A 144,179-nucleotide genomic window follows, 5' to 3' on the forward strand; every position below is an offset into this window, starting at 1 on the left:
TTATGAAGTTGCAACACAAGCAATTAGGATAAGTTGCTGAGGGACTAGGTCTAAAAACATTAAATTGACACAGCCTCACTTTGGCTCACTAGGCATCACTATTTGAGAAACTTCATAGTCTCCCACCTCTTGGTAAATTCCCTTTTGTTTTGTGAGGATTTTGGCATTACCCAGGGGAATTCTTAAACTTTTCTGCAGATGTATGTCCGCAATATTGTTGCAATTTAAACTTTTAATTTGTGCTTCTTTTTCTGATGCTCTGATTCTAAGATGAGCAGCAAATATGATTTCTTCCTCCTACTTAAAACTTTCTATCATGAACCAACAAACAATATTATTAAAATAACCAAATTATCCGTATTTTCCAATATTCGTTGGTATGGGGTAAAAAGGTTTTCAGTTCAGTTCAGTCACTCAGTCGTATCCGACTCTTTGCGACCCCATGAATTAGAGCACGCCAGGCCTCCCTGTCCATCACCAACTCCCGTTCATCAAGTCAGTGATGCCATCCAGCCATCTTATCCTCTGTCGTCCCCTTCTCATCCTGCCCCAATCCCTCCCAGCATCTGAGTCTTTTCCATTGAGTCGACTTTTCGCAGGAGGTGGCCAAAGTACTGGAGTTTCAGCTTTAGCATCATTCCTTCCAAAGAACACTCAGAACTGATCTCTTTTAGAATGGACTGGTTGGATCTCCTTGCAGTCCAAGGGACTCTTGAGAGTCTTCTCCAACACCACAGTTCAAAAGCATCAATTCTTCCACGCTCAGCTTTCCTCACAGTCCAACTCTCACCTCCATACATGACTACTGGAAAAATCAGAGCCTTGACTAGATGGACCTTTGTTGGCAAAGTAGTGTCTCTGCTTTTGAATATGCTGTCTAGGTTGGTCATAACTTCCCTTCCAAGGAGTAAGTTTCTTTTAATTTCATGGTTGCAATCACCATCTGCAGTGATTTTGGAGCCCAAAAAAATAAAGTCTGACACTGTTTCCACTGTTTCCCCATCTATTTCCCATGAAGTGATGGGACCAGATGCCATAATCTTCGTTTCCTGAATGTTGAGCTTTAAGCCAACTTTTTCACTCTCCTCATTCACTTTCATCAAGAGGCTTTTGAGTTCCTCTTCACTTTCTGCCATAAGGATGGTGTCATCTGCAATTCTGAGTTTATTGATATTTCTCCCGGCAATCTAGATTGCAGCTTATGCTTCTTCCAGCCCAGCGTTTCTCATGATGTATTCTGCATAGAAGTTATATAAGCAGGGTAACAATATACAGCCTTGACATACCTCTTTTCTTATTTGGAACCAGTCTGTTGTTCCATGTCCAGTTCTAACTGTTGTTTCCTCACCTGCATATAGGTTTCTCAAGAGGCTGGTCAGGTGGTCTGGTATACCCGTCTCTTTCAGAATTTTCCAGTTTCTTGTGATCCACAGAGTCAAAGGCTTTGGCATAGTCAATAAAGCAGAAATAGATGTTTTTCTGGAACTCTCTTGCTTTTTACATGATCCAGCATATGTTGGCAATTTGATCTCTGGTTCCTCTGCTTTTTCTAAAACCAGCTTGAACATCAGGGAGTTCGCAGTTCACGTATTGCTGAAGCCTGGCTTGGAGAATTTTGAGCATTACTTTACTAGCATGTGAGATGAGTGCAATTGTGTGGTAGTTTGAGCATTGTTTGACATTGCCTTTCTTTGGGATTGGAAAGAAAACTGACCTTTTCCAGTCCTGTGGCCACTGCTGAGTTTTCTAAATTTGCTGGCATATTGAGTGCAGCACCTTCACAGCATCATCTTTCAGGATTTGAAATAGCTCAACTGGAATTCCATCACCTCCACTAGCTTTGTTCGTAGTGATGCTTTCTAAGGCCCATTTGACTTCACATTCCAGGATATCTGGCTCTAGGTGAGTGATCACACCATCATGATTATCTGGTTCATGAAGATCTTTTTTGTACAGTTCTTCCGTGTATTCTTGCCACCTCTTTTTAATATCTTCTGCTTCTGTTAGGCTCATAACATTTCTGTCCTTATTGAGCCCATCTTTGCATGAAATGTTCCCTTGGTATCTCTAATTTTCTTGAAGAGATCTCTAGTCTTTCCCATTCTGTTGTTTTCCTCTATTTCTTTGCATTGATTGCTGAGGAAGGCTTTCTTATCTCTTCTTGCTATTCTTTAGAACTCTGCATTCAGATGCTTATATCTTTCCTGTTTTCCTTTGCTTTTCATTTCTCTTCTTTTCACAGCTATTTGTAAGGCCTCCCCAAACAACCATTTTGCTTTTTTGCATTTCTTTTCCATGGGGATGGTCTTGATCCCTGTCTCCAGTACAATGTTACGACCTTCATTCCATAGTTCATCATGCACTCTATCTACCAGATCTAGGCCCTTAAATCTATTTCTCACTTCCACTGTATAATCATAAGGGATTTGATTTAGGTCTTATATCAGTGGTCTAGTGGTTTTCCCTACTTTCTTCAATTTAATCTGAATTTGGCAATAAGAAATTCATGATCTGAGCCATAGTCAGCTCCCGGTCATGTTTTTGCTGACTGTATAGAACTTTTCCATCTTTGGCTGCAAAGAATATAATCAATTTGATTTCGGTGTTGACCATCTGGTCATGTCCGTGTGTAGAGTCTTCTCTTGTGTTGTGGGAAGAGGGTGTTTGCTCTGACCAGTCCGTTCTCTTGGCAAAACTCTATTAGCATTTGCCCTGCTTCATTCCGCATTCCAAGGCCAAATTTGCCCGTTACTCCAGGTGTTTCTTGACTTCCTACTTTTGCATTCCAGTCCCCTGTAATGAAAAGGACATCTTTTTTGGGTGTTAGTTCTAAAAGGTCTTCTAGGTCTTCATAGAACCATTCAACTTCAGCTTCTTCAGCATTACTGGTTGGGGCATAGACTTGGATTACTGTGGTATTGAATGGTTTGCCTTGGAAATGAACAGAGATCATCCTGTCATTTTTGAGATTGCATCCAAGTACTGCATTTTAGACTCTTTTGTTGACCATGATGGCTACTCCATTTCTTCTAAGGGATTCCTGCCTACAGTAGTAGATATAATGGTCATTAGAGTTAAATTTGCCCATTCCAGGTATTTTAGTTCACTGAATCCTAGAATGTCGACATTCACTCTTGCCATCTCTTGTTTGACCACTTCCAATTTGCCTTGATTCATGGACCTAAGATTCCAGGTTCCTATGCAATATTGCTCTAAGGAGCGGTTTCTGTATGGGTGCAGGAGGGCCGAGAGGAGCCACTCCCCGTTCAAGGTCAGGAGGGGCAGTGGTGAAGAGATACTCCTCATCTAAGGTAAGGAGCAGCAGCTGCATTTTGCTGGAGCAGCCATGAAGAGATATCCCACATCCAAGGTAAGAGAAACACAAGTAAGATGTAAGTGTTGTGAGAGGGCATCAGAGGGCAAACACATATGGACTGAAATCATAATCACAGAAAGCTAGTCAATCTAGTCACATGGACCATAGCCTGGTCTAACTCAATGAAACTAAGCCATGCCCTGTGGGGCCACCCAAGAAGGGCAGGTTATGGTAGAGAGGTGTGACAGAATGTGGACCATTGGAGAAGGGAATGGCAAACCACTTCAGCATTCTTGCCTTGAGAACCCCATGAACAGTATGAAAAGGGAAAATGATAGGATACTGAAAGAGAAAACTCCCCAGGTCTGTAGGTGCCCAATATGATACAAGAGATCAGTAGAAAAATAACTCCAGAAAGAATGAAGGGGTGGAACCAAAGCAAAAACTATACCCAGTTGCAGATATGACTGGTGATAGAATAAAGTCCGATGCTGTAAAGAGCAAGAAGCTTTTAGTTTCTTTTATTTGAGATGTCATAGAAGCAAAGAGGAAGTAGCCTATATTTCCATTCAAAAGAGATGATGTTCATATACTGGACTTTGCATGAAGGAAAAAAATATTTTTATGGGGAAAACTTCTCTATGATATTTTAATATGTCTTGTGACAAGTTTTTGCTCTGTTCTGTCTTGTCAAGGAAGTTTGTTTAGCAAACAATCTTGGAAACTGGATGTCCCCCTGGGCAAAGGGCAAATGAGTTTACTGATAAGAAAGGTAAAGATAATATCTGCCTTTGAGAGGAGAGTCAGCTATGGTCCTTAGTCTTCTTTAAAACATGTTCAGTTAAGTTTAGTTCAGTTGCTCAGTCGTGTCCAACTCTTTGCGACCCCATGAACCACAGCACACCAGGCCTCCCTGTCCATCACCAATTCCCAGAGTCCACTCAAACCCATGTCCATTGATTTGGTGATGCCATCCAACCATCTCATCCTCTGTTATCCCCTTCTTCTCCTGTCCTCAGTCTTTCCCAGCATCAGGGTCTTTTCAAATGAGTCCAAAGTACTGGAGTTTCAGCTTCAACATCAGTCCTTCCAATGAACACCCAGGACTGATCTCCTTTAGGATGGGCTGATTGGATCTCCTTGCAGTCCAAGGGACTCTCAAGAGTCTTCTTCAAAACCACAGTTCAATAGCATAGATTCTTCGGCACTCAGCTTTCTTTATAGTCCAACTCTTACATCCATACATGACCACTGGAAAAACTATAGCCTTGACTAGACAGGCTTTTGTTGACAAAGTAATGTCTCTGCTTTTTAATATGCTATCTAGGTTGGTCATAACTTTCCTTCCAAGGAGTAAGCATCTTTTAATTTCATGGCGGTAGTCACCATCTGCAGTGATTTTGGAGCCCCCTGAAATTAAAGTCAGCCACGGTTTCCAATGTTTTCCCATTTATTTGCCATGAAGTGTTGGGACTGGATGCCATGATCTTAGTTTTCTGAATATTGAGCTTTAAGGCAACTTTTGCGTTCTCATCTTTCACTTCATCAAGAAAGATGAGGATTTTCCTAAACTTGGGGCTCCTCAGCTTTGATATGAATCCACTGTGCGCACTGCATCCATCCATGCTCCCATGGAGTGAAGATAAACCATATCAATCTGAAGCTCCTGAGGCCTGCTGTGCCATAAGTACTAATTTCCCTTGTGTCTAACACAGAAATCCTTGTCCATCTATGTTACTATAGTAACCTAACTGGTTAGTTTGAAAATACGGTAAAATCTCAGACCCTTTACTGTTGTTGGCTTTGTGTATGGGTTAAGCTACTGATACTTCATATTTTGCAATTTCTTCAACATATATTAACCTGTCTTGAGAAACACTCACAGGGATCTTAATGTCAATGTGTCTGAAATTACACTCACTTTTGTTTCCCTAAACCATCCTCTCTCCAAGTGATCCCTGTTATGATAAATTTTACTATGAATTACCAAAAGCAGAAACCTGAAAATAACCAGCCTCCACTTCCAATCATTTACTGTCTTATTCCTGGTACTGTACACCCAAACCAGACCATTTTCATTCTTCACTTCTATTCTTGAACCAGAGAAAAATCTCAGAAGGGAGATCTAATTATTTTAATTCCTAATTTAAAAGCTTTCAGTGACTTCTGTAAAATCAAAATAGTTCAACTTGGCTTCGGATGTTGCTGTTTCTACACCTGGCCTTTATGTCCACCCTCACTGGCTCATTCTTCTCTTTCCTGAACTCTTAGCTCTAGTTGTAAGAAATTTCTTCAAATGACTTCTATGTGTTTTGTTTTATCCCACATCACCTGGCCATACTGTTCCTTTGGCCTGAGACATTTTCTTTTCTATTTTTCATCTGCCTGAAATGGGTGCCGACAACATAAAATATTGAAGAAACCTCCTTCCTGTCCAAGGAATACAAATAGAGATTGTCAATATGACCTAATTAACAGTGGTAATTCTAGAATTAATACATTCAGAAATTTGCTTCACAAATTTGTAGAATTAATTTCCTCAAAAGAAGCATCAACTTACACAGAAACTGTAAAAAAATAAACCACACTTTACTAAACTGATGAAGTAAGCATTCGTGGGCATGGATGAGTGTATATTTTATAAATTCTTAGCAGTGAGGGTACAATTAAGTTTGAAGGGTAAATAAAATTATGATTTAAAAAATATGTATTCAGTAATAGTCAATGCTATATTAAAGTATAATTAACTGAAAAAAAATAATTATAATTGGCTATATTAAACATAAGGTATTGTTACTAAAATTAATTACCACTACACTTCAACACATTTTAAATCATGTGCTAGACAGTGTTATTTACATATGTTATTTAATCCTGATAGTATTCACATGGATAGATACTCCTATTAACTCATTTTACAGATGATGTAACTCAAGTTTAGAGAGGTTAACTTGACTGTGTCTTTGAGCCAGATGGGCATAGAATATAAGCTCTGGTCCTCAAATTCCATAGTAAACTTCTTTACTTGACAGGCTTAACTGCATGCTATTAGCAAAGTGTCAATGGAAGTTACAGTGCCCTCTCTGAAGTAATGGTAAATGTGATGAATGAAAATAGGCTGCCTGTTCCTCAGGAATTATAATACCACTATTTTCTTGAACACCTGTCTTTCACACAAGTAAAATTATTTGCTAATGAATTTTGAAATTTGATGAAAATAAAAATCCTACTATGGTAAATTATTTTACCATTATTACTGCAGAAAAGCTGGAGTAGGGTATGGATTTCACATGGTGTTTCATCTAACTTTCTTCAGTTCAAGATCCTGGGTTACTCACAGTGTGGGGCTTTTTCATCACCACACTCCATATTGCCCTATGGTGAGTTCTGCCCAGACTATCCTGGAGACTTTTAAGACTAAAATTTTAGCTTATAACACCTTTCTTAAAACTTATGTTTACTTTGGAACCAGTGCCAAATTATGAAATGAAATACTTGGTCCCGTTCAGATTATTTAGAGAATCAAGCTTTGTGATGTTACTGAAATGCTGGAAGATAAAGATACTATCTTGCTGCTAAGAATATTGCAACTAAACAATTAGAATTAATTCTTTACTTTGTGAAACTCACAAGGAGGCTTTTTCTTCCAAAACTAGTGTGTCTTAAAAATTCCGTTTCAAATACTTTCAACAGAAAATTATTTCAAATTATGTTTGTAGCTTGCTAAAATTTGAAATATGAATTAATCAAATTAATACTCATATGATTAAATTTATGTAACAAGTATCATAAAATTGCAGTTTTCAAAATTCATGTTTGTTACAGAGGGTATATGTTAGTTGATTACTACAAGATGTAGTAAAGAATAAAGATTTTCAATCAAAACTCTAAAATTAGACCTGCTAGTCCTCTTAGGCAATACTATTTCCTTGTTGTGTGATTTCACAAATTAATCTCCTTTCTTTGGCTTTCTCATCTATAAAATGTGGATGATCATAGTACCCATTCCAAAACATTTGTGTGTGTGTGTATGTGTAAGAATCAATGAGCTAGTTCATATAGAGTTATAAAAATGAATGATATATAATTTAATAAATATTAGCTAATTTCATGTGCCAGACACTTGCTAAAGGTATGTATACATTATTTTACTCATTTAATGTACTAATTATGTGAAATATACTATTATTTTCATTGCATGGTTTGAGGAAACCAAGCTCTAGTGAAGTTAGGTTAACTAGTTCATGAGTGTATTATTTTTTATTATCCATTATGTTCAGATAGTTATGAACTAAGATTTAAACAAAATTGCCCTGAAGCTTTAAATGGTTCATCATTGATTCTAGATTCTGGATGTCCTCATGCTTGTTGATCACAAACAAATTTTATATCTAGCAATAAGATACCATTATTATCAATATATGATGTTGGTATGAAAATACCTTTAACTAAAGCTAAATTCTAACAACACTTAATATTTATTTATTATATGATTTAATATATCATTTAATATTTATTATAATCTATAATTATAATATGAAGTTTAATTCTCGTTTCTGTTTCCAAAATATTTTTTTAACTTTTATTGTATTTCATGTTTAATGTTGGTTTTCCCTTACATAAAATTTTAGCATGATGTTAGTGTTATGTACTTGACTCATTGTAGTTATATCTAAGTTGCATCATTAATTTTTATGTTGTACCTAGTGACAATAGCTTTCCTTTCTGACTACATCATTCCATGGGAGTAAGGAAATAGGTATCCTTGCTCACTGTTGATGAGGATATAGAATGTGTAATGGTGTAATATTTCTGGAGGATAACTTGAAAAAACCTACCAAAAGCCTTTTTAGTTCATTTGCCCTTTAGCTATAGGTTTACTTACAGTAACCATAAAATTATTCAGTGGTATGTTGGTTTACACTGGTTAAAAGAAAAAAAAAGTTATATTTTTCATACGGTACTATAAATTTTGGGGAATTTGCTGTATGATTCAGGGAACTCAAACAGGATTTCTGTGAGAATCTACAAAGGTGGGATGGGGAGGGAGATGGAAGGGAGGTTCTGGAGGGAGGGAACATGGGTATACCTATGGCTGATTATTGATGATGTATGACAGAAAACCATAAAATTTTGTAAAGCAAATATCCTTCAATTAAAAAATAAAGTGGAAAAAAAGCACAACAGAATGAAAGAAAAGGAAGTTCCTAGTTTTTTCTATGAAAGGAAATCAAGTATATTAAAATGTACTAGATGATTGAGTCATCTGGAATATTAAAAATGATATGAGAGAATAAGCTATAATAGTATGTGAAGTGTACACATACATATATATGTATATATCTTCATATATATATATTTTTTCTTTTCCATAAATTCATAAATGGTAAAATCCTCAGAAATAGAAATGGCAACTCACTCCAATATTCTTTCTTGGCAATCCCATGGACAGAGGAGCCTGACAGGCTACAGTCCATGGGGTCACAAAGAGTCAGACACAACTTAATGACTAAACAACAATAATAGTTGTTCAGTTGAATAAAAAAAAAAACATAACGTTTATACATTTACATATTTAGTTTTATAGACATGGAACGGGAAAGGGTCATTTCTAAGGAATCCAGCCTTGCCTCAGTAATTCATTATGGGAAAACATGTTTTCCAGTGTTGATCCTGAGTACTTCTAATTAGACCAGCAGATTCCCTGGAGGAAATAATATCAAGATGAATCACTGGGAACAAATGACAAGACTTTCCTTTCTCACTGCAACAGGATTGCACTGAAAGTGATGTAGCCCTGGTATAGCCTTTCCTAGCTTCTCTTGATACTAGGTGCAATGTCAGGTGGAAGGAATTCAAAGACTTTTTATGCCTTTGTCAGATTTTCTATTGGTTGTGTTTTCTTTAATGAAAGAATCTATGTATATGAAACATTTTTCTTCTGAGAGTTCATGTTTGTGAATTTTTGAATTACTGTTTATGGCTGTATTATTTCTCTGGTGAGTTTCTTCTTGGATTTAGACCATGAAAATATAAGCAGGGGACATTCATAAATACCATGAAAGTCACTAAGTTCATTTTCACAAATAAAATTCTCTGTTTTACTGAGGACCTCATTCTTCTCTGACATAAATTACCCCTTGTAATATTCTCCTGGTTCACCAAGCCAAGTAAATATAGCTTCCCTGTCCCCCCACCCGCCTCCCCCACTGCCTTAGATGTGTCTGATTCATCTAATCCCTTATATTCTCTCTGTTTAAGCTTGGCCAGAAGGAGGATAATATATTTTACTCTAAAGAAATATTTTTATATTGTATTTGAAATTCTGACTAGTTGAATGTGTTGTGTTTATGGGTATCTACAATCTCTGAAATGACATATGACTTCTAGATCAGGAACCTGAAAACTTTCTCTTAATGGGTAAATATTTCATACTTGTGGGACATAACACCTCTCTTGCAACTATTTAGTTCTGTCCTTCTAGTTTGACAAAAGCCATAAAGAAGGCATAAACAAATAGACATGGCTGTATTCCAATAAGACTGTTGCCAGCCTGTGGACTGTAGTTTGTCCACCTATATTCTAGATTAATGGGAAAAGTAGTATTTTCTATTTTTTCTTGATTTTTCATGGTTTCTAGCTTTTGATAACAGATATATTCATGTAGTGTCCAGAAATCACATCTCAAAAATTTAAAAATATTTATTCTAATGTTTAGTAAAGAAGGTACAAATATATACCTGCACTTACATTTACAGTAAACATAGTCATCAGTTCTTGCTCTGTTCATACATATTACATTGAAGTATTTATACTATTGTTTTGGTCCCTTACATTATATTTATATTTAATTTCAGGATTTATAAATTTTTAAGGTAACAAAGACTTGCAATGTTTATTAGTCATTTTGTTGGGATCCACATTTGATTTCATAGAACTATTACCTTCATTTCCCCCCATCCTATAAGTTTATTCATATAAAAGCCAATTTACTTCTTTGACTTACATTATATACTATCTTAGTCTATTTGGGTTGCTACCAAAAAATACTACAGACTAGTTAACTTAGGAACAATAAAAATTTATTTCTCACAGCTCTGGAGGCTGGGAAAAGGCACCACCATGGTGGCATTTGGGTGAGGTGCCTCTTGATTTATAGCAGATGACTTCTTGTTGTGTTCTTTTGTTGAAGCCAGAGTTTCTCAGGAACCTCTTTTATAAGACATTGATGCCATTTATGAGGGCTCAATAATTATGATGTAAGCATGTTCCAGCGGTTCCACCCACCAACAGGACCACCTTGGACATTTGATTTTCAGCATAAGAATTTTGTAGGGACACAAACATTCAGACAGTAACATATGCCTCCTTGAAATATGGTAACATAATGAAACCACCAATCCCTATGCAGTGTGCTTTATCTAGATTGATCAAAGGCAGAGAGTAGAAGAAATGAACTAGGGAGGAAAAATTAACTGCATTGTTATGTAGCATTGTAATGACATCTTTGACTAAAGTCTCTGAAGTATTAGCTTCTAAACCACAAAAATGAATTTCCCTGACAATCATAATTTCTGGTTGACAGAAATCATTACAAAACTGGACCATATCTTTAGTAAATTAATATTATTAAGGTTGAAAATAATTCAGTGTGTTGTTAGTTTTATGTTTGGCCACACATTTTTAGATGAGATAGTTTCTGTTTAAAGTTACATACTTATATATTTATATACTTATAAATAAATCAAGGGAGCATGTTGTAATACATAAGCTAACTGCTAAAATGATTATAATAGAAGACAGAGTTAAGTAGTTGATACTGTAAAGACAGAAATAAATTATTAATGATTTTTTATCTAGAAAAAATGAAAGCAAAAATAGAAAGACACAGTGTAGAAATTATAAAACCAATTATATTTGTGATCATACAAAACTTAAATGGCATAAATACTTCATTAACAGAGTATAAAACTGAACTTTAAAAACTCCAACTATTCTCTAGTCTCTGAAAGTTTGAATATTGAAAAGATATACTTCTAAATAACCTAGAAGTTAATGTTGAATCACAGTGGCACTTAGAAAATATATAGAGCCTGAAGATGGTGGAAGAATAGGATGGGGAGACCACTTTCTCCCCCACAAATTCATCAAAAGAACATTTAAACGCTGAGTAAATTCCACAAAATAATTTTTGAATGCTGGCAGAGGACATCAGGCATCCAGAAAAGCAGCCCAGTGTCTTCAAAAGGAGGTAGGAAAAAATATAAAAGACAAAAAAAGAGACAAAAGAGGTAGGGATGGAGCTCCATCCTGGGAAGGGAGTCTTAAAAAGAAGTTTCCAAACACCAGGAAACACTCTCACTGTCAAGTCTGTGGCAAGCCTTGGAACCACAGAGGACAACATAACTGGGAAGAAAAATAAATAAATAATTAAAACCCACAGATTACATGTCCAATTATAACTCCCCCAGTGAGAAGCAATGCAGACGCCTGCACCCGCCACCAAAAGCGGGAGCTGGGCAGGGAGGTGCGGGCTGCATTGTACAGAGTAAGGACCGGGCCTGAATGCCCTGAGGGCAATCTGAGGAACCTAACTTGGGCTAGCAAACGAGACTGTGGGATAGCTACCATGCAAAAAGACCTAACCAAAGACACCACCAGGCCCACTCACAGAACAAAGGACTGAACAGAGCTAGCCTGCTGCAGACCATCCCCCTCTGGTGACAGGGAGCCAGAGCCTGAAGGGGGCAATCGCAGCCCCAGAGACACATTACCAAATTGCAAGAAAGCTTCTTTGCTAACTAAGGCTTCTTGGGATTCTGGACGGTCAACATCTGCCTGAGAAGGTGTGCTGGTGTACACCCAGAAAACCGAGCAGCAGGGACGGGGGAGGCAATAAGTTGCAGCGACTGTGCTTGCCAAACACCTCATCACCTGAGCTGCTCAGACCTGGGAAGGGCACAAAACGCAGGCCCAAGTGAGTCTGCACCTCTGAGGAGTACCTGAGTGCCTGACCTGAGTGGCTTAGACCTGGGAGATGAATGCAGACCAGGGCCGGCCTTGGACAGTTCCCGGCAGAGCAACCTAGAGCCTGAGCAGTGTGGGCAGGGAGGGCATATGTGCTGTGAGTGGGGACAGGCCCAGTGTGGCTGAGACAATGTGACCACACGACAGTGTTATTTGTTTGCAGTGTCCCTCCCTCTCTGCAGCGTGACTGAACAAGTGAGCCTAAAAAAGTGTCCACCACAGTCCCCTTGTGTCAGGGCAGAAATCAGACACTGAAGAGACCAGCAAACAGAAGAAGCTAAAACAGAGGGAACTGCCCTGGAAATGACAGGTGCAATAGATTAAAACCCTGTAGTTAGCATTGATTACGCAGGAAGAGGCCTATAGATCATGAGAAATATAAGCTGGACCAAGAAACTATCCGAAAATGAACTGACCCCACACTGCCCACAACAACACCAGAGAAAGTCCTAGATATATTTTCACTATCATTCTTTTTTTTTTTAATTTTAAAAAATGTTTAATTCCTCTATTACTCCTTTAATTTTCATTTTTATAACCTACTATTACTTTGCAAAAAAAGACATTATTTTTTAAAGCAAACTTCATATATATGTATATTTTAAATAATTTTTGTGACTTTGTGTTTTTTTTTCTTTTCTTTAATATTGTATTTTTGAAAATCCAACCTCTACTCTAGATTTTTAATCTTTGCTTCTTGGTATTTGTTATCAATTTTGTGCCTTTAAAAACCCAATCTTCAGTACCCAATTTTACTTGGGAGTGAGATTACTGGCTTGACTGCTCTCTCCCCCTTTGGACTCTTCTTTTTCTCCACCAGGTCGCCTCTCTCTCCTCCTTCCTCCTTCTCTTCTCTACCCAACTCTGTGAATCTCTTTGTGCGTTCCAGCCGGTGTAGAACACTTAAGTAACTGATTACTGGCTGGATTTGTCTCCCTCCTTTTGATTCCTCCTTTTATCCTCCTGGTCACTTCTGTCTCCTTCCTCCCTCTTCTCTTCTCTGTATAACTCTGTGAACATCTCTGAGTGGTCCAGACTGTGGAGCACACATAAGGAAGTGACTACTGTCTAGCTTGCTCTCTCATCTTCTGATTACACTTCATCTCATTCGGGTCAACTCTAACTGCCTCCTCCCTCTTCTCTTCTCCATGTAACTCTGTGAACCTCGCTAGATGTCTCACACTGTGGAGACACTTTTCATCTTTAACCTAAATGTTTTATCAATGGTGTTGTATAGATGGAGAGGTCTTGAGACTACCGTAAAAATAAGACTGAAAACCAGAAGCAAGTGGCTTAAGTCCAAATCCTGAGAACACCAGAGAACCCCTGACTCCAGAGAACATTAATCGACAGGAGCTTATCAAGTAAATCCATACCTACACTGAAACCAAGCACCACCCAAGGGCCAACAAGTTCCAGAGCAAGACATATCATGCAAATTCTCCAGCAACACAGGAATACAGCCCTGAGCTTCAATATAAAGGCTGTCCAAAGTTACTCCAAACCCATTAACATCTCATACTCATTACTGGGCACTTCATTGCACTCCAGAGAGAAGAAATCCAGCTCCATCCATGAGAACACCAACACAAGCTTCCCTAACTAGGAAATTTTGACAAGCCATGCATACAACCCCATCCACAGTGAGGAAACTTCACAATAAAGAGAAATCCACAAACTGCCAGAATACAGGAAGGCCACCAAAAACACAGCAATATAAACAAGATGAAGAGACAGAGGAATACCCAGCAGATAAAGGAACAGGATAAATGCCCCCAAAACCGAACAAAAGAGGAAGAGATAGGGATTCTACCTGATAAAGAATTCTGAATAACGATAATGAAAATGATACAAAATCTTGAAAGCAAAATGGAATCACAGATAAATAGCCTGGAGACAAGGACTGAAAAGATGCAAGAAAGGTTTAACAAGGACCTAGAAGAAATTAAAAAAGTCAATATATAATGAATAATGCAATAAATGAGATAAAAAACACTCTGGAGGCAACAAATAGTAGAAGAAGATAAGATTAGTAAGGTAGAAGATAGAGTGGTAGAAATGAATGAATCAGAGAAGAAAAAAGAAAAACGAATTAAAAGAAATGAGGACAATCTCAGAGACCTCTGGGACAATGTTAAATGCCCCAACATTCGAATCATAGGAGTCCCAGAAGAAGAAGACAAAAAGAAAGACCATGAGAAGAGATAATAGTTGAAAATTTCCCTAAAATAGAGAAGGAAACAATCACCCAAGTCCAAGAAACCCAGAGAGTCCCAAACAGGATAAACCCAAGGTGAAACACCCCAAGACACATATTAATCAAATTAACAAAGGTCAAACACAAAGAACAAATATTAAAAGCAGCAAGGGAAAAAAAAAAAAAAAACAACAAATAACACACAAGGAGATTGCCATAATTATAACAGCTGATCTTTCAATAGAAACTCTTCTGGCCAGGAGGGAATGGCAAGACATACTTAAAGTGATGAAAGACAATAACCTACAGCCCAGATTACTGTACCCAGCAAGGATCTCATTCAAATATGAAGGAGAAATCAAAAGCTTTACAGACAAGCAAAAGCTGAGAGAATTCAGCACCACCAAACCAGCTCTCCAACAAATGCTAAAGGATCTTCTCTAGACAGGAAACACAAAAAGGGGGTATAAACTCAAACCCAAAACAATAAAGTAAACGGCAATGGGATCACACTTATCAGTAATTACCTTAAATGTAAATGGATTGAATGCCCCAACCAAAAGACAAGGACTGGCTGAATGGATACAAAAACAAGACCCCTATATATGTTGTCTACAAGAGACCCACCTCAAAACAGAGGACACATACAGACTGAAAGTGAAGGGCTGGAAAAAGATATTCCATGCAAATAGAGACCAAAAGAAAGCAGGAGTAGAAATACTCATATCAGATAAAATAGACTTTAAAACAAAGGCTGTGAAAAGAGACAAAGAAGGATCCTGTGTAATGATCAAAGGATCAATCCAAGAAGAAGATATAACAATTATAAATATATATGCACACAACATAGGAGCACCACAATATATAAGACAAATGCTAACAAGTATGAAAGGGGAAATTAACAATAACACAATAATAGTGGGAGATTTTAATATCCCACTAAAACATATGGATAGATCAACTAAACAGAAAATTAACAAGGAAACACAAACTTTAAATGATACAATAGACCAGCTAGACCTAATTGATATCTATAGGACATTTCACCCCAAAACAATGAATTTCACCTTTTTCTCAAGTGCACACAGAACTTTCTCCAGGATAGATAACATCCTAGGCCATAAATCTAGCCTTGGTAAATTAAAAAAAAAAAAAATTGAAATCATTCCAAGCATCTTTTCTGACCACAATGCAGTAAGATTAGACCTCAATTACAGGAGAAAAACTATTAAAAATTGCAACATATGGAGGCTGAACAACACGTTGCTGAATAACCAACAAATCACAGAAGAAATAAAAAAAGAAATCAAAATACGCATAGAAACGAATGAAAATGAAAACACAACAACACAAAACCTGTGGGATACTGTAAAAGCAGTGTTAAGGGAAAAGTTCATAGCAATACAGGCTTACTTCAAGAAACAAGAAAAAAGTCAAATAAATAACCTGACTCTACACCTAAAGCAACTAGAAAAGGAAGAAATAACGAACCCCATGGTTAGTAGAAGGAAAGAAATCTTAAAAATTAGGGCAGAAATAAATGCAAAAAGAACAAAAGAGATCATAGCAAGAATCAACAAAGCCAAAAGCTGGTTCTTTCAAAGGATAAATAAAATTGACAAACCATTAGCCAGACTCATCAAGAAACAAAGGGAGAAAAATCAAATCAATAAAATTAGAAATAAAAATGAAGAGATCACTACGGACAACACAGAAATACAAAGGATCATAAGAGACAACTATCAGAAACTATATGCCAATAAAATGGACAACGTGGAAGAAATGGACAAATTCTTAGAAAAGTACAACTTTCCAAAACTGAATCAGGAAGAAATAGAAAATCTTAACAGACCCATCACAAGCATGGAAATTGAAATTGTAATCAGAAATCTTCCAGCAAACAAAAGCCCAGGTCCAGAAGGCTACACAGCTGAATTCTACCAAAAATTTAGAGAAGAGCTAATATCTATCCTACTCAAACTCTTCCAGAAATTTGCAGAGGAAGGTAAACTTCCTAACTCATTCTATGAGGCCACCATTTCCCCAATACCAAAACCAGACAAAGATGCCACAAAAAAAGAAAACTACAGGCCAATATCACTGGTGAACATAGATGCAAAAATCCTCAACAAAATTCTAGCAAACAGAATCCAACAACACATTAAAAAGATCATACACCATGACCAAGTGGGCTTTATCCCAGGGATGCAAGGATTCTTCAATATCTGCAAATCAATCAGTGTAACAAACCACATTAACAAATTGAAAAATAAAAGCCATATGATTGTCTCAATTGATGCAGAAAAAAGCTTTAACAAAATTCCACACCCATGTATGATAAAAACTCTCCAGAAAGCAGGAATAGAAGGAACATACATCAGCATAATAAAAGCTGTGTATGACAAACCCACAGCAAACATTATCCTCAATGGTGAAAAATTGAAAGCATTTCTCCTAAAGTCAGGAACAAGACAAGTGTGCCCACTTTCACCACTGCCATTCAACATAGTTCTGGAAGTTTTGGCCACAGCAATCAGAGCAGAAAAGGAAATAAAAGGAATCCAAAATGGAAAAGAAGTAAAACTCTCACTGTTTGCAGATAACATGATCCTCTACATAGAAAACCCTAAAGACTCCACCAGAAAATTACTAGAGCTAATCAATGAATATAGTAAAGTTGCAGGATATAAAATCAACACACAGAAATCCCTTGCATTCCTATACACTAATAATGAGAAAACATGAAGAGAAATTAAGGAAACAATTCCATTCACCATTGCAACGAAAAGAATAAAATACTTAGGAATATATCTACCTAAAGAAACTAAAGACCTATATATAGAAAACTATAAAACACTGGTGAAAGAAATCAAAGAGGATACTAATAGATGGAGAAATATACCATGTTCATGGATTGGAAGAATCAATATAGTGAAAATGAGTAGACTACCCAAAGCAATCTACAGATTCAATGCAATCCCTATCAAAACTGGATATAGAACTGCCTTATGACCCAGCAATCCCACTGCTGGGCATACACACTGAGGAAATCAGAATCGAAAGAGACACATGTACCCCAGTGTTCATCGCAGCACTGTTTATAATAGCCAGGACATGGAAGCAACCTAGATGTCCATCAGCAGATGAATGGATAAGAAAGCTGTGGTACATAGTCACAATGGCATATTACTCAGCCATCAGAAAGAATAGATTTGAATCAGTTCTAATGAGGTGGATGAAACTGGAGCCTGTTATACAGAGTGAACTAAGCCAGAAAGAAAAATACCAATACAGTATACTAACGCATACATATGGAATTTAGAAAGATGGTAATGATAACCCTGTATGCGAGACAGCAAAAGAGACACAGATGTATAGAACAGTCTTTTGGACTCAGTGGGAGAGGGAGAGGGTGTGATGCTTTGGGGGAATGGCATGGAAACATGTATAATATCATATAGGAAATGAATCACCAGTCCAGGTTCAATACAGGATCCTTGGGGCTGATGCACTGGAATGACCTGGAGGGATGGTATGGAGAAGGAGTGGGAGGGGGTTCAGGATGGGGAACACATGCATGCCCACGGCAGACTAATGTTGACATGTGGCAGAACCAATACAATATTGTAAAGTAATTAGCCTCCAATTAAAATAAATAAATATAAACTAAAAAAAGAAAATATATAAAGCCTAATTAAAAAAATATATATATATGTCAGTGTGTTCAGGCTTGTATAACAAAAATACCATAAATTGAGTGACTTATAAATTATTTATCATACATCTGGAGACTGCAAGTCCTTGATTATAGAACCAGAAGTTTTGGTTTGTGGTGAGGACACTCTTCCTGGTTCATAGATGGTCACCTCACTGTTAGCTCATATGGCTGAAAGGTCAAAGGATCTTTCTGAAGATTCTTTTATAATAGTAATAGTCTCATTCACGAGGGCTCCACTCTCATAGCCTGATCATCACCCAAATGTCCCACCTCCTAATACCATCACCTTGGGTATTAGGATTTCAATATACAAATTTTAGGAAGACACAAGCATTCATATCAAAGCAATAATATAATTTGCAGTATATATGTAACAATACTTAAAGGGAAAGGCTTTCCTGGTGGGTCCATGGTAAAGAATCTGCCTGCAGTATGGTTTGATCCCTGGATCTGGAAGATCCCCTGGATAAGGAAATGGAACCCACTCCAGTATTCTTGTCTGGGAAATCCCATAAACAGAGGAGCCTGATGGGTTACAGTCCATGGGATCACAAAACAGTTGAATATGTCTTAGTGAGTAAAACAACAGCAACATTTAAAGAAAAATTTGGAGCTCTAATAACTGCATCAAAAAAATAAAAAGAAGGGCTGCAATTTAACTGTTTAAGCTTTCAACTCATGAAGCTGGAAAAAAAGCAAATTGAATATAACAATATTTTACTTTTAGCTCCTCCACAGCATTTCACTCCACAAATTTCACAAAAAATGTCAAGATAAACCTTCCATTTTTTAAAAAATTAGCTTTTTGGTTATGATGTTAGATGTGTGGTTACTGTATAGCTCCAAATCTGTTATTTTGAAAGAGTTTATGAAAGGAAAAGCATAAAATGATATATTTATTAACAAATTAAAGAATTGTTAGGAAAGCAAATAATGACTAAATAAAATGCAATTTTAAAAGATAATGATATAAAATAATTGAACATGTTTCTAATCTCATAAGAATCCTGAACAGTAACATTATTTATACCTCCTTTGACAGATAAACAATAGTAGGGAGATATATGTGATGAGTCAGAAATAAAAAGGTGATGTAGTTTTTCCTCAAATTTTAGATAGTGAAATAGTAAGGGTTTGGAAATGGATGTGATTTTGAATAGTATTACAAAGAAAATATTCAAAATTTCCTCAGTCAATGGTGCATCTAAGTGAAATGAATAAAACTGTATTTGCTTAGAAATCTACTTGTTGAGAAATGTGTGATATATATATATATATATATATATATATATATTTAAGTGATTTTAATTATGGTGGTGATATTACTTACTCAGTGATGTCTCACTTTAGAACCCATAGACTGTAGCCCACCAGGATCCTCTGTCCTTAGAATTCTCCAGGCAAGAATATTGGAGTGGGTTGCCATTTCCTTCTCCAGGAGAACTTCCTTACCCAGGGGTTGAACCAGAGTCTCCTGCATTTCAGGCAGATTCTTATACCAATATAACAGATGCTTGTAAGACATTTTTAAAAATATGTACACAAAGCTTCAAAAATAAATTTACTCCTTCAATTGTCACATCCTAAATTTGACAGAATATAGTTTTATGTACATTCTTCTTTATATAATGGCATTTCATGTCTGGTTTTACAAAAGAAAAAATAGAAGATAAATTGAACAGCATAACATTGAGCATTATTGAAATGCAGTATTACAAGGTTTTTATTCAGCTTCAAAATTGTGCTGCAAACATATGAACAATTTGAAAAGCCCTGTGACCATTGTATCTTTTCTATGTAATTCATGTTAAAAATACTGGTTAATTAATCTGGATCCAAGTGCCTATAATCACACAGTGCAAATTAAGACTTCTATTATCATTGAGAGAAGTAAACACAAGTCAGGATAAAATGGTTACTTATATTCTAAACTGTGAAGTTTATATGAGAAATAAATTAACCATAAAATTAGAGTGCAGGCAGCTTTCTAAAGAAAAAGTCTTAAAGGTATTCTAAAATACTTAAAATGCAATATTTCCTTAGCAGATTTAAATAGAGACACAAGTTGAACAAGGAAATTTGAAAATTGGGTGAAATTTAGATTCCCTTTAAATTAACCTTTGCTTAAGATTCTTAGAAAATGAATTGGACTCACTGTAAGCTTCTATGCTATAATTAAAAGAACAGATGAAATGTTCCATTTATTCCCTGGTCACCATAAACCTAGATATTCATAGCACTCTTTCCAAAATGGCTACCACCAACATTACTTTCCCACAGAGGGAAAAACGATTTCTTTTGAAGAACAAAGAAAGAATATAATAGATAATATTATATAATATTTTATATAATATAAAAGAAAGTAGATTAAAAATATAGAGAAATGTGCATGTTTGAGGTTTAAAATTTTTAATCAGGAGGGATTTTTACTTTCTTAAAAATCATGCAGTCTTTTTAAACTTAACTTAGAGATAACTGTACAGAGGAATGTGTAAAATTCAGATAATTTCTTTCATAAAATAATTAGAAAAGAAAGATTATTGAGAAGGATAAGATCTTAAGAATATATGAACACTAAACTCTTCTGGGGTGACAAGGAAAAAGTAGAAATCTTGCAACTATGAACTATGAAAGTCTTTAGATTTGATTACAGACTATGCGACCATGTTTTAAAAGACTGATAATGGCAGGGATCTAGGTATATATTGTAAATAATGGCTAACCTATACTCATATCACTATTAAAGGTATAGAAAATAGTTTAACATATTTTAAGACCATATTACAATTTAAATTTATTCCATATATAATTTTAATTTGATCTAAAATCTAAGGTACACTTTAATTTCACAACATAAATCTGGGGTTTGCTAGATCAAGTTTGAACCACCCAATTCAGCAACTACCTTTGTTTAGGTTTTGCTTTTATCATTGACATTTTCAAAAAATGATTTTAAATTTTAAAATAATTTTAGAAAAATTGAGAGGAAAATACAGGTATTTAACATCCCTTGCCTCCACGCATGTGTAGCCATCTTTATTATTAGCATCCTTTGGTAGGGTGGTACATTTGTTATCATTGGTGAACCTGTCTTTACACATCACACCCACCAAATGTCATAGTATATATTATGATGCACTGGTGGTGGTATATATTTCATGGGTTGGGACAAATGTATAGTGACTTATGCACATTATAGTATCATATAGAAATTTTTTGCTGCCCTAAAAATTATATGTTCCACCTATTCATTGTTCCTCTCACCCCTAACCTTTGGCAACCACTAATTTCTTTGCTGACTTTGTAGTTTTACCTTTTTCCAGATGTTATATAGTTGGAATCATACAGTATGTTGCCTTTCCACATTGCTTCTTTCACTTGGCAATATGAAGTTAAGATTTCTCTGTGTCTTATCATGGCCTGTTTCTGTTTTGTTTTGTTTGTTTTTGTTTTTCTTGTTGTTCATTTCTTCTTAGGGTCAAATAACGTTATGTTGTCTGGATGTATTACAGTTTATTTATCCATCCACCTGTTGAAGGGCATGTTCATTGCTTCCACGTTTTAGCAATTTTTATTTTTGTTTGTGAAAGTTTTAGCAATTTTAAATCAAATTGCATAGAAAACTGCATGCAGATTTTTGTGTGGACATAAATTTTTTAATATTTTGGGGAAAATACCAAGGAGCACAATTACTGTATCATATGGTAGTATCTTTATTTTTGTAAGAAACCACAAAACTGTTTCTTTAAGTGGTTGTATCTTGTTGCATTCCACTAGCAATGAGTGAGAGTTTCTCTTGCTTTGCCTCCTTGTCACATTTCTTATTGTCAAAGTTCTGAATTTAGGCCATTATAATAAATGTGTTTCATTGAGTTAGACAAGGCTGTGGTCTGTGGGATCAGTTTGTTTAGTTTTCTGTGATAGTGGTTTTCATTCTGGCTGCCCTCTGATGGATAAGGATAAGAGGTTTGTGGAAGGCTTCCTGATGGGGGAGACTGACTATGGAGGAATCTAGGTCTTGTTCTGATGGACGAGGCCATGCTCAGAAAATCTTTAATCCAATTTTCTGTGAATGGGTGGGGTTGTGTTCCCTCCTTGTTGTTTGGCCTGAGTCCAAACTATGGTAGGGGTAATGGCAGTAATGGCAACCTCCTTCAAAAGGACTTATGCCCACTATGTTGTATTGAGTGCCCCTGGCCCAACAGCAGGGCACTGTCGACCCACTCCTCCTTCAGAGACTCCTGGACTTTCATAGGCAAGTCTGGCTCCGTCTCCGGTGGGGACACTGCTCTTTTCTCCTGGGTGCGGGTGCACACAAGGTTTGGTTTTGCCCTCCAAGAGTGTGTTTCCTCAGTCCTATGGAAGTTCTGTAATCAAATGTTGGGAAATCTTTTGTGGGCCCAAAGAAAGGCAGTGCCAAAGAATGTTCAAACTACTGTGCAACTGCACTCATCTCACATGTTAGGAAAGTAATGCTCAAAATTCTGAGTGAGGCTTCAACAGTACATGAACTGGGAACTTCCAGATGTTCAAGGTAGATTTAAAAAAGGCAGAAGAGCTAGAGACCAAATTGCCAAAATTTGTTGGATCATCAAAAGAGCAAGAAAATTCCATAAAAACATCTACTGCTGCTTTATTGACTATGCCAAAGCCTTTGACTGTGTGGATCACAACAAACTGTGGAAAATTCTTCAAGAGTTGAGAATAACAGCCTACCTCACCTGCCTCCTGAGAAATCTGTATGCAGGTCAAGAAGCAACAGTTAGAACTGGACATAGAGCAATGGACTGGTTCCAAATCAGGAATGGGGTAATTCAAGGCTGTATATCATCACCCTGCTTATTTAACTTCTATGCAGAATACATCATGCGAAATGTCAGGCTAAAGCACAAGCTGAAATGAAGATTGGTGGGAGAAATATTAATAACCTTAGATATGCAGACGACACCACCCTTATGGCAGAAAATAAAGAGGAACTAAAGAGCCTCTTGATGAAAGTGAAAGAGGAGAGTGAAAAAATGTCTTAAAGTGCAACATTCAAAAAACTGACATCATGGCACCTGGTACCATCACTTCATGGTAAGTAGATGGAGAAACAGTGGAAACAGTAACAGACTTTATTTTCTTCAGCTCCAAAATTACTGCTGATGGTGACTGCAGCCAGGAAATTAAAAGACACTTGCTCCTTGGAAGAAAAGCTATGACTGACCTAGACAACATATTAAAGAGCAGAGACATTACTTTGCCAAAAAGGTCTGTCTAGTCACAGCAATGGTTTTTCCAGTAGTCATATATGAATGTGAGAGTTGGACTATAAGTAAGCTGAGCACCAAGAATTAATGCTTTTGAACTGTGGTGTTGGAGAAGACTCATGAGAATCTTTTAAACTGCAAGGGGATCCAACCAGTCCATCCTAAAGGAAATCAATCCTGAATATTCATTGGAAGGACTGATGCTCAAGTTGAAGCTCCAATATTTTTGCCACCTGATGCAAAGAGCTGACTTATTAGAGAAGGCCCTGATGCTGGGGAAGATTGAAGACAAGAGGAGAAAGGGACGACAGAGCATGAGATTGTTGGATGGTATCATTGACTCAATGAATATGAATTTGAGCAAGCTCTGGGAGTTGGTAATATCGGGAAGCCTGGTGTGCTGCAGTCCATGGGGTCGCAGAGTAGGACATGACTGAGGGACTGAGCTGAGCTGAACTGAATAGATATGTAGTACAATTCATAGTCATTTAATTTCCCTATTCCTAGTGACAAATGATATGTAGCAACTTTTCATATGTTTTTTTTGCCATTTATGTATCTTCTTTGTTGAGACTTCTGTTAAGGACTTTGGCCTACTTTAATTGGGTTGCTTTTTTGTTGAATTTTAAGAGTTCTTTTGTAATTTGGATAATGGTATTCTATCAATTGTGTCTTTTTTCTTTTTATATTTTAATTAATTAATTAATCTTAATTGGAGGCTATTACTTTAGAATATTGTAGTAGTTTTGCCATATATTGATATGAATCAGCCGTGGATGTATATGGGTCTCCCATCCTGAACCCCCCTCCCACTTCACTCCCCATCCCATCCCACAGGGTCATCCCAGTGCACTGGCCCTGAGCACCCTGTCTCATGCATTGGGCCTGGACTGGTGATCTGTTTCACACATGGTAATATACATGTTTCAATGCTATGCTCTCAAATCATCCCACCCTCACCTTCTACAGAGTTCAAAAGTCTGTTCTTTACATCTGTGTCTCTTTTGCTGTATTGCATATAGAGTCATCGTTACCATCTTTCTAAATTCCACATATATATGCATTAATATACTGTATTGGTGTTTTTCTTTTTGACTTACTTCATACTGTATAATAGGCTCCAGTTTCATCCACCTCATTAGAACTAATTTAAATGTATTCTTTTTCATAGGTGAGTAATATTCCATTGTGTGTTTGTACCACAGCTTTCTTATCCATTCATCTGCCAATGGACATCTAGGTTGCTTCCATGTCCTAGCTATTGTAAACAGTGCTGCAGTGAACATTAGGGTACATGTGTCTCTTTCAATTCTGGTTTCCTCAGTCTGTATGCCCAGAAGTGGAATTGTTGGGTCATATGGCAGTTCTATTTCCACTTTTTTAAGGAATCTCCACTCTGTTCTCCATAGAGGCTCTACAAGTTTGCATTCCCATCAACAGTGTAAGAGAATTCCCTTTTCTCTGCACCCTCTCCAGTATTTATTGTTTGTAGACTTTTGGATAAGAGCCATTCTGACAGGCATGAGAGGGTACCTCATTGGGGTTGTGATTTGCATTTCTCTGATAATGAGTGATGTGAGCATCTTTTCATGTGTTTGTTAGCCATCAGTGTGTCATCATTGGAAAAATGTCTGTTTAGTTCTTTGGCCAACTTTTTGATTGGGTCGTTTGTTTTTCTGGAATTGGGCTGTAGGAACTGCTTGTATGTTTTTTGAGATTAACTCTTTGTCATTTGCTTCATTTGCTATAATTTTCTCCCATTCTGAAGGCTGTCTTTCACCTTGCTTATAGTTTCCTTTTTTGTGCAAAAGCTTTAATTTTAATTAGGTCCCATTTGTTTATTTTTGCTTTTATTTCCATTACTGTGGGAGGTGGGTCATAGAGGATCCTGCTGTGATTTATTTCAAAGAGTGTTTTGCATGTTTTCTTCTAGGAGTTTTATAATTTTTGGTCTTACATTAAGATCTTTAATTCATTTTGAGTTTATTTTTGTGTATGGTGTTAGAAAATGTTCTAGTTTCATTCTTTTACAAGTGGTTGACCAGTATTCCCAGCACCACTTGGTAAAGAAATTGTCTTTTCTCCATTGGTTATTCTTTCCTCCTTTGTCAAAGATAAGGTGTCCATAGGTGTGTGGATTTATCTCTGGGTTTTATATTTTCTTCCATTGATCTATATTTCTGTCTTGTGCTAGTTCCATACTGTCTTAGTGACTGTAGCTTTGTAGTATAGCCTGAAGTCAGGTAGGTTGATTCCTTCAATTCCATTCTTCTTTCAAGATTGTTTTGGGTATTTGAGTTTTTTTGTATTTCCATACAAATTGTGAAATTGTTTGTTACAGTTCTTTGAAAAATACCATTGGTAGCTTGATAGAGATTGCAGTGAATCTATAGATTGCTTTGAGTAGTATACTCATTTCCACTATATTGATTCTTCCGATCCATGAACATGGTATATTTCTCCTCTATTTGTGTCATCTTTCATTTCTTCATCAGTGTTTTATAGTTTTTTATATATAGATCTTTGGTTTCTTTTAGGTAGATTTATTCTTAACTATTTTATTCTTTTCATCACAATGGTGAAAGGAATTGTTTCCTTAATTTCTCTGTTTTCTCATTGCTGCTGCTGCTGTCACTTCAGTTGTGTCCGACTGTGTGTGACCCCATAGACGGCAGCGCACCAGGCTCCTGCGTTCCTGGGATTCTCCAAGCAAGAACACTCGAGTGGGGTGCCATTGCTTTCTCATTGCTAGTGTATAGAAATGCAAGGGATTTCTGTGCATAAATTTTATAACCTGCAACTTTACTACATTCATTGATTAGCTCTAGTAATTTTCCGGTGGTGTCTTTAGGATTTTCTATGTAGAGGATCATGTCATCTGCAAACTGTGGAATTTACTTCTTCTTTTCCAATCTGGATTCCTTTTATTTCTTTTTTCTTTTCTGATTGCTGTGGCTAAAACTTCCAAAACTGTTATGAATAGTAGTGGTGAGAGTGAGCACCCTTGTTTTGTTCCTGACTTTACAGGAAACGCTTTCAATTTTTCACCATTGAGGATATGTCTTTTATTGTGTTGAGGCACGTTCCTTCTATGCCTGATTTTTTGAGGGTTTTTTTTTTTTTTTAAATCATAAATGGATGTTGAATTTTGTCAAAGGCTTTCTCTGTGTCTATTGAGATAATAATATGGTTTTTACCTTTCAATTTGTTAATGTGGTGTATCACATTGATTAATTTGAGAATATTGAAGAATCCTTGCATCCCTGCCTGGGATAAAGCCCAATTGGTCATGATTTTTTTAATATGTTGTTGGATTCTGTTTGCTAGAATTTTGTTGATGATTTTGCATCCATGTTCATTAGTGATAATGGCCTGTAGTTTGTGTGTGTGTGTGTGTGTGTGTGTGTGAGATCTTTGTCTGGTTTTGGTATTAGGGAAATGGTGGCTTCATAGAATGAGTTTGGGAATTTACCTTCCTCTTCAATTTTTTGGAAGAGTTTGAGTAGGATATGTGTTAGTTCTTCTCTAAATTTTTAGTAGAATTCATCTGGGAAGCCACCTGGTCCTGGGCCTCTGTTTGTTGGAAGATTTTTGATTACAGTTCAATATCCATGCTTGTGATGGGTCTGTTAAGATTTTCTCTTTCTCCCTGGTTCAGTTTTGGAAGGTTATACTAATCTAATAATTCATCTCTTTTTTCCAAATTGTCCATTTTATTGGCATATAGTTTCTGATAGTAGTCTCTTATGAGCCTTTGTATTTCTGTGTTGTCTGTTGTGACTTCTCCATTTTCATTTCTCATTTTGTTGATTTGATTCTTCTCCCTTTTATTCATGATGAGTCTGGCTAATGGTTTGTCCATTTTATTTATCTTCTCAAAGAATCAATTTTTAGCTTTGCTGATTTTTGCTATGGTCTCCCTTGTTTCTTTTTCATTTATTTCTGCCCTAATTTTTATGATTTCTTTCCTTCTACTAACCTTGGGGTCCTTAATTTCTTCTTTTTCTAGTTACTTTAGATGTAAAGTTAGGTTATTTTTTTGATTTTTCTCTTGTTTCTTGAGGTAAGTTGTAGGGCTCTGAACCTTCCAATTTGCACTGTTTTTATGAATCCCATAGATTTTGGGTTGTTGTGTTTTCATTTTCATTTATTTCTATGCATATTTGATTTCTCCTGTGATTTGCTGGTTATTCTGAAGTGTGTTGTTTAGCCTCCATATGTTTGTATTTTTAATAGTTTTTTTTTTCTTCTTCAGTTCAGTTCAGTGGTTCAGTCTTGTCCAACTCTTTGTGACCCCATGAACTGCAGCACACCAGGCCTCCCTATCCATCACCATCTCCCGGAGTTCACTCAAGCTCACATCCATCATGTCAGTGATGCCATCCAGCCATCTCATCCTCCGTTGTCCCCTTCTCCTGCCCCCAATCCGTCCCAGCATCAGACTCTTTTCCAATGTGTCAGCTCTTCGCATGAGGTGGCCAGAGTTACTGGAGTTTCAGCTTTAGCATCAGTCCTTCCAAAGAACACCCAGAACTGATCTCCTTTAGACTTCTAATCTTACCGCATTGTGATCAGAAAAGATTCTTGAAATGATTTCATTTTTTTTCAATTTACCAAGGCTAGATTTATGACCCAGGATGTGATGTATCCTGGAGAATGTTCTGTGTGCACTTGAGTAAAAGGTGCCCTTGAGAAATTAATTATTTTGGGGTGAAATATACTATAGATATCAATTAGATCTAACTGATCCATTGTATCATTTAGAGCTTGTGCTTCCTTGCTAATTTTCTGTTTAGATGATCTATCCATATGTGTGAGTAGGATATTAAAGTCTCCCACTATTATTGTGTTACTGCTGATTTCCCCTTTCATACTTGTTAGCATTTGCCTTACATAATGAGGTGCTCCTATGTTGGATGCATATATATTTGTAATTGTTATGTCTTCTTCTTGGATTGATCTTTTGATCATTATGTAGTATCCTTCTTTGTCTCCTTTCATGGCTTTTATTTCAAAGTCTATTTTATTTGATATGAGTATTGCTACTCCTGCTTTGTTTTGGTCTCTATTTGATGAAATATCTTTTTCCAGCCCTTCACTTTCAGTCTGTATGTGTTCCTTGTTTTGAGATGGGTCTCTTGTAGGCAGCATTTATAGGGGTCTTGTTTTTGCATCCATTCAGCTGGTGTTTGTTTTTGGTTGGGGCATTTTACCCACTTACATTTAGGGTAATTACTGATAAGTATGGTCCCATTGTCATTTACTTTGTTGTTTTGGGTTTGAGTTTATACACCCTTTCAGTGTTTCCTGTCTAGAGAAGGCCCTTTGGCATTTGTTGAAAAGCTGGTTTGGTGGTGCTGAATTCTCTCAGCTTTTGCCTGTCTGTAAAGCTTTTGATTTCTCCTTCATATTTGAATGAAATCCTTGCTGGGTATAGTAATCTGGGTTGTAGGTTTTTCTCTTTCATCACTTTAAGTATGTCTTACCATTCCCTTCTGGCCTGAAGAGTTTCTATTGAAAGATCAGTTGTTATTTTTCTGGGGATCCCCTTGCATTTTATTTGTTGCTTTTCCCTTTCTGCTTTTAATATTTGCTCTTAGTGTTTGATCTTCATTAATTTAACTAATATATATCTTGGGGTGTTTCACCTTGGGTTTATCCTGTTTGGGACTCTCTGGGTTTCTTGGACTTGGGTGGCTATTTCCTTCCCCATTTTATGGAATGTTCAACTATTACCCCCTGGAGTATTTACTCATGGCCTTTCTTTTTGTCTTCTTCTTCTGGGATTCCTATGATTCGAATGTTGGGTTGTTTATCATTGTTCCAGAGGTCTCTGAGGTTGTCCTCATTCCTTTTAATTTTTGTTTTTGTTGTCATTGTTAACGTTTCCTGGTTAGGGAAGCTTGTGTCAGTGTTCTGGTCGGTGGAGCTGGATCTCTTCTCTCTGGAGTGCAATGAAGAGTCCAGTAGTGAGTTTTGAAGGGTCTATGGGTTTGGTATAACTTTGGACAACCTGTATTTTAATGCTCAGGGCTATGTTCCTGCATTGCTGGAGAATTAGCGAAGTATGTCTTGCTCTGGAACTTGTTGGCTCTTAGGTGGAGCTTGCTTTCAGTGTAGGTAAGGAGGCTTTTAGATGATCTCTTGTCGATTAATGTTCCATGGTATCAGGAGTTCTCTGGTGGTTTTGTTTTGGATTTAAGCCTCCTGCCTCTGGCTTTCAGTCTTATTCTTACAGTAGCCTCAAAAGGTCTCCATCCATACAACATTGATGATAAAACATTTAGGTTAATGGTGAAAAGATTCTCCACAGTGAGGGACACTCAGAGAGGTTCAAAGAGTTACATGGAGAAGAAAGGTGAGAGCAGGGAGATAGAAGTGGCAAGGAGGAGAATAGGGAAAATAAAAAGGGGAGAGAGCAATCTAGCCAGTAATCAGTTCCCTAAGTGTTCTCCAAAGTCTGGAACACCCAGAGAGATTCACAGAGTTAAGTAGAGAAGAGAAGGGGGAGGGAGGACATAGAGGTGACCTGGGGGAGAAAAGGGAGAGTCAGAAGGGGAGAGAGCAATCAAGCCAGTAATCACACTTCTAAATAAAAATGAGTACTGAATATTAGATATTTAAGGTACAAAATTGATAACAAATACCAAAAAGCAAAGATTAAAAATCGATTAGAGGTTAGACTCTCAAAAATGCAATATTAAAAATCACAAAAGTTATAAAAATATATATGTGAAATTTGCTTTAAAAATAGGGTCTTTTTTTGCAAGGTCTGGAGAAGGGAATGGCAAACCACTTCAGCATTCTTGCCTCAAAAACACATGAACAGTATGAAAAGGCAAAGACCCTGAAAGACACTGAAAGAGGAACTCCACAGGTCAGTAGATGCCCAATATGACACTGGAGATCGGTGGAGAAATAACTCCAGAAAGAAGGAAGGGATGGAGCCAAAGCAAAAAACAACACCCAATTGTGGACGTGACTGATGATAGAAGCAAGGTCCGATGATGTAAAGAGCAATATTGCATAGGAACCTGGAGTGTTATGTCCCTGAATCAACGTAAACTGGAAGGGGTCAAACAGGAGATGGCGAGAGTGAACACAGACATTCTAGGAATCAGTGAACTAAGATGGACTGGAATGGGTGAATTTAACTCAGATGACCATTATATCTACTACTGTGGGCAGGAATCCCTTAGAAGAAATGGACTAGCCATCATAGTCAATAAAAGAGTCCAAAATACGGTACTTGGATGCAGTCTCAAAAACGACAGAATGATCTCTGTTCGTATCCAAGGCAAACCATTCAATATTACGGTAATCCAATTCTATGCCCCAACCAGTAAAGCTGAAGAAGCTGAAGTTGAATGGTTCTATGAAGACCTACAAGACTTTCTAAAACTAACAGCCAAAAAAGATGTCCTTTTCATTCTAGGGGACTGGAATGCAAAAGTAGGAAGTCAAGAAACACCTGGAGTAATAGGCAAATCAAGCCTTGGAGTACAGAATGAAGCAGGGCAAAACTGACAGAGCTCTGTTAAGAGAACGCAGTGGTCATAGCAAAACACCCTCTTCCCACAACACAAGAAAAGATTCTATACATGGACATCACCAGATGGTCAACATTGAAATCAACTTGATTATGCTCTTTTTGCAGCCAAAGATGGAGAAGCTCTGTACAGTCAGCAAAAACAAGACTGGGAGTGGACTGTGGCTCAGATCATGTACTCCTTATTGCCAAACTCAGACTTAAATAGAAGAAAGTGGGGGTAACCCCTAGACCATTCAGGTATGACCTAAATCAAATCCCTTATGACTACACAGTGGAAGTGAGAAGTATATTTAAGGGAATATATCTGATAGATAGAGTGCCTGATGCACTATGGATGGGGGTTCATGACACAGTAGAGGAGACAAGAATCAAGACCATCCCCAAGAAAAGAAATGCAAAAAAAGCAAAATGCCTGTCAGGAGGCCTTACAAATAGCTGGAAAAAGAAGGGAAGTGAAAAGCAAAGGAAAAAAAAAAAGAAAAATATACCCATTTGAACACAGAGTTCCAGAGAAAAGCAAGGAGAAAAAGACAGCCTTCCTCAGAAATCAATTCAAAGAAATAGAGGAAAACAACAGAATGGGAAGGACTAGAGATCTCTTCCAGAAAATTGGAGATACGAAGGGAACAAGTTCAGTTCAGTTCAGTCACTCAGTCGTGTCCGACTCTTTGCGACTCCATGAATTGCAGCACGCCAGGCCACCCTGTCCATCACCAACTCCCTGAGTTCACTCAGATTCACATCCATGGAGTCAGTGATGCCATCCAGCTATGCTGATTTAATTCAGAATGGACTGGTTGGATCTCCTTGCCGTCCAAGGGACTCTCAAGGGTCTTCTCCAACACCACAGTTTAAAAGTATAAATTCTTTGGCCCTCAGCCTTCTTCACAATCCAACTCTCACATCCATACATGACCACAGGAAAAACAATGGTCTTGACTAGACGGACCTTAGTCTGCAAAGTAATGGCTCTGCTTTTGAATATGCTATTTAGGTTGGTCATAACTTTTCTTCCAAGGAGTAAGCATCTCTTAATTTCATGGCTACAGTCACCATCTGCAGTGATTTTGGAACCCAGAAAAATAAAGGCTGACATTCTTTCCACTGTTTCTCCATCTATTTCCCATGAAGTGATGGGACTGGATGCCATAATCTTCGTTATCTGAATGTTGAGCTGTAAGCCAACTTTTTCACTCTCCTCTTTCACTTTCATCAAGAGGCTTTTTAGTTCCTCATCACTTTCTGCCATAAGGATGGTGTCATCTGCAATTCTGAGGCTATTGATATTTCTCCCGGCAATCTTGATTCCAGCTTGTGTTTCTTTCAGTCCAGCGTTTCTCATGATGTACTCTGCATATAAGTTAAATAAGCAGGGTGACATTATACAGCCTTGACGTACTCCTTTTCCTATTTGGAACCAGTCTATTGTTCCATGTCCAGTTCTAACTGTTGCTTCCTGACCTGCATATAGATTTCTCAAGAGACAAGTCAGGTGGTCTGGTATTCTTATCTCTTTCAGAATTTTCTACAGTTTATTGTGACCCACAGAGTCAAAGGCTTTGGCATAGTCAATAAAGCAGAAATAGATGTTTTTCTGGAACTCTCTTGCTTTTTACATGATCCAGCGGATGTTGGTAATTTGATCTCTGGTTCCTCTGCTTTTTCTAAAACCAGTTTGAACATCAGGGAGTTCACGTTTCACGTATTGCTGAAGCCTGGCTTGGAGAATTTTGAGCATTACTTTACTAGCATGTGAGATGAGTGCAATTGTGTGGTAGTTTGAGCATTCTTTGGCATTGCCTTTCTTTGGGATTGGAATGAAAACTGACCTTTTCCAGTCCTGTGACCATTGCTGAGTTTTCCAAACTTGCTGGCATATTGAGTGCAGCACTTTCACAGCATTATCTTTCAGGATTTGAAACAGCTCCACTGGAATTCCATTGCCTCCACTAGCTTTGTTCATAGTGATGCTTTCCAAGGCCCACTTGACTTCACATTCCAGGATGTCTGGCTCTAGATGAGTGATCACACCATCATGATTATCTGGGTCGTGAAGATCTTTTTTGTACAGTTCTTCCATGTATTCTTGTCACCTCTTCTTAATATCTTCTGCTTCCGTTAGGTCCAGACCATTTCTGCCCTTTATCGAGCCCATCTTTGCATGAAATGTTCCCTTGGTATCTCTAATTTTCTTGAAGAGATCTCTAGTCTTTCCCATTCTGTTCTTTTCCTCTTTTTCTTTGCATTGATCGCTGAGGAAGGCTTTCTTATCTCTTCTTGCTAGTCTCTGGAACTCTGCATTCAGATGCTTATATCTTTCCTTTTCTCCTTTGCTTTTTGCCTCTCTTCTTTACACAGCTATTTCTAAGGCCTCCCCAGACAGCCATTTTGCTTTTTGCATTTCTTTTCCATGGGGATGATCTTGATCCCTGTCTCCTGTACAGTGTCATGAACCTCATTCTATAGTTCATCAGGCACTCTATCTATCAGATCTAGGCCCTTAAATCTATTTCTCACTTCCACTGTATAATCATAAGGGAATTGATTTAGGTCATACCTAAATGGTCTAGTGGTTTTCCCTACTTTCTTCAATTTAAGTCTGAAATTGGCAATAAGGTGTTCATGATCTGAGCCACAGTCAGCTCCTGGTCTTGTTTTTGTTGACTGTATAGAGCTTCTCCATCTTTGGCTGCAATGAATATAATCAATCTGATTTCGGTGTTGACCATCTGGTGATGTCCATGTGTAGAGTCTTCTCTTGTGTTGTTGGAAGAGGATGTTTGCTATAACCAGTGCATTTTCTTGGCAAAACTCCTTTAGTCTTTGCCCTGCTTCATTCTGCATTCCAAGGCCAAATTTACCTGTTACTCCAGGTGTTTCTTGACTTCCTACTTTTGCATTCCAGTCTCCTAGAGTGAAAAGGACATCTTTTTTGGGTGTTAGTTCTAAAAGGTCTTGTAGGTCTTCATAGAACCGTTCAACTTCAGCTTCTTCAGCATTACTGGTTGGGGCATAGACTTGGATTACCGTGATACTGAATGGTTTGCCTTGGAGATGAACAGAGATCATTCTGTCATTTTTGAGACTGCATCCAAGTACTGCATTTTGGACTCTTTTGTTGACCATGATGGCTACTACATTTTTTTCTGAGGGATTCCTGACCGCAGTAATAGATATAATGGTCATCTGAGTTAAATTCACCCATTCCAGTCCATTTTAGTTCACTGATTCCTAGAATGTCGACGTTCACTCTTGCCATCTCTTGTTGGATCACTTCCAATTGGCCTTGATTCATGGACCTGACATTCCAGGTTCCTATGCAATATTGCTCTTTACATCATTGGACCTTGCTTCTATCACCAGTTACACCCACAGTTGGGTATTGTTTTTGCTTTGGCTCCATCCCTTCCTTCTTTGTGGAGTTATTTCTCCACTGATCTCCAGTAGTATATTGGGCTCCTACTGACCTGGGGAGTTCCTCTTTCAGTATCTTATCATTTTCCCTTTTCATACTGTTCACGGGGTTCTCAAGGCAAGAATACTGAAGTGGTTTGCCATTCCCTTCTCCAGTGGACCACATTCTGTCAGACCTCTCTACCATGACCTACCTGTCTTGGGTTGCCCCACGGGCATGGCTTGGTTTCATTGAGTTGGACAAGGCTGTGGTCCTAGTGTGATTAAATTCACTATTTTTCTGTGAGTATGGTTTCAGTGTGTCTGCCCTCTGATGCCCTCTTGCAACACCTACCATCTTACTTGGGTTTCTCTTACTTTGGGCCTGGGGTATCTCTTCATGGCTGCTCCAGCAAAGCACAGCCATATGGACCTAATAGAGGCAGAAGATATTAAGAAGAGATGGCAAGAATACACAGAAGAACCTTACAAAAAAGCTCATCACGACCCAGATAATCATGAAGCTGTGATCACTAACATTCACCTAGAGCCAGACATCGTGGAATGTGAAGTCAGGTGGGTCTTAGGAAGCATCACTATAAACAAAGCTAGTGGAGGTGATGGAATTCCAGTTGAGCTATTTCAAATCCTGAAAGATGATGCTGTGAAAGTGCTGCACTCCATATTTCAGCAAATTTGGAAATCTCAGCAGTGGTCAAAGCCTGGAAAACGTCAATTTTTATTCCAATCTCAAAGAAAGGTAATGCAAAAGAATACTCAAACTACCTCACAATTGCACTCATCTCCTACACTAGTAAGGTAATGTTCAAAATTCTCCAAGCCAGGCTTCAGCAACACCTGAACCATGAACTTCCAGATGTTCAAACTGGTTTTAGAAAAGGCAGAGAAACCAGAGATCACATTGCCAACATCCACTGGTTCATCAATAAAGCAAGAGAGTTACAGAAAAACATCTCTTTCTGCTTCATTGACTATGTCAAAGCCTTTGACTGTGTGGATCACAATAAATTATGGAAAATTCTGAAAGAGATGGGAATACCAGACCATCTGACCTGCCTCTTGAGAAATCTGTATGCAGGTCAGGAAGCAACAGTTAGGATGGGATATGGAATGACAGACTGGTTCCAGATAGGAGAAGGAATACATCAAGGCTGTATATTGTCACCTTGCTTATTTAACTTCTATGCAGAGGAAAGCATGAGAAAAGTTGGGCTGGAAGAAGCAGAAGCTGGAATCAAGATTGCCAGGAGAAATATCAATAACCTCAGATATGCAGATGACACCACCCTTTTGGAAGAAAGCAAAGAAGAACTACAGAGCCTCTTGATGAAAGTGAAAGAAGAGAGTGAAAAAGTTGGCTTAAAGCTCAACATTCAGAAAACGAAGATCATGGCATCTTGTCCCATCACTTCATGGGAAATAGATGGGGAAACAATGAAAACAGTGTCAGACTTTATTTTGGGGGGCTCCAAAATCAGTGCAGATGGTGATTGCAACCAGGAAATTAAAAGAGGCTTACTCCTTGGGAGGAAAGTTATGACCAATCTAGACAGTATATTCAAAAGCAGAGACATTACTTTGTCAACAAAGGTTCATCTAGTCAAGTCTATGGTTTTTCTAGGTCATGTATGGATGTGAGAGTTGGATTGTAAAAAAAGCTGAGCACCGAAAAATTGAGGTTTTTGAACTGTAGTCTTGGAGAAGACTCTTGAGACTCCCTTGGACTACAAGGAGATCCAACCAGTCTATCCTAAAGGAGATCAGTCCTGCGTGTTCGTTGGTAGTACTGTTGAAGCTGATACTCCAGTACTTTGGCCACCTGATGTGAAAAACTGACTCATTTGAAAAGACCCTGATGCTGGGAAAGATTGGGGGCAGGAGGAGAAGGGGATGACAGAAGATGAGATGGTTGAATGGCATTATTGACTCAGTGGAAATGGGTTTGGGTAAACTCCAGGAGTTGGTGATAGACAGGGAGGCCTGGCGTGCTGTGATTCATGGGGTTGCAAAGATTACGACTGAGTGACTGAACTGAATGTAAATAGTGTTTTTTTTTTTTTTGAATTACAAATTCCATTTTTTCTGTTTCTGTATATAGTAAAGCAATTGACTATTATATTAAATTTTGTATGCTGCAGTCTTCACATAATTGCTTATTAGTTTCAGGATTTTATATTTTTTTGACTCTTAGATTTTCTATATAGATGATTATGTCATATATAAAGGACAGATTTATATCTTCCATGCCAATATGAGTACTTTTGTTTATTTTTATTGACTACTGCATTATCTACAATTTCTCATTGAATAGTAATAATGAGAGGGGTATCCTTTGTACATAATATTAGAGGGAAAGCTTTGAGTTTCTCACCATTGTGTACAATATCTCTGATAGGAATTTGTTTTAGGTGGTTTATCAGGTTAGGGTGTGTTTTAATTTTCATTTAGTTCAAAATATCTTTTAATTTCATTTCAGGTTTCTTTCATCCATGTATAATTTAATACCATTTTAAAAAGTCTGTAAGTACTAGGGGATTTTCTGTTATTGATTTCTATTTTAATTCCATTGTTTTCTGAGTGCAGACACTGTATTATTTCCATGCTTTTAAATTTGTGAAAGTGTGGCTTATAGCCCTGACTGTGGTCTGTTTTGCTGAATGTTACATGTGAGCTTGAGAAGAATATGCATTCTGTTGTTGGATGAAGTGCTATTGGAAGGACTGATGGTGATGCTCAAGTGCCAGTACTTTGGCCACCTAATGCAAAAAGCCAGCTCATTGGAAAATACCCTGATGCTGGGAAAGATTGAAGGTAACAGGAGAAGAGGATGACAGAAAATGAGATGGTTAGATAGCATCACTGACCCAATGGACATGAACTTGAGCAAACTCTGGGAGATAATTTAGGACAGAGGAACCTGGCATGCTACATTCCATGAGGTCGCAGAGGGTCAGACATAACTTAGCAACTGAACAACAGCAACAACAGTATGGAGTGGCAATGTCCAAGCTCTGTCAATGTAGAATTAGAAACCTAAAATTTGTCGTTGCAATTTCAAATAGAAAAATCTCAGGCAAAATTTTGAGGGATTCAAGACAGGGTGTTGTTTCAGTAGATAAAATCAAACATGGAGAATTTAATTAAAACTTTAAAAAAAGTTCTAGAAGCTTGTTACCATGGAAATATTTATTTCTTAATTAAAGCGATTAGGTTTCAAAATTCACTTTAGAATAATTTTAAGTAACCTTTATTGATCTCTTGCTCCCATTTCCTAATATATTTGCAATCTTCACTGAAATTATATATACATATATATAAAGAAGGAGAAGGCAATGGCACCCCACTCTAGTACTCTTGCCTGGAAAATTCCATGCACAGAGGAGCCTGGTAGGCTGCAGTCCATGGGATCGCTAGGAGTCGGACACGAATGAGCGACTTCAGTTTCACTTTTCACTTTCATGCATTGGAGAAGGAAATGGCAACCTACTCCAGTGTTCTTGCCTGGAGAATCCCAGGGACAAGGGAGTCTGGTGGGCTGCCGTCTATGGGGTCGCACAGAGTCTGACAAGACTGAAGCGACTTAGCAGCAGCAGCAGCAGCATATATAAGGAAGGAGTAGTAATTTTTTTAATTTCACTTTTCCACATTATTTTTTTTTTAGTTTGAATGTTTTCATTATTGAATAGAATGGCTCTCTGGCATACAGTATTCACTTTTCATTAGTGAATTTTAAAAGATGTTATTTATCAATATTTCAGGTGCATTTAAATAGATGAAACTGAAATATAATATAACCAAAGTCCTTTAACTCAGCATCCATCTCTCCTTCTTTTAGTATTTCATGTATTTTTCTTCTATATTTACAAATGATTCCTAAACTCTTTCACATTTTAATATTTGAAGTAAGTATTTTCATCTTGTTTATATTCTTTTACAAATATAGTTTTGGCTTAAACTTGTGTTTGAGATTCTCCCTAATTCTTTACATTTCCACACATTTATCTGCAGATGTGTTATCTTTATTTTAGCATAGTTTTATTGTTTGAGTATATCCCTTCAGATTTATCATTTCTTCTCTCTCTATTTTTTTTTTTAAATTCCACTCAATCTTTAAGCATGTAGGGACAATTCCCCACTTAATAAGAAAATCTGCAGTTTGAAGGGCAAAAGGAAGACATAAAAAAAGAGGAAACCTTATACCCACCACTCCCCCAAAGAGGTTTTTCAAGCTTGTTTTTAGGTTGATTAAAATGTTCAGTGAAATTAAGTTTAATTTAAATCTCACTTGTGAAGAATATAATCTTTAAGAATTCAAAAACAAGATAAAAAGCAGGGTGAAGCAAATCATTAAGTATAGGTAACTCACATATAAATATTCAGCAGTCAGCACAGTCTAGCAATGTATTATTTGAATTGTGTTTCCCCAAAATTATTCTGGAGTTGGTAATGGACAGGGAGGCTTGGCATGCTGTAGTCCATGGGATTGCAGAGAGTTGGACACGACTGACAGACTGAACTGAACTGAACTGAAAATTGTTCAAGAAATACTAGAATGGTAGTTTCTTAACACAAAATTTGAAAATGCTACAGATGACTTCTTGTAGACCTGAGTACTGGTCCTTTCCCTTAGTACCATGTGTCCTTCAACAAACTATTTAATCCAACTAATCCTTTCCCCAGTGTTAGTTAAATTTGTTTTCAATAATTATAGCGATAATAATTAATACATAACCCAGATTTCATATATTTACTTTTTGTGAAATGATATGTTTTATAAAGTGGTTAGCATATATTTGTACAAAATGAAGCATTCATCAGTTTTATAATTTTAACTATTGTATAGATAACATTCTTTTATATTTTAAAAATATAAAATACCAAATGAGTAAATCAAGATAAGTAAAGGTTAGTTGCTCAGTTGTGTCTGACTCTTTGTGAACCCATGGACTGTGGTCCACCAGGTTTCTCTGTCCATGGAATTTTCTAGTCAGAAATACTGGACTGGGTTGCTTTTTCCTTCTCCAGGGCATCTTCCCGACCAGGAGTCGAACCAGGGTCTCCTGTATTGCAGGCAGATTCTTTATCAGTTGAGTCACCAGGGAAGCCCTTCTGAGCAAGTCATGGACCCCACTTACTGGACCAGGGAGGGAGAAGTGTAAATATTGACCCAAATAGAACATAAAACTATTATCAATTTCTGGTTATATTTAAAGATGTTTTCTGTAGTAAATATTAAACAATGTTTTAGGCCACATTAATAGTGTGAAACTATGCCCCCCTCCAAGAAAAAAGGAAAACAAATCAATGAGGTCAATGGAATAAATTGAATATAATCTAAGAATGGGCCCCCAAATTAGAGAAATCTAATGGATGTTTTTATAAATAATGTTCAGTATGGTGGCTGGCCACTAAGATTCAAATATGTATTAATAGTTATCTCTTAGTAGCAAGTCCTTGATTAATTTTGTTTTCTTTAATTACCTGACTTTTGTAAATGTTACTCAAAGCATATAGTATCTTATACAACAAAAATAATATATTTTCATAACAGGTAGTGGATTATAAGTTGTCTCTTTGTTGTCAAAGTTTTGAGTAGATCCTGAAACTGAAAACATAAGATATTGAGTGCCTTATTTTCTAAGGTGAATCATTTAACAACAAGGAGTTTTCTCTCAGTGCCAGTTAAGAGCTCACAGAGTCAAAGTACAATCAACCAAAATTTTTACCATATTGTAAATGAGAGAGTATTGATAAACAAATAGGAAGAGAGGCAAGCCTATGAAGACAGTAAAAATATTAGAGGTTTCCTGGGATTAAGGAGGAGGCAGGTATGAAGAGAGATGAAATGATGAGTAGGGATGAAGGTGAAGCATAGACAATTTTTGCTGCCTTGAAGCTATTCTGTATACAGTGGTAGATACATGCCATTATACATTTGTCAAAACTTATAGAATGAACAGTACCAAATGTGATCTCTATTGTAATCAGTGGACTTTGAATGATAATAGAATTATCAATATGGTTTCACCAGTTGTAACAAATGTACTACTCTGGTGTAGAATGTCCATAGTAGGGGGACAGAAGGTATATGCAAACTCTTTATACTTCCCACACAGTTTTGCTTGAACCTAAAACTGCTCTAAAAAATAAAGTTTATTAATTTAAAACAAGAAAGACTTTTTTAAAATTTCTTGGTTTTATAGGAATAATGTATCTTATTAGATGCTTCCCCAGTCTTCCTGATCAAAGTGGAAGGATGGCAGGAAGGAACTGACTTGAACCCATTACAAGCAGAGGGAAGCAGTGTGCTAAGGAGAATCACTTTCAGATACTGAGTTTGTCTTCAAGAGGGGATATATGGTTTATGTTACCCTGCTAGATGATTGCTGTTGCTGTGAAAAGGGGATAGCATGGTGAATAATGTTGGTTTTGATAGTTATTTTCTTTCTTCTCATCTTAATTCTCTGATTGTTTATTTTATTACACATTTTAAATTTATTTTTTTAACGGTTTCCCTTGTGTTTCTTAACTTGAAGCAACCTAGTGTTATTAAAACAACATCTAATGCTAATTTAATTCAAATTGTTTATTAAAACTTTTCTCCAATAACCATTCCCTACCCTCTACTTTGGGCTATTTTTTTGTGCTATTATTTTAATATAAATTATATCTTTCTACAAAAATTCATCTAAAGAGTTTATAATTTTTTTAGTTGTCTTTTAAATCAAATAGAAGAACAAATGAGAAAATACAAGTGAGTTTTTATATTTACCTATGTAGTTACCTTTACTAGTGTTTTTATTTCCTCAGAAAACTTGAGGTACTATCTAGTGTCCTTCCCTTTTATCTCAAAGAACTTCTTGTTAATTTCTTTGTGCGGTTGATCTGTTAGTGACAAATCATCTCCATTTTTGTTTATTTGGGACTATTTTAAATTCTCCATGTTTGAAGGATGTTTTTTCTAATAGAATTCATAGTTAATAGTATTTTTCTTCTAGTAGTATATCATCATGCTAGTTTCTGGCCTCCATTATTTCTGATGAAAAGTCAGCTATTAATCTTATTGAGGATCTTTTGTACTATGATAATAGCTTCTCTTTTGCTGCCTTTGAAATTTTCTTGTCATTGTCTTTTAGTGGTTTGATCATGAAGTGTCTTGGTAGAGATCTCATTGACCTTCTTAGATGTTAATACTGCAGTGACTACAGGGGTGCAATCTTTTCTAATTAGTATTTTTTTTTCCTTCATGTAAATCCTCTTAAATGCAATTGCTGGATTATATGGTGATTCTATTTGTGTGTGTGTGTGTGTGTGTGTGTGTGTGTGTGTGTGAAACTGCTGTATTGTTTTCCATAGTGGATGAACCAATTTATAATTCCACCACCAACATACAAGGGTTCCTTTCTCTCCATATCTTCCCTGACATATTTGTTTTTTGTGCGTTTTTGACAGTAGACATTCTGACAGATTTAAGCTGCTTTTGTCGCTTTAATTTACATTTCTCTGATGATTAGTGATATTGAACTTTTTTTCTTTTTCATGTGTCTTTTGGCCCTCTGTATGTCTCCTTTGGAAACATGTCTATTCAGATTCTCTGCTCATTTTTTAATTGGATTCATTGCTTTGATATTGAATTGTATAGATTTGTTATATATTTTGGATATTAGCCCTCTATCTAATATATTGTTTGCAAATATCTTCTCCCATTCAGTGGAGTGCCTTTTTTGTTTTTGTTGTTGATGATTTCCTCCATGAATCAAAGCATTTTGGAACTTTGGAACTAACAAGTCCCCATTAGTAGGTTCTTATTAGTTATATTATACATATACATATATATATATATGTATATATATATAATATACGTGTATGTGTGTGGGTGTATCAGTCCCAGTCTTCCAGTTTATCCCTCCACCTTTACCTCCTGTTAACCAGAAGTCTGTTTCCTACATCGTTAACTCTATTTCTGTTTTGTAAGTAAGTTCATTTATAACTTTTTAAAGATTCTGCATATAAACACTATCGTCTTTCTCTGTCTGACTTTCTTCACTCAGTGTGACAATCTCTAGGTCCATTCACGTTGCTGCAGTGGTATTATTTTGTTCTTTTATAGCTGAGTAGTATTCCATTGTTTATGTGTATCACGTGTTCTTTGATTATTCCTCTGTTGTTGGACATCAAATTGCTCCCATGTCCTTCCTATTGTAAATAGTGCTTCAGTGAACTTTGGGACTGTACGTGTCTTTTCAAGTTATAGTTTCCTTCAGATATATACCTAGGAGTGAAATTGCTAGATCATATGGTTGCTCTATTTTTAAGTTTTTAAGAAACCTCTGTACTGTTCTCCATAGTGGCTGTACCAGTTTACATTCCCACCATCTGTTTAGAAATGTTCCCTTTTTTCCCACACCCTCGCCAGCATTGATTGATTGTAGATTTTTTGTTGATGGCTTTTCTGACTAGTATGAACATTTCTTTAATAATTGATGATCTTTCATGGATTTTATGTGCTTTCTAGCCATCTGTAAGTCTTTGTCAAGAACTATTTAAGTCTTCTGCCCATTTTTTTGATTGGGTTGCTTGTTTTTTGATAATTGAATTACTTGAGCTGTTTTTATATTTTCGAGATTAATCCCTTCTTGGTTGCTTCACTTGGAAATAATTGTGTAGAGTAAGAAATGCTAGACTGGGAACTGCTCTGGTTCTACCCAACAGATTTTAAAATCAAGATTCAAAGTTATCAAATTTTCCAAGTAACTATTTTTAGGATAAAGGTCAAGGATTAAAAAAAATCCACCAAAAATATATAAGAAAAAGTGTATGATATTCAGTCAAAAAATTACTAAGAATGTAGAGAAGGAGAAAATATGACTCTTAAGCAAAAGAAAACGAAATATTTCCAAAATAACCTAGAGATATTTGAAAAACAGCCTAGAGTTGATATGAATGTTAAAGTTAGTAAACAAGGATATTAAATACATTATAATGTACTTTCTCTTCAAAAAGATAAGTAGAGACATGGAAGGGATGTATATGTGTATGGGGGAGAGAGAGCAAAATAAAACTAGTAGATTACAGTGACTGAAATGAAAATACACTGAATGTGATAATAGCAGATTAGACATAGTAGACGAAAAGATTAGTGAACTTGAACCAATAGATTTAAACCCCCTGGATATACATATGTACACAAAAGACATGTAAAAACATGCTCATAGCGGCAATATCCTTAATACTCCCCAAATGGACAAAATCTGAGGATCCATATTCATTAAAGTACATCAATAAATTATGGTATATTTATAAAGTGGAATAACATAGAGTAAGAAAAGTGAACAAAAGTATTTATCTCTAAGAACAAGAATTGATCTTGCAATGTCTCCAAAAATATCCAGATCCAAAATAATGCATTCAATATGGTACTATTCATATGAAGTTTGAAATAAGCAAATTGCTTAATAGTAGTAGAAATCAAAGTAGCAAGCACATTTTCTATGGTAGTTGCTTTGAGAGGGCATAAATAGGAATTTTGTGGGCTGAAAAAATTGTTTTTTCATATAATTGTTGGTTGCATGAGTGTGATCGCTGTAATGAAGCTGAATTCTTGGGTATATCTGTAGATGAGAGTGGTAGGAAAGTATTAGATGAAAAAGAGAGGTGAAAGAATATACTAGCACAGGAATTGAAAGGCCTTTTAAAAGTTATTTATTTTTTTTAAATTGGAGGCTAATTACTTTATAATATTATAGTGGTTTTTGCCATACAATATTGTAAAGTAATTAGCTGATTTCTCATAGATTTTTGTAATGTAGAAGACACCCAATAGGTACTTCTTGACTTTTTTACCTGTCTTAAAAATTTTGTCATCCTGCAGAAATCTAAAATTTACTCCTGTCCTAAATGTATTGAGAGACTCTGTTAAAATAAAGCTAGTGACATTTCTCTAACGTTTTATTTCCCCAACAGTATTTTTTTTTGTCATCTTTCCATATTATGCATCATTCATGTCTTTGGGTACCTTCATATTTTACATAAAAAATCAAATGTCATGCTTCATATCATTTCTGTGGAAGAGTCAGTATCATTAAAAATTGCTGAGTGTCCTATTTAATTTGCTAGATTAAGAAAGATGGCTGTTAACTTTTAACAGGTTAGAATTTGGTGGAGAGAAATAGTCAGACTTTGAGCAACTAATCAGTTAGCATCTGATCATTCTGCATATATTTTAGGTGTTTATTAGCAGCTCTATTTGCCCTGCATTAGCCCACTTTATTAGATTTTCCAGCGTAATGTGAATTTCAGCTTTGTGATTGACAATTCTATTCTAAGAATCTTGTGAAAAATGTTCACAATACTTGACCATAAATTTTCAACACCTTTTTTTCTTTATGTGCAGAATCTTCTCTTACTAAGTTTTTCTCTCTGAAAAAGGACATTTTATTATTTTCCTTGTATAAGCATAAGAAGTACACTTTTATTTTCCCCCAAATGGAATGAATATTAACCATATCAATGACATTCAATTAATCTAGTTAATTTCTGCAAAATATTGGTTTTCTTTACTTTTCAATACTCTGTTATTGAGAAATTCTGACCATAAATTATTAATGAATATATACAACATATAATTATACTCTTATCCCAACCACCACACTGACATACACAGTCATACACATAAACATATATACACACACACACACATACACACCACACACACACTTTACCATAGTGCCAACTTCAATCTGTATGAAAAGACTCCAGATTTTTCCATCAGCATAACATACACATATTTTGTTTCATTAGATATTTTTAGAGAGTGTAATTTGCATCTTCTGATTCTGTTTATATAAAATTCTGAATGCCAAAGTAATATATTAACATTTTTGTATGTAATAAATTATTAAAACATGAAAGAAAACAAATTGAATTTTCATGTATTACTCATGATTAGATTTTACTGAATTCCCTTTTATAAATTCTTTTCTTAAAGTAGTGCTTCCAGGAATTTTGATACCAAGAACAGGCTCAAAGATGATCAAATTGTTGCTGGAGTATTACTATGCACTGCGAAATTATCTCACTTGGTATTACCATCAAAGCTGTATTTTTTTCCTATTGACATCTCTCTTTAAAAAAAATGGCATTCCCTAGGAACATACTTTTTAGTGACAGGCTAAATATCCACTTGACCTGAAAAGTGTGAGACCCATACTATTTTCTTGCCTGTCCCTTGCTTTGTTTTCATTAAATGTGGATAGTTAAGCTAACATCCCTGAGCACCTCATCTTCAGAATTTATCTATAAAATGAGGACTGTGTTTTCCCTCTTGGTTTTGTGAATTGTGTTTTACTGCTTACTTCTCTAATATTAAAGGAAGATAATTAATATGAAATTATATAATCATTATGAGTAATACACAGATAAATGTTAATTAACTAACATTCCAGAGTATCAAATAATCAAATTATCTTCAAATACTCTTTATATGATTATGTTATCTCATTTGTGAAAGTGGGACAAGAATATTGTTAGGTGTAAGTTTTGTTTTGTACATATCTAGAAGTTTGACAATACTGTACTTGAAAAGGAAAAGCGTCTTTTCAGAAACCTTTCAGAAATAGTTACCAAATATTTCAGTACTCTTCCTACTGAGTATCTTTTAGCATCTACAGGCTCAGGTAGATATTTGACTTTCCTGTTTTTTTATCTCCCACATTGCTTCACTCCTTTCCATCCTCAGAGTCCTCACTTGATGGAGGCCAAGCCCTCAGAGACCATCTTACCTGGTTCTCTACAAAGTAGGTTGGTGACTCTGCACTTTTTTTTTTTTTAAGTAGATTTAACACTCAAATTCTTCAGAATGGAACACCTACAAGAAAAAAAACTTGCTCCTACTTATGCTGAGTATCTCATCAGAATAAAATCTACATGTTAACTAAATCAAGAGATCTTTCTCCACCTAAAGCAGGAAAAAAGTAACAAAGAAGGGGTGAAGGGAAAGGTGTTCAGAACAAGCTACTCAGCTGTCCAGTTTATTTAGGGTTCCTTGTGAATCTGAGCAAACTCTGGGAGATAGTGAAGGACAGAGAAGCCTGGTGTGCTGTAGTCAATGGGGTCGCAAAAGTCAGGCAGAATTTATCGACTGAACAACAACCTGGTAACCTCTAAGTCTGAACAGGATATAATAGGAGAGCTGCTCATCAGGCAACACTTTTCTACATTCTGTCTCCTCTATTTATCAGGTATACATCAGACACTTTTCCTAAATTATTAATATTAGTCAACACACTAAAAGCCAACATTTTAGATTTAATCATTTGTCTTTATACTATTATGAGCAAGGGAAGCAAAGAACAAAATAACTTTGACAGGTTTCAGTAGCAGTCATTTTGTTTTGGGATTATAATTGTAGTCTCTAAAACATAAATTTCTATGTATTTATATTTGTCTCTTAAATTGCCTACATAGCCATCAGAACATTCACTTATTCAGGGCATGAAATAAGAGAGAATTCTGAGGAAGATAAGTCCAAAATGAATACCATATCCTAGAGACGTAGAATTCCCACATAATGTTTTAAAATACACATCTTATTTGCTATCATTTCTACCCTAAAGAGTCTTTTGTAATGTGTTAATATTTGCATGTTAAGTTCATGTTTTCTGGGCATTAGCCAAAATTTTCAATGACCATTGGCAACCATAGCTGCTTTTGTTTTAGAAAATAGTGTTTTTCTGAAGAATCTTCTCACCTTTTGGCTTTTTATAAAATCCTGGCAACAAGGAGTGGGGCAGATTAAGGATTAGAGAAGTTTAAAAGTTAAATTAAATACTTAGAAGTACAGCTGAAAGTTGTGGTTTAGACACAGAACTTTGATTACTCTATTAACTAGCTTTAGTAACTTGGGCAAGTTATTTATCTTTTCTCTGTCTTTATATTCCCTATCTATAAAATGCAAACTCTATAAATGCTCAGAGGATATTATAAAATTACATAAATTATTATTTATAAGATGCTTAGAAGAGCATCTTTAAAGGTTTTCTATATGTGCTTGTTAAAGAAATCTTTTATTATACAAATCACTGTTATTCTAAATCATCTGGTTTAGGATGATTATCTCATATAGGATAATTGTGCTCAAAGTGCATCATCCACATTTCAGTTTATTAATTCTCAGAATATATAATAACCCAGATTCATATTTTAATTTATTTAAAAAATTGAAATTTAAATATGATAAAGGCATAGCAAATATTTCAATGTGAAAATATGTTTAAAAGTAATTCCACATAATATGGAGAAGGGCTGCCTTTTGAGGAGGAAATAATTCTATATTGAAGTGAGATAATCTCTTTCTAAATGCTAAGTAAGCTGTTAGAAATTAGCAAATCATTTATTGTTTCTGGGCTTCCAGTACATCTTATGTGAAATAAGGACTAAATTAGATGATCTTTAAAGTTACCTTTATTTCAAAAATTCTCTGAATCCCTAATGTAAATGTGTGAAGTTTGATAACTCTAAAATATTATGACCTCACTATAGATAATATTTTTATAAGTTAAAAATATTTAAACAAATGTTTTCTATTGTAAGATATGTTTGGCTTTCTTGTGGAAGACTGTTTATATACTTCCTGACTCTTCCTTAATAGTTGAAAAACATAAAAAAGCAGATGTTCACACCTTAATCAGTTATTTTATTTTGTTAATAATGTAACTCTCTGATTAAAAACATAAGGAAAATATAAAGAAAATTTGCATAAAAAATAGGAAACAGAGAAGAGCAAGAATTCTGTGTGTTACAGTCTGAGATAAAATTGTATATAAATGATTTTTTTTCAACTTTTGTAAGCAAACAAGTAAAGTAAAAAGTTTCCATGAAGCTTAGTTGCCTGGGCCTGTTTACATTACATATACATTCATTGAATTAAGTAGAGAAGTAGAAACAATTCACCACTATATACAACTACAATAGAAAAAGTGTTCACAGACTTTCAAATACTTTTGTTCCTTTCTTAGTTTTATATCTTCACATAGTCTGTTCCTTTAAAGTATTCAACACAGTTTATTGAAGCTCTATTATATGCCAAGCAATGTACTTTCCTGAATAAATTTTGCCACTATCACCAAATAAATATATAATGTTGCCTGTTTTTGAAAATGCTTGTGAAGTTATTAAATATACATAAAAATCATACTGTTATTACATTGCAAGTATTTTACTCATTATACTCTTTTCATTGATATCAACTATTATATCTTTCATTTTGAAATTAATGCAGCTGTACAAAGTAATTTATAATATAGTATATATTCTTATATATGCAATATACACATGATAAATAAAAGAACGCATCCAGAACTAGAAACATTTTAGTAAAGTGTCTAAAATTAAAGACAAATAGATATTTTTAAAACTAGTTGGATGAAAAAAACAGATTATATTAAATAAAGAATATGTTGATAGAGACCTTATATACACTACAAATTGGTTAAGCTAGAATTTTAATATTTGAAAAAAATGTTCAAGAATGACAGTGGGAATTTTGGCGAGATAGTGGTAGTGGTGTCATAGGTTACCTGAATTTTCCATAAAATAGAATAAACCATGTTAAAAAAATATCAAAACTGACAAGATCTTTCTATGAATCTAAATATATGAACTTATGGAGATAAAACACCAACAGTTATGTTTTACACATGTTTTTATTGAAAAGCATTATAATTCATCAATTTCTGAATAAATATGTCTGGAAATTTCTGATGGGCTAGTGAGGCTATCAGCAAAAACTGGGAGAGTATTTGCTTTCTTGAATTTGAGGGTGAATATAGAGATAACTGGAAAATTCTGAATGAACTAGAGTGACCAGAGTGTCTTGGGCCTGATATTTTAAATTATGTATACACACACACTCATGTGGCTCATATCATGAGCTCCTTATTACAAAATTCAGTCTTAAATTGAAGAAAGTAGGGAAAACCACTAGGCCATTCAGGTATGACCTAAATTATATCACTTATGACTATACAGTGGAGGTAATTAATATATTCAAGGGATTAGACCTGGTAGACAGAGTGCCTGAAGAACTATGGATGGAAGTTCATAACATTGTACAGAGGTAGTAACCAAAATCATCTCCAAGAAAAAGAAATACAAGAAGACAGAGTGGTTGTCTGAGGAGGCCATACAAATAGCTGAGAAAAGAGAAGCAAAAGGCAAAAGAGAAAAGGGAAAGATACAGCCAACTGAATGCAGAGTTCCAGAGAATAGAAAGGAGAGATAAGAAAGCCTACTTAAGTGAACAGTGCAGAGAAATAGAGGAAAACAGTAGAATGGGAAAGATTAGACATTTTTTTCAAAGAAATGTGAGATATGAAGGAAATATTTCATGCAAAGATATGCACAATAAAGGACAAAAATGGCAAAAACCTAATAGAAGGAGAAGAAAATAAGAAAAGGTAGCCAGAATACACAGAAGTATACAGAAAAGGTCTTAATGACCTGGAAAACCATGATGATTATTACCTTGAGCCAGACATCCTGGAGTGTGAAGTCAAGTGGGTCTTAGGAAGCATAACTATGAGCAAAGCTAGTGGAAGTGATGAATTCCAGCTGAGCTATTTTAGATCCTAAAAGTTGATGCTGTTAAAGTGCTGCACTCAATATGCCAACAAATTTGAAAAACTCAGAAGTGGCCAAAGGAATGGAAAAGGTCCATTTTCATTCAAACCTCAAAGAAAGGCAATGCCAAAGAATGTTCAAACTACAGTACAATTGCACTCATTTCATATGCTAGCAAGGGTAATGCTCAAAATCTTCAAGCTAGGCTTCAACAGTATGTGAACCAAGAACTTTCAGCTGTACAACCTGGATTTACAAAAGGCAGAGGGATCAGAGATCAAACTGCCAGCAACTATGGATCATAGAAAAAAAGAAAGGAATTAAAAAAAAAATTCTACTTCTGTTTCATTTGACTGTGTGGTTCACTCAAAAACTGGAAAATTCATAAAGAGTTGGGAATCCTAGGCCACCTTACCTCTCTCCTTGAAAAACCTGTATGCAGGATAAGAAGCAACAGTTAGAACTGGCCATGGAACAATGGAATGATGCAAAACTGGGAAAGGAGTATGTCAAGGCTGTATATTGTCACCCAACTTATTGAACTTCTGTGCGGAGTACATCCTGGGGCTTCCCAGGTGGCATTAGTGTTGAAGAATGCCACCTGTGTGTGGAGACATAAAAGACACAGGTTTGATCCCTGGGTCAAGAAGATCCCCTGGAGGAGGGCATGGCATCCCACTTCAGTATTCTTGCCTAGAAAAGTCCATGGGCAGAGGAACCTGGTGGGCTATAGTTCATGGGATTGCAGATTCGGACATGATTATAGTGTCTTAGCACACAGAGTACATCATAGGAAATGCTGGGTTGGATGACCTACAAGGTGGAATCAAGATTGCTGGGGGAAATATCAACAACCTCACATATGAAGATGATACAAGTCTAATTGCAGAAAGCAAAGAGGAATAAAGAGCCTCTTGATGATGGTGAAAGAGGAGAGAGAGAAAGCTGGCTTTAGCCTCAACATTTAAAAAACTAAGATCCTGGCATCTGGTCCCATCTCTTCATGCCAAATAGATGGGGGAAAAGTGGAAACAGAGACGTATTTTCTTTTCTTTGACTTCAAAATCACTGCAGACAGTGACTGCAGCCACAAAATTAAGACACTTGCTCCTTGGAAGAAAAGCTATGACAAACCTAGACTGCATATTAAAAAGCAGAGACATCACTTTGCTGACAAAGGTCTATACAGTCAAAGCTATGATTTTTCCAGTAGTTGTGTATGGATGTGAGAGTTGGACCATACAGAAGGCTGATTGCCAAAAAATTGATGCTTTTGAACTGTGGTGTTGGAGAAGACTTTTGAGAGTCTATTGGACTGCAAGGAGATCAAACCAGTTATTCCTAAAGGAAATCAACTGCGAATATTCAGTGGGAGGATTGAGGCTGAAGCTGAAGCTCCGGTACTTTGGCCACGTAATGCAAAGAGTTTTCTCATTGGAAAAGACCATGATGCTGGAAAAAATTGAAGGCAAGAGAAGAAAGGGATGACAGAGGCCAAAATGGTTGGATGGCATCACCAAGTCAGTGGACATGAGTTTGAGCAAACTCCAGTAGATAATGAAGGACAGGAAAGCCTGGCATGCTGCACTTCATGGGATTGCAAAGAGTCAGACACATCTTAGTGACTGAAAAACAGTACTTACACACACAGAGATGTGTACACACACACACGCACACATATATATATGTGAATATATATACATATATACACACACATATATATGAATATATATATACACATACACAGATATATATACACACACAAATATATATATATAAAAGAAAACAAAAAAAAATCCCCTCCAAATGGAGCATAAAGGAGAAAGTTAGCATAAAGGAAAGAGAGGTTTTAGATAAAAAGAGGAGAAGTGATGAAGTCATGAGGGCAGGAAAGCCAGAGGATATCAATTAAGATAATGTGGTGAATGGCAGAACTGGATAGTTTTTAAAAAAGAGAGAAAAGAACACAGAAGAGAGAAAGAGAGAAAGGAAGAGTTTACTTTTTATTTATAAACATATGTGTGTGAAAGTGTTAGTCACTCACTAGTGTCTGACTCTTTGCCATCTCATGGATTGTAGCCCACCAGGCTCCTCTGTCCACTGAAATTTTCCAGGCAAGTGTACTGGAATGGGTTGCCATTTCCTTCTCTAGGAAATCTTTCCAACCCAGGAATTGATTAGGGTCTCATACATTTCAGGCAGATTATTTACCATCTGAGCTACCAGGGAAACCCATGAACACATTCTCTGTATATTGATATGCGTCAGTGTTTGATTTCTGAAAATATATGTCATACATTCAGAATTCTGAATATGGTATATTATATATTCAGTCTATTAAAATAATTCTCTATATCTGTCTTTTTGAAACATATGTACACACACACATTCAGTAAAAAGAAATAAAGGAAACAAGTGCTTATAATGTTCACATGAAAATAATTTGCTGAGAGGTTTAAAAGGAAGAAGAATTTGAAAATCAAATATTAATTAACATATTTAAAGTTTTAAGAGGATTCTTCTGGTATATACATGCATACATGTAATAGTTCAGTTCAGTTGCTCAGTGGTGTCTGACTCTTTGTAACCCCATGAACTGCAGCATGCCAGGCCTCCCTGTCCATCACCAACTCCCGGAGTCCACTCAGACTCACGTCCATCGAGTCTGTGATGCCATCCAGCCATCTCAACCTCTGTCATCCCCTTCTCCTCCTGCCCCCAATCCCTCCTAGCATCAGAATCTTTTGCAATGAGTCAACTCTTCACATGAGGTGGCCAAAGTATTTGAGTTTCAGGTTTAGCATCAGTCCTTCCAAAGAACACCCAGGACTGATTTCCTTTAGAATGGACTGGTTGGATCTCCTTGCATTCCAAGGGACTCTCATGAGTCTTTTCCAACACCACAGTTCAAAAGCATCAATTCTTCGGTGCTCAGCTTTCTTCACAGTCCAACTTTCACATCCATACATGACCACTGGAAAAACCATAGCCTTGACTAGATGGACCTTTGTTGGCAAAGTAACGTCTCTGCTTTTGAATATGCTATCTAGGTTAGTAATAACTGTCCTTCCAAGGAGTAAGCATCTTTTAATTTCATTGCTTCAGTCACCATCTGCAGTGAGTTTGGAGCCCCCTAAAATAAAGTCTGAGACTATTTCCACTGTTTCCCCCTTCTATTTCTCATGAAGTGATGGGACCAAATGCCATGATCTTCATTTTCTGAATGTTGAGCTTTAAGCCAACTTTTTCACTCTCCTGTTTCACTTTCATCAAGAGACTTTTTAGTTCCTCTTCACTTTCTGCCATATCTGATAGAGTGCCTGATGAACTATGGACAGAGGTTCATGACATTGTGCAGGAGACAGGGATCAAGATCATCCCATGGAAAAGAAATGCAGAAAAGCAAAATGGCTGTCTGGGGAGGCCTTACAAATAGCTATGAAAAGAAGAGAAGCGAAAAGCAAAGGAGAAAAGGAAAGATATAAGCATCTGAATGCAGAGTTCCAGAGAAAAGCAAGGAGAGATAGGAAAGCTTTCCTCAGTGATCAATACAAAGAACTAGAAGAAAACAACAGAATGGGAAAGACTGGAGATCTCTTTAAGAAAATTAGAGATACTAAGGGAACATGTCATGCAAAGATGGGCTTGATAAAGGACAGAAATGGTATGGACCTAACAGAAGCAGAAGATATTTAAGGAGAGGTGGCAAGAATACACAGAAATACTGTACAGAAAAAATCTTCATGATCAAGATAACCACGATGGTGTGATTATTGGCCTAGAGCCAGACGTCCTGGAAAGTGAAATCAAGTGGGCTTTAGAAAGCATCACTATGAAAAAAGCTACTGGAGATGATGGAATTCCAGTTGAGCTATTTCAAATCCTGGAAGATGGTGCTGTGAAAGAGCTGCATTCAATGTGCCAGCAAATTTGGAAAACTCAGCAGTGGCCAAAGGACTGGAAAAATTCAATTTTCATTCCAATCCCAGAGAAAGGCAATGCCAAAGAATGCTCAAACTACCGCACAATTGCACTCATCTCCCATGCTAGCAAGGGTAATGCTCAAAATCTTCAAGCTAGGCTTCAGCAATACATGAACTGTGAACATCCAGATGTTCAAGCTCGTTTTTGAAAAGGCAGAGGAAACAGAGATCAGATTGCCAACATCCGCTGGATTTTGGAAAAAGGAAGAGAGTTCCAGAAAAGCATTTATTTCTGCTTTATTAACCTTGCTGAATCGTTTGACTGTGTGGATCACAATAAACTGTGGAAAATTCTGAAAGGGATAGGAATACCAGACCACCTGACCTGCCTCTTGAGAAATCTATATGCAGGTCAGGAAGCAACAGTTAGAACTGGACATGGAACAACAGACTGGTTTCAAATAGGAAAAGGTGCACACAAGGCTGTATATTGTCACCTTGCTTATTTAACGTATATGCAGAGTACATCATGAGAAACGCTGGGCTGGAAGAAGCACAAGCTGGAATCAAGATTGCTGGGAGAAATATCAATAACCTCAAATATGCAGATGGCATGTAATAGTAGACTATAAATAATGAAATTACAACAATAGAACAAAATAACTGCTAAACAGTATCATTCAAGAAAAGTCTTCTGCCATTAAAATTTGAAAATAATTACAAAAAGAGACAAAATTTTTAACCACAAATTAAAAGGTAATTCCCACATCCTAGAGCATTAGTCTAAAGTGGCTAACATTTTGTACTTTAAAAAAAGTTAGATCCTTTTAGTATCATGAAAGGGAGAAAGAGATCAATTTATAAGTTTTTATTTTCTTGTAATAGAAAACAAAATTAGATTATTAGCAGAACTTGTGACAGCAGTTCTTTATACAAGAAGTCAAGGGAGTAACATAATTAAGTTATACAAAGAGAGAAAATGTGAGCCAAGGATTTTATCCATTAAGATGACCTTCAAGTGTAAATGTTTCAATCAGACTTTTAGGAACATGCAAGGTCTTTAAAATATTGATTCATTGCCCTTCACAAGAATACTCTCATTATGATCAAAATGGCTATAATGACAACAACAAAAGGACTAATGGTGAGCACTGAATGTAGATTTACATTGATAACTAAGGCTAGATAACAGTTATGAGTAAGAAATACGGTGCGTAATGGCTGTATGCCCCAATTAGATGCATTTAAACTGCCAAGACTGTGAAAGTATCTATAAGTTTAAATTAAATTAAAAAGTGAGAAAAGAATTTGAATAATATAAAGTATAGTCATCTTGCTCTTAACCTTATATGTATTAATAACACAAGTATTATTTCAAATTAGAAGCTAGCAGAAAGAGACAGGAAGGAAAAAGTGGTCACTAGCAAATCTGATACTGCTTGTAAAAGAAAATCCAAACATAAGTTCAAGTAAAGAGGAAATAAGATATATAATAATAACATAAATATCTACATCAGAGCAAAATATTAGCCCTTCTAAATAGAGAGTACAAGACAAAGAGAGAAAATGGATGTATATTATTATATAGTAAAATATCTGTACAGCTAACAAACTGTGGACAAATATGGACCAAAAAAATGTAAGGTTATTAAAATAAATTGCTACCTTTTGGAGAAGAGAAAATAAAGGACTCAGAAATGGAGGCAAGATTTCTTTCAATCGATCATGCTTGTGGATTTGACATTCAAACTGAAAAATAGTTTTTATAATTATACAGTAAGATCTAATAAAATATCCAAAATTCACAAGTGAAGTAAGTCAAATGAGCCTCGGTGCTTAGTTACTGGCATTCACACATTGTAAGGAACTATTCAATATAGCTTTAAAATGCAATAATTGGACTTCAAATACCTGCTGGAAACATTAAGAACGATTAAAAGAAACACTTTAAAAAACCTTTTCAGTAGTGATAAGTGATAATTTAGGATCTTGAGGCCACTGTCGTGGTAATTTGGAACAAATCAATAGATAAACATACTGGTCATTGAAGGAAATGAAAATTATATCAGGATAAAATGGTTATCTATGTCTGCCTACATGTCTCATCTTATCTATCCAGCTAGCCGATTAGAGTCAAATTAACAACCCTGTGGTTACATAAAATATCTTGTTTTTCCCAAATGAAAATGATTAGAAGCAAAGAGGAACACAATAGCAGCAAACATTAATAATCCAATGTAGTCTCTAATACCATATCATTTCCTCCTAAATGAATGCAGTGTGTGTTGCAGAAATGGTTGATTCCAAGGCTGGGTCAGGAAATGTAAAAGGTGAATGTTATACTAGAAAGCAAGACATTATCAATTACTATTAGAGTCCCGTCAAATGGAGGGAACTTTATAGCATTAAGGGCTTACATTAAAATAGAAGAATTTGCTTAAATTAGTATTCTAAGCTTCTACTTTAGGAAATAAAGTGTATATATATATATATATATATATATATATATATATATATATAGAGAGAGAGAGAGAGAGAGAGAGAGCAAACAGAAGAAAGAATATATTAAGGATAAGAGCATAATCTGATAAAACATAAACATAGAAAATAAAACAGTAATTCTTAGGAAATATCAGTAAAAATGACAAACTTCTAATAAGACTGACTCAGAAAAAAGAAGTAAAGGTAAAAATTACCAGTGACTGGATTATCCTGTATGAAAATGTGACTGTGAATACATGACTTAATGCATTTGTCAAAATTCATACAACTGCAAATCATTGGGAATGTTTTCTTGTATGTAAATGTTCCCTGTATGTATATAAAAAAGACAGAATATGAGGAAGGTGAGAAACTCAAATGTTCATGTGAGAAAAAGAATCCAATTGCACTGAAAATGAAATATATTACTTGACTTAAGGGAAAGGAAATGACAGAAGCTGAATGAACATGTTTGGAAAACAATACTTTGAGTTGATATGGTAAGGCTAAGGGGCACAAATAACTGTTCACATACATTTTAGTCTAGTTTTTTGGCAAATTTGTTTCACACTGGATTATAGATGATGGATTTTTGGATTATAGAAGTCATTGTCTCCATGAATTAATATACATTCATATCTACTGGTTCTGTACCTGAGATTATTTAGAAACAGTAAGATGAGACCCCACTCACACTTTATTATTATACTTTGGCACTTGAAAATTGGTATAAAGTAATGTTCAGGCAAAAGTGAAAAAAATTCTTAGAGAATTTCTTAACAAAACTCATATTAAAGACATTTAAGCATCTCAGTACATGAGGAAAATGGACCCCAATGGAAGGTCAGAAATGCAGGAAGCACTAATGAGTTATGAAAATGATAAATATATAAATAATATATACTACATATATAATATAATATATATATCTAGTTTGAGTAAGATATATGTATTATATGATAAATATAGTATATGATAGGGTGATTAATGAGAGGGTACTAAAGAAAATTAAAGAAATTAAGGTCTTTGCATCTTCCAGGCATACGAGGAAAGGTGAAAGGTACTTGCTAATAATCAAGTTTGTTAAATCAAGGATTCATGTTATAATCTGAAGGATAGTCACTAAAAGAATATCAAACCAGGTGACAAGCAAGTAAGGAATATAATTGAAAAGATCCAATTCATAGTCCAAATAAAGTAAGAAAAATGAGGAGAATTAAAATAACTGAATAAGAAAGACAAATATAGAATCATTATAAATGTACACTTAGAAACAAGTATTTCAGAAATTCATAAAATAAGTGAACTGAGTATTGAAATTAAAATGTAAGGGAAAAAATACTGAATAACTGCCAATACTGTAAGCTGTACAAAGGGACACATTGAGAGCAAATCTCTATACATGTGTATGAACATATATATGTATATTAATACAAGTTTAAAGAAACAGAAGTAAATTATGTAACATTTAAGTATAACTAAAAGAAATATGGAGTAATGCATAAATATTTGAGAAAGCAAGTGTAAAATCAAATATTATGTATTTGTAAAAACAAATATTTCTAATATTATTAGAAATAAGGTAGCATATTCTAAATAGTTTAAACTTTGATTAATCAGAAAGGTAAAGTAAGTGTACATTTTTATGCAATGAATAACATAGAGCCAAATGCATAAAGCAAAGACTGAAAAAAAACTCATAAATCCCCCAATGATTTCAGAACATTTAAAATAATATTTTAAATAAATAAGAAAGTAAAAATGTTTATAATCTTCTTACAAAGCTAACTATAATGAATATACACAGAGTATTCAAATAAAAGGAATATAATTAATTTCAATGTGAGAAAGAGCAGTGTTGGTGAGGATGTGAAAAGAAGGGAATGTATATACATTGTTGGTGGGTATTTACATTGGTACAGTTACTATGGAAAACAGTATGGAGATTTCTTTAAAAATTAAGAATAGAACTACCATAAGATACAAGTATGTCACGTCTGAGTACTTATGCAAAGAATATGGAAACACTAAAAAGATATATGCATCCCCTATGTTCAGGTGAATGGATAAAGAAGATATCATATATATATATATATATATATATATATATATGTATATATATATAATGGATAACTGCTCAGGCATGAAAAATAAAAGTTGAAATCTTGCAATTTGCTACAGCATGGATGGACCTTGCAGGTATTATGCTAAGTGAAATAAATCAGATGAAGAAAGGCAAAGGCAAATGGAATGCGATTACATTCAGGTGTGGAATATAAACGCAAAAAAAGCAAAATAAAACTAAAAACTAACCAAATCAAACACACAGGTAGATGCAGAGAATTAAGTAGTGGTTACTTGAAGCCAAGGGGCAGGAAGAGGGCAAAATGGGCAGGTGAGCACGCTCTAGATATAGAAGTAAAAATAGAATGTTGTACGTGGGAAATTTGTATAATATTATAAACCAGTGTTGCTTCAATAAAATAGATTAAGAAAAGAATATTAATTTTCAAAGTTTACATAAAATATTTACAAAGGTTGACCTTGTGTGGGACTTGAAGACTCAATTCAGTGAATCAGAATCATATAGGTTTTTCACCATTGGAAATGCATATTGCCTACAAATTTTAAAAAATATTTAAAATGTATATGATTTTAAATTAAGAAATCTTTCTAAATAGTCTATGAGTCAAAGACTAACAATCTGAAAGGGAAATTAAGAAGGAAATAATATCCAAAACAATAAAATACTTACAAATAAATATAAGTAGGTGAATCCTTGTATACTGAAAACTGTAAGACACTGATGAAACAAATTGATGCAATTGACACAAATAAATGGAAATATCTTTTGTGTTCTTGGATTGAGATAATATTATGAAAATGTCATGCTGCACAAAGTGATCTACAGATTCAATGTAATCCCTATGGCATTTTTGAAAGAAATAGAAAAAAAAAATCTTAAAATTTGTATAGAACCACAAAGACCACAGTAGCCAAAGAAGTCTTGGGAAAGAACAGACCTAGAAGCATCACACTCCCTGATTTTAAGCTACAGTACAAAGATATGGCTATAGTCATCAAAGCAGTATGGTGGTGGTAGTTTAGTCACTAAGTCATGTCCGACTTATGACCCCAAGGACTGTACCTTGCCAGGCTCCTTTGCCCAGGGGATTCTCCAGGCAAGAATGCTGGAGTGAGTTGCCATTGCCTCCTCCAGGCGATCTTCTCAACCCAGGAATCAAACCTGGGTCTCCTGCATTGCAGGCAGATTTCTTTACTGACTGAGCACAAAGCAGTATGGTGAAAGTGAAAGTGAAGTCACTCAGTTGTGTCTGACTCTTTGTGACCCCATGGACTGTAGCCCACTGGGCTCCTCTGTCCATGGGATTCTCCAGCCAAGAATACTGGAGTGGGTTGCCATTTCCTTCTCCAGGGGATCTTCCCGACCCAGGGATTGAACCCAGGTCTCCTGCATTGCAGGCAGACGCTTAAACCTCTGAGCCACCAAGGAAGCCTAAAAACAGCCACATAGACCAGTGAGTCAGAATAGAGAGCACAGATATAAACCGTTCAACTGAAAAAAGATGCACAACTTGAGAGTTGCTAGTTAAGTTTTGTTTGGGGCAGCACCTCAGTTAGCTATGAGAGACTGCTATATGATTTTGCTGAAGGCGGAATTCAGAGCAATCAAGCGCCTATTTTACAAAAGGTTTTTTATTAGTCACGAGGAGCTGATGTCATACTGAAGGGATTTAGTGCTTTTCTAGATATAAGGAGATGCCTTCATCTTTTACATGTGGGCTCTTACATTGGGCTTCCCTAGTGGCGCAGATGGTAAAGCATCTGCCTGCAATGTGGGAGACCTGGGTTCAATCCCTGGGTCATGAAGATCCCCTGGAGAAGAAAATAGCAACCCACTCAAATACCCCACAGGGAAAATTCCATGGTCTGAGGAGCCTAGTAGGCTACAGTCCCTGGGGTCACAGAGTTGGACACAACTGGGCAACTTCACTTTCTTTCACTTTACATGTGGACATGCTGTTTTCCCAGTACCAATTATTGAAAAATCTGTCCTTTTCCCATTGTACATTCTTAGTGCCACTGTCTAAAGTGTGTTGCTGTTTAGTCATTCAGTCATGTCCAATTCTTTGTGACTGCAGCACACCACACTTCCCTGTCCTTCACCATCTCCTGGGGTTTGTTCAAATGTGTGTCCGTTAAGTCAGTGATGCCATCCAACCATCTCATCTTCTGTCATCCCCTTCTCCTCCTGCCTTCAATCTCTCCAGTATCAGGTCTCTAGTGAGTCAGCTGTTCACATCAGATGACCAATGTATTGTAGCTTCAGCTTCAGGGTCCTTCCTTCCAATGAATATTCATGGTTGACTTCCTTTAGGATTGATTGATTTTATTATCTTGCAGTCCAAGAGACTCTCAAGAGTCTTCACCAACACCACAGTTCAAAAGCATTAGTTCTTTGGCACTCAGCCCTCTTTATGGTCTAGCTCTCATATCCATATATGACTACTGGAAAAAACATAGCTTTGACTATATGGACTTTTGTCGACAAAGTAATGTCTCTGCTTTTTAAAATGGTATTTAGGTTTTTATAGCTTTTCTTCCAAGGAGCAAGCATCTTTTAACTTCATGGCTGCATCACCATCTGCAGTGATTTTGTAGATGAGAAAATAAAGTCTGTCATTATTTCCACTGTTTCCCCTTCTGTTTGACATGAAGTGATGGGACTGGGTGCCATGATGCCAGTTTTTTGAATGTTGAGTTTTAAGCCAGCTTTTTCACTCTCCTCTCTCACTTTCATCAAGAGGCTCTTTAGTTCCTCTTCAATTTCCACCATAAGGGTGATGTCATCTGCATATCTGAGGTTATTGATATTTCTCCTGCCGATCTTGATTCCAGCTTGTGTTTCATCCAGCTGAGCATTTCCCGTGATGTACTCTGCATATAAGTTTAATAAGCAGGATGACAATATACAGCATTGTCATATCCTTTCCCAATTTTGAATTACTCAGTTGTTCCATGTCCAAAAGTTATTTGACTATATATGCATGGGTTTGTCAATTACAATTTGGCACTTGCAAAGGGCATTTGCCAGTGACTGAACAACAACAACAAGGGCATTTGCTATCTGCCTCTTAGGAGATTGAGTCTTGTGCTGAGGCAGCTGTTGTCTTTACACATGCCCTGAAGGGAGTTCAGGGTGGAGAATGAGGCACTTTGTGCTGCAGAGAAATTGGTGCAATAGGTCTTTAAATAGTTGGATATTTTCAGGAACTAATCTCAGGATCCCAATCCTTGAATGCATACATGTTTAGTCATTCAGTCATGTCCAACTCTTTTGACTCTTTGGACTGTAGCCTACCAGGCTCCTCTTTCCATGAGGTTTTTCAAGCAAGAATATTGGAGTGGGTTTCCATTTCCTTTTTCCATGGGCTCTTCCTGACCTGGGATTCGAACCCACAAGTCCTTTGTCTCTTGGAAACCCCACACATTTCTTATCCATCCTCTGATCTCTTATGGTTAAATAACTTCCATTGCCAAAACTAATAACCTTTCAGATATTATATGTTGGACTGTTAGAGAAAGAACTAAGTCTTTTGTTTTATTTTGTTGTAAGTCAGTGTCCCCAGGGATCGAACTCATGTCTCCTGTATCTCCTGCATTGAGGGGTAGATTCTTCACCGTGCTACCTGGGAAGCTCGTATAAACTTATGGATGAGCACTAAAGTGAACTGTGTAAGATATAGATAAATAAAAGAGTAAACAATATTCATGATTTGACAGACTTGATATTGTTTACAGATGCCTTTATCCAAAATTATTTAGTTCAATTCAAAATATTTTTGTGATGTATTATATTTGATTCTGAAAAGTATAGAGACTCAACATGACAAGAATTGTCAAGACACTCTTAAAGAAAAGGATGAGAACCATGGGTCTACTATATAGTAAAGTTTATTATAAATTGACAGTTATTATGGCAGAATGACTCGACTAAGGTAAAAACATAAATATTGGGAAGTAGTAGTTCTCAGCTAGGTGCAATTTTGACCCTCTAGGAGACACTTTGCAATGTGTGAAGACATTTTGAATGTTGTGGTTGTACGTGGGGAGGATGAAGAGTGGGTAGATTGGCTGGGATCTAGTGGGTAAAGGCCAGAGATGCTACTAAACATCCTAAAATTCACACACAATTCTTTGTGGATACAGATAAAGGAGTCTAAAATGGTAATACTGCAGCTTCTGAGAATTGTGTAGTATTCAAAAAGAGAACCATGCCTGTTAGGATTATTCAGTTCAGTCATTCAGTCATGTCCGACTCTTGGCGACCCCATGAATCACAGCACACCAAGCCTCCCTGTCTATCACCAACTCCCGGAGTTCACTCAAACTCACGTCCATTGAGTCAGTGATGCCATCCAGCCATCTCATCCTCTGTTGTTCCCTTCTCCTCCTGCCCTCAATCCCTCCCAGCATCAGAGTCTTTTCCAATGAGTCAACTCTTTACATGAGGTGGCCAAGTACTGGAGTTTTAGCTTCAGCATCATTCCCTCCAAAGAAATCCCAGGGCTGATCTCCTTCAGAATGGACTGGTTGGATCTCCTTGCAGTCCAAGGGACTCTCAAGAGTCTTCTCCAACACCACAGTTCAAAAGCATCAATTCTTCGGTGCTCAGCTTTCTTCACAGACCAACTCTCATATCCATACATGATCACTGGAAAAACCATAGCCTTGACTAAACGGACCTTTGTTGGAAAAGTAACATCTCTGCTTTTGAATATGTTATCTAGGTTGGTCATAACTTTTCTTCCAAGGAGTAAGCATCTTTTAATTTCATGGCTGCAGTCATCATCTGCAGTGATTTTCGAGCTCAAAAAAATAAAGTCTGACACTGTTTCCACTGTTTCCCCATCTATTTCCCATGAAGTGATGGGACCAGATGCCATGATCTTTGTTTTCTGAATGTTGAGCTTTAAGCAAACTTTTTCACTCTCCTCTTTCACTTTCATCAAGAGGCTTTTTAGTTATCAACTAATGTCAAAGGTGGAAATGAAGAATACCAGAAAATTGTTATTTCTAGTAAATGATACTGGGACAGTTAGAAATCCAAATTGATGAAAACTTGACTGTGACTCATACCTTATGCGACAGTTAAATCAAAGTGAAGTGAAGTCGCTCAGTTGTGTCCGACTCTTCGCAACCCCACGGACTGTAGCCTACCAGGCTCTTCAGTCCATGGGATTTTCCAGGCAAGAGTACTGGAGTGGGTTGCCATTTCTTTCTCCAGGGGATCTTCCCAACCCAGGGATCAAATCTGGGTCTCCCACATTGGCGGCAGATGCTTTACCCACTGAGCCACCAGGGAAGCCCCTCTCTGCTCTATAAGAATTACCAAAAAATGAAGCCACATACAAGAAAAATAAAAGATCTTCTGAAAAGTACTTATGAAAAATGAATTTTCAATATGTAGCAAATTGTACTGTAGAAATTTCAGTCAGAATTCTGGTGGCTTGAAAAACTAGACGTTAAATAATAAAGATTTTAGAAGATAAAATATGAGGGAATCTTTATAATCTTGGGGTGCAGAAAGACTTTATATTCAGGAAACAAAAATCCTAATTGTAGGGTGAAAGGACTGCAAATGTGCCTACATGAAAAGTAAGTAATTCTGATCATCAAATGACATGGCTTTTTGAAAAGTAAATTGGCACAACTTCTCAGGAGAAGAGGATAAGAGGAAAAATTCTGAGGACAGAAGGACATCGAGTGCAATATTCTAGTATGGAAACATGCTTCATAATTTGAAGAACAAGAGAAAGGATGGCTGAAGCAGGGTTAGAAGTGTAGTAGAAAAGAGATTCTAAAATTTACAATGAACCAGATCATGGTAGCCAAATTTTAGGCTATTTTGTGAAAATTTTATTTGACAAAAGGAGAACTGAGACTTTACTGTTGGATTTAGGTGGCAACAGTGGTAAAGAACCTACCTGGCAGTGCAGGAGACATAAGAGACGTGGGTTTGATCCTTGGGTTGGGAAGATTCCCTGGAGAAGGAAATGGCAACCCACTCCAACATTGTTGCCTGGAAAATTCCATGGATAGAGGAGTCTGGTGGGCTACAGTCCATGGGATGGCAAAGACTCAGTAATGAGTGAAGCACCTTAGACTAAGACTGAGGTCATTGACACATTAGAGATATTTATAGCGGTGTCAGTAGGGGTGGTGTTGTGTGGGAGAGTGGAGGGGACTGCAAAAACCTGATTGGAGATTCAAGAAAGAATGTGAAAAAATTAAAACAGTGGTGATTAATGACTCATCTAAGAATTTGTTTTATAATGAGAAGTAGATAGATAGGATCCTAGCTTAAGAGGTGGTCTTTTTTTTTTTTTTTTCTTTTTTTTAGTGGGGAAGTAATGGGCCAGTCAGCATGGTTTTGGTTTGTCCATATTCAGCTGCAAAGGTAAATAAACTGGGAAAATAAAATTAGTAATGATTTTTAGTCAAGTACTTAATGTGAAACAAGGAAAATGAAAGATATTTTAGAATATATGAAAAAGAAGTAAACTTAAGTCTTTAAGAAACACTGAAAAAGTGGTCAATAGATTATGCATCTCATAGGGTTGAAATATTCCTGATATGGAGATATTGGATGATAATCAGCTGAAAAGAATAGAAGTGGTGATTTGAGATGCTTGAAACTGAGATTTTAGTGGTGTCACAGTTATTAGCAATAACAAAATACCTTGTATAGCAATAGAGAATGGACATGTAAGATAAGTGTGAAGATAAAATCATTGCAAGAGAAGAACAATTATATTGTATCCTTTTATGTTAGTGTCATTTATAAGTATATGGAAAAGACTAAAATGATGATAGGTATAGCATTGAGTTAGTAACAATGAATCAGTAACTAAGCTCTTTTAAGAACCAAAATTGATCACAGACAAAACTGTAACATTCCTAGAAAATAACAAAGAAGCTAGATGACATTGGGTGTGTCAATGAGTTTTAAAATACAATACTAAACACGTGATCTTTGAAAAAATAATTGATGAGCTGGATTTTCTTAAAATTAAAAACTTCTCCACAAAAGACAATGTAAAGAATATGAGACAGGCACAGATTGGAAAAGCACAAATTGCAAAAGACACATCTGATAAAGGACTGTATTCTAATTCATAGAAAGAATTTTTAAAGTTCAGTGAAGTAGGAATAAAAGAAAATCTTTCAACATGAAAAAGACTCATAGACATTCTAGCTTCCACAATATTCAACACTATTCTTTTTTAGAAGTACAACTTCACTGGTAAAATTAAAATGCTGAAAGGCTACTATTTACTGTCTCCATCTGATATTAGTTAAATCATGAAGGAATCATAAGACAAATGACAGTTTTACATAGAATAAACCTTGAAGCTAAAGAAAACAATAAGATATAGGGAATTTACTTAGGTGGTTATAGTGATTAAAAGTTAAGGCTCTCCTATGCATTACACACTCTGTCTAGTGATCTGTGTTTGACGACACAGTAATATAATGAATCAATCAGATCCTACATTTCAGCTCAGCTGGTGGAAAAATAATAAAATTTATGGAACAGGATTGTTCTATTGATCTCTTCTAAATCTAATCTCACTTGTTGTATTAACCAATCACTAAGTTTCTACACCACAAGACTCTTGCCCTAAAGCAGTGACAGCTAGGGTTGCTGTTATGGAGAATGTTTTCATTAAGTCCTGTCATCCATTATTTGAATATAGTCATCAAAATCATGACAGCAAGTGCTTCTGTGAGTTTGACCATTCTATGAGAATAAAATAAATGAATACCAACACATATGCACATACATACAAAGACACATATATTTCCTAGTAAAGACTTATTAATATGGAAAGTGATTGGGGCTAAATCGGATATGAAAAAAAAAAACTTAATTTCCCCTCTATCATTTAAATTAGAAAAGGAGTCAGAACTTGGAAATGTAGGTGCTTTCTTATTTTCTAGTAGAAAAATTAGCTATATGCAAGACATTGTTGTTTTAAAAGGAAGGGCTACCCTGGTGGCTCAGAGGTTAAAATGTCTGTCTCTAACGTGGGAGACCCAGGTTCGATCCCTGGGTGGGGAAGATCCCCTGGAGAAGGAAATGGTAACCCACTCCAGTATTCTTGCCCGAAGAATCCAATGGATGGAGAAGCCTGGTAGGCTACAGTCCACGGGGTCACAAAGAGTCAGATACGACTGAGCGACTTCTTAAATGTTAAAAAATAAAAATAAGAAGTATAACCTCATTTGGGCTTCCCTGATGGCTCAGCAGTAAAGTACCTGCCTGCAGTTCAAGAGTTGCAGAGGATGACGGTTCGATCCCTGGGTCAGTAGATCCCCTGGAGGAGAGCATGCCAATCCACTCCAATATTCTTGCCTAGGAAATCCCATGGACAGAGGAGCCTGAAAATCTGTAGGGTCACAAAGAGCTGGACATGACTGAAGAGAATTAGCTAGCACACACACACGTAAGCTCATTCCAGTGACAGTATGACCTTCAATAATGTCCAATATCCTGCTGCCTCTAAAATGGCTTTTATATTTCAAAGGCATCTTTTATTTTTTCAGCCAAGATTTTAAATTCAGAGATGAGGTTAGGTGTCTCTTAGAAAGATAGATTCAAGGAAGAATAATAATTCCAGCTAGCAATTCTGATGTGTAAAAACTAAGAAAATCATTTGCGTGTTAAGTCAGTGTGGAGATATAATTTCTGGATTCTTTTTAATAAAAAGAACTAGTAATTTGAATTCAGTCAGTTCAGTTCAGTCGCTCAGTCATGTCCGACTCTTTGCGACCCCATGAATAGCATCACACCAGGCCTCCCTGTCCATCAACAACTCCTGGAGTTCATCCAAACTCACGTCCATTGAGTCAGTGATGCCATCTAGCCATCTCATCCTCTGTCGTTCCCTTCTCCTCCGGCCCCCAATCCCTCCCAGCATCAGGGTCTTTTCCAATGAGTCAATTCTTCACATGAGGTGGCCAAAGTACTGGAGATTCAGCTTTAGCATCATTCCTTCCAAAGAAATCCCAGGGCTGATCTCCTTCAGAATGGACTGGTTGTATCTCCTTGCAGTCCAAGGGACTCTCAAGAGTCTTCTCCAACACCACACTTCAAAATCATCAATTCTTCGGCGCTCAGCTTTCTTCACAGTCCAACTGTCACATCCATACATGACCACTGAAAAAACCATAGACTTGACTAGACAGACCTTTGAATTAGTGAAAAGTAAAACTGTTATTTAATACATATATTGTTTATTATAAATATAGATATGAATTTATACTGTAATATACACCCTATTGGAAATCACCTACCATTTTAATGAGGCTTGGGAAAAATCCAATATTTTGACAGAATGTAATAGGAAGAATTTTGGTTAAAGATAATATTAGTATATTGAAATCTTTGAAAATTTAAAAACTAAAAAATATTTCCTTACTCTTCTCATGTCTAGCTATAAAAGGTGCAGTAAATATGTTGAAAAGGGGCTAATGACATCCCAGCAATTAGCTTTATCATTTTTAAGACTTTTATGAATGAACTACAATTAGATAATTACTGCAAATTAGTTAAGTTAGGATAGCAGAATTATGTAAAAGAATTATGTAAGAGTGTGTACGAGAGTCAGTAACATGTTGAATGTATGGCATTTATCCAGGAATCAGTGGGGCTGACATTTTCTTTGCTTTCTTTGTTTACATTGAATAAGAACTGGTTTTGGTCTTTATTAAGTACAAATGTGATTTTACTTAAAATGTTCACTAGTTTATATTTTATACTATTCATATTTGTTGTTTGATATATTGTTTTTTTTCTTATAGCTCAAAGGGCTATAACATATTATTTGTTGAGAACTGAAATCTAAAAACTGCAAACTTTGAATTGTGAGGAATTTTTACATTTTTTGAAAGTTCTTTTTTACTCTTAAATACTAAATCTATTTATGAATAACTTCTTATAAGAGAATAATGCTTAAAATAACAAATCCTTTCTAAGAATATGACCATTATATTGATTGTCATTATCTCAAATGTAAAGGTAGCCTCTGTTCAGTTCAGTCCCTCAGTAGTGTCCAACTCTTTGCGACTCCATGGACGGCAGCATGCCGGGCTTCCCTGTCCACAGCAACTCCCAGAGCTACCACAAACTCATATCCATCGAGTTGGTGATGCCATCCAACCATCTCATCCTCTGTAGTGCCCTTTTCCTCCCACCTTCCTAGCATCAGGGTCTTTTCCAATGGATATCAATTCTTCACATCAGGTAGCCAAAATATTGGAGTTTCAGTTTCAGCATCAGTGCTTTCAGTGAATATTCAGGACTGATTTCCTTTAGGATTGACAGATTTGATATCCTTGCAGACCAAGGGACTCTCAAGAATCTTCACCAATACCATAGTTCAAAAACATCAGTTCTTCAGCGCTCAGCTTTCTTTATAATCCAACTCTCACATGCATATATGATTACTGGAAAAATCAGAAAAAACAAGTCTATTCATGTTTGAAGAGAGGCTAGTTTATGTGTAAAAAGTAGAGTGAAAATCAAAATTAGGTCTGTCTAGATATAGCAGTGGAAAAAAGATGAAGAAAGATCTATGCTAGTGATAGTAAACTCTTAAAAAAGAAATTAAAATCTCAAGTAGTCTGTTACATATTCCTTTAAAAATATAAGGCTAGTTAAACCCTTTTTTATTTTTTTAAGTTTTAAAAATAAATTTATTTATTTTAATTGGAGGTTAATTACTTTACAATATTGTATTGGTAAAAGGACCTAAATGATCAAATGAATAGATTTTCATGGGGTCCTGAATTATAAAGCATTAACATTACTACTTTGTGTCTAAAATGTCAAGCATGTCCTGCTTTAGAGTTACCCTAATAGATCCTTCTTCCTTGCTATTTATCCATGCTACTTCCTTGCTACTGCTGCTGCTGCTGCTGCTAAGTCGCTTCAGTCATGTCTGACTCTGTGCGGCCCCATAGATGGCAGCCCACCAGGCTCCCCAGTCCCTGGGATTCTCCAGGCAAGAACACTGGACTGGGTTGCCATTTCCTTCTCCAATGCATGAAAGTGAAATGTGAAAGTGATGTCGCTTAGTCGTGTCCGAATCTTAGCGATCCCATGGACTTTTTAACTGTGGTGCTGGAGAAGACTCTTGAGAGTCCCTAGGAATGCAAGGAGATCAAACCAGTCAGGCCTAAAGGAAATCAACACTGAATATTCATTGAAGGGCTGATGCTAAAGCTGAAGCTTTAATACTTTGGCCACCTGATGTGAAGAGCCAACTCATTGGAAAAGACCCTGATACTGTGAAAGATTGAAGGCAAAAGGAAGAGGTCAGCAGAGGATGATATTGTTAGATGGCATCACCCAGTCAATGGATATGAACCTGAGCAAATCTTGGGAAATAGTTGAGGACAAGGAAGCCTTACGTGCTGCAATCCACGAGGTTGCAAACAGTCGGACGTGACTTAGTGACTGAACAACAATAACCAATACCAAATGAAATGCGACGCCTAAAAGCATGGTGATAATAAGTATTGATAAATTAGTACTTGTACTATCTTCATTTCATTTATGTATTCATTCATGCATTCAATGAATGATGAACAGCTTCATGATTCATTTTATCATACGTCTTTAAGAAAATTATAGTCATAAAAAACTGATTTAACTCCATAAATTCCAATGTGCTGCATAGTTATTGCATTGACATGATTCCTTCTTTCTGCATTAATGTCCAGTTGTCTAGATGAGCAGGAGTTCTTTGTCTTTCCCTGGCCATACATCCCCATGGAACATTATATTTTTTCTTTAACAGGTATTAGGAATTCACTTCATTGAATGAGGAGCTCCCTGGACTACAGTCTAGATTTCTTTATGTTTTCAAAATTCCCAAAGTGTTTGTCCTCTTTTCTTAATCCAAAAACAATTATCTTATTCTTGCTAAATTTTTAGTTTGTTTTTATGAAAATGATAGGAAACAAGGAAAAAAGGAAGAATTTATAAACATCCCACCAGAATTTCCTCTAGCTTCATAGATTACAAATCTTGTTTGTTATGCATCCTTCTGGACTATTTCTTTGCAATAACAAAATAAAATATGGAACTATGTATGAGATCAAACCAGTCAATCTTAGGGGAAATCAACCATGAATACTCCATTGGAAGGACTGATGCTGAAGCTGAAGCTCCAATATTTTGGTCACCTGATGCAAACAACCAACTCATTGGAAAAGTCCTTAATGCTGGGGATGATTGAGAGCAGAAGGAGACAAGGGCATCTGATGATGAGATGGCTGGATGTCATCACCAATGCAATGGAAATGAACTTGGGCATAGTTTGGGAGATGGTGATGGACAGGGAGGCCTGGTGGGTTGCAGTCCGTGGGATCACACAGAGTTGAACACAACTAGGCCACTGGACAACAGTTTATCAGAATATGCTGCTGGTAAGTCGCTTCAGTCTTGTCCAACTCTGTGCGACCCCATATATGGCAGCTCACTAGGCTCCCCTGTCCCTGGGATTCTCCAGGCAAGAACACTGGAATGGGTTGCCATTTCCTTCTCCAATGCATGAAAGTGAAAAGTGAAAGTGAAGTTGCTCAGTCGTGTCCGACTCTTAGCGACCCTATGGAATGCAGCCTACCAGGCTCCTCTGTCCATGGGATTTTCCAGGCAAGAGTACTGGAGTGGGATGCCATTGCCTTCTACAGCTGTATAAACGTACACCCATAAAATCTGAACAGTATGGAAAAGCAAAAAGATACAACACTAGAAAATGAGGCCCTCAGGTCAAAAGGTGTCTAGTAGACTACTGGGGAAGAGTGGAGGACAATTATTGATAGCTTCAGAAAGAATGATATGGCTGGGCTAAAGTGGAAATGATGTTCAATTGTGGATGTGTCTGGTTGTGAAAGTAAAGTCCAATGCCCTAAAGAACAATATTGCATAGGGAATATGGAATGTTAGGTCCATGGATCAAGGTAAATTGGACATAGTCATGCAGGAGATGGCAAGATTGAACATCAGTATCTTAGAAATCAGTGAACTAAAATGGACAGGAATGGGCAAATCTAGTTCAGATGACCATTGAATCTACTACTGCGGGCAAGAATCCCTGAGAAGTAGCCCTCATAGTCAGTAAAAGTGTTTGAAATGCAGTACTTGGTTGCAGCCTCAAAAATGGCAGAATGATCTGTTTATTTCCAAGGAAAGCCATTCAACAACACAGTAATCCAAGTCTATGCCCCAATCACTGATGCTGAAGAAGCTCAAGTTGACTGGTTTTATGAAGACCTATAAGACCTATAGAACTAACACCAAAAAATATGTCTTTTTCATCATAGGGGATTGGAATGCAAAACTAGGAAGTCAGTAGATACCCAGAATAATAACTAGCCAAACAGGCAAGTTTGGCTTTGGAGTACAAAGTGAAGCAGGACAAAAGCTAACAGTTTTGTCAAGAGAATATGCTGGTCATAGCAAACATATTTTCCAACAGCCTAAGAGATGACCCCACACAGGGAAATCACCAAATGGTTAATCCCAAACTGGATTGATTATGTTCTTTTCAGCTAAAAAAATGGAGAAGCTCTATCCCGTCAGCAAAAACAAGACTTAGAGATGACTGTGGCTCAGCTCATGAGCTCCTTATTGCCAAATTCAGGCTTAAATTGAAGAAAGTAGAGAAAATCACTAGGCAATTCAGATATGACCTAAACCAAATCCATTATGATTAAACAGTGGAAGTGACAAATAGATGCAAGGGATTAGACCTAGTAGACAGAATACCTGGATGGAGGTTCATAACATTGTACAGAAGGCAGTGACCAAAACCATCACAAAGAAAAAGGAATGCAAGAAGGCAAAGTGGTTGCCTGAGGAGGCTTTACAAATCGCTGAGTAAAGAAGAGAAGTGAAAGGCAAGGGAGAAAGGGAAAGATATACCCAACTGAATGTAGAGTTCCAGAGAAGAACAAGGAGAGATAAAGAAAGCCTTCTTAGATAAACAGTGAAAAGAAATAGAGGAAAATGGTAGAATGGGAAGGACTAGAGATTACTTTAAGAAAACTGGAGGTACCAAGGGAACATTTTATTCAAGGTTGGGCAGGGTAAAGGAAAGAAATGAAAGGAGTCTGATAGAAGCAGAAGATATTAAGAAGAGGTGGCAAAATACACAGAACTATTAAAAAAAGAAAATGTCTTAGCTGGATAACCACATCTAGAGCCAGACAACCTGGAGTATGAGTCAAGCGGGCCTTAGGAAGCATTACTAAAAAGAAAGCTAGCTGAGGTGATGGAATTCCAGCTGAGCTACTTCAAATCCTGAAAAATATGATGTTGTTAAAGTGCCATACTCAATATATCAGCAAATTTGGAAAACTCATCAGTGGCCAAAGGACTTGAGTCAGTTTTCATTTTAATCCCAAAGAAGAGCAATGCCGAAGAATGTTCAAACTACCGTACAGTTGTGCTCAGTTCATGTGCTAGCATGTTTATGCTCAAAATCCTTCAACTAGGCTTCAGTAGTACATGAGTCGAGAACATTCATATGTACAAGCTGGGTATAAGAAAGGCCAAGGAACCAGAGATCAAATTGCCAACATTCATTGGATCATGGAGAAAGTGATTGAGTTTCAGAAAAATATCTATTTCTGCTTCATTGTCTACGCTAAAGCTTTTGACTATGTGAGTCACAACCAACTATGGAAAATTCTTAAAGGGATGGAAGTATCGGATCACTTTATCTGTCTCCTGAAAAGCCTGTACATTGGTCCATAAGTAGAAGCTGACCGATACATGGAACAACTGGGTGGTTCAAAATTGGGAAAGAAGCATGACAAGGCTGTATATTGTCACTCTGATAATTTAATTTATATGCAGAGTACATCAGGCAAAATGCTGAATTGGATGAATCACAAGTTGGAAATAAGATTTCTGAGAGAAATATCAACAATATCAGATATGCAGATGATACTACTCTAATGGCAGAAAGTGAAAAGGAACTAAAGAGTCTCTTGATGAGGGTGAAAGATGAGAATGAATAAGGTAGTTAAAACCCAACATTTAAAAAACTAACATCATGGCATCTGGTCCTATCACTTCATGGCAAATAGATGGGGAAACAATGGAAACAGTGATTGACTTTATTTTCTTGGGCTCTAAAATCACTTCAGATGGTGACTGCAGCCTTGAAATTAAAAGACACTTGCTCTTTGGAAGAAAAACTATGACAAGACTAGACAGAATATTAAAAAGTAGAGACATTACTCTGCTGACAAGGGTCCATATAGTCAAAGCTATGGTTTTTCCAGTAGTCATATATGGATGTGAGAGACAGACCATAAAGGCTGAGTGCTAAATAATTGATGCTTTTGAATTGTGGTGTTGGAGAAGACTCTTGAGAGTCTGTTGGACTGCAAGGAGATCCAACCAGTCCATCTTAAAGGAAATCAGTTCTGAATATTCATTGGAAGGACTGATGTTGAAGTAGAAGCTCCAATATTTTGGCCACCTGATGCAAAGAGCCGATTCATTAGAAAAGACTCTGATTCTGGGAAAGATTGAAGGTGAGAGGAGAAGGGGACAACAGAGGGCAGGCAGGTTGGATGCCATTACTGACTCAACAGATATGAATTTTAGCAAGCTCTACTAGATGGTGAAGGACAGAGAAGACTGGCATGCTGCAGCCCATGGGGCTGCAAAGAGTTGGACATAACTGAGTGACTGAACAACAACAAGAAGACTCTTGAGAGTCCCATGGACAGCAAGGAGATAAAACCATTTAATCCTAAAGTAGAACAATCCTGAATATTTGTTGGAAGGACTTGTTGAAACTGAAGCTCCAATACTTTGGCCATGCGATGCTGAGCCTCCTCATTGGAAAAGACCCTGATGTTGAAGAACATTGAAGGCGAAAGGAGAAGGGGATGGCAGAAGATGAAATGGCTAGAGAACATCACTGACTCAATAGACATGAATCTGAGAAAACTCTGGAATATACTGGTGGACAGGGGAGCCTGATGTGATGCATTCCATGGGAGTGCAAAGAGTTGGACATGACTTAGCAACTGAACAGCAACAAAATATGCATGTATATATATATATATATATATGTATACATGCATACATACACTTTTTAAAACAAATACAGGTTTATATTAGATATATATGTTGTTTCTCTTTCTCTTCAATCTTTATCTCTTCCTTTATTCTTTCCCAAAGACTATAAATATGTCTAAGTTCACTGTAACACAATATAGCAATATATAACAATCTCCCTTTCCTTTTTTTTTTTTTTTTTAACATTCTATATCCTCTCCTTCTTAAGTGAACTCTTGAAAGAATAGTGCAGACCCCTGTTCTTTACTTCTTGGGTACCAATCACTTCTCTTCTTGTGGCCACATGCCTTGATAATATCACTCCACAGAAGCTTCTCTTGAAAAAGACACTGTGGTCTATTTATGGAAAAATATAATAAATACTTTTTGATTTTATATCTTGGTATGAATATAAATATAAACTATATTGCCTAATGAATGCCTTATTATTCTTTAGCTTTTTTGGTGTTTCACTTCTTTATCTTCCATGGCATTCTTTTCTTACTACTATATATTCTTAGTCTCTTTCTTGAGTTTCTCATTTTGCTTTTAAAACCTTTATGGTCTTCCAGGAGCTGACTGTGGCTCAGATCATGAACTCCTTATTGCCAAATTCAGACTCAAATTGAAGAAAGTAGGGAAAACCGCTAGACCATTCAGGTATGACCTCAATCAAATCCCTTACGATTATACAGTGGAAGTGAGAAATAGATTTAAGGGCCTAGATCTGATAGATAGAGTGCCTGATGAACTATGGAATGAGGTTCGTGACATTGTACAGGAGACAGGTTTCAAGACCACCCCCATGGAAAAGAAATGCAAAAAAGCAAAATGGCTGTCTGGGGAGGCCTTACAAATAGCTATGAAAAGAAGAGAGGCGAAAAGCAAAGGAGAAAAGGAAAGATATAAGCACCTGAATGCAGAGTTCCAAAGAATAGCAAGAAGAGATAAGAAAGCCTTCTTCAGCGATCAATGCAAAGAAACAGAGGAAAAGAACAGAATGGGAAAGACTAGAGATCTCTTCAAGAAAATTAGAGATACCAAGAGAACACTTCATGCAAAGATGGACTCGATAAAGGACAGAAATGGTCTGGACCTAACAGAATCAGAAGATATTAAGAAGAGGTGGCAAGAATATATGGAAGTACTGTACAAGAAAGATCTTCACAATCCAGATAATCATGATGATGTGATCACTAATCTAGAGCCAGAAATCCTGGAATGTGAAGTCTAGTGGGCCTTAGAAAGCATCGCTATGAACAAAGCTAGTGGAGGTGATGGCATTCCAGTTGAGCTGTTTCAAATCCTGAAAGATGATGCTGTGAATGTGCTGCACTCAATATGCCAGCAAATTTGGAACACTCAGCAGTGGCCACAGAACTGGAAAAGGTCAGTTTTCATTCCAGTCCCAAAGAAAGGCAATGCCAAAGAATGTTTAAACTACCACACAATTGCACTCATCTCACATGCTAGTAAAGTAATGCTCAAAATTCTCCAAGCCAGGCTTCAGCAATACGTGAACCGTGAACTCCCTGATGTTCAAGCTCGTTTTAGAAAAGGCAGAGGAACCAGAGATCAAAATGCCAGCATCCGCTGGATCATGGAAAAAGCAAGAGAGTTCCAGAAAAACATCTATTTCTGCTTTATTGACTATGCCAAAGCCTTTGACTGTGTGGATCACAGTAAACTGTGGAAAATTCTGAAAGAGATGGCAATACCAGACCACCAGACCTGCCTCTTGAGAAATCTGTATGCAGGTCAGGAAGCAATAGTTAGGCCTGGACATGGAACAGACTGGTTCCAAATAAGAAAAGGAGTACCTCAAGGCTGTATATTGTCACCCTGCTTATTTAGCTTCTATGCAGAGTACATCATGAGAAATGCTGGACTGGAAGAAACACAAGCTGGAATCAGGATTGCTGGGAGAAATATCAATAACCTCAGATATGCAGATAACACCACCCTTATGGCAGAAAGTGAAGAGGAACTCAAAACCCTCTTGATGAAAGTGAAAGAAGAGAGTGGAAAAGTTGGCTTAAAGCTCAGCATTCAGAAAATGAAGATCATGGCATCCGGTCCCATCACTTCATGGGAAATAGATGGGGAAACAGTGGAAACAGTGTCAGACTTTATTTTTTGGGGGGCTCCAAAATCACTGCAGATGGTGACTGCAGCCATGAAATTAAAAGATGCTTACTCCTTGGAAGAAAAGTTATGACCAACCTAGATAGTATTTTCAAAAGCAGAGACATTACTTTGCTAACTAATGTCCGTGTAGTCAAGGATATGGCTTTTCCTGTGGTCATATATGGATGTGAGAGTTGGACTGTGAAGAAGGCTGAGCGCCGGAGAATTGATGCTTTTGAACTATGGTGTTGGAGAAGACTCTTGAGAGTCCCTTGGACTGCAAGGAGATCCAACCAGTCCATTCTGAAGGAGATCAGCCCTGGGATTTCTTTGGAAGGAATGATGCTAAAGCTGAAACTCCAGTACTTTGGCCACCTCATGTGAAGAGTTGACTCATTGGAAAAGACTCTGATGCTGGGAGGGATTGGGGTAGGAGGAGAAGGGGACGACCGAAGATGAGATGGCTGGATGGCATCACTGACTCAATGGATGTGAGTCTGAGTGAACTCCTGGAGATGGTGATGGACAGGGAGGCCTGGCGTGCTGTGGTTCATGGGGTCGCAAAGAGTCGGACACGACTGAGCGACTGACGTGAACTGAACTGATGGTCTTCCATAGTCTTTCCTCTCTATATGTACTTCTTTGATTCCTCTCATTCCCTGTTACTGTTAACCCTACATTTATGCTAAATGCTCCAACTGTAATTTCTAAGTCTGGCCTATTCTGGGGCTATAAACGATGCATCCAATTGTTCACTCCTCCTATGTCCTGTGGATTCTTCAAATCTGTTCTCCCTCATATTGCGCTCAGCATCTCTGTTACCCAACTCTACCTTCTTCCATCTTGTGGTTTTCTTTGTATTCTATATGTTGCCAGTTACTAAACTAAGTTAGTTAGAAACTTATATCTTATCTCAAATTCTTACCTGTTCTATACAGTTGCTAGTTTCTGACAATTTTACTTTCTAATTGTTTGTTTCAAATAGTTCACTTTTTTTTTTTATCATCAGACCAACTTTGAGTTTTGAGGAAAGAAATAAGAGGTCACTTCTAACTATATATAAGATGTCTTTTATATTTAAATATAATTGTAAATTAAGGCATTGTGGGAGAAATAAATATTAAAATAGTCCTGAAAGGTTGAGAGGGTTGAGAGGTCCACTCAGACAGGGAGATTAGGCACAGAGATGGGGGGAAGTAGAAGTTATTACTGATAGAGCAGATTGAGGCCAAACAGAGGCCTATGAATGACAAGTTGTGGAACCTGAATTTTATCTTAGCGTATAACTATCATTGAAGAATTATTAATTGAAGAGTGACAATTAAAGCAATGTATTATAGTTATTAATCTGCCTACATGAACTGTTTTGAATTGAAAGGCCAAAACAATCTGGAGGTGGGGAAACCAGGTCTGAGACTTTTGAATAAAAATATAATTAAACAAAGTTGTGAATTTGATTCTAAATGGAATCAAAAGAAAGTAAAGCATTGAAAAGGACTGTTTTATACTTCTAATTTAAGCTGAAGGAGACTATCACGAATAAAGTGCAAAGTCCTTTGGTTAGATATGTATTTTTCTCATTATGTAGAATTGTTTTAAAATGAGAGATTAATTAAACGATAAAGTTTACATCGTCTAAAAATGAGTCAGTAATTCTGCCTAATCCTTTGGTTATTTGACAAAAGTATGTGAAAGAAAACATCGAAGTTTCAGATGACTTAGGAAAACAAGTGGAAGTATTTGTACTCCACATGTCCTATTACATGCTCAACTAGAGTAGACACTGAACAAACTCATGTCAGTCACCTTTGTTTGCATTGTAAGATATACTCAAACTGTCCAGACACATTGGTTTCACTGCTGTAAAGTGAAAGTGAAAGTTGCTCAGTCATGTCTGACTATTTGCGACTCCATGGACTGTCCATGGAATTCTCCAGGCCAGAATACTGGAGTGGGTAGCCTTTCCCTTCTCCAGGAGATCTTCCCAACCCAGGGATCGAACCGAGGTCTCCCGCATTGCAGGTGGATTCTTTACCAGCTGAGCCACAAGGGAAGACCAAGAACACCGGAGTGGGTAGCCTATCCCTCCTCCAGGGGATCTTCCAGACCCAGGAAGTGAACTGGGGTCTCTTGCGTTGCAGGTGGATTCTTTACCAACTGAGCTATCAGGGAAACCCTTCATTGCTGTAAGCCCTGTATAATAAAATTGTTACTTCTCTTACCACACCTGCTATGTTCTGCCAGTAAAAACATTTTACCTGCTTAGTAAAATGAGTGATATTGTAAGGCTTGGCCAAGTGTTTTAGGGCATGGACACAAACCTCATTTATGAGTGAATTCAGGAATGCATTTTAACATCAGTTTGTCATTTTGCTCATTTAATTTTTTCTTCCTGATCTGTCTTTTAATTAAAGGGCCAGAGTTCAATGGTTTAAATATGGAGAGGCTTCTAAAATATGGCATGTGGAAAAGGGCATTTTGTAGAGTGTCTGATTCACAATCACCTGTTCTTGTATTTCAGCTTCAGAAAATTTGTAATTCAGAAAGCCTCAGGAAAGAGTTAGAATTTTGGGGCTGATATATTTTGAAGCAGATTATCATCATAAAAGTGTCTGCACATTAGATTTTGGAGTGTCCAGAGCAATAATTAACCCTAGCATCTTATGTTTCTGCAACTGTTTTTAGATCCTTTCATCAGTCCTTAGAGGGAAAAGCCTAGAATTTATTGTTTCTCTGAGACAGAAAAGAAGTTCACTTACATTCAGAAATGGAAAAATAAAAGCCAGCTGATGCTCTTAATTATTACATGAGAAATCTACCAAAAGAGCCTGGGATTCCAAATTAGATAAGCCAAATCCAATCCAGATTCTGCCGTTTACTGGTTATGTTAACTCAGTTGTTGGTCTAATTATCTTTGAATCTCATTTTTTTTCATGTGTAAAAAGTTCACAGAATGCTGTGGGAATTAAATAATTAGTGCATAACACATATCCTGGCCTATTTCTAAACATGTGGTTCAAGAGATTAGTATTTAATAAATGATCACATTCACTTAGTATTTTCTAAGTCATTAATAAAATTTTGAGGAACTTAGTAAAAACTATGTATTTTTTTGATTTATCAAAAATCTGTATAGTTTCTACTCTATGTCATGTTCTTTCTAGGCACTATGAATAAAAGAGTGAATAAAATAAATTCCCATTTCTTGTAGGGTTTCTGTTCCAGTAAATATAAGCCAACAGTCAGGTGATAAAGTAACATATTAATATTTCAGATACTAAGACCTTTGATGAAGAGGGATTATGTAGTTTAAGAGAGAGGAAGATGTAAATTCAGAGGCAGGTATTAGTTTAAACAGAATGTTAAGGAATGAAACTCAGATTAGTGAAAGTTCAAGCAGAGACCTGAATGAAGCAAACAGTAGGATTATTAGAGTTCATTCCCAAACAAAGGAAAAGAATTTAAAAATAGCCCAGAGGTGAGAAAAGCCTTGGAGTATTAATCCTCACAGAAATTCTACTAGATAATGTATTATTTCCCCCAACAAGTCTTAAAAATGTTAATTAAGAAACAAGGTATATGTGATATTGAGATCAGAAAACATGTTAAAAATGTAACCATATAGAAAAGTTCAATATAAGGTGCTAAAGCACAGGATGAAAATGTCCATATACATCTCACACAGCATACTTAAATTCAATGTTTTTTTATTCTTAAGGATTTAAATGATGAAGTACTAAATAATATCAGAAGTGATATTGAGATCTGCTTTGAATTTCTTCCAATTTTTCATACATAGTCTTCCTAACTGATATCTGATATGTTTAGCATGTTGTGTGTGTGTGTGTGTGTTTCCTTAATGTGTTTTATTTTTGTTTTAAGTGGTGGTGGTTTCCCAGGTGGCTCAATGGTAAAGAATCCACATGCCAATGGAGGAGACATGGCTTTGATCCCTGTCAGGAAAATCCCCTGCAGTAGAAAATAGCAACCCACTCTAATATTCTTGCCTGGAAAATTCCATGGACAGAGGAGCCTGGCAGGCTGCAGTCTATAGGGTTTTAAAGAATTGGGCATGACTGAAGTGACTGAGCATGGCACAGCATGTCTCAGTGGTTATATAATGACCTACAAGATGAAACTGGAAAATTCTGAAAGAGATGGGAATACCAGACCATCTGACCTGCCTCTTGAGAAACCTGCATGCAAGTCAGGAAGCAACAGTTAGACCTGGACATGGAACAACAGACTGGTTCCAAATCGGAAAAGGAGTACGTCAAGGCTGTATATTGTCACCCTGCTTATTTAACTTATATGCAGAGTACATCATGAGAAACGCTGGGCTGGATGAAGCACAAGCTGGAATCAAGATTGCCAGGAGAAATATCAATCACCTCAGATATGCAGATGACACCACCCTTATGGCAGAAAGCAAAGACGAACTAAAGAGCCTCTTGATGAAAGTGAAAGAGAAGAGTGAAAAAGTTGTCTTAAAGTTCAACATTCAGAAAACGAAGATCATGGCATCTGGTCCCATCACTTTATGGCAAATAGATGAGAAACAGTGGAAACCGTGGCTGACTTTATTTTGTGGGGGTTCCAAAATCATTGCAGATGATGACTGCAGCCATGAAATTAAAAGACGCCTACTCCTTGGAAGGAAAGTTATGTCGAATCTAGACAGCATATTAAAAAGCAGAGCCGTTGCTTTGTCAACAAAGGTCCGTCTAGTCAAGGCTATGGTTTTTTCCTGTGGTCATGTATGGATGTGAGAGTTGGACTATAAAGAAAGCTGAGTGCCAAAGAATTGATGCTTTTGAAGTGTGGTGTTGGAGAAGACTCTTGAGAGTCCCTTGGACTGAAAGGAGATCCAACCAGTCCATCCTAAAGGAGATCAGTCCTGGGTGTTCATTGGAAGGACTGGTGTTGAAGCTGAAAAGCCAATATTTTGGCCACCTCATGCGTAGAGCTGACTCATTTGAAAAGACCTGATGCTGGGAAAGATTGAGGGAAGGAGGAGAAGGGGACGTCAGAGGATGAGATGGTTGAATGGCATTACCGACTCAATGGAAATGGGTTTGGGTAAACTCCGGGAGTTGGTGATGGACAGGGAGGCCTGGTGTGCTGTGATTCATGGGGTCTCAAAGAGTCGGACACGACTGAGTGACTGAACTGACCTGAACTGAAGCAACAGTTTCCTGGACTCTCAAATTTTAAAAATGCTTTTGTTCTAGTCTTCTTTGCGTGTGTTTTCAAAACCTCATTTATTATAAGATATTACATCAAATCACATTTTGCCTTAATTTGTGTTCTTATATTTGTTGTTAACTAACTTGATCACCTTGGGCAAGTGAAAGCTTTTTGAGCTTCACTTCCTGTGGAGTATGAAGTGATAGAATTAATTTATAAAGTGTTCTATAGCCTTATCATCTCAATTGTATAATATTTTAAAATATCCATTATTATTAAAATTCCATTGTTGTGAACATTACTTGTTTCAAATACTTTCAGAAAACTAAACATAGTGTTAAACATCATTTATACCGTTACATTCCCAGTTGTATATTGAGTAAACTATTAAAAGTGTAACTATTTTAAACTTCTCCAAAATCGCCTACTCACAAGCTGATAGATTTCCTGCCTCCATGTTTTATTATTTATTTTATTAGTTTGAACATTTAAAAATCTATAGTTGTTGTGTTTTTTTATACAGCTATTTTGTTTTCTTTACTAGACTGTAAGCTCTGTGAAGATAAAATATATACCTATTGGTTACAAATTTTAATATTTTGCACAATGTGCAAAACAGTCATGTATAAATAAATACATTGACATATGCTTTCTTAATCAAAGGCTTCCCTGGTGGCTCAGATGGTAAAGCGTCTGCCTGCAATGCAGGAGACCTGGGTTTGATCCCCGGGTTGAGAAGATCTCCTAGAGAAAGAAATGGCAACCCACTCCAGTACTCTTGCCTGGAAAATTTCATGGACAGAAGAGCCTTGTAAGCTACAGTCCATAGGGTCACAAAGATTCAGACAAGACTGAGCAACTTCACTTCACTTCTTAATCAAGGACAATGGATAGTACGAATGATTCTTAGACTAGTCTTACTATGATGTGAATTTATTACTGTTGTCAAGTAAAAGGGCCATATACAGAAATCCAACCACAAAACCAGTGATTGATTTCCTTAAGCATCTTGCATGTGAATTCAATCTATGTCCTATTAAATTAAGGGGGAATAAATCAGGTAATGTCATGTCATGTAGATGCCTGATCTCTTATTTCCATAGCAACCTGATTTAATGTAAATATCATTGTGCAATAAAACTAGATTAAATCAAATAAAAATATTATTGGAGAGAAAAAAGTACTTACTGCTATTCTGTCAATCTCTTCTTTCATGTTTTCTCCAAAGTAAAAATACCATTTCAAAGGATATATGGGATAAGAATACCTGCTCTTTGTTAAGAGTAAGGTTGAATTAATTCGTTTAATCATTTGTTTTCTTGCCACATTTCATTTAGACTCTAAGGTAAGAGTAAAAATAAGTTCTTTGTTTTTCTATTAAGCACTTTAATATACATTTTGCTTTTGAAATTCTGTACTAGAAGGAGAAGGTGAATTCATATTAATTTTGACATTTGTATATGTTAAAATCCTTCATGAATAAATTTGCAAGAGTTATTAAAACTAAAAAAATTCTGTTTTATAGATAGATAAAATGTAGATAGACATCTTAATAATAATTTGGCAGTTGAAACCAATTATGAATATAATTGTGTTCTGAATTGCCATTGAGGTAAATGTTTCAGTTCAGTTCATTCACTCAGTCATGTCCGACTCTTTGCGAACCCATGGACTGCAGCACGCCAAGCCTCCCTATCACCAACTCCTGGAGTTTACTCAAACTCAAGTCCATCGAGCCAGGTATGCCACTCAATAATCTCATCCTCTGTCACCACCTTCTCTTCCTGACCTCAATCTTTCCCAGCATCAAGGTCTTTTCAAATGAGTCAGTTCTTTGCATCAGGTGGCCAAAGTTTAGAGTTTCAGCTTCAACATCAGTCCTTCCAATGAATATTCAGGACTGATTTCCTTTAGAATAGACTGGTAGGATCTCCTTGCAGTCCAAGAGACTCTCAAGAGTCTTCACCAACACCACAGTTCAAATGCATCAATTCTTCAGGGCTCAGCTTTCTTTATAGTCCAATTCTCACATGCATACATGACTACAGGAAAAACCATATCCCTAACTAGACAGATCTTTGTTGGCAAAGTCATGTCTCTGCTTCTTAATATGCTGTCTAGGTTGATCATAACTTTTCTTCCAAGGAGAAAGTGTCTTTTAATTTCATGGCTGCAGTTACCATCTGCAGTGATTTTTGAGCCCCCAGAATAAAGCCTCTCACTGTTTCCACTGTTTCCCCATCTATTTGCCATGAAGTGATGGGACCAGACGCCATGATCTTCATTTTCTGAATGTTGAGCTTTAAGCCAACTTTTTCACTCTCCTCTTTCACTTTCATCAAGAGGCTCTTTAGTTCTTCTTCACTTTCTGCAATAATAGTGGTGTCATCTGCATATCTGAAATTATTGACATTTCTCCTGGCAATCTTGACTCCAGCTTGTGCTTCATCCAGCCCAGTGTTTCTCATGATGTACTCTGCATATAAGTTAAATAAGCAGAATGACAATATATTGCCTTGATGAATTCCCTTCCCAATTTGAAACCAGCCTGTTGTTCTATGTCCAGTTCTGTTGCATCCTGACCTGCATACAGATTTCTCAAGAGGCAGGTGAAGTGGTCTAGTACTCCATCTCTTTCAGAATTTTCCACAATTTATTGTGATCCACACAGTCACAGGCTTTGGGGATAGTCAATAAAGCAGAAATAGATGGTTTTCAGGAACTCTCTTGCTTTATTATAATCTAGTGGATGTTGGTAATTTGATCTCTGGTTCCTCTGCCTTTTCTAAAACCAGCTTGAACATCTGGAAGTTCACAGTTCACATAACATTGAAACTTGGCTTGGAAAATTTTGAGCATTACTTTAGTTGGATGTGAGATGAGTGCAATTGTGTGGTAGCTTGAGGATTCTTTCGCATTGCCTTTCTTTGGGACTGGAATGAAAATTGACCTTTTCTGGTCCTGTGGCCACTCCTAAATTTTCCAGATTTGCTGGCATATTCAGTTTAGCACTTTCACAGCATCATCTTTCAGGATTTGAAATAGCTCAACTGGAATTCCATCACCTCCACTCGCTTTGTTTGTAGTGATGCTTCCTAGGGCCCATTTGACTTCACATTCCGGATGTCTGGCTCTAGGTGAGTGATCACACCTTTGTGATTATCTGGGTCATAAAGATCTTTTTTGTGCAGTTCTTCTGTGTATTCTTGCCACCTCTTCTTAATATCTTCTACTTCTCTCAGATCCTTTTGACTACTTTATGAAAAACAGAAAAGTGCTAGTCTATGCTCACACTACCAGAGATCACTCAACCTTAGCAATAATAGAAAAGTAGTTTCAATTTAATCATTCTTTTTAATCAAATAGGGTGGAAGATTCTTGTATATTATTGCTATTGGACTATTAACTGGATATCTTCACGTGGTATAAAATAGGTGTCACAAATTGTGATTCAAATTCTTTTCCTTGTACTTACAATGGATTCAGTCTGTGGCCTATGGTTTAAGCATATGTGAGTTACTCATCTTTTGAACTGGTTGAATGCCTATTATATCTCTCTAGAAAATTATTTTTATTTTTATTTATAGTCAGTAACTGTTATAAATACTAAAACATTATCTTGAAAGGATGTATAAGTAAAAAACAAAGATTGATTTACCACCCACTAGTTAGATTTTTATTTCAGACATTATGCTTTTTAATTATTAATTCTGTCTATCAACTTATATATTGGTAATACCATGATAAAGAAAAAGCACTCAAAAAGTGATTATAGTTAAATTTGAGCCTAAAATAGTATTTATTTTAGAACTAGTAATGTGACAGTCTAGGTGTTCACTGGAAGGACTGATGCTGAAGCTGAAACTCCAATACTTTGGCCACCTCATGTGAAGACTTGACTTATTGGAAAAGACCCTGATGCTGGGAGGGATTGGGGACAGGAGGAGAAGGAGATGACAGAGGATGAGATGACTGGATAGCATCACCGACTCGATGGGCATGAGTTGGGTGAACTCTGGGAGTTGATGATGGACAGGGAGGCCTGACATGCTGTGATTCATGGGGTCACAAAGAGTTGGACATGACTGAGTGACTGAACTGAACTGAACTGAATGTGACAGTCTATTTCTTTAATATCATTTTGCAATTCTTATTATATTTCAGAAAAATGATAGTTTGAAAATCTAGTTAGTGAACTTTCTAAATCTATAGATTTTGGTTTCATGTATATGTAGCTCCTTTTCTGGCTGCTCTACCCTCCTACTTTTGTCTACCATAGTTTATTAAGAGTATGGGACGATGAACTAAAGATAGAGGGAAAAAATTGAGAAACATAAAATATGTTATTACATGGAAAAATAATTAGATTCTTATAGGGGTACATTTGGAGAAGGCAATGGCAACCCACTCCAGTACTCTTGACTGGAAAATCCCATGGATGGAGGAGCCTGGTAGGCTGCAGTCCATGGAGTCACTAGGAGTAAGAGACGCGTGAGCAATTTCTCTTTCACTTTTCACTTTCATGCATTGGAGAAGGAAATGGCAACCAACTCCAGTATTCTTGCCTGGAGAATCCCAGGGGAGTGGGATCTGGGTGGGCTGCTATCTATGGGGTCGCCCAGTTTCTGACACAACTGAGGTGTCTTAGCAGCAGCAGCAGCATGGGTACATTAACTTATTTCACTAAGATTTTATCCTGAGAGTCATCCTCAGAATATTGGTTCTCTGTGTCTTATATTCTTCATAAAAAATGGTGATATAAATATTTTCTCACTGGGTAATTGTAAAGATTAGGTAATTCAAGAGAAGTTCAAAAATACTTCTTTATTATTTAATCTTTATTAGTCCTTCTTATTAAGACTTTTTTGTCACTCTGCTCTCAAATCTAATATTTTGGACATCAATATTTTGACTTCTAATACATAAGTCTCAGTGTGCTGCTGCTGCTAAGTTGCTTCAGTCGTGTCTGACTCTGTGCGACCCCATAGATGGCAGCCCAACAGGCTGGCCTGTCCCTGGGATTCTCCGGGCAAGAACACTGGAGTGGGTTGCCATTTCCTTCTCCAATGCATGAAAGTGAAAAGTGAAAGTGAAGTCGCTCAGTCGTGTCCAACTCTTCGCGAACCCATGGACTGCAGCCTACAGGCTCCTCTGCCCTTGGGATTTTCCAGGCAAGAGTACTGGAGCGGGGTGCCATCACCTTCCCCAAAGTCTCAGTGTAGATAACCCCAAGGACAAGTATTTCCAAAGAAGCAACATACTGAATTCTTGTGACTTAGAGACTATCTTCCTGTATTTGCTGACAATATATGCAAGAAATAACTATGTACTAATTTTTTAAGAAGTAAACTTGTCAAAAAGACACAGTTCTGATATGGATGGGAAGAAACTGAAATATCCAGTAACATTTATAAACAAAGCTGAGTGAAGAGAGTTATAAGTCAAATTAAAATTAACTTTGTTTCATAAACTGACTTTTGGAGTCATTGTTTTGTATGTCCAAAGCATTGAGTTTAGAATACAGCTTTTTGTTAATGGCTTTGTATATTTGTCTTCCTATATATAATTGATACTTTAATTTTACTTTGGTGTCAAAAATAAATAATAAGTACTGTTAGACATTGGCTATATTATTATTAATAGTATTATCATTGTCATTAATATTATTTCTATGGCTATTACTAAATGATGACTGTTATTACATGAGTAATAACTTCAAGGATTTTGGAATAATGATTTAGGTAAATTTCTGGTTGGAAAAAGATGACTATCAAGTGGTGTGATTTTCTATGGGTAATAACATATACATACTGATATTAGGCTGGACTTTCCCCTCCCATTTTAACATATGCCTTTTAGCTTTTTGTGTTTTCTGTAATAATTTCCCACTGAAGATTATTCTTGATATACTTTTTATTATTTTTTCTTTGTATTAAAATTATGTGGAAAGACATACTGTGTACCTTTTCTTTGTTCATTCTTTTAGATATGACCATAGATTCCCCATACCACATGTGGAACTATTCTTGTAAGCTCAAGTTTCTATTCAATTATATGACCATCTTATATATTCCTTGTCTATCCTGATACTTTGTAAATTGAAGCTTGTTTCTCCCTGATATATTTCTAACATCATTGTCAGCAACTTAATATGCCCATCATTTCTTCATGAGTTAACTATAATGCTTGCCTAGGAAAATCCTCTTCAGTCCTTCCTGAAAAAAGCTGTCATTGCAATTTACACTCTTTATTCCTGTTTCGTCAGTTTTAATAGTAATGATGATTGGAATATTTATTTGGTGCTTATCAGTTCTAATTGGAGAGGGCAATGGCAACCCACTCCAGTACTCTTCCCTGGAAAATCCCATGGATGGAGGAGCCTGGTAGGCTGCAGTCCATGGGGTCGCGAAGTCGGACACGACTGAGCGACTTCACTTTCACTTTTCACTTTCATGCATTGGAGAAGGAAATGGCAACCCGCTCCAGTGTTCTTGCCTGGAGAATCCCAGGGACGGGGAAGCCTGGTGGGCTGCCGTCTCTAGAGTCGCACAGAGTCAGACACGACTGAAGCGACTTAGCAGCAGTAGCAGCAGCAGCAGCAGTTCTAATTGCTTTATGCATATTAACACATATATGTTTACAATAAGTCCATGAAATGGATGTTATTTTGTAGGTAGGGAAACTGAGTCATAAAATGTCTAAGAAACTTGCCCACGGTAAAGAAGCAAAATTGAAAAAAAAAAAAACAACAAACAACAAACAAACCAACCCTATATTAATTCAGTAAAAGTCTATAAGTATATAATTTCTGAAAGATTGACAAAGGTCTGGATTAGTCTTTTCATGTCATGAACTTACTATTACCACTCTGTATAGCATAGATTTTGTCGTACTACTTTCACTATTTTGAAATATTATGTCTTTCACTATCTCCCTGAGTTTTCTCAAACTCATGTCCATTGAGTCAGTGATGCTATCCAACCATCTCATTTTCTATCACCTCCTTCTTTTGCCCTCAATCTTTCCCAGCATCTGGGTCTTTTCCAATGAGTTGGCTCTCCACATCAGGTGGTCAAAGTTTTGGAGCTTCAGCTTCAGCATCAGTCCTTATATGAATATTCAAGGTTGATTTCCATTAGAATTTATTGGTTTGATCTCCTTGCAGTCCAAGGGACTCTCAAGAGTCTTCTCCAGCACCATAGTGCAAAAGCATCAATTCTTTGGTGCTCAGCCTTCTTTATGGTCCAACTCCCACATCCATACATGACTATTGGAAAAACCATAGCTGTGACTGTATGGACCTTTGCTGGCAAAGTGATGTCTCTGCTTTTTGATACAGTGGCTTATCATAGCTTTTCTTCAAAGGAGCAGGTGTTTTTTAATTTCACGGTTGCAGTCACCATCCACAGTTATTTTGGAGCCCAACAAAGTAAAATCTGTCACTGTTTCCACTTTTTTTCCCATCTGTTTGCCATGAAGTGATGGGATCAGATGTCACAGTCTTCATTTCTTTTAATGTTGAGCTAGTTTTAAGCCAGCTTTTTCACTCTTCTCTTTCATGTTCAGGGTTTCCCTGGTGGCTCAGACAGTAAAGAATCTGCCTGCAATGCAGGAGACCTGGTTCAGTCTCTGGGTGGGGAAGATCCCCTGGAGAAGGGAATGGCTACCCACTTCAATATGTACTTTAGAACAGTGCTTCTCAAATATATATATATATATATATATATATATATATATATATATATATAACATAGCCACTATAGTGTCTACAGTCCTATTGCATCTTGAATTGTCCATATGGATTTGCCCTCTAAATTAACATGAGATGAGGGACATCTTCTAAATGTGCACCAACCATGTAGAGAAGAGGAGGAATTAATCAACTAATGAATATATTGGGCTGGTCAAAAGGTTCATTCAGATTTTTCTATATGATTTTAACAAAAAAACCCAAACAAACTTTTTGGCCAAACCCAATATTAAGCAAGCAAGGGCCATAATGAGGGGAAAGAGGGCATGCTGTTCAGTTAAATGATTATCTTTCATTGTAATCCTAACAAAGTAAATTTAATAATTTACTTCTGGTTGTAATATTGAGTTGACAACCTATAATTTATTCAGTCATTTGATTCAATTTCATTTTGATTCTATTAAGTGCTAGCCCCTGTTCTAGGTATTTAAGATAAAGAAAATAGTGTTCTGAAAGCAGCCTGTCAAAGGAGATGGACAAGTTAACATTTTTTTTTTTATAAAATGCTATATGTTAAGATAGAAATTATTTTTTCAGATAGCATTGATTTTAAAAGAATTACAAAAGATGTGCTAATTTCTCTTTGAAAAGCAGGTGGTTTAATTTTGAAAAGAAACACTAATTTAAGTAAATTAATCTAATTAAATGCTTATTTTGATATACTAAAATAGGCTGATTTCTTATTCAAGGTTTTTAAAAATCAAAATTTTAATTAAGCTATTTTGGCATAAATATGGATACAGAGTCAGTTTTAAGAAATCATACAGAGGGATTCCTTGTATTTCTTACCCAGTTTCTCTCAGCGATAACATATTATGAAACTATATTACCATAAAGTTACAACCGAGATGTTGACACTGATTTTGTCCACTTCCTGGACAATCTGTTGTCATAAGGATACTTCCTGTCGCCCTTTTAAAGCCGTATCCATTACTCCTCAGTTTCTCTGACTCTGACCTCTGGCAACCATTAATCTGTTTTCTATTTCTATAACTGTATAGTTTTAGGATGTTATGTAAATGGAATCATATAGTATGCGAACACTGAGGATTGACTTTTTTCGCTCTACATTATTCCCTAAAAATTTATTCAGTTAATTGTGTTTTTCAATAACACATTTGTATTGTAGAAAAATATTTCATGGTAAAGAATGCACCTGCCAATGCAGGAGGCTCAAGAGACATGGGTTCAACTCCTCGGTTGGGAAAACGCCTTGGAGTAGGAAATGGCAACCTGCTCCAGTATTCTTGCCTCGAAAATTCCATGAACAGAAAAGCTTGGTGAGCCATAGTCCATGGGGTTGCAAAGAGTCAGACACGACTGAACGACTAAGCACTGAGCATTCCATCATATGGATGCATACCATATCTTACCAGTGCGTTTAATCATTCACCTTTTGAAGGGTGAATGTGTTGTTCCTGGTTTGGGGCCATTATGAATAAAGTTCCTGATCATTCCTACCTGCATTCATGTGCAGATTTTTGCATGAAAACATATTTTTATGTCTCTGCATAGTGTGTGAGATTGTGTTTTGCTGGATTATTCGGTAGTAGTATATTTAGTTTTACAAGAACTAAATATAAACTGTTTACATATAAAACAGTTTATAAACTAAACTGTTTCCAGAGTGGCCTTGCCATTTTATATTTCTACCAGCAGTATGTGAGTGATTTAATGTTTCCATATCCTTGTAACATTTGGAGCTGTTACTATTTTTTTTATATTACCCATTTTGAAAGGAGTGAAAGTATACCATGATTTTAATCTGCATTTCCTTAATAGCTAATGATGTGGACCATCTTTCCATGAACTTATTTGCAATCTGTATGTCTTCTTTTGTGAAATATTTATTTGTGTCTTTTGTCCATTGGATTTTTTCTATTTATGGTTGAGATTTCAGAGTTCCTTATGTATTCTTAATATGAGTCTTTTTCCATTAGTGCTTTGCCAATATTATTTTGCAGTGTGTAGGTTGTCATTTTATCCTTTGGCAAGAGAAAAATTTTAAGATTTTGTATTATTTAATGTACATATTATAAGTACTGCACATACAAAATAAATTAGAGTCTGAAGAGATATACACAAATATTAGGGCAATTCTATAAACCTTCTGATGGCAAGCTATAAGAAAACTTAAAAGAACTGGCAAACCAGTACTTTAAATATTCTCCCCAATAGCAGCTGTGTACAAAATCAGGAGGCAGGCTAGGATTTGGTGTCTCCATTTCATTTCCTCATACACTTCCCTTTTTCCCTAGCTTTACAGAAACTTTTAAAGAAAATCTTGATAAAAACTTTCATGCATAAGGCTGAGAAGTGCTAGTATGTTAATAATCTCATTTTAGAACAGACTGTGGTTTAAACCAAAAGAATATTGGATAGAGGTAGGATTTTTTTTTCATTTCTTTCTAGGACAGGAGTATCATCTGATCCACCATGAAGATTAATTATAATGGATATGAATCAGATACAATGACTTTGCTTCCATGACTTAGTTTTGGCATTGATCTTATTTTATATCTAACCATATCTATAATTATATCTAACCACATATTATATAATTTATTCTATATTAGATGTAATTTATATATTAAATAATATTTAACTCATAAGTTATAATATATAAATAATATATATACTAAATATATTAGATATAATGTATATTATATATTATAATTTATATATTATTGTTATTATTTATATAATATAAATTATATCTAACCACTTTATCCCATAATCTGTCATGTATATCAGTTATTTAACTATTTTGCTCTTATGATCTGATACTATGTTCTTTATCCTAATGATTTGTCTTGTGATTATAAAGCCTGATCCTTTAGTAAGTCTAATTAAACTTCTCATGTTATTAGGTATGAAGTGACATGTTTGAAAGTGTGTTCATGTGTATGTGTCCATGCACGCAGCACACCTATGAGTGAATTCCATATTCAGGGGAATTTTGGAATTAATTTACCTCCCTCTACCCTCAGATATGCAGATGACACCACCCTTATGGTAGAAAGTGAGGAGGAACAAAAAAGTCTCTTGATGAAAGTGAAAGAGGTGAGTGAAAAAGTTGGCTTAAAGCTCAACATTCAGAAAATGAAGATCATGGCATCTGGTCCCATCACTTCATGGCAAATAGATGGGGAAATAGTGGAAACCGTGTCAGACTTTATTTTTTGGGGCTCCAAAATCACTGCAGATGGTGATTGAAGCCATGAAATTAAAAGATACTTACTCCTTGGAAGAAAAGTTTTGACCAACCTAGATAGCTTATTGAAAAGCAGAGACATTAATTTGCCAACAAAGGTCAGTCTAGTCACTGGTTTTTCCAGCAGTCATGTATGGATGTGAGAGTTGGACTGTCAAGAAAGCTGAGCACTGAAGAATTGATGCTTTTGAACTGTGGTGTTGGAGAAAACTCTTGAGAGTCCCTTGGACTGCAAGGAGATCCAACCAGTGCATTCTGAAGGAGATCAACCCTGGAATTTCTTTGGAGGGAATGATCCTGAAGCTGAAACTCCACTACTTTTGGCCACCTCATGCAAAGAGTTGACTCATTGGAAAAGACCCTGATGCTGGGATGGATTGGGGGCAGGAGGAGAAGGGGACGACCGAGGATGAGATGGCTGGATGGCATCACTGACTCGATGGGCGTGAATCTGAGTGAACTCCAGGAGATGGTGATGGACAGGGAGGCCTGGTGTGCTGTGATTCATGGGGTTACAAAGAATCAGACATGACTGAGCGACTGAACTGAACTGAACTGATAATGGCACCGGTCATCTTGGATTTATGACCTCCAAGTGGACCAGTTTACTTGAGTATATACATGCCTTATATTCTAAGACAGCTGACCCATGGATTAAGATTTGGTTGATTGTTTTTATACTGTGGGCCACATATGCAAAAAAACAAAACAAAACATGCAGTAGATTGGCAACACATTGCTCAAAGTTTGGGCTATGTAATTAAAAAATATATATAGTGTCACTAATAGGTTTGCTATTGGATCTGTGCCAAGCTTGGTCCTATTTTTTTTAAGCTTTTCTCATCAACATTTTAAAAATTATGGAAAATACAGTCTGTTTGGAAAAGTGAATTACAGTTGTTTCAAAAAGAAAAAAATATATAAATAAAATAAAACGAGCTTTACAAAATACTGAAAAGTCAAGATTTACATTATTAGTAGAAGGTGACTGAATGGACATGAATACATTAAAAAGATTCTTTGAGCAAAGCAGGTAAGGTGGTTGGCAATAAATTGATGAAAATAGAGAGTGACATTGACGCAAATAGGAATGAGGAGAAAATGAAAATTAATGTTGACTGTTGTTTAGTCTCTAAGCCGTGTCTGACTCTAGTGACCCCATGGGCTGTAGCATGCCAGGCTCTTTTGTCCATGCATTTTCCAGGCAAGAATTCTGGAGTGGGTTACTGTGTCCTTCTCTGGGGATCTTCCTGACCCAGTGTTTGAACCCAAGTCTTTTGCATTGGCAGGTAGATTCTTTATCACTGAGGCAACAAAGAAGCCCTAATATTGACTAAGCAAATATTACTTACATGTTGCTTTCATATACAGCGTTTTTATAAATATTACGATGATTCTATAGATTAACAAGTACAATTTTTTACTATAGAAATAAAGAAATAGAAAAGTTATGCATACCACATAGCTACTGAAAGAGAAACTGTGACTTAACCACAGGTCTCAGTAACAATAAACATGTCAGTCAGTAAGTTCAGTTGCTCAGTCATGTTCGACTCTCTGCGACCCGATGAATCGTAGGACACCAGGCCTCCCTGTGTATCACCATCTCCCGGAGTTCACTCAAACTCACGTCCATCGAGTCGGTGATGCTATCCAGCCATCTCATCCTCTGTCTTCCCCTTCTCCTCCTGCCCCCAATCCCTCCCAGCATCAGAGTCTTTCCAATGAGTCAACTCTTTGCATGAAGTGGCCAAAGTATTGGGGTTTCAGCTTTAGCATCATTCCTAAAGGACACCCAGGACTGATCTCCTTTAGGATGGACTGGTTGGATCTCCTTGCAGTCCAAGGGACTCTCAAGAGTCTTTTCCAACACCACACTTCAAAAGCATCAATTCTTCGGTGCTCAGCTTTCTTCACAGTCCAACTCTTACATCCATACATGACCACTGGAAGAACCATAGCCTTGACTAGACGGACCTTTGTTGGCAAAGTAATGTTTTTGCTTTTGAATATGCTATGTAGGTTGGTCATAACTTTTCCTCCAAGGAGTAAGCGTCTTTTAATTTCATGGCTGCAGTCATCATCTGCAGTGATTTTGGAGCCCCCCAAAATAAAGTCTGACACTGGTTCCACTGTTTCCCCATCTATTTCCCATGAAGTGATGGGACCAGATGCCATGATCTTCGTTTTCTGAATGTTGAGCTTTAAGTCAACTTTTTCACTCTCGTCTTTCACTTTCATCAAGAAGCTTTTTAGTTCTTCTTCACTTTCTGTCATAAGAATGGTATCATCTGCATATCTGAGGTTATTGATATTTCTCCCAGGAATCTTGATCCCAGCTTGTGCTTCTTCCAGCCCAGCGTTTCTCATGATGTACTCTGCATATAAGTTAAATAAACAGGGTGACAATATACAGCCTTGATGCACTCCTTTCCCTATTTGGAACCAATCTGTTGTTCCATGTCCAGTTCTAACTTTTGCTTCCTCACCTGAATGTAGTTTTCTCAAGAGGCAGGTCATGTGGTCTGGTATTCCCATCTCTTTCAGAATTTTCCACAGTTTATTGTGATCCACACAGTCAAAAGCTTAAACATGTACTGGAAATTAAAGTGGGAAAAAAGTTGTAAATGAGCAAATAAAGTGACTCAGTGGCTAAGGTGTCCAGAAAATCAAAAGCTTTTATCAGAGTAGGTGGAATTGGAAGTTTCAGAACATGAACCATAATTACTTAAGAATCTCATTAATAACTTTGAGGAATCTGTCAGAAAAAGTTAAAGACATTTAAAAGAGGTATTTATTGGGAGGATTATTCTTACTTTAAAAGGTAAGGCTTACTCAAATAGTTAATATTTATTGGAAGTGTTTTTTATATTTTAACATATTTTATATTTTAACATATTTTATATTTTAACAGTGTTTAATATATTTATATTTATATTTGGATTAGATTTATATAGAAGGCTTTTCACTAGAAATTACATTTGGAGAAAGTTTGAACTGGAGAGCAGGGTCACAAGTTAGGAGGTATCAGAAATTATGCAGTGATAAGAAAATTCACTGGCCTATTATCTAGGTGTTTTGTTCTTGTACTATTTATGGTGTATGTGATGTTCAGTCTATAAACCAGATATCTCTTTGAGGCCTAGGGTTTTATTTATTTTTATCACCTAAAGGCATATGTGCCAGAGAGTACATATCAGTATATTTATTTATTTATTACTTTACATAGCCATTCACTCTTTCTTCTGAAAATCATAGTGCAGATTACCTGCAAGTGTTAACGTATTTCTCTCAAGTGTTTCTGATGGATTTGGCTCTTAATCTTGAGGATATATAGGAGAAAGGATGGGTACACAGGCTTGGATAATCAGGATATAACTACAATAAATGGTTTATAATCAAAGCCAATGGGATGCATCAGAATGTTACTGTGACTTCTGAGAAAAATCGTTTCACTTTTTTTCTCTCTAGTGTTAAAATAGAATGAAAGTAGAAAGCATTAAGCTGTTGATGCTACCTTTTACCTTGAAGAGAGTTGTGTAAAAGTGGAGTTCTACAGAGAGAAAAGGAGTTAGCATATATAGAAAAAAAGTCCTGTAACCTTAGATGTCTTACATCTGATTATGGTTAAAGTCTGCCCTTGAAATTTTCAGAGACTGAGTTGGATTTTCTGCTATGAGAGTCCTAACTGATATGAAGACAGGCAGTATGTTTTTACTGAGTGCATGTTGAATCAATGAAAGAAAAATTTACAATGGGAACAAGAGAGCTATATCCTTAAATACAAAGTTCTAGAGCAGGAATATTTAATCTAGTGTACATTGATCTGCATGATGGTCTACAACATGACCCTAATCAATTACCGACAAAATTTTGAGAAGGAATACTTATTTGCATTTTTTCTGTGGTGAGGGAAAAACGATTTTATCCCAGTCTCAAAGAAGTCTATGACCTGTAACTTTGAAAAGAAAACTAAATGCAGAAAGCATAAATTTAGAATAGATCAGCGCTTGCTTCTTATCTATGGCTACAGGATTGTTTCAGAGAAATTTTCAAAAATTATAAATTTGAATGGTAGAAGGTATATTAAATATCACCCTACCCCTTGCCCACCATTTTAGGAATTCCCTGATAGTTCAGTTGGTAAAGAATCTGCCTGCAATGCAGGAGACCCCAGTTTGATTTCTGGGGCAGGAAGATCTGCCAGAAAAGGGATAGGCTACCCAATTGGGTATTCTTTGGCTTCCCTTGTGACTCAGCTGGTAAAGAATCCACCTGCAATGTGGGAGACCTGGATTCCATCCCTGGGTTGGGAAGATTCTCTGGAGAAGGGAAAGACTACCCATTCCAGTATTCTGGCCTGGAGAATTCCATGGACTTTATAGACCTTTGGGTTGCAAAGAATCAGACATGACTGAGTAACTTTCACTTTCTCCCCCATTTTAACCTGAATTCAAAATAAGTTATCTTTGTTTTGAGATATAATATATTCAGACTTAATTCATTTCAGATCATTACTAAATCAATTACCCCCTTAATTTAAGATAGCACTGCCTTCGTAGTGACATATTTACAACCAACTTTTGACAGAGACATACAAACGTTTTGAAATAGCAACACATTCAGTACAGTTCAGTAGCTCAGGTGTGTCGAACTCTTTGTGACCTCATCGACTGCAGCATAGCAGGCTTCCCTGTCCAACACAAACTCCCGGAGCTTGCTCAAATTCATGTCCATCAAGTTGGTGATGCCACCTAACCATCTTATCCTCTGTTGTCCCTTTCTCCTCCTGCCTTCAATCTTTCCCAGCATCAGGGTCTTCTCCAATGAGGTGGCTCTTCAAATCAGGTGGGCACAGTTTTGGAGATTCAGTTTCAGCATCAGTCTTCAGGACTGGTTTCCTTTAGAATTGACTGGTTTGACCTCCTTGTAGTCCACTGGATTTTCAAGCGTCTTCTCCAACACCACAGTTCAAAAAGTTCAATTATTCCATGCTTGGCTTTTCTTTATGGTCCAACTTTCATATCCATATATGACTACTGGAAAAACCATAGCTTTGACTAGATGGACATTTGTAAGCGAAGTAATGTCTCTTCTTTTTAATATACTGTCTAGGTTGGTCATAGTTTTTCTTCCAAGGATCAAGCATTTTTAAATTTCATGGCTGAAGTCACCATGTGCAATGTTTTTGGAACCCAAGAAAATAAAGTCCATCTCTGTTTCCATTGTTTCTGCGTCTATTTGCATCATGAAGTGATGGCATTGAATGCTGTGATCTTAGTTTTTTGAATGTTGAGTTTTAAGCCAACTCTCCTCTTTCACTTTCATCAAGAGGCTCTTTAGTTCCTCTTCACTTTCTTCCATAAGGGTGATGTCATCTGCGTATCTGAGGTTATTGATATTTCTTCTACCAATCTTGATTCCAGCTTGGTATTTCACATGGTGTACCATGTATATGTTAAATAGCAGGGTGACAATACACAACCGTGATGTACTCCTTTCCTAATTTGGAGCCAGTCTGTTGTTCCATGTCCAATTCTAACTGTTGTTTCTTGACCTACATACAGGTTTCTCAGGAGGCAGGTGAAGTGAAGTGAATTCGCTCAGTCGTGTCCGACTCTTTGAGACACCATGGACTGTAGCCCAACAGGCTCCTCCCTCCATGGGATTCTCCAGGCAAGAGTACTGGAGTGGGTTGTCATTTCCTTCTCCAGGGGATCTTCCCGACCCAGGGATTGAATCCGGGTCTCCTGCATTCCAGGCAGACGCTTTAAGGTGGTCTGAAAGTCTCATCTCTTGAAGAATTTTCCACAGTTTGTTGTGATCCACACAGTCAAAGGCTTTGCATAGTCAATAAAGCAGATATTTTACTGGAATTTTCTTGCTATTTCTGTGACCCAACAGATGTTGGAAATTTGATCTCTGGTTCCTCTCATCTCATCTGTGATCTCATCACACTACGATGGTGTAATCACTCCCCTAGAGGCCAGACATCCTGGAATGCAATGTCAAGTGGGCCTTAGGGAGCATCACTACAAACAAAGTTAATGGAAGTGATGGAATTCCTGCTGAGCTATTTCAAATCGTAAAATATAGTGCTGTGAAAGTGCTGTACTTGATATTCCAGCAAATTTGGAACTCAGCATTGGCCACCGAACTGAAAGTGTCAATTTTCATTCCAGTCCCAAAGAAAGGCAATGCTGAAGAATGTTCCAACTACCACATTATTGCACTCATCTTACATGCTAGCAAAGTAATGCTCAAAATTCTCCATGTAAGGCTTCAATAGTTCATGACCTAGAACTTCCAGATATTCAAGCTGCATTTATAAAATTGGAAGAAATAGCAGCAAATTTGATATCAAATGCAGAAGTTTGATATATGGTAATTTTTGAGAAAAAATTGAAGCTTGCTTTAAAATTATTTTGTAAAGGTATAAAATATAGTTTTTGTATTTATTGTGACTCATTTTCTACCTCAATAATTTATGTCCTAACAGTTTCCATATTACAAGTATGCCAGTTATTCATCTTAAATTTTTATTTTCGTGGGACTTATTTGGATAGAATTTTATTCCTGCTTAAGTGATTAACTTTATGATTTTGTATAATGCAGAGAGCTGTTGGAATGCTCACATTAGGATTTTTTTCTTCACTTTTATTCACAGTATCTATTTTCACCACAGTACAAAGGATTTTTGACCAAATAATCCAGTCTTATATATAACACTTGAGAAATGCAATTGAAGAGAGAAAATGGAAGCAACTCTAGCAACCAGTTTGTCATTCAGTTCAGAACAAGTTGTTTCACAAATTCTGCTGAAACCCAAATAACAAATCATTAAGCAATTGCTTTTTGTTGAAATATAGTTTTTCATAGTAAACTTTTTTTAAGAAGATATAGCTGTACCGGTTACCTGGTAGTTTTAATGCAATCAAAGAGGCAATAAGAGGCAGCTATCCAAGGCTGATTATATAGTGTGAGTAGTTTATAGTATAGGTGTATTTTCTTGTTTTCCTCATATATAATAGTCCACAAATTACTTAGGCTGGATGGAGCTAATAAATGAAAATGACCAGGAAACCTTTATAATTTATTGATTAAAACTTGACTGTTGGGAGGATGGCATTGAAACATGTATAATATCAAGTAAGAAATGAATCACCAGTCTAGGTTCAATGCAGGATACAGGATGCTTGGGGCTGGTGCGCTGGGATGACCCAGAGAGTTGGAATGGAGAGGGAGGTGGGAGGGGGTTCAGGATTGGGAACTCATGTACACTCGTGGCAGATTCATGTTGATGTATGGAAAAACCAATACAGTATTGTAAAGTAAAATAAAGTAAAAAAAAAAACAAAACTTGACTGTTGGAATGGACCCTTTCCAAGAGCATGGTGTTAGATTTTAGGGGGCCATGAAAACAAATAAAGAAATTTATACTTATATTGGAGGAGAATGGACAAAAATCTCAATAGTAATTAGTCAAAGAGTATTACATAAGTATACTTGGCTTTTGGAAAATATGGGACTGGCCGTGAATTTGTAAGCATGAAATCTCCTACAGTGCCCTGGATAAGCTGAGGCAATGAATTCTTCACAAGTTAATATGATTCAAAGGAATTTCCTGAAAATACATCCTTAAATCACAAGTGTATGCACAGGAATAATGTTATTCATTTACTGAATTCTCCCTCTCAGGAGTTTAGACTAGACTAACATAGAACTGGTTAGCTAGTTAGAAATGGAATATGAGGCAGAGAAAGAGGGAAATGTTGTGGGCATCTGAGTTGTGCTAAGATTACTAGAATAGGGATCCAAATTTAGGTTGCTACCAAGGTCAGTGAAATAACTCAGGTGTTAGAGCTGAGATTCCACTTTCCCAATTATATTCCAGCTTCCACAGACACTATTAGTTTTGGGTTTTCATGAGATTTAAACTTCTATTTAAGGAATAGGCAATGTACCACTGATTTAGTAGATATTCTGATTGTCTTCATCACTTGAAGTTAATTGAACACAAGTAACATTCATGAGGACATTCTACCACCTTTTGTATTGAAGGAATGAAACAATGGTGTAGCTCTTTAGTTAAAGCACTACACTTTATTCAGGTTCAGAACTTGGTATATGGTGCTCCACACATGTTTATTAAGTTAATGTAGGAAGCAGTTATGTGCAGAATATGATATTGAACAAAAGAAATAGAAAAAATGAAGAGGAGAAAGGCATAAAAATTTTGTTTTTACAGTATTAAATGGAATAAAATGTCAGGTCAAGTTTGGGTAACAAACTGGTATTAAGGATTTGTTTTAACAAGCTTTTGTAGATCTGTGGTTGCATTAAATAATAAAATAAGAATCCAGTTTGAAAGAAAACATTGTTTAGAACTTCCTTAAGAATTGTACATTGAGGGTCCTAGAATTAAGGAAAAAGACGGCAAAGTTCATATTTTACCTCTCCTTCCATAGATGTGTTTTCCCTTCAGTTGCTTTATTGGTAGGCTGGGAGAAATATCAATAACCTCAGATATGCAGATGACACCACCCTTATGGCAGAAAGTGAAGAGGAACTAAAGAGCTTCTTGGTGAATGTGAAAGAAGAGAGTGAAAACGTGGCTTAAAGCTCAACATTCAGAAAACTAAAATCACGGCATCTAGTCCCATCACATCATGGGAAATAGATGGGGAAACAGTGGAAACAGTGTCAGACTTTATTTTTTTGGGCTCCAAAATGACTGCAAATGGTGACTGCAGTCATAAAATTAAAAGACGCTTCCTACTTGGAAGAAAGGTTATGACCAAGCTAGATAGCATATTCAAAAGCAGAGACATTACTTTGTCAAACAAACGTTCCTCTAGTCAAGGCTATGGTTTTACCAGTAGTCATGTATGGATGTGAGAGTTGGACTGTGAAGCAAGCTGAGCACCGAAGATTTGATGCTTGTGAAGTGTGGTGTTGGAGAAGACTCTTGAGAGTCCTTTGGACTGCAAGGAGTTCCAATCAATCCATTCTAAAGGAGATTAGCCCTGAGTGTTCTTTGGAAGGAATTATGCTAAAGCTGAAACTCCAGTACTTTGGCCACCTCATGCGAAGAGCTGACTCATTGGAAAAGACTCTGATGCTGGGAGGGATTGGGGGCAGAAGGAGAAAGGAATGACAGAGGATGAGATGGCTGGTTGGCATCACCGATTTGATGGACATGAGTCTGAGTGAACTCCGGGAGTTGGTGATGGACAGGGAGGTTTGGTGTGCTGCCATTCATGGGTCGCAAAGAGTTGGACACGACTGAGAGACTAAACTGAACTGAGCTGAACTGAGTGAATAATAAAAGATACATGTAAAGAACCTGTTACGGTGTCTGTGAGTACTCCATTCAATTCATGAGTGTAACTTATTTTAACAAATAAAATATTATGCAATCTTTGACTTTTGAAATTATTAAATATGGAGACTGTTCAGAAAGTGTGGGGAAAAAACCATACTTTTAGTTTAGGTTAAAGGGATTAATATTCAGAAAGTGAAGTCGCTCAGTCGTGTCTGACTCTTTGCTCCCCATGGATAGTAGCTTGCACCAAGCTCTTCTGTCCATGGGATTTTCAAGGCAAGAGTACTGGAGTGGGTTGCCATTTCCTTCTCCAGGGAATCTTCTCAACCCAGGGATTGAACCCAATTCTCTCACATTGTAGATAAATGCTTTACCATCTGAGCCACCAGGGAAGTCCAGATACTCTTAATATGTCACATACATAAAGAAAATATTTATTCTTGAATTCTGAGTATCGTTTTAATCCAAAAATCTATTTCTTGCAATCAAATCTGGATATGCACTGCACTTTAAAAGCTATTTATTTTTCATGAGTATTTTTGGTAAAATATAATTAGTTTAAAGATTTACTGAGAATGGCCTTGCCCATCAGAACAAGACCCAGTTTTCCCCTTAGTCAGTCTCTCCTATCAGGAAGCTTCCATAAGCCTCTTATCCGTCTCCATCAGCAGGCAGACAGACAGAAAACCACAATTGCAGAAAACTAACCAATCTGATCACATGGACCACAGCCTTATCTAACTCAGTGAAACTATGAGCCATTTTGTGTAGGGCCACTCAAAAAGGATGGGTCATGGTGGAGAGTTCTGGCAAAACATGCTCCACAGAAGAAGGAAATGGCAAACCACTTCAGTATTCTTGCCTTGGGAACCCAACAAACAGTATGAAAAGGCAAAAAGGTAGGACACTGAAAGATGAACTCTCCAGATCAGTAGGTGCCCAATATGCTACTGGAGATCAGTGGAGAAATAACTCTAGAAAGAATGAAGGGATGGAGCCAAAGCAAAACCAAAACCCAGTTGTGGATGTGACTGGTGATGGAAACAGGGTCATATGTTGTAAAGAGCAATATTGAATAGGGACCTGGATTGTTAGGTAAATGAATCAAGGCAAACTGGAAGTGGTCAAACAGAAGATGGCAAGAGTGAACATTTTAGGAATCAGTGAACTAAAATGGATTGGCATGGGTGCTTTTAACTCAGATGACCATTAATTCTACAATTGTGGGCAAAAATCCCCCAGAAGAAATGGAGTAGCCAGCACAGTCAACAAAAGAGTCCAAACTGCAGTGGTTGCAGTCTCAAAAACAACAGAATGATCTCTTCATTTCCAAGGTAAACCATTCAATATCACAGTAATCCAAATCTATGTCCTGACCAGCAATGCTGAACAAGTTGAAGTTGAACAGTTCTATGAAGACCTACAAAACCTTCTAGAACTAACACCCAAAGAAGATATCCTTTTCATTATAGTAGACTGGAATGCAAAAGGAGGAAGTCAAGAAATACCTGGAGTAACAGGAAAATATGGCCTTTGCAGTACAGAATGAAGCAGGGCAAAAGCTAATAGAGTTTTGTCAAGAGAACGCACTGGTCATAGCAAACACCATCTTCCAACAACACAAGAGAAGACTCTACACATGGACATCACCAGAGAGTCAGTATCAAAATCAGATTGATTATATTCTTTGCAGTCAAAGAAGAAGCTCTATATAATCAGCAAAAATGAGACCAGACACTGACTGTGGCTCAGCTCATGAACTCCTTATTGCCAAATTCAGACTTAAATTGAAGAAAGTAGAGAAAACCACTAGACCATTCACGTATGTCCTAAATCAAATCCCTTACGATCATACAGTGGAAGTGAAAAATAGATTCAAGGGATTAGATCTGGTGGACAGAGAGTGCTCAGCATTTTTTGGCATTGCCTTTCTTTGGGATTGGAATGAAAACTGACCTTTTCCAGTCCTGTAGCCATTGCTGAGCTTTCTAAATTTGCTGGAATATTGAGTGTAGCACTTTCATAGCATCATCTTTTAGGATTTGAAGTAACTCAACTGGAATTCCATTACCTCCACTAGATTTATTTGTAGTGATGTTTCCTAAGGCCCACTTGACTTTGCATTCCAGGATGTCTGGCTCTAGGTGAGTGATCACACCACAATGGTTATCTAGGTTGTGAAGATCTTTTTTTGCATAGTTCTTCTGTGTATTCTTGCCACCACTTTTTAATGTCTTCTGCTTCTGTTGGGTCCATACCATTTCTGTTCTTTACTAAAGCCATCTTTGCATAAACTATTCCCTTGGTATCTCTAATTTTCTTGAAGAGATCTCTAGTCTTTCCCATTCTATTGTTTTCCTCTATTTCTTTGCATTGATCACTGAGGAAGGCCTTCTTATCTCTCCTTGCTATTCTTTGGAACTATGCATTCAAATGTATATATCTTATTTTAATTTTATGGCTACAGTCACCATCTGCTGAGAACCGAAGAATTGACGCTTTTGAACTGTTGTGTTGGTAAAGACTCTCCAGAGCCTCTTGGGCTGAAAGGAGTTCCAACCAGTCCATCCTAAAGGAAATCATATTGAATATTCATTGGAGAAATTCACTGAAAATCAGTCTTGAATATTCATTGGAAGGACTGATGCTGAAGGTGAAACTCTGAAACTTTGGCCACCTGATGGGAAGAACTGACTCATTTGAAAAGACCCTGATGCTGAGAAAGATTGATGGTGGGAGGAGAAGGGGACAACAGAGGATGAGATAGTTCGATGGCATCCGCAATTCAATATACATGAGTTTGACTAAACTCTGGAACTGGTGATGGACAGGGAGGCCTGGCATGCTGCAGTCCGTGGGGTCGCAGAGTCAGACAAGACTGAGCGACTGAACTGAACTGAATTTTTGGTAATATTAAACAATCTTTTTTCTCCCACCCCCAACACTGGTATTTTAAACTACCAATAAGATTGATAGGATTTGTTCTATAGGTAGGGTGAGAATTAATCTTCAGCCAAAAAAATGATATTCCTAGAATCTTAATTATTATTATTTATTTTTCTTTTTATTCGAGACTTCAGGCCTGAAAATCTGTTTTGGAATTAATTCTTCTCTATGTATTTGGTTTATAATTGTTATATGTATGCAAATTACTTGCCATTAACATCCATTATTTTATTTCCTTTAATTTGTGAAACTATTTTAAATATTCTTCTTTATTGAATGCATAGATCATAGACTCAGATAGTGCAAATGACCTCTAAGTTTAAAAGTGAATTGCAAGGCTTCAAGCCACTATTACATCCTTTACCTCTTTAACCTTTGAAAATAATTGTTATAGTATATACATAATAAAGAAATCATTTATCCTTTATTTCATATAATGGATTAGAAACATGTGACTGGCCTTTTATCCAGGTTATTAAAATTATTGCATAACTTCTAGGTAAGAAACTCAGGTTTCAAGTCAACATCTCAAAATCTAATTGTCTTCCAAACAGACTATGAAAGTGTTGAAAAGGGGGAAAGTTCTGAAATACATAGAGAACTGTACACATACTGTTACGTTGATATAAGTGAGATATGCTATTGAATTCTGATTTAAGATGAGAGTTTGAGAATACTTTTTTGTTTGTAACCCCATCCCAGCCTGCCTCTAATTTCCTGTTGAAATAATTTAAATTATATTTAAATTAGATCAAAGATTTCTAGAAAGCAACAAAGAATGCCAAATATTGGGGAGATTATATTTCCATTTTGATTTTAGAGTTGATTAATCTGTTTCTCAGTTTCTTCCTTTGGAAAATCGTAACAGCGGCACCTACTTTCTTTTTTTTTTTTTTAGTTTTTTATTTTTTAAATTTTAATATCTTTAATTCTTACAGTGCGTTCCCAAACATGAACCCCCCTCCCACCTCCCTCCCCATAACATCTCTCTGGGTCATCCTCATGCACCAGCCCCAAGCATGCTGCATCCTGCGTCAGACATAGACTGGCGATTCAATTCTTACATGATAGTATACATGTTAGAATGCCATTCTCCCAAATCATCCCACCCTCTCCCTCTCCCTCTGAGTCCAAAAGTCCGTTATACACATCTGTGTCTCTTTCCCTGTCTTGCATACAGGGTCGTCATTGCCATCTTCCTAAATTCCATATATATGTGTTAGTATACTGTATTGGTGTTTTTCTTTCTGGCTTACTTCACTCTGTATAATCGGCTCCAGTTTCATCCATCTCATCAGAACTGGTTCAAATGAATTTTTTTTTACGGCTGAGTAATACTCCATTGTGTATATGTACCACAGCTTTCTTATCCATTCATCTGCTGATGGACATCTAGGTTGTTTCCATGTCCTGGCTATTATAAACAGTGCTGCAATGAACATTGGGGTACATGTGTCTCTTTCAATTCTGGTTTCCTCGGTGTGTATGCCCAGCAGTGGGATTGCTGGGTCATAAGGTAGTTCTATTTGCAATTTTTTAAGGAATCTCCACACTGTTCTCCATAGTGGCTGTACTAGTTTGCATTCCCACCCAACAGTGTAGGAGGGTTCCCTTTTCTGCACACCCTCTCCAGCATTTATTGCTTGCAGATTTTTGGATCACAGCCATTCTGACTAGTGTGAAGTGGTACCTCACTGTGGTTTTGATTTGCATTTCTCTAATAATGAGTGATGTTGAGCATCTTTTCATGTGTTTGTTAGCCATCCGTATGTCTTCTTTGGAGAAACGTCTATTTAGTTCTTTGGCCCATTTTTTGATTGAGTCGTTTATTTTTCTGGAATTGAGCTGCATAAGTTGCTTGTATATTTTTGAGATTAGTTGTTTGTCAGTTGCTTCATTTGCTATTATTTTCTCCCATTCAGAAGGCTGTCTTTTCACCTTGCTTATATTTTCCTTTGTTGTGCAGAAGCTTTTAATTTTAATTAGATCCCATTTGTTTATTTTTGCTTTTATTTCCAGAATTCTGGGAGGTGGATCATAGAGGATCCTGCTGTGATTTATGTCTGAGAGTGTTTTGCCTATGTTCTCCTCTAGGAGTTTTATAGTTTCTGATCTTACATTTAGATCTTTAATCCATTTTGAGTTTATTTTTGTGTGCGGTGTTAGAAAGTGATCTAGTTTCATTCTTTTACAAGTGGTTGACCAGTTTTCCCAGCACCACTTGTTAAAGAGATTTTCTTTACTCCATTGTATATTCTTGCCTCCTTTGTCAAAGATAAGGTGTCCATATGTGTGTGGATTTATCTCTGGGCTTTCTATTTTGTTCCATTGATCTATATGTCTGTCTTTGTGCCAGTACCATACTGTCTTGATGACTGTGGCTTTGTAGTAGAGCCTGAAGTCAGGCAAGTTGATTCCTCCAGTTCCATTCTTCTTTCTCAAGATTGCTTTGGCTATTCGAGGTTTTTTGTATTTCCATACAAATCTTGAAATTATTTGTTCTAGTTCTGTGAAAAATGTGGCTGGTAGCTTGATAGGGATTGCATTGAATTTGTAAATTGCTTTGGGTAGTATACTCATTTTCACTATATTGATTCTTCCGATCCATGAACATGGTATATTTCTCCATCTATTAGTGTCCTCTTTGATTTCTTTCATCAGTGTTTTATAGTTTTCTATATATAGGTCTTTAGTTTCTTTAGGTAGATATATTCCTAAGTATTTTATTCTTTTCGTTGCAATGGTGAATGGAATTGTTTCCTTAATTTCTTTTTCTACTTTCTCATTATTCGTGTATAGGAATGCAAGGGATTTCTGTGTGTTGATTTTATATCCTGCAACTTTACTATATTCATTGATTAGCTCTAGTAATTTTCTGGTGGAGTCTTTAGGGTTTTCCATGTAGAGGCACCTACTTTCTTAAATAAGTTATGAGGATTGAATTAGTCAGTGCATATGAAGCATTTAGAAGAGCTTTTGTCACATAGCAAGGGCTATAAAAGTGCAAACTATTATTCTTATCATTAGATTCTAGCGGAAAGAACGTATAATTATACAAATTTATAGAATAAATTGAGATAAGCTTATTAGTTTGACATATTGTGTATAATTGCAGAAGAGAATGGCAAACCACTTCAATATTTTTGCCTCAAGAACCCCATGAACAATCTGAAAAGGCAAAAAGATACGACATTGAGAGATGAGCTCGCCAGGCTGGTAGATGTCCATACGTTGCTTTGGAAGATCAAAGATATAGCCCCAGAAAGAATGAAGATTTCTGGAGACTCTTGAGAGTCCCTTGGCAGCAAGGGGATGAAACTAGCCAATCCTAAAGGAAATCAACCCTGAATATACATTGGAAAGACTGATGCTGAATCTCCAATACTTTGGTCATCTGATGCGAAGAGCTGACTCATTGGAAAATTCCCTGATGCTGGGAAAGATTGAGAGCAAGAGGAGAAGGAGACAACAAGGGATGAGATGGTTGGATGGCATGATTCAATGCACATGAGTTTGAACAAACTTAGGGAGATAGTGAAAGACAGGGAAACCTAATGTGCTGAAGTCCATGGGGTCTCATGAGTCAGACATGCATTAGCAACTGAACAATAAATGGAAACATCCATTTATTTTTAACATATTGTTTCTAAGGGAGAAGTTATAGCTGCTCTTTTAAAAACTAAACACTTAGGTGATAAAGAGTGGTTTACAACTATACTTATTTGGAAAGCTCAGAAACCTAGATTCCAGGTACCATATACATTTTGTGCAATCATTTGCATGAGACATCTGGATTCTCGCATCTGTATTCCAGATTTGTGATTTACAGCCTTAGAATCATTTTTAAAAAGCTCAAAACCTTCATTTTTTTCAGTAAAGTAAATTTATTTTAGGGCGTTATGTTCTGTAATATAATTATATATCCTCATTTTCAGATTTTTTTCCCTGAGTGAATAAATGCTTTCTTTTTATGACATAATTATTTTTTATGATTGACTTTTGTTCTATACCTCCTCAGAAATATTAAGAATTATAGTGAATGTTTCATAATTCATATTTGAATACTCAATAATAGATAAGCTCTTTTTAAAATGATCTCTGTACTAACTTGGCTCCTGGAAATTGATGCCTTTTTTTTTTTTTTTTCAAATCCCTCAATTTGAACATTTCCATATGTTCAGGAAACATGAGTTTTTCTTGAAATGGTGGCAGTAGGACAGTGGGATTCCTATCCTAATCAAAGTGAGTAGAAGAAAAGCATTATTAAAAAAAGGAACCAGAAATATCAAGAAGAGCCATGTTCATAGTTTTAAGTAGGGCATCAAGTCTCCATTATGAGATGAAGATAAACCTGAGATAATGAACAATAAGAGCAGTTAATGAAAATAAGAAGGTAGATAAAAATAGATAAAGGTTCCAAAGAGAGTAGTTTGGTTTTAAAACTGAATTTCAGATATGTAGCAAAATAAGTGTTGAAATGATAGAATATGAGATACCATAAAGAATAAGGGTATTTTTTTTTTTTAATCCATGCATTCTTACTTTGCTCTTGCATATCATGAGTTATTCAAAACCATCAGTTCTTCGGTGCCCATCCTTTATGGTCCAAATCTCACATCCATACATGACAACTGGGAGAACCATAGTTTTGACTATACAGCTATCTGTATTCAGGGTAACAAGCAATGGTTAGAACCGGACATGGAAAAATGCACTGGTTTAAAATTGGGAAAGAAGTACATCAAGGCTGTGTATCATCACCCTGCTATTTAACTTACATGCAGAGTGCATTATGTGAAATGCCACCTGGATGAAGCACAAACTGGAAGCAAGATTGCTGGCAGAAATATCAGTAACCTAAGAACACAGATGACACCACCTTTATGGCAGAAAGTGAAGAGGAACTAAAGAGCCTCTTGATAAAAGTGAAAGAGGAGAGTGGAAAATGTTGACTTAAAACTCAGCAGTCAAAACACTAAGATCATAGCATCTGGTGCCATCACTTCATGGCAAATAGAATGGGAAATAGTGGAAACAGTGAGACACTTTATTTTGGGGGCTCCAAAATCACTGCAGATGGTGATTGCAGCTATGAAATTAAAAGATGCTTACTCCTTGGAATAAAAGCTGTGACCAACCTAGACAGCATATTAAAAAGAAGAGACATTACTTTGCCAACAAATGTCTGTCTAGTCAAAGCTATGGTTTTTCCAGTAGTCATGTATGAATGTGAGATTTGGACCATAAAGAAGGCTGAGCACAGAAGAATTCATGCTTTGTTTAAAATATAAATTTATTTATTTTCATTGAAGTTTAATTACTTTCTGTGAACCTCTCTGAGTGTCCCTCACTGTTGAGAAACTTTTCATCTCTAACCTAGAGAATTCATGCTTTTGAACAGTGCTGTTGGAGAAGACTCTTGAGAGTCCCTTGGACTGCAAGGAGATCAAGCCAGTCAATTCTAAAGGAAATCAGTCCTGAATATTCATTGGAAGGACTGAGGCTGAAGCTGAAGCTCCAATACTTTGGCCACCTGATGGAGCCAACTCACTGGAAAAGACCGTGATGCTGGAAAAAATTGAAGGCAGGAGGAGAAAGGGACGACAGAAGATAAGCTGGTTGGATGGCATCACTAACTTGATGTACATGAGTTTGAGCATGCTCTGGGGGTTTGTGATGGGCAGGGAACCTGTCGTTCTGCTGTCTATGAGTCACAAAGAGTTGGACATGACTGAATGACTGAACTGAACTGACTATATTGACCTTTCTCAGCAAAGGGATATCTTGGCTTTTTCATACATTGTCTAGGTTTGTCATAGCTTTCCTTCCAAAGAGCAGGCATCTTTTAATTTCACGGCTGCAGTTACTACCCATAGTGGTTTTCACAGCTGCAGTCACTGTCCACAGGAACACAGTAATCAGCAGACTGGCTTTTCTGACTCATCTTCCCTTTGTCCTATGCATCCCCATGTTCTGCCTCCCAACCCTGGACTCCTCGCTTTAGCCCAGCTTTCAGTACAGATGCAACCAGCAGGAAAGTTGGGCTTGGCAACCTCCAGCCTGGTCCTTGTTCGTCTTCATGCAGGACAGCCAGAATCCTTGATTCTACAACAAGTGATCATTAGATTTTATCTTCAGCCTCACCCCAGCCCCTGTCCCAGGGGAGAATCCCCAGTGTGTCCTAGTACCACCAATAAAATCTACATGCCACTGAAAAAGCATGTCTGTGGTGTTTATATTTCAAACTTTCTGAGAACTGAATGTGTAGCAGTCTTTTGTAGATAACATTGCTTATTAATCTCTTAAGTGTAGATATAATGGCTTACCACAGGTGGCTTTCCTCTCATTTGCATTTGTGGAAGGTGGAGAACTACTTTAGTAAAAAGATAAAAGACAGAATCTGTAACCTAGGACAAGCCAAGTACCATTGAATACAAGGATACTATACTAAAATCAAAGGAATTAAATGAGAGTTTTCTTTCCAAGTGTTGATGTTGCTGTCCTTTGGGTTTACAGAAAATTGGCAGCTTAACTTATACCTTTCAGCAGGAGAATAGAAGAGATTTCTCTGGGAAATCTGAGCAGTCCAAGAGGAAATATCTGAAAGTACATAAAATGGTGTGTCTCCAGTGGCAAAATTCAGCCAGATCAGTTATTTAGATAAATGAAATCTTTGCTATCTATCTTTGAGAGATAAGAAAATTTACTGGATTCCTGAATTAGTTTATATTGAAAAATTATATCTGAAACATACAAATATGCTCTTCAAAGTTAGAATTAAAGTGTATAAATTAAAAAAAAAAGGAATATAGAGAATAAAATGAAGAAATCTCCCAAGGAGAAGAATATGGAAGATAGGAAATAAAAGATAAAATACTTAGCTCTCTGTTAGTTTCAAAATAATACCAGATGTAGAAGGAAAAAAGAAAATGGAAAGGAATAAATTATTAATAACAAATCAAGATAAATTCCTAAACTTGAAGAATATGTCTCCATATTGAAAGAGCTCTTTGACAAGAGAGGTCCTTTGGGGGAAAATTAAACTAAAATTGCTATGTTATTAAATGTGTGAAGATGTAGCATTCTTTATTCTTCCATTTCTGCAAAGAGAATTTCATCATCATAAAACGCATTTGCATGTTAGTTGGTTCTGCCTAATATGTCCACAAGACATTGAGTTCAAAACAAAAAGTCCCTTATTTATATTTGGTTCTGTCTAAAACTATGTGGCATGGATCACATATGCTTGTGGATGTTTCAGATGGGAACTGATTTCAAGAGATTTTAGGTATGGGCCAAATGTCTTACAGACATCTTCAGTTCAGTTCAGTCACTCAGTCATGTCCGAGTCTTTATGACCCCATAAGCTGAAGCACATCAGGCCTCCCTGTCCAATACCAACTCCCAGAGCCTAACCAAACTCATGTCCATTGAGTTGGTGATGCCAACAAACAATCTCATCCCCTGTCGTCCCTTTCTCCTCCTGCCCTCAGTCTTTCCCAGCGTCAGGGTCTTTTCAAAAGAGTCAGTTCTTCGCATCAGATGGCCAAAGTATTGGAGTTTCAGGTTCAGCATCAGATCTTCCAATGTACATCAAGGACTGACCTCCATTAGGATGGACTGGTTGAATCTCCTTGCAGTCCAATGGACTCTAAGAGTCTTCTCCAACACCACACTTCAAAAGCATCAATTCTTCGGTGCTCAACTTTCTTTATAGTCCAACTCTCACATACATACGTGACTAGTGGAAACACGATAGCTTAAATAGAAAGACTACTGCTGGCAAAGTAATGTCTCTGCTTTTTAATACGCTGTCTAGGTTCGACATAACTTTCCTTCAAAGGAGTAAGCGTCTTTTAATTTCATGGCTGCAATCACCATCTGCAGAAAAAAATACAGTCTAACTGTTTCCACTATTTCCCTATCTATTTGCCATGAACAGTGGAAACGGTGTCAGACTTTATTTTGGGGGGCTCCAAAATCACTGCAGATGGTGACTGCAGCCATGAAATTAAAAGACGCTTACTCCTCAGAAGAAAAGTTATGACCAACCTAGATAGTATGTTCAAAAGCAGAGACATTACTTGCCGAGTAAGGTCCATCTAGTCAAGGTTATGGTTTTTCCAGTAGTCATGTATGGATGTGAGAGTTGGACTGTGAAGAGGCTGAGCACTGAAGAATTGATGCTTTTGAGGTGTGGTGTTGGAGAAGACTCTTGAGAGTCCTTTGGACAGCAAGATCCAACCATTCCATTCTAAAGGAGATCAGCCCTGGGATTTCTTTGGAAGGAATGATGCTACAGCTGAAACTCCAGTACTTTGGCCACCACATGCGAAGAGTTGACTCATTAGAAAAGACTCTGATGCTGGGAAGGATTGGCGGCAGGAGGAGAAGGGGATGACCGAGGATGAGATGGCAGTATGGCATCACGGACTCGATGGACGTGAATCTGAGTAAACTCCGGGAGTTGGTGATGCACAGGAGGCCTGGCGTGCTGCAGTTCATGGGGTCGCAAAGAGTCGGACAAGACCGAGTGACTGAACTGAACGGAACTGATGGGACTGGATGCCATGATCTTAGTTTTCTGACTGTTGAGCTTTACGCCAACTTTTCGGTCTCCTCTTTCACTTTCATCAAGAGGTTCTTTAGTTCTTCTTCACTTTCTGCTATAACGCTGGTATCATCTGCATACCTGAGTTATTGATATTGTTCCCTGAAATCTTGATTTGAGCTTGTCCTTCATCCAGCCCAACATTTCTCCTGATGTACTTTGCATAAAGTTTAAATAAGCAGGGTGACAATATACAGCCTTGACATCCTCCTTTTCCTATTTGGAACCAGTCGTTGTTCCATGTCCAGTTCTAACTGTTGCTTCCTGACCTGCATACAAGTTTTTCAAGAGGCAGATCAGTTCAGTTCAGTTCATTTCAGTCACTCAGTCATGTCCGACTCTTTGCGACCCCATGAATCGCAGCACGCCAGGCCTCCCTGTCCATCACCATTTCCCGGAGTTCACTCAGACTCACGTCCATCGAGTCCATGATGCCATCCAGCCATCTCATCCTCTGTCGTCCGCTTCTTCTCCTGCCCCCAATCCCTCCCAGCATCAGAGTCTTTTCCAATGAGTCAACTCTTCGCATGAGGTGGCCAAAGTACTGGCGCTTCAGCTTTAGCATCATTCCTTCCAAAGAAATCACAAGGTTGATCTCCTTCAGAATAGACTGGTTGGATCTCCTTGCAGTCCAACGGACTCTCAAGAGTCTTCTCCAGAACCACACCTCAAAAGCATCAATGCTTCGACGCTCAGCCTTCCTCACAGTCAAACTCTCACATCCATACATGACCACAGGAAAAACCATAGCCTTGACTAGACGGAACTTAGTTGGTAAAGTAATATCTCTGCTTTTCAATACACTATCTAGGTTGGACATAACTTTTCTTCTAAGGAGTAAGCATCTTTTAATTTCATGGCTGCAGTCACCAGTGGTCTAGTATTCCCATCTCTTTCAGAATTTTCCACAGTTTATTGTGATCCACACAGTCAAAGGCTTTGGCATAGTCAATAAAGCAGAAATAGATGATTTTCTGGGACTCTCTTGCTTTTTTGATGATCCATCAATGTTGTCAATGTGACCTATGGTTCCTCTGCCTTTTCTAAAACCAGCTTGAACACCTGGAAGTTCACAGTTCACATATTGCTGAAGTCTGCCTTGGAGAATTTTGAGCATTACTTTAGTAGCTTGTGAGATGAGTACAATTGTGCAGTAGTTTGAGCATTCTTTGGCATTGTCTTTCTTTGGGATTGGACCTAAAACTGACCTTTTCTAGTCCTGTGTCCACTACTGATTTTTCCAAATTTGCAGGCATATTGAGTGCAGCACTTTCACAGCATCATATTTTAGGATTTGAAATAGCTCAACTGGAATTCCATCACCTCCACTAGCTCTGTTTGTAGTGATGCTTCCTAAGGCCCACTTGACTTCACATTCCAGGATGTCTGGTTCTAGATGAGTGATTATACCATTGTAATTAACTGGATGGTGAAGATCTATTTTCTACAGTTCTTCTGTGTATTCTTGCCACCTCTTTTTAATATCTTCTGTGTCTGTCAGGTCCATACTCTTTCTGTCCTTTATTGAGCCCATCTTTCCATGAAATGTTCCCTTGCTATCTCTAATTTTCTTGAAGAGATCTCTAGTCTTTCCTCTTCTGTTGTTTTCCTGTTTCTTTCCATTGATCACTGAGGAAGGCTTTCTCATCTCTTCTTGTTATTCTTTGCCACTCTGCATTCAGATGCTTATATCTTTCCTTTTCTCCTTTGCTTTTCTCTTCTTTTCACAGGTATTTGTAAGGCCTCCCCAGACAGTGCTTTTTTTTTTTTTTGCATTTCTTTTCCATGGGATGTTCTTGATCCCTGTCTCCTGTACAATATCACAAACCTCCATCCATAGTTCATAAGGCACTCTATCTGTCAGATCTAGGCCCTTAAATCTATTTCCCACTTTCACTGTATAATCATAAGGGATTTGATATATGTCATACCTGAATGGTCTAGCAGTTTTCCCTACTTTCTTCAATTTAAGTCTGAATTTAGCAATAAGGAGTTCATGATCTGAGCCACAGTCAGCTCCTGGTCTTGTTTTTGTTGACTGTATAGAGCTCCTCCATCTTTGTCTGCAAATAATATAATCAATCTGATTTCGGTGTTGACCATCTGGTGATGTCTATGTGTAGAGTCTTCTCTTGTGTTGTTGGAAGAGGGTGTTTGCTATGACCAGTGCATTTTCTTGGTAAAACTCTATTAGCCTTTGCCTTGTTTCATTCCATATTCCAAGGCCAAATTTGCCTGTTACTCCAGGTGTTTCTTGACTTCCTACTTTTGCATTCCAGTCACCTAGGATGAAAAGGACATCTTTTTTTGCGTGTTAGTTCTAAAAGGTTTTCTAGGTCTTCATAGAACCGTTCAACTTCAGCTTCTTCAGCGTTATTTGTTGGGGCATAGACTTGGATTACTGTGATATTGAATGGTTGCCTTGGAAATGAACAGAGATCATTCTTTCATTTTTGAGATTGATTTCAAGTACTGTATTTCGGACTCTTTTGTTGACCATAATGCCTACTCCATTTCTTCTGAGGGATTCCTGCCCACAGTAGTAGATATAATGGTCCTCTGAGTTAAATTCACCCATTCCAGTCCATTTTAGTTCGCTGATTCCTAGAATATCGACATTCACTCTTGCCATCTCTTGTTTGACCACTTCCAATTTGCCTTGATTCATGGACCTGACATTCCAGGTTCCTATGCAATATTGCTCTTTACAGCATCAGACCTTGATTCTATCACCAGTCACATCCACAACTGGGTATTGTTTTTGCTTTGGTTCCATCCCTTCATTCTTTCTGGAGTTATTCTCCACCGATCTCCAGTAACATATTGGGCACCTACCGACCTGGGGAGTTCCTCTTTTGGTATCCTATTATTTTGCCTTTTCATACTGTTCATGGGGTTCTCAAGGCAAGAATACTGAAGTGGTTTGCCATTCCCTTCTCCAGTGGACCACATTCTGTCAGACCTCTCCACCATGACCCGCCTGTCTTGGGTGGCCTCACGGGCATGGCTTAGTTTCATAGAGTTAGACAAGGCTGTGGTCCTAGTGTGATTAGCTTGACTAGTTGGGTCAATCTAAGTTGGGTCCTATCAAAGCACCTTCATAAAATTCAACATCTTTCATTAATGTTCACAAGCATTTTGAATGTCAGCGATTAATATAAGAATAATAAATGTCATTTTTATTATTGCAATATGAAGTTAGAATAAATTTCTAAGCAAGTAAATTCATTACATTATCAAACACTAGCAGATATATATGCCTAAGTAAGCTTAATTGAAGTCAATCAACACATAAAACAAAAACACAAGATACATAGAAAAATGCTGATGAAAAATTGTGGTGAATATTATAAAACTAGCAATAGGGATGCTCAGGGCCTAATGATGAATATTTTTCATTAAAATAATAACAATTGCTAACAAAATAATATTCTTGGTAATATATTTTCTAACACAGACTATCCATCTCTTTTTTATATCTATCTGCATAGTATCTGCTATCTATGTATCCATCTATCTACCTATAATTATATGGAAGTGAAAGTGTTAATTTCCGTCTAGTCAAGGCTATGGTTTTTCCTGTGGTCATGTATGGATGTGAGAGTTGGACTGTGAAGAAAGCTGAGAACTGAAGAATTGATGCTTTTGAACTCTGGTGTTGGAGAAGACTCTTGAGAGTTCCTTGGACTGCAAGGAGATCCAACCAGCCCATTCTGAAGGAGATCAGCCCTGGGATTTCTTTGGAGGGAATGATGCTGAAGCTGAAACTCCAGTACTTTGGCCACCTCATGCAAAGAGTTGACTCATTAGAAAAGACCCTGATGTTGGGAAGGTTTGGGGGCGGGAGGAGAAGGGATGACAGAGGGTGAGATGGCTGGATGGCATCACTGACTCGATGGACGTGAGTCTGAGGGAACTCTGGGAGTTGGTGATGGACAGGGAGGCCTGGCATGCTGTGATTCATGGGGTCGCAAAGATTCGGACACGACTGAGCTACTGAACTGAAATGAACTGAAAGTGTTAATTACTCAGTCTTGTCCAACTCTTTGTGACCCAATTTACTGAGCCCAGCAGGCTCCTCTGTCATGGAACTCTCCAGGCCAGAATACTGAAGTGGGTAGCCATGCTCTTCTCCAGGGGATCTTCCCAACTCAAGGATCAAACCCTGGTCTCCTGCATTGCAGACAGATTATTTACTGTCTCAATTACCAAGGAAACCCCATAATCTGTATATTGAATTCCAAATAAACTGAAAATGATAGAGGAAGTGTAACTGTAAGTTTTATCAAAAGGAAAACTCCATATCATACATTTTTTATACATTATCTTACAATTCTTTAAGCATTAAATTGTGCATAGGTAGAATTTGATATTTAGCAGCTGCAATCACCAGGCAAACACCTGTAGTAGAATAGTATTGGTGTCTTGACACCTTCCAACAAAAAAAGATGCCCAACATGATGTGTTTCAGTAAGAGAATATTATAGGGTTTGTAATTGTGTTATCTGATTTTGAGCAAGACTCAAAGAAGCAGGTTTGGCTTTGCTTTAGGTAGCGTTAAGAAGCAAGGATACTTCTTTTATTTGGAATCTTAATTGTCTAGAAAGTGGTGGGAACTGAGCGTGACTGAAGTGGAAATTTGTAAAGAAGCAACAGATACTCATTTAACCAAGATAAGCAGTTGTTTGGGTATCCCCATGATTCATATAATGTTGTTTGTATCTTTGTTCAGACTTGGTTACAAAATGCTCTTATTTTTTCTTTTGCCTCATAGTGGTCAAAGAATAAAGTTGTCAGACGGTGTTTTGTGAAGTTATTTCTACATAACAGCTCAACATCTTAATTTAGTTGAGAGTGCCAAGCCAACTCACAGCAGAAATGAAGTTGTAGCTGTTTGTCGGCTTCTGACTGTCAGAGACTGCTCTTCTTTTTTTCATGCATTTTCTCAAATTTTATTTAGACCTCTTGTATCATTCCTTCATGGTCCTGTTAAACATTTCACACAATAAATGGCTCAAATCACTGATACAAAATGTATATACCTATGGATTCCTAATATCTCTCAGAAATAGTACTTTTCTGGGAAAAATGTAACAATTCAACATTAGAAAAGTAAAATAAGATTAAAGTACAATGATAAACCTATCTTATTTTTAAACCACTAAGTTTGCGGAAAGTTGTTATGACAGCAGTAGATAGCTAATACAATGGGCTTTTGCCAGTCATGTGAAATTGATTAATGCTTTCATGTAATATGAAGGGCTATTATTTATTTTCTATTAAGGAGGAATATTGCTCTGCAATTTTTAATGATTATCTCTTTTAAAGTAGTTTATACATTTTCTGAGGATAAAGCCATATAATTCATAAAACCTAATGTAATATATTCAACTTGGAATAATCTCAGTTTATGTTAATTGTGTAAATGAAAACAGATGCATGATTATTTTTTATGGTGTATGTCTATTATTTTTAAGACAACATGAAGTGAAAAGGTTTTAAAATTTATTTAAGAAACAGTGACTCGTTGGAAAAGACCTTGATGCTGGGAGGAATTGAGGGTAAGACAAGAAGGGGATGACAGAGGATGAGATGGCTGGATGGCATCACCGACTCGATGGACAAGAGTTTGTGTGAATTCCAGGAGTTTGTGATGGACAGGGAGACCTGGTGTGCTGTGATTCAAGGGGTCGCAAAAAGGCGGACACGACTGGGTGACTGAACTGAACTGAACTGAACTGAAAATCTGTTTAAAGCATATCTCATCTCTTGACTTCATCAGTGTAGCAAACCAAAGTTCATGTCATAATGTTGGTGATACTTATGAATTGTTAGAATAAGTTGTTGAAAAGATGTTTCTCTGTTAATTTCAGTGTAACTACTTCACTCAAAGTGCAAATATTGAGTAAGCTTGTATATTTAGATATGTGTAGTGAAAGAAGTTGAATAATATTTCTGATTCATAGTGAATAACTTCTTTAATGTTTAAGAAGAAGTATCCAGTTTTACTGATGGAAAGTCTTTATTTTAAAATGAGAAGAAAATTCAAGTGTATTGAAGATAAGAGTGACTTTGTGGTCAATGCTCCTTGATTTGCATTAAAAAAAAAAAAAAGGACCAAACACAAGGGAATGAAAAACAAGATTCATTGTTGCAAAAATCCAGATTGTCAGACAATTTTTTAAAAAGTATATATATACTCATTTCAAGACCCCTTTGTCTTTCTTTTGCATTCATCTGAACGTGGAGAGGGCTACTTTTTGCTCAGGGTAGCACCTATTATTTTATTCTAAGAATACATAGTTGACTAATAAAATGCACATTTAATTGAAAGACTTAAATTTTGAAATTCTGTCTTTGCTTTTTGTTAGCACTACAAAATCAGGTTTAAAACATTATTAGTTTATAAAATATACGTTCATTTCACTGTTCATGCTAACTGAAAGGACCTGAATAATCACTGTAGATTAATTTACATTGTGAGCCTTCAAGCTGGTGTAATTATCTCATTTTTTCAAATTTGTCTAAGGGCAAAGCTGACTTCTCACATGGTCATGAAGTTCTGGAATGTAGGTGTTGCCTCAAAACTTTTTTCTCAGTAACACTTCCTCTAGCACACAGAAATGTACAAGTTGAAGTAATAACCTTCTAATGCCCACTTCTCAAAGGGAAGAGCTCAAAAATTTTGGCGTTTGAAGTAATATCAATTACTGGGTAAAAATTCTTGTGTAATTTTATCTTTTTCTATAATGATCAAATCAAACCTGGAAATAGTGACTATAAAAGAATTAAAATTAATTGAATTTTAGCTAAATGATTTTTTTCTTACAAATAAAAAAGCATGTCATTATTTCAGCTCTCATCTTAAAAGACACCAGCAAAATTGAATTATAAATAAATTATTTTCTAAAGATTATATGGAAAATAAAATTTTCCACGAAAGTGACTTTACATGATACTGCTCTAGACCAGGGGCTTAAACTTAAATTCAATAGGCTGTAAAAGAATGCTACTTGATTCCTAATGAAACTGATTGATGGAGAGTTATCTCTTGGCAATTTCTGAGTTAGTTTGTATATAGTTTTCACAATATCTAATATAAATAGTTATTTACTTTTCTGTCCTCTGTTGAACCTATTGTTTTTCCTCCTCTCATGAAAGTTTAACACACGGAACACAAGGAATTTTTTCATGGGACAGAGTTGGGCTTGAAAAATAGTTCTGTCTTTACTAAGAAAACTTGCCGAGCATCTAAGTTTCATTGATGCTAGTTAATAAACTGGAGAGAATCTCTAAGTCATTGACTATTCAATATAAAATGAGAAAAACATGCTAATGCTTAGCAAAATGTGTTCTTCCATAAGCGTTTAATAGATGGGTTCATGGTTATTACAGCTTTCCCAGATTGAGTCCTAATTCCTAAAACCATCCTAGTCAAAGATGGTTTGGAATTCTCACATCAGTCCTTCTGTGGTGACCTTATCCTTAATTTCAGCACTTGATTAGTTTTCTGAGAATTTATTCGTGTTCATGCCTGCCATTCTTTGACAGTTTATTAGATGTCTGATATATGCCAGTTTATATAGGAGAATAAATAAAATCCTTTCCTATGCAAAAGTGGAAAAGATAAGTGAATTTGGCAATATATTCAATTAAGTAATCCATATTATAAGATAAAAGCTTTACAATCAGTAACTAGTGGCCACCCTTATGGCAGAAAGTGAAGAGGAACTCAAAAGCCTCTTCATGAAAGTGAAAGAGGAGAATGAAAAAGTTGACTTAATTTTTTTTTTCTTCATTGATTCTGGTCTTTATATATGTTTTTAATAAACGTGCATTTAGGAATTTTTGTATCACTTAAAAGACTCTTCAAGCTAAAATCTACAAGTCGTGTGTAATTGTTAATACACCAAATAGAATGCGTTATTGCAAAAAAAAAAAAAAAAGACTCAACATTCAGAAAACGAAGATCATGGCATCCGGTCCAATAACTTCATGGGAAATAGATGGGGAAACAGTGGAAACAGTGTTAGACTTTGTTTTTTTGGGCTCCAAAATCACTGCAGATGGTGACTGCAGCCATGAAATTAAAAGACGCTTACTCCTTGGAAGAAAAGTTATGACCAACCTAGACAGCATATTCAAAACCAGAGACATTACTTTGCCAACAAAGGTACATCTAGTCAAGGCTATGGCTTTTCCAGTAGTCATGTATGGATGTGAGAGTTGGACTGTGAAGAAGGCTGAGAGTGGAAGAATTGGTGCTTTTGAAGTGTGATGTTAGAGAAGACTCTTGAGAGTCCCTTGGACAGCAAGGAGATCCAACCAGTCCATTCTGAAGGAGATCAGCCCTGGGATTTCTTTGGAAGGAATGATGCTAAAGCTGAAGCTTCAGTACTTTGGCCACCTCATGCGAAGAGCTGACTCATTGGAAAAGACTCTGATGCTGGGAGGGACTGGGGGCAGGAGGAGAAGGGGAAGACAGAGGATGAGATGACTGGATGGTATCACTGACTTGATGGACGTAAGTCTGAGTGAACTCCAGGAGTTGGTGATGGACAGGGAGGCCTGGCATGCTGCGATTCATGGGGTTGCAGAGTTGGACACGAGTGGGTGACTGAACTGAACTGAACTGACAGCCTCCATGATACCATCTTCCCTTTTTCCTGTATTGTCTGTCTAGTGCCTACAAACCTCTGACTGCCTTATCCCAGTGGTTCCTTATTTCTGGGGACAAACATAAAAAAGCTATCAGTATCTGAATAAAAGGAGGAAAAAAGTGAGAATAATAGTTACTCAGTTATGTGCAATTCTGTAGCCTGTGAGGCTCCACTGACCATGAGATTCTCCAGGCAAAAATACTAGAATGGGTTTCCATATCCTCCTCCAGGGGATCTTCTGACCCAGGGATCAAACCCAGGTCTCCTGTAATGCAGGCAGATTCTGTACCATCTGAACCACCAGGGAAGCCCTACTGTCAGCTAATTCCTAATTGACTGTAGTTTTTAAAACTTCTCATATGATAGTACATTTCACTTTATCCTATTAAGTCTGAGGAAATTTCTTCCTTATACTTTTTATTGTTGTTAAAACTTTATTGAGATATATGTAAAATGAACTTATTTCAAGTGTTCAATTAGATGTGTTTTAAAATATTCAGAGAAACGTGCTTCCATCCTCAGAATCAGTTTTAGAATATTTTTGTTATCCCCCAAATAAATCATTTACCACTTAGCCATCATCCCCTAATTCTCCCATTCCCCCTAGCTCTAGGAAACCACTCATACTTTCCAACTTTATAGATTAACCTACTATAGCCTACTATTAGTAATTAATAACTAAATGAGTGTTGTTAAAAATAATATTTAAGTGGCAGAGGCATGCCTTTAAATTATTTGGATCTTCAGAAAAAAATATATGACAAAAACTCTTCCCTATTTAAAAAAAAAAGACAAAAATTTGAGGTGTTCTTTGATTTATAAGGCAAATCTGTATACTATAAGGTTCTACAAGGTCAGTGAAGACACTTGTGTGACATTTCTTAAGAATTAAACAATAAGACATTCAGACCTAAGAAGAGAATGTAATGGAGAATTAGTAAACTTGCTCAGTCGTGTCTGACTCTTTGCGACCCTGTGGACTGTAGCCCACCAGGCTCCTCTGTCCATGTGATTCTCCAGGCAAGAATACTAGAGTGGGTTGCCATTCCTTCCCCAGGAGATCTTCCTGACCCAGGGATCAAACCAGGTCTCAGGCATTTCAGGCAGACGCTTTAACCTCTGAGCCACCAAGGGTTACCATTTCCTAATGGAGAATTAGGCACATTTTATTCCAAATTGTAACCATGAAGACTTAATAAATAAATAAGACTAAATAAATACAGTGAAGAATGTTAAATTAAAATCACATTTTTGAATGGCACAGGGAAAACTATGAGCACCCTTTCAGTTTTGTCCACATTTTGTATATAAATAAAACCATTCAATATATGTTCCTCTGTGAGTAGGTTCTTTCACTTGGCAGGGTGATTTCACGGTTTACTATCTTATAGTATACATCATTTCTTCATTTTATTGCTGAATAACATTGCAATATATGGCTATACTGAGGAGGACATGGGAACCACTCCAGTATTCTTGCCTGGAGAACCCCATGGACAGAGGAGACTGATGGGCTATAGTCCATAGGGTCACAAAGAGACTGACATAATAGAAGTGACTTAGCACACATGCATATGACATTTCATTTATCCATTTATCAATTGCTAGGTTGAAGTTTGTTTCTACTTTTTAAGAATGCTATTAAGAATAATGCTTCTATAAACCTGTGTTTACATTTTGTGTGTGTGTGAATGTGCATTTCCAGTGTTTTGTATAATAACTATGTTTTATCAATGATAACTATGGGTAACTCTTTAAGGAACTGCAAGATGGTTTTCCAAAGAAGCTATGCAATTTTCCTTTACCAAGGTTGTATGAGGATCCCAATTTCTCTACATTTTTACCAACACTTAATAAGTCTCTTTTTCAATTATTGTCCTAGAGTGTGAACTGGCATTTCATTTTGTTATTTATCACACTTCCCTGATGTCTAATGACTTTGAGTATTTTTTTTTTTCTGGTGCTTAATCATACATATTCTTTGGATAAATGTATATTAATATTATTGGGTTTATAACTATTTGTAGCTATAACTGTTCTTCATATACTATAGATGCAAATCCTTTATCAAATATATGATTTTCAAAAATGTTCTCCAATTCTGTGGGTGGTCAGCAGTTGTTATTTTTGATGATGTTCAGCTTAACTATTTTTTCTCTTATCACTCAGTGGTGTTTCAGTGTGATTGTTTACTATTTAATGTAAAAATAATGGTGGTGCTAATGGTAAAGAATCCTCTTGCCAATGCAGGAGACACAACAGACTCGGATTTGATCCTGGTCAGGAAGATCTCCTGGAGGAGAAAATGGTGCCCCCCTCTAGTATTCTTGCCTTGAAAATCCCATAGACAGAGGAGCCTGGTGGACTACAGTCCAAGAATTGTACATGACTGAGCACATACACACACCTGTTTAAAAGATTTCAGTTCAGTTCAGTCACTGAGTCATGTCCAACTCTTGTGACCCCATGGACTGTCTTCCCTATCCATCAACAACCCTGGGAGCCTACTCAAACTCATGTCTATCGTGTTGGTGATGCCATCCAACTTTCCCAGCATCAGAGTCTTTTCAAATGAGTCAGTTCTTCGTATCAGGAGGCCAAAGTATTAGAGTTTCAGCTTCAGCATCAGTCCTTCCAATGAATATTCGGACTGATTTCCTTTAGGATTGACTTGTTGGATCTGCTTGCAGCCCAAGGGACTCTCAAGAGTCTTCTCCAGCACCACAATTCAAAAGCAACAATCCCTCAGCACTCAGCTTTCTTTATAGTTCAGCTCACATATCCACAAATAACCACTGGTAAAACCATAGCTTTGACTAGATGGACATTTGTTGGTAAAGTAATGTCTCTGCTTTTTAATATGCTGTCTAGGTTGGTCATAGTGCAGTTGTGTGGTAGTTTGAACATTCTTGGCATTGCCTTTCTTTGGGATTTACCTCTCTAAAATATGACTGAAAAATAGTTTATAATTTTACTTTATAGTAACAAGGTTATGATGTTATAAAGATGTTCTTTCCTCATCTCCTAAATTTCCCCTTCATTGGAGAAGGGGAGAAGAATCTTGTGTAACTTGTCATGGAGAAGAATCTTGTGTAACTCAATGAAGCTATGACTCATGCCATGCAGGGGCATCAAGGCATACAAATCATAGAAAAGAGTTCTGACCAAACATGGTCCACTGGAGAAGGGAATGGCAAACCACTCCAGTATTCTTGCTTTGAAAATCCCATGAACAGTATGAAAAGGCCAAAAGATATGACACTGAAAGATGACTAGGTTGGTATGTGTCCATTATGCTACTGGGGAAGAGGGGAGAATTAGCTCCAGAAAGAATGAAGAGGCTTGGGCCAAAGCAAAAATGATGCTCAGTTGTGGATGTATCTGGTGGGGAAAGTAAAGTCCAATGCTGTAAATAACAATATTGCATAGGAACTTGAAATGTCTGGTCCATGAATCAAGGTAAATTGGACATGGCAAGAGTGAACATCAACATCTTAGGAATTGTTTAACTAAATTGTATAGGTTTGAGTGAATTTAATTCAGATGCCCATCATATCAACTATTATGGGCAAAAATCCCTTAGAAGAAATGAAGCAGCCCTCTTAGTCAATGAGAGTTCAAAGTGTGGTACTTGGGTGCAATCTCAAAAACGACGGAATAATCTCAGTTTGTTTCCAAGGCAAACCATTCAGTATCACAGTAATCCAAGTCTATGCCCCAGCCACGAATGTTAAAGAAGATAAAGTTGAATGGTTCTATGAAGACCTATAAAATATCCTAGAACTAACACCAAAAAAGATGTTCTTTTCCTCATCAGTTCAGTTCAGCTCAGTCGCTCAGTCGTGTCTGACTCTTTGCGACCTCATGAATCGCAGCACACCAGGCCTCCTGGTCCATCACCAACTCCTGGAGTTCACTCAGGCTCACGTCCATCGAGTCAGTGATGCCATCCAGCCATCTCATCCTCGGTCGTCCCCTTCTCCTCCCGCCCCCAATCCCTCCCAGCATTAGAGTCTTTTCCAATGAGTCAACTCTTCGCATGAGGTGGCCAAAGTACTGGAGCTTCAGCTTCAGCATCATTTCTTCCAAAGAAATCCCAGGGTTGATCTCCTTCAGAATGGACTGGTTGGATCTCCTTGCAGTCCACGGGACTCTCAAAAGTCTTCTCCAACACCACAGTTCAAAAGCATCAATTCTTTGGCGCTCAGCCTTCTTCACAGTCCAACTCTCACATCTATACACGACCACAGGAAAAACCATAGCCTTGACTAGACGGACCTTAGTCGGCAAAGTAATGTCTATGCTTTTGAATACACTATCTTTTCTTCACAGGGGATTGGAATGCAAAACTGGAAAGTTAAGAGATACCTGGAGTAACAGGCAAGTTTAGCCTTTAAGTACAAAATGAAGCAGGGAAATGATTATCAGAGTTTGTCAAGAAAACGCACTTGTAATTACAAACAATTTCTTGCAATAACATGAGTCAGTTTTCATTATAATCCCCAAAAAGGCCAAAGAATGTTAAAAGTACCATATATTTTTGCTCATTTCACATTTAGCAAGGTGATGCTCAAAACCCTTCAAGCTAAGCTTCAGCAGTACATGAACTGAGAACTTCCAGATGTATCAGCTGGGTTGAGAAAAGGCAGAGGAACTAGAGGCCACATTGCCAACATCCACTGGATCATATAAAAATAAATGAAATTCCAGGAAAACATCTGCTTCATTGACTGTGCTAAAGCTTTTGACTTTGTGGATCACAACAAACTGGAAAATTCTTAAAAAGATGGAAGTAGCAGACCACCTTACCTGTCTCCTTGGAAACCTATATGTAGACAAGAAACAACAGTTAGAACTGGACATAGGATTACAGACTGGGAAACTGGGAAAGGAGTATGTTAAGGCTGTATATTGTCACCCTGCCTATTGAACTTCTGTACACAGTACATTATGTGAAATGCCTGAATAGATGAATTACAAGCTGGAATCAAGATTCCTGGGAGAATTATCAACAACCTCAGGTATGCAGATGATACTACTCTAATGGCAGAAAGTGAAGAGGAACTAAAAAGCCTATTGAAGAGGATGAAGGAGTGAAAAAGCTGGGTTATACCTCAACCTTCAAAAAACTAAGATCATGGCATCAAGTGTTAGTTACTCAGTTGTGTCTGACTCTGCAATATAATGAACTATAGCCAGTCAGGCTCCTCTGTCCATAGAATTCTCCAGGCTAGTATACTGGAGTGGGTAGCCATTTCCTTCTCCAGGGGATTTTCCTGACCCAGGGGTGGAACCTGAGTCTCTGGCATTGCAGGCAGATTCTTTACTATCTAAGCCACCAGGGAAACCCATCCAGTCCCATTGCTCCTTAGTAAATAGAAGGGGAAAATGTGGAAACAGTGACAAATTTTATTTTCTTAGGTTCCAAAGTCCCTGCAGACTGTGACTACAGCCATGGAATTAAAAGACTCTTCCTCCTTGAAAAGAAAAGTATGACAGACCTAGAGAGTATATTAAAAAACAGATATCACTTTGCTCACAAAGGTCCCCATAGTCAAAACTATACTTTTTCCAGTAGTCATAGGATGTGAGAATTGAACCATAAGGAATGCTGAGTACCTTCTTTATAAAGAATTGATGCTTTCAAACTGTGGTGCTGGAGAAGACTCTTGAGAGTCACTTGGACTGCAAGGAGATCAAACCAGTCAATCCTAAAGGAGATCAGCCTTGATTATTCATTGGAAGGACTGATGCTGAAGCCAAAGCTCTAGTACTTAGGCTACCTAACGCAAATAGCTGAGTAGCTGACTCATTGGAAAAGACCCTGATGCTGGGAAAGACTGAAGGCAGAAAGAGAAGGGGGTGACAGAACATATGTAGGTTGGATAGCATCATTGACTCAAAAGACATGAGTTTGAGCAAACTCTGAGTGATAATGAAGGACAGAGCTGGCATGCTGCATTCTGTGGGATTGCAAGGGTTGGAAATGACTTATTGACTGAACAACAACAGTATGTGATCAGTGTGAAATTTTTGGAATTCGTAGAAAATGTAAAATTAAAAAAAAAAAACACGCTCTATTAACTTCACCAATTGAATGGAAACAACTATTAATGTTTTCTTCTTTAGTTTTTTCAGATGATTTTGATGTATATACATTTTTTATTATATTCATCTTTTCAACTAATGATACATCCAAGGTATTTTGAACTCTTTAATTATTATATTTTTGAGTATTTCCCAGTTCATGTGAATCTGAAATTTATTTAGATTAATTTTTCTTGTATTTAGAATTGTTTTTTTTTGTGTGTGTGTGTCTATTTATTTATTTATTTTTATTTTTATTATAAATTTATTTATTTTAATTAAAGGTTAACTACTTTATAATATTGTGTTGGTTTTGCTATACATCAACATGAATCCTCCACAGGTATACACGTGTTCCCCATTCTGAACCCCCTTCCCTCCTCCCTCCCCATACCGTCCCTCTGGGTTGTCCCAGTGTACCAGCCTCAAGCATCCAGTATCATGCATTGGACCTGGACTGGGGATTCATTTCATATATCATATTATACATGTTTCAGTGCCATTCTCCCCAATCATCCCACCCTCTCCCTCTCCCACAGAGTCCAAAAGCCTGTTTTTTTAATCCATGCCTCTTACAATTTTCAGTTACATTAATTGGCCATAGTTTAACTTAAACATTCCCCTTAGTGATACTGGAGATTTAGAAATTTTTCATTGTTTTAATATTCAGATTAATTCAGTTCAGTCCCTCAGTCGTGTTCAACTATTTGTGACCCCACTAACCGTAGCACTCCAGATCTCCCTGTCCATCATCAACTCCTGGAGATTACCCAAACTCATGTCCATTGAGTCAGTGATGACATCTAACCAATTCATACTCTGTCGTCCCCTTATCTTCCTGCCTTCAATCTTTCCCAGCATCAAGGTCTTTTCAAATGAGTCAGCTCTTCACATCAGGTGGCCATAATATTGCAGTTTCAGTTTCAACATCATTCCTTCCAATGATTTCCTTTAGGATGGACTGATTGGATCTCCTTGTAGTCCAAGGGACTCACAAGAGTCTTCTCCAACACCACAGTTTAAAAGCATCAATTATTTGGTGCTCAGCATTCTTCATAGTCCAACTCTCACATCCATACATGGCTACTGGAAAAATGATAGCCTTGCCGTCTGAGCCACCAGGGAAGTACATCCTTGAGTAGACAGACCTTTGTTGACAAAGTAACATCTCTGCTTTTCAATATGCTATCTAAATTTGTCATAACTTTCCTTCCAAGGAGAAGGTGTCATTTAATTTCATGGCAGCAATCACCATCTGCAGTGATTTTGGAGCCCAGAAAAATAGTCAGCCACTGTTTCCACTGATTTCCAATCCATTTGCCATGAAGTGATGGGACCAGATGCCACGATCTTAGTTTTCTGAAGGTTGAGCTTTAAGCCAACTTTTTCACTCTCCTTTTTCACTTTCTTCAAGAGGCTTTTTAGTTCTTCTTCACTTTCTGCCATAAGGGTGGTGTCATCTGCATATCTGAGGTCATTGATATTTCTCCTGACAAACTTGATTCCAGCTTGTGCTTCATTCAGCCCAGCGTTTCTCATGATGTACTCTGCATATAAGTTAAATAAGCAGGGTGACAACATACAGCCTTGATGTACTCTTTTCCCAATTTGGATCCATTCTGTTGTTCCATGTCCAGCTCTAACTGATGCTTCCTGACTCGCATACAAGTTTCTCAAGAGGCAGGTTAGCTGGTCTGGTATTCCCATCTCTTTCAGAATTTTCCACAGTTTATTGTGATCCACACAGTAAAGGCTTTAGCATAGTCAATAAAGCAGAAATAGATGTTTTTCTGGAACTCTCTTGCTTTTTCCATGATCCAGTGAATGTTGGCAATTTGATCTCTAGCTCCTCTGCCTTTCCTAAAACCAGCTTGAATATCTGGAAGTTCATGGTCTGTACTGCTGAAGCCTGACTTGGAGAATTTTGAGCGTTACTTTACTAGGGTGTGAGATGAATGCGATTGTGCAGTAGTATGAACATTCTTTGGCATTGCCTTTCTTTGGGATTCGAAATGAAAACTGACCTTTTCCAGTCCTGTGCCCACTGCTGAGTTTTCCAAATTTGCTGACATATTAAGTACAGCACTTTCACAGCATCATCTTTCAGGATTTGAAATAGCTTAACTGGAATTCCACAACCTCCGCTAGTTTTGTTCTTAGTGATGCTTCCTAAGGTCCACTTGACTTCACATTCCAGGATGTCTGGCTCTAGGTGAGTGATCACACCATTGTGATTATCTGGATCAAGAAGTTCTTCTGTTGTACAGTGCTTCTGTGTATTCTTGCCACCTCTTCTTAATATCTTCTGGTTCTGTTAGGTCCATACCATTTCTGTCCTTTATTGAGCTCATTTTGCATAAAATTTTCCCTTGGTATCTCCAATTTTCTTGAAGAGATCTTTCGTCTTTCCCATTCTATTGTTTTCCTCTATTTTTTGCATTGATCGCTGAGGAAAGCTTTCTTATCTTTCCTTGCTATTCTTTGGAATTCTGCATTCAAATTGGTATCTTTCCTTTTCTCCTTTGCTTTGATTATTCAGTTCAGTTCAGTCGCTAAGTCTTGTCCAACTCTTTGCAACCCCATGAATCGCAGCATGCCAGGCCTCCCAGTCCATCACCAACTCCTGGAGTTCACTCAGCTCCACATCCATCGAGTCAGTGATGCCGTCCAGTTATCTCATCCTCTGTCGTCCCCTTCTCCTGCCCCTAATCCCTCCCAGTATCAGAGTCTTTTCCAATGAGTCAACTCTTCGCATGAGGTGGACAAAGTAATAGAGTTTCAGCTTTAGCATCATTCCTTTCAAAGAAATCCCAGGGCCGATCTCCTTCAGAATGGACTGGTTGGATCTCCTAGCAGTCCAAGGGACTCTCAAGAGTCTTCTATAACACCACAGTTCAAAAACATCAATTCTTCGGTGCTCAGCTTTCTTCACAGTCCAACTCTCACATCCATACATGATCGCTGGAAAAACTATAGCCTTGACTAGATGGACCTTTGTTGGCAAAGTAAGGTCTCTGCTTTTCAATACACTATCTAGGTTGGTCATAACTTTTCTACCAAGGAGTAAGCGTCTTTTAATTTCATGGCTGCAATCACCATCTCAGTGATTTTGGAGCCCCCAAAAAGAAAAAGTCTGACACTGTTGACACTGTTTCCCCATCTATTTTCCATGAAGTGATGGGATCAGATGCCATGATCTTCGTTTTCTGAATGTTGAGGTTTAAGCCAGCTTTTTCACTCTTCTTTTTCACTTTCATCAAGAGGCTTTTTAGTTCCTCTTCACTTTCTGCCACAAGGGTGGTGTCATCCATATATCTGAGATTATTGATATTTCTCCCACAAATCTTGATTCCAGCTTGTGTTTCTTCCAGCAGCATTTCTCATGATGTACTCTGCATATAAGTTAAATAAGCAGGGTGACAATATACAGCCTTGACGTGCTCCTTTTCCTATTTGGAACCTGTCTGTTGTTCCATGTCCACTTCTAGCTGCTGCTTCCTGACCTGCACACAGATTTCTCAAGAGGCAGGTCAGGTGGTCTAGTATTCCTATCTCTTTCAGAATTTTTCACAGTTTATTGTGATCCACACAGTCAAAGACTTTGGCATAGTCAGTTAAGCAGAAATAGATATTTTTCTGGAACTCTCTTGCTTTTGCGATGATCCGGTGGATGTTGGCAATTTGATCTCTGGTTACTCTGCCTTTTCTAAAACCAACTTGAACTTGTGGAAGTTCACGGTTCACATATTGCTGAAGCCTGGCTTGGAGAATTTTGAGCATTACTTTACTAGCGTGTGAGATGAGTGCAATTGTGCAGTAGTTTGAGCATTCTATGGTGTTTCCTTTCTTTGGGATTGGAATGAAAACTGACCTTTTCCAGTCTTGTGGCCCCTGCTGAGTTTTCCACATTTGTTAGCATATTGAGTGTGGCACTTTCACAGCATCATCTTTCAGGATTTCATACCTTAAAATTTTATCAATCAAAATTTTTCAAAGGGGTATTATATATAATGGACTTGTAAACATGTATAACACTCTTAATATAAATTGCCAAATTACTTTTCCGTGAAAGTATACCAGTTATACTAGCATGGATAGCAATTGTCCCCTTTCAGCACTTTCTCTTTATAAGTATATGTACTTGCTTTAAGTCTTAGTAGATTAAATGGCTTTATATTTAGCATGTATATTTAAACTTTTCAACTTTTGTTACCTATCTGTTTTATAAAAATAAATACATATTTTTCATGAATGTAAATAATTGTGCTTTCAAAAGTTGAGCTTGCACCATTTGAAAATCTGTATATCTTTTCTCTGTATTTGTAATATTATATTTTGATTTTTAACTTCTTGAAGGAATTTTTTTCATTCATCTGCTAATTTTTGCTTTTCATGACTGTGTATCATGGTAAAAGGCATTTATTTCTTTGACAGAAGGAAAAACTGTATTTTATCTTTCATAGTAGTTTTAATGCCCTCATTAACACTTAGTACAAAACAGTAATGACTTAGTGAATTAAATGGAGAAAAGACTAGTGAAATGTATTTTTTTTTTGTTTTAGTTTATTTTACAAAAATGTACAATTCAGTGGTTATGTTATTCACTAAGTTGTGCAGCCATTATCAGTATTATATATCATTATACTACATTCTAAAAGACGTTGAATGAGTGACCTGAAATCCTGAAATGTGAGATCTACATTAAAGACTAAATGACAAGAGTGAAAGGCTAGATGCTCTAGATGATATACCATCAAAAATTGCTCTCAGAATTTGCTTCATTGCTTTATAATCTACTGTCAAAATGATGCATTACTTATTTTTAAAAAAATTCTTCAATTAACCCAAAAAGTGATGAGCAGCTCTTTTGACCCTGGATTCAGAAATAATTATGACATTATGCAATATGTAACTTGAAAAGAATCAGACAGTGTTCATGGTCAGTTACTTCTACTATGATATTTTATAATCTATGCATATAAGTCGGTGAAGGTCACTCAACCTTAGAGTTCTTCAAATGGACTTAGTCTAAAGTGAATAGTCAAGTGTGCATGCTGCTCTTATACACCTGTCTTATACCCACCTAAAGTATTCATTCTTGAAAGATGAACAAGTTGATTTTATCTGCCACTGATAAACTTTATAAGAATGCAGTTATTTTGGACTTATAGACATGTTTTATTGAGTAGAATATTAGAATAGAAAATATGTAGATACTTTACACTATAGATTTTTGCTATCAAATTGAAACTATCATATTTCATAATAAATGTCATTTATTCTGTTGTCTTGTTTTGGGCAAGCAATATGTTATGCTTTTAAAAATAATAGAACATTTTATGTTATTCAAATAGCATTAATATGGATGTTAAAAATGTGAAAACAAACCATGTTGAAATGTAGATGAATATGCTATCACATGAACTTGCAAATGCTGTGTTATATAATAAATACATTAAGAAAGTCCTTAATAATTTTACATATTCAATGCACAGTTATCTTTATTCCTATGAAATCTGTTTCTCTGTCATTTTCTGTAATTAATCAATTTTCTCACTGAAAACATAAAGGTTTAAAACTGTGTCTCCAGATTCTGAGATTACCATAAGATTTTACATTATATTTATTATACTTTAGTTTATTACACTAAATGTTACACTTTAGTATATTACTAGTGTGTTACACTTTATTTAATTTCTAATAAAGGCAGAAATCATGGTAAATTTTACATTGTGGATACTTTTAATTCATACTGGTGAAAAGGGGTGGTGGTAAGAATGGTAAACCCTTCTTTTAAATGTCAGAAACAAATGAAGCAGCCATGTGCATAACTATCATCCACTTGTCTGGGCTAAAGCAATTGTGTTTTATTCTCCAAATGAACAGAATGAAGAAAAAAGAAAGCTACATATCAGGATATTTAGATTGAAGCGTTAAAATTCTTTCCTGTTGGTCTAGGTTAATTCCATGTACTAATACATCAATAATCAGTTGGCTCATTTCCCAATCCTTAGTTAACAAATAGGGGAATAACTTAGGCAATACATTGTGGATGGGAAAAGTAGGCTTAAGATAAAAGAGAAAATGCACTGTGACCACCATTTGGAAACAATTAATGGTCAATATGGAGACTTTGACAACCACTGTGATCAGTGTGCACTCTTTAAAGCCATATAAAGCAACAGTGTGACAGATTAACCAGATAAATTGCTCTTGTTCTATATACTGTTCCCATGTTCTGGCAGAATACTAGTTATGATCAGGGGTTAAGACTGGTTAGGGAGCAGTGGCTTGGAAGTCATATTTCCTAATTTGAATTCTTACTTTAGTCAAAACTATGGTTTTTCCAGTAGTCATGTACAGATGTGAGAGTTAGAGCATAAAGAAGGCTGTGAGAGTGAAAGTGAAAGTTGCTCAGCATGCCCAACTCTTTGTGACCCCATAGTCCATGGCTGAGCACCTAAAAATTCATGCTTTTGAACTGTGGTGCTGGAGAAAACTCTTGAGAGTACCTTGGATTGCAAGGAGATCAAACCAGTCAATCCTAAAGTAAATCAATCCCGAATATTCATTGGAAGGACTGATGCTGAAGCTCCAATATTTAGGCCACCTGATGCGGATAGCCAACTCATTGGAAAATAACCTGATGTTTGGAAAGATTGAGGGAAGGAGGAGAATGTGGCAACAGAGGATGAGATGTTTGGAATGCATCACTGACTCAATGGACATGAATTTGGCAAGCTCCAAATGGTGGACAGGGAAGCTTAGCATGCTGCATGCAGTTCATGGAATCTCAAAATTAGACCCAACTGAGTGACTGAACAACAAAAACTACTTCCCAAGTCTCTGACTTGGGGAAAGTTATTTGACCTGTCAGTATTCCAGCCTTTTTTTTTTTTTTTTAATTGAGGAAAAATCATCATATTATTTTACAGACAGATTGTGAGGGTTAGGTTATTTATACATGTAAGATCCATGTGCCTGGCACATAATAAACTCTCATGTATGTTGAAGTGAAGTGAAGTTGCTCAGTCGTGTCTGACTCTTTGCAACCCCATGAACTGTAGCCTACCAGGCTCCTCAGTCCATGGAATTTTCTAGGCAAGAATACTGGAGTGGGTTGCCATGTATGTTAGTCATTTTTGAAATACGAGTTGTTTGTTGGCTTGCTATTTCATTGCAACCACAACAAAAGTGTCAGATATAATTACTCAGTTGTGTCTGACTCTTTGTGATCTCATGGACTGTAGTGCATCAGGCTCCTTTGTCAAACAGTTTTCCAGGCAAGAATATTGGAGCACTTAGTCATTGCCTTCTTCAGGGGATCGTCCCAAAACAGGGATCAAACCCAGGTCTCCTGCATTTCAAGCAGATTTTTTTTTTACCACCGAGCCATGAGGGAAGTGCATCAGATATAAAATTAAAGAAAAAGTTATTAGTTGTCTTGTTCAGCTAACTTCAGGTCAGCTTAGCTGCTCAGTCATGTCTGACTCTTTGCAACTCCATAAACCGCAGCACACCAGGCCTCCTGTCCATCACCAACTCCTGGAGTCCACTCAAACCCATGTTGATTGAGTCGGTGATGCCATCCAACCATCTCATCCTCTGTCGTCCGCTTCTCCTCCTGCCCTCAATCTTTCTCATGACAGGGTCTTTTCAGATAAGTCAGCTTTCCTCATCAGGTGGCCAAAGTATTGGAGTTTCAGCTTCAACATCAGTCTTTCCAATGAACACCCGGGACTGATCTCCTTTAGGATAGACTGGTTGGATCTCCTTGAAGTCCAAGGGTCTCTCAAGAGTCTTCTCCAACACTACAGTTCAAAAGCATCAATTCTTCAGTGTTCAGCTGTCTTCACAGTCCAAGTCTCACATCAATACATGACCACTGGAAAAAACCATGGCCTTGACTAGATGGACCTTTGTTGACAAAGTAATGTCTGCTTTTCAATATGCTATCTAGGTTGGTCATAACTTTCCTTCCAAGGAGTAAGCGTTTTTTAATTTCATGGCTGCAATCACCATCTGCAGTGGTTTAGGAGCCCAGAAAAATAGTCAGCCACTGTTTCCTCTGTTTCCCCATCTATTTCCCATGAAGTGACAGGACCGGATGCCATGATCTTCATTTTCTGAATGTTGAGCTTTAAGCCAGCTTTTCCACTCTCCTCTTTCACTTTCTTCAAGAGGCTTTTTAGTTCTTCACTTTCTGCCATAAGGGTGGTGTCATCTGCATATCTGAGGTTATTGATATTTCTCCTGGCAATCTTGATTCCAGCTTGTGCTTCTTCCAGCCCAGCATTTCTCATGATGCAGTCTGCATAGAAGTGAAATAAGCAGGGTAACAGTATACAGCCTTAACGTGCTCATTTTCCTATTTGGAACCAGTCTGTTGTTGCATGTTCAGTTCTAACTGTTGCTTCCTGACCTGCATACAGATTTCTCAAGAGGCAGGTCATGCAGTCTGATATTCCCATCTCTTTCAGAATTTTCCACAGTTTATTGTGATCCACACAGTCAAAGGCTTTGGCATAGTCAATAAAGCAGAAATAGATGATTTCCTGGAACTTTCTTGCTTTTTCGATGATCCAGAGAATGTTGGCAATTTGATTTCTGGTTCCTCTGCCTTTTCTAAAACCAGCTTGAGCATCTTGAAGTTCACAGTTCATGTATTGCTGAAGCCTGGCTTGGAGAATTTTGAGCATCACTTTACTAGCGTGTGAGATAAGTGCAATTGTGCTGTAATTTGAGCATTCTCTGGCATTGCCTTTCTTTGGAATTGGAATGAAAACTGACCATTTCCAGTCCTGTGGCCACTGCTGAGTTTTCCAAATTTGCTGGCATATTGAGTGCAGCACTTTCACAGCATCATCTTCCAGGATTTGAAATAGCTCAGTTGGAATTCCATCACCTCCACTAGTTTTTTTCATAGTGATGCTTTCTAACGCCCCCTTGACTTCACATTCCAGGATGTCTAGCTGTAGGTGAGTGATACACTCTTATGGTTATCTGGGTCATGAAGATCTTTTTTTGTACAGTTCTGTTTATTCTTGCCACCTCTTCTTAATATCGTTTACCTCTGTTAGGTTCCTACAGTTTCCGTGTTTTATTGCGCCCATCTTTGCATGAAATGTTCCCTTGGTATCTCTAATTTTCTTGAAGAGATCTCTAGTCTTTCAGATTCTATTGTTTTCCTCTATTTCTCTGCATTGATCTCTCAGGAACGCTTTTTTAACTCTCCTTGCTATTCTTTGGAACTCTGCTTTCAGATGCTTATATCTTTCCTTTTCTTCTTTGCTTTTCACTTCTCTTTCACAGCTATTTGTAAGGCCTCCTCAGACAGCCATTTTTCTTCTTTGCATTTCTTTTTCTTGGGGATTGTCTTGATTTCTGTCTCTGTACAATGTCACAAACCTCTGTTCATAGTTAATCAGGCACTCTGTCTCTCAGATCTAGTCCTTTAAATCTATTTCTCACTTCCACTGTATAATCATAAGGGATTTGATTTAGGTCATACCTGAATGGTCTAGTGCTTTTCTCCACTTTCTTCAATTTAAGTCTGAATTTGGCAATAAGCAGTTCATGATCTGAGCCACAGTCAGCTTTTGCTGACTGTACAGAGCTTCTCCATTTTTGGCTGCAAAGAATATAATCAATCTGATTTCCATGTCAACCATCTGGTGATGTCCATGTGTAGACTCTTCTCTTGTGTTGTGGGATGAGGGTGTTTGCTATGACCAGTGCGTTCTCTTGGCAGAACTCCATTAGCCTTTGCCATGCTTCATTCTGTACTCTAAGACTGAATTTGCTCCAAATGTTTCTTGACTTCCTCATTTTGCATGCCAGTCCCCTATAATGAAAAGGACATCTTTTTTGGGTGTTGTTTAAAGTTATTTGTCCTGTTTCTAACTTTATTAATAAAATTGATAGTCTTAACAAGAAGTAAGCCTGGTGAGAAAAAATAATATTGAAATAATTAGAGCCTTTAAAACTGAGAATTCTGAGGTGCACATGCAACAGCTTTACAGGGTAAGACTTTGTAAGTAATAATGCTTTTATTAATGAATTCTCAAGGTATAAATACTATTTGTGCAGCTTTTGCAAGAAACATTAAATAAGATATTATGTCCCAATTTTGAGGTTGAGTCATAATTGCAAGGTAGAAAATGTGATATTTGTGACATTTTACATGGGCTTCCCTGGTGGCTAAGGTGGTAAAGAATCTTCCTGCAATGCAGGAGACCTAGGTTCGATCCCTGGGTTGGGAGAAGGAATGGCTACCCACTGCAGTATTCTTGCCTGGAGAATTCCATGGACAGAGGAGCCTCGAGGGCTACAGTTCATAGTCTCAAAGAGTCAGACACAACTGAAAGACCAACATACACACTAAAGAATTTCAATCAGCAGATTTGTTTTTGTCTATGGCAAAAATAAATAAATAAATAAGACAAATAAAGTAAAGATGTAAGAATGTCAACTCTCAAACTAGGGATTAAGACTACTTGACACATGTAGCACTTAAAGTATAGCATCAATTTGGGCATTAACCAAAAGTTTTGTCTTTATATCAGAAAATAACAAGTGGCATTGAAAATCAATCAAATTGGGACATACTTTAAAAAGAAGAAAATGCTCTTTATGTCTCTTTTAATTTCTTTCTTTTTAACCTCAAAGTATGTTACAAATTCCACATACTCAAAAAAAAAAAAAATACTGCATTTGAACTAAAGATTTAAGGTGGTTATTTTATCTAGTTAAATCAAAATAAATCAATAAACAATTATTTTTATACAACCTCATCCTCCTTTGAATACCACTATTAATCTTGAATTAATTTTCTCATACAATTGTTATAACAAGTAGCAACATTATTGGTTTTTATACCCCAAATCCTATTTTTTAAAAAATATAAAATATGCAGGGAAAATATATTGTCTACAAATCAATATTAAAGAAAGAGATTAAAGCAATATTTCATTTATACAACCAGATAACAAGATTGACTATTCCTTGTTAGAGTACAAACAAATCTTCTATAAAGAATAACACAAAAATAGTAAATTTTGCTTCTTTGCATTCTTTCACCCATGACTCCTTTTCTTATATGTTTAATCACTAGCTTTCATCTGTAAAAACTGTGTATGTGTACTATGGAGTCTCAAAGCAAGGGAACTATCATTCCACATTGGCTTCTGGTCAATACATATATTTTCCTCAGACTTTGCTACTGCATAATATTCATCCTCTGTCAGCCCTTAAAAATACAATAGGTCCCAGACTCTCTAAACTCATTTCTTTTTATGACTTTATATTCACTTATTTCACCTATTAGTTTTCTGCTGCTAGATTTCAACAGGAAGCTCTAAGTCTTTATCTTCAATCTAGTGAGAGAGCTACATCTCATTAGAAGGCCTTACTGCATATATTCAAAATGAATCTCATATACTTTTTGTGTAATATTGACCATTACTGAGATAACATGCAAGTCAATCTCCTTACCCATCTATACATTACATTTCACAGTAACTGACAATTTATGTAGACACATTTGAGAAATTTGCTTTTTTAAAATAGAAGTTTCCTGTTTTTTTACTTCAGGATTTCTCTTTTTCCTTTTTCTTTCTTTGCCAGAGTTTTATTTCTTACTTCTAGTCATTTGCTACTTCCCGTTCATTGGCCTTCATTTTCATCAGAACTGAGTAAACTTCAGTCAGTAGATGGGGAAAATAGAATAAGAAAGACTAAATACGGCAGTCCAAGAAGGTAATGCATAGACTGAATATTTTAACTACAGGGGTAGGAATAAACCATGGTTATTCTGAGGGTGAAAATAAGATTCATATTATAGATATACATTCCCGGGAGAAAAAACATGGAAGACATTAAGAATTATCATGGAAATTTCCAAATTGAACCTAAGCTATCTGAAGTATAGGTTAAAGAGATAAGATTGTCAGGATTGATGTTCATTTATGAGACAATTATCAAAGATCTAAAAAGACTAAAAATGGAATTGAAATGCTTTCCTCAGGTTCAGGAGACAAAACCATTTGGAGATTAAAATGCATGAACAAAAACCTGGTCTCTCTTATGAAAGGAATCTTATCTGGTCATTGTTGAAAGCCCTGGGAGAAGTAAATGGAAGGATATATGACAGAAACCCTACTAATAAATTAAGACTAAGACCCAATTATTGGGGAATTTTAGCATAAAGCTGAAGTTGAATGTTATAAATCAGAGCAAAAAAGCAGTTATTAAAAAGAGAGCTAAACAAATTTAGAGCAAGCATAATAATAATTATTATGGTTCTCATTTATTGAATAACTTTTAAGTCAGGAACTGTACATACAATATTTCTGATCTGTGTTACTTGCTTGGTTGTGTCCTACTCTGTGACCCCATGGACTGTAGCCCATCAGGCTCTTCTGTCCATGGGAAGTCTACTGGAGTGGGTAGCCATTCAGTTTGCCATGGGATCTTCCAAACCCAGGTCTCCTGCACTGCAGGCAGATTCTTTAACAAATTAGCCACCAGGGAAGCCCCATATCGAAAAATAGATATTATTGATCCTGTTTTGCTGAGGCAAAAGAAAAACCAAAAAATTACTTGTAATATAAGCACTGGGCCTGAAATTCAAACCACGGCTTTTTAAAGTTCTAAATTGTCACCATTTTATTTTTAAATATTAGTTCAGTTCAGTTCAGTTCAGTTCAGTCACTCGTTCGTGTCAGACTCTTTGCGACCCCATGAATCGCAGCATGCCAGGCTTCCCTGTCCATCACCAACTACCGGAGTTCACTCAGACTCACGTCCATCGAGTCAGTGATGCCATCCAGCCATCTCATCCTCTGTCATCCCCTTCTCCTCCTGCCCCCAATCCCTCCCAGCCTCAAAGTCTTTTCCAATGAGTCAACTCTTCGCAGGAAGTGGCCAAAGTACTGGAGTTTCAGCTTCAGCATCATTCCCTCCAAAGAAATCCCAGGGCTGATCTCCTTCAGAATGGACTGGTTGGATCTCCTTGCAGTCCAAGGGATGGTCAAGAGTCTTCTCCAAAACCACAGTTCAAAAGCATCAATTCTTCAGCGTTCAGCCTTCTTCACAGTCCAACTCTCATATCCATACATGACCACTGGAAAAACCATAGCCTTGACTAGACAGACCTTTGTTGGCAAAGTAATATCTCTGCTTCTCAATATGCTATCTAGGTTGGTCATAACTTTCCTTCCAAGGAGTAAGTCTCTTTTAATTTCATGACTGCAGTCACCATCTGCAGTGATTTTGGACCCCCCAAAAATAAAGTCTGACACTGTTTCCCTTGTTTCCCCATCTATTTCCCATGAAGTGATGGGACCAGATGCCATGATCTTCGTTTTCTGAATGTTGAGCTTTAAGCCAACTTTTTCACTCTCCTCTTTCACTTTCATCAAGAGGCTTTTTAGTTCCTCTTCATTTTCTGCCATAAGGGTGGTGTCATCTGCATATCTGAAGTTATTGATATTTCCCCTGGCAATCTTGATTCCAGCTTGTGTTTCTTCCAGCCCAGCGTTTCTCATGATGTAGTCTGCATAGAAGTGAAATAAGCAGGGTAACAATATACAGCCTTGACGCACTCCTTTTCCTATTTGGAACCAGTCTGTTGTTCCATGTCCAGTTCTAACTGTTGCTTCCTGACCTACATATAGGTTTCTCAAGAGGTAGGTCAGGTGGTCTGGTATTCCCATCTCTTTCAGAATTTTCCACAGTTTATTGTGATCCACACAGCCAAAGGCTTTGGCATAGTCAATAAAGCAGAAATAGATGTTTTTTTCTGGAACTCTCTTGCTTTTTGGATGATCCAGCAGATGTTAGCAATTTGATCTCTGGTTCCTCTGCCTTTTCTAAAGCCAGCTTGAACATCTGTAAGTTTACAGTTCATTTATTGCTGAAGCCTGGCTTAGAGAATTTTGAGCATTACTTTACTAGCATGTGGGATAAGTGCAATTGTGCTGTAGTTTGAGCATTCATTCTTTGGCTTTGCCTTTCTTTTTAAATATTACATATCATCAATCAGTTGAGTACAGGAGAGTGTGCCCAACAAATCCAGTACCATGTTTCCACAAATTTAAATTTAAAATTAGAATTCTGATAGTTGTTACGTATAGCTTAAACTTGTTTTTTATAGCACCTTGATGATATATTAATAGCGCATGCCTGTCCATCCTGTATTCACATTATAACTAAAATTAGATATTCTGAAGTATAAAATTCTATGCAAGCAACCATGTGTTAAAAGTTACCATGTTTTCTTTTAGCTAAATCACTTGAACTTCTCATAAGTTCTAGTACCAATTTTATTTATGTTGTTGTAACTCATTTATTATTTGGTGAAAAAGCTGCTTTTTACAAAGTAAGGATGATAAGTTAGTTCTTATGGTAAAAATTCTGAATCATTGAGTTTTGCTGTGTTAACAGATTGACATGAGGATCACAGGGGGTAGATTCTTTAGTACTAGGTAATCTCTAGTTCTAAATTGACCTGTTATTTTCTCCCTGTAAAGAGGACTGGACCAATTCATCTTTCCTTCTCAAGATAAATTTCATGACCCTTTCTATGTAAATGAAAAAAACAAGATCAAATTACTATTTTGGAATCTTTATGATAGGTTTATATGTTTATTTTAGTTATTAAAATCTTGCTACTCCACTTGTCTAAAGGATGTTAAGTGTGAAAGTCGCTCAGTCGTGTCTGACTCTTTGCGACCTAATGGACTATAGCCTGCCAGGCTTCTCTGTCCATGGAATTCTCTAGGCCAGAATACTGGAGTGGGTAGCCTTTCCCTTCTCCAGGGCATCTTCCGAACCTAGTGATTGAACCCAGGTCTCTGGCATTGCAGCAGGTTCTTTACTGTCTGAGCCACAAGGGAAGCCCAAAGATCAAAATATATTCCTACCCGACATGGGGCAACATTTCATTAAGGAAGAGTGAGCACTATTTTTTATTTAGATCACTTTCTAATCCTATTAAATTATGCAAGTCTGTAAGGGGTGAGTTGGGCCTAAGGGAGAGCCTCCAGGCCCATCTTATAGATAAATTTGCATGAAATAACAAAAAGACCAGTGTGTACCATGAGGGAGAAAGTTCAAAGTGAACCAAGATAATTGAGCTGCTCTATTAAGAATCCTCTTAAATTTGCAACTGAAAGCTACCCCTTCTAGCATGGAAACCCACTTATGTACTTAACATTGACATTTATCCGCATTCCTGAAGCTTGTGAGTCCTATAACAATATGAATTTAAATGAAAGAAATTAATCTTGAGCTCCCCACAGAGGTTAGACCAAGTAATATATTGCCGATGTCATAACTGTTGAAGAAATACTTCTGGATGACTGAATGTTATTTACCTCTCTCTCATATATCTATTCTTGTGATTATATGGAAACCATTTTACATGGTTTAGTAATATCGCTGTTGCTGTTTTTCATACTGTTTTCATGAAAGTTTATTATTTGTAGCCAACCAGAAATAAAATCTGAGCTATTTTAGATCCCTTCTATTTAAATCAATTATTTGATAAATGTGTTTTTTTCCTCAGTAATTTGAATGTCTTTTAATTTTGAATGTCTTTT

Source organism: Ovis canadensis, chromosome 2 (genome assembly GCF_042477335.2).
Source record: "Ovis canadensis isolate MfBH-ARS-UI-01 breed Bighorn chromosome 2, ARS-UI_OviCan_v2, whole genome shotgun sequence".
Taxonomy (NCBI): domain Eukaryota; kingdom Metazoa; phylum Chordata; class Mammalia; order Artiodactyla; family Bovidae; genus Ovis; species Ovis canadensis.